This window comes from Biomphalaria glabrata, chromosome 5 (genome assembly GCF_947242115.1).
Source record: "Biomphalaria glabrata chromosome 5, xgBioGlab47.1, whole genome shotgun sequence".
In the NCBI taxonomy this organism is placed as follows: domain Eukaryota; kingdom Metazoa; phylum Mollusca; class Gastropoda; family Planorbidae; genus Biomphalaria; species Biomphalaria glabrata.
In genome coordinates this window covers 8,646,312-8,790,490 of record NC_074715.1, presented here as the reverse complement: position 1 = coordinate 8,790,490, position 144,179 = coordinate 8,646,312, and the positions used below count along the sequence as shown (strand labels likewise).

The window sequence follows — 144,179 nt, the reverse complement described above, 5'->3', positions numbered from 1 at the left end:
GCGAGTTGATATAATTATTTTGTAAATACATCGCGTCGTTGAACATCTATAATTCTTTAAAAAAAAAAAAAGAGAGTTGCTTGTCCTTGGACGACTGACTTACTGCAGCCTCTGATACCTCCAACTTGGCTTAGGTTCATGGTCCTCTTCTTCTTTAACGCTCTCCTCGTCTTCGTAAAGCTTCAGCTGTGACAGAGATTTTAGAGGATCGATCATCCCCGATCTTCGGAATCGAACCTTTTTTATGAGTACTGTTACAACTACCATTGAGACAATAACTCCAACAGCGATTCCTAAAATGCAGCCTGCAATAATTGATGTATTCGATTTCTGTTCGCTGGCCTGTTTCACCTCTCGTGTTAGTACTATTGAGTTGTTTAATATGGGACCTAAAAGAAAAAAAAAATTGAAGATTAATTTTATTAATTAATGAAATCAATACAATATATTTTGTATTTTCATGTGTCAAAGTAAAAAAACAATCTGTGCAAAGTGTAGTTCTTAAAATTAGATCTAAATCTAGATCCTTTCGATCTTGTCTCATGTAAACATGGCCTAGATCCATGAAATAGTAATACTTTCCTAGAGTTGGGCAACTTTGTTTTTTGTGAGGGTCTTTAGTTTGTTTTAGGGCAACTATACATGCGTTAAGGTTACAGTTAGTACCAAGGAACAAACGGTTTTGATTTCCATACAGGACAGACATACACCCAAACATACATACATACATAAATACATACATACATACATACATACATACATACACACACACATACATACATACATACATACATACATACATACATACATACATACATACATACATACATACATACATACATACATACATACATACATACATACATACATACACACACACATGCATACATACATACAAGAGGTCAAACTTTATACCTGCATTACAGTCCGGTGGATTACTGAAACCAACACATCCGTTGTCACAAGCTCCACTCACACTGTCACAGGATCCACCAAAACATTTCTCTGAGCAGTTTTGCTGACAATTGAGTCCCCAAGTTCCTATGTGGCATTCTAAGAAATAAAATTCATATTCTAATTACAACAATATTGGACATTTTTACTAAGCTTAACTCATTCTAGATGTCTGTCGGATTTATTCTAATACACCGTTTTATTCCAATTCCCATTCTCGGATCAAGTGGAACATTTGTATAACTCTTGTCAAAAACTATGTAAAAATAATTAAAGCTACGCATTTAAATCTTGCACTCTACAGGACAGATGATCTACATGTCTGATGAAAACAATGAATGAAATACACAAAAAAAATGTTGATTTTTTAATTACAATAAATTTTTTGGGTTTTATATAGAAAAAAAAGGAGATATGTCTTGCAATATTTAATAATGTTATATCCATTGGACGGTATTCTAATTGACTAAATAAAAAATGTATAAAAATAAATTTTATATTTTGCTTTCTCTGTTTATTTTAGTATCTAAAAATTTAGTTGCCTTTCGGATATTGTATTTCGGATATTACTGACGTATCATATATTTCTTAATTACAAAAATAAGCTTGTAACTGATAAAACGTCTGAACTTTATTTATATCATAAATTCAACATTAATTTAAGTGTGACTTTATACCTATTATTTTTATGTGGTAATTAAATTTGTCAATACTTCATTTATAAAATCTAAATAATTCGTTAATTGAAAAATCGGGTTTAAATATTTTTATCAAGGCAACGACAGCCATATTGGAATTTTCAAAACTATTTTTAAATATCTAAAACTTAGAAAAATATTTTGATTACCAAAACCAAATATACAATGTGTAACACTATCTTACAACAACCCTTTTCCTATGTAACGAAATATACATGCATTTCAAATAACTCCTTATTTAAAGCCAATTTTCTGTATCGAAGTTTTCAAGAAAGACTTGAACTTTTTTTTTATTTTACACAAACATAAAGTCAAAAGTACGTACCAATATCACAGTCCGGTGGATTTCTAAAACCTTGACAACCAACGCTACATTGTCCACTCTTACTGTCACATGATCTACCAAAACAATTCTCTGAGCAGTTCTGCTGACAATTCAATCCCCAGGTTCCATTGTCGCACTCTAAGACATACCATTTTTAATGTATTATTATTATACTATTTCTATTTTGATGGATCGAAGATGGTAACGCAATAGTGTTGCAGATTTCAGCGTGTTAGTTCGATACACTTTTAGTGGAATCAACAAAGGAATACATTGATAGCCGTAAGCCTTGGTTTTTCGTTCAAAATTTGATGACATCAAAGTACAGACGCAAATGTCCTTGTCAACTTCAGCATTCGTACTGAGTTTTTGGATTTCTTCTTTTTCTTCGGTTCTTTTCTGTATTTGGAATATGTTGGAAATATCCAGAGAAAATCTCTGTAATTGGACTTTTATATAAAATCTTTTAACTCTTTTTCTCCTAATTAACGACACTATCACTAGTGTAGTCCATCTAAATTAAATTAATTTTCGTCTTTATAAACTTGTATTTGTGTTATTTAAAAACTGCATGAATTCTCACATAATTCTGTACCAAAAGTAACGTTTTCTGATTACAAATAAAAATTTAATTGAATTTTAATCATAACAGGGTAGAATGTACAAATATGACATATGAACAATTCTGTCAGAACGTGGAAAATAATTACAGAGATAAAGAGTTAATTCGTTGATTTTCTCATCAGAATGTGTCTCCTCTCTACATAAATTCACCCTAATAAGGAAAGTATGTAGAAGGTGTTCTTACTTGTGTAATTAAAAACTTTCTAGTTAGTTTGGCTTGTGCTGTTTTATATGGAGCGTTCAAGGTCTTTGTTAATTGAACGTAATTTCTATCTTTTATTACTACACCTTACACAGCGAACATTCATTTCAAAAGATTAGTACCTTTAAACTTGACAAACTTTTTGTTAGGAAAAAGTCCAATTTACAAACAATACACAATACACTAGGGATGACTAGGGCCTCACTAGGCAGTCTCAAGAATCTATTGTCTATTAAATCTGTCCCCTAGCTTACTGAGACAAATAGTTATAGAATATCTGAGCAATTGATCTAAGCTGCCCAGAGGTTGCAACAACGCAGGTCAATCTTAAGGCTTTTTATAGCAATATGGTCTTGAGATAACCCACCAGTCTCGTAGCTAGGGTGGGAGATTGAGGGGGGAAGAATTGGAAAATCCCTCCAGGCTTCCACTTGATGGGGGGGCCCCCATATCAGTGTTCGAATTTTTGATTTACATTAAATATTAAATATTACGCAATTATATCATGTCATGATGTCGAATTTTTTAAAATGCCGAACCCCCAAAGAGGTCAAGCCCCCTGGCCCCCAAAATGATGACAAATTCATAGCTACGCCACTGTAACCCACACAATTTTTTAACCTACCATAATGTTAACAAAAAAGTTTCTGTTAGTTCTTATTTCTACTTGTTTTGTAAAATGTTTTACATGTTTCGGATGTTCCTTCAGAGTTGAAGATAGTTTACTTCCTAGTCCAAACCTCCCGCTGGACGACGGGGGATGGGAGCGGGCAGGATTTGAACCCTCGACCATCGATAAATCCAAACGACAGTCCAGCGCGCAAACCGCACGACCAGGCAGCCATACTTACCTGCGATGATTGGGAAGAGAGCAGGAGAACTAATCCTCCCGTAGTGCTCCGGCAAGAAACTGGGCTTAATTACTAGCCTATTGTATTATTACATTACATTTTGCGTAATTTGTTTGGTTTTGTTACGTCGATTGAATGTGTATGTCATTAAGTCCTTTTCTGTTACAGAATTTATACAATATAAACTTATTCCTATCAAAGATCGAGTTGTATCAATAATTAATTAACAAAACAAGATTGAATTGTATACCTAAATCGCAATCTGGTGGATTACTGAGACCTTCGCATCCATCCAAACACGCTCCACTGACACTGTCACATGATCCACCATAACAATTCTCTGAGCAGTTCCACTGACAATCATATCCCCAGGTTCCATTGCCACAAACTTAACAATGAAAAAAGCATATTTCTGATAAAAATAGATTGAATGTTCAAATCTTTTTTCAACTCATTGTGTCCGTCTGTTGGTAAGATCCAAATTTTATGTAGTTTCATTCTCCCACTTCCCATTCTCGAATCAAGTTGAAACTTTACACTATTAGTTATTGTCGATGACAACACATAAATCAATTTAATTAGATAGTGGTGATTAAGTAATAATATTTGACATGGGAAAATTGAAATAATTCTTATTACAGTATTGAGATATATGGCTGCAGATTTTAAGTTATTCCCCTTAAGAAAGCTTTTTTTTTAAAAAATAAATTTAATATTAGAGTGATTTTTAAGAATAATTTTATGTTCTTTATGTAAAAAGTGAAAAAACGGGGATAAAACGGTATGAGAAAATGTGGTGACGATATAATGGAACCTAAAGAAAAAACGTAACAAAGGTAAAAGAGAAAGACTGAGAAATAGTTACCTGAATATAAACAATATTAATGACGCCGTATTGAAAGATCATTGTTGCATACAGAATAATACGATAAAGCGCTTGGGTTACGAACCGGGGTCGGGGTTCGAATTCCGACTTGGAGTTTTAGCAAGTTGCTTCCGTAAGAGAAGTTAAAGGTCTGTTACAAAGTCTGCAGGATATAGATTTGAGAACGAAGACTGGCGTAGAGGTTGAAAAGAGAGCTGAAGTCAACGCCAAATATGTATGTCACAGATAAAACTAGGCAGCCGTCTAAAATACTGTACCTTCTTTAATTTTCAGAGAAAGATCTTGTAATTTAATGGACGTATTTACAATTGGAACAAATGAGATCAATTTCTTGAAAATATAAGACATTGTCATCTTTTTATGAATTTACATAATATATATATATATATATATATATATATATATATATATATATATAATGAAATCATTATATCTAGGCAGGTTATTTCAAATATATTTTGACGTTTAGTATTTAAAAGTGAATTTCATTTAATCTTTTCTTCAACGACTAACGCCTACAAATACTACATTAGACTATTTCCTTACGAATGGTCTTCTCCAGAGAAAGGTCACCAAGAGTTCCGGGCATTGGACTGTTAAGAGCTGTCTTCCTTCGCTTTTATGATATACCACGATTATTTAATCATTTCTAAATGTATTTCAATCTTAGGATTATTTTTTACCTTTATCACAATATGGTGGATTACTGAATCCGTCGCATCCATTGTCACACTCTCCACTAACACTGTCACATAATCCACCGTAACACTTATTCGAGCAGTTCCATCGACAGTTATGTCCCCAGGTTCCTTCAACGCAAACTGAGAAATAAACTTAAACCCGTAAATATTTGTAGATTACAATGAACCAATAATCTCGATCCGTATGGTAAGAAGATCTGTGGCATACTATTGCATTTTATACACTATAGGACCAGCATTTTTTTTTTACATAACATATCCATTCTCTCTCTCTCTGCCTTTTTTTTTCTTTTTCATGGCACTGTTCAGTGAGCCCCTAAGACCTTTTAATATGGACATAGAGTTTTAGTTTTTTAGTTGTTGTTTTTTTTTAAATAGCAGGTCATCGTGGGTCCAATCACTGTAATAACCTTGACTCTAATCTCTTCGTTTTTAATGCGGTCTTAAAATGTGATGCCTAGGATCCTTCTGTAGCATCTCAATTCCTCTTCTCTAGTGCTGCAGACAGCGTCCAAGACTCGAAAGTATATAATAATGTGGCCATGACCAGGGAACGCATCAGTCTGATTTTGGAGTCGATGGCTATGCCTTTGTCTTTCAAATGACTGGTAATTAATTATTTTGTTTGATACCAACCAGGGAAAGTAATCCCTCAGTATTCACAGATACAAATAAATATTTAGAGTTTTGTCCCTCTAATTATTGTACACATTTTTTTCTTCCACGGAGTTCCACGCATATTCTCGAATCAAATTAAAACTTTAAACAATTATTTATTGTACGTAACAACGCACGAATCAATAAATATATTAACGATTTTGGTATATTAATTATTAATATTTCGTTTAATGCCGAAAAAGGGAAATATCTTATAGATAACTGAGAGATGTAGTTGTCATTGGGAACCTCTTTCCTTAGATAGGCTTTGATATTGTTTAAAATATTTATTTTTTTATTTTGCTTGTTTCAGACCTTGCGATATATAGGACAGAGGATTGAAATCTGTTTCTTTGGCCCAAGATTTATGAAGAACCCCTTAACTCAAGTACTTATTAGAGTTTGGTGGACTCAAGAGGCGCCCAAAAGATCCCGAAATTTAAAAGCCCAGTCTTAACCAGGATTTGAACCCGGGTCCCCTATTTCGGAAGCCAAGTGGTTTACCTCTCAGCCACCATGCCTAAGCCTCTTATTTTAGTGGTTAAAAAATACTGTCTATCCCAATCATATACAACATTCTTTTGGTTTTATAATCTGAAGCTTTAATAGAATCGTCACTAAGTCTGTGAAGCTGAAACAATATATATCAATAATGATCAGACCATTGTAGTACATGATTTTCTAAAATCGTTGAAACAAATGAGACCTATTTACCATACCAGTGGAACATTCTGGTGGATCACTGAACCCATTACATCCTTTGTCACATTGTCCAATTCTTGGATCACATGATCTGTTGTGACAATCTTCTGAGCATTTAATTTCACAGTTTTCACCCCAGGTTCCAGCAAGACAAGCTAAATAATGGATTTCAAAAAATGATCTATCAATCAATCAATGTTAATATATATAAATTAATTAATTATCTATCTATTTATCTATCTATCTGTCTGTCTGTCTGTCTGTCTGGCTGGCTGTCTGTCTGTCTATCTATCTATCTATCTATCTATCTATCTATCTACCTATCTATCTATCTATCTATCTAATTATCTATTTATCTATTTAGCTATTTATCTATTTGTCTATTTATCTATCTATCTATCTATCTATCTATCTATCTATCTATCTATCTATCTATCTACCTATCTGTCTGTCTGTCTGTCTGTCTGTCTGTCTGTCTGTCTGTCTGTCTGTCTGTCTATCTATCTATCTATCTATCTATCTATCTATCTATCTACCTATCTATCTATCTATCTATCTATCTATCTATCTATCTACCTATCTATCTATCTATCTATCTATCTATCTATCTATCTATCTATCTATCTATCTATCTATCTATCTATCTAGTAAACCAACATACGTGTTACACATTTTGGTGGATCTAAAAAACCGCTACATCCGTTTACACATGTGCCCGTCACGTGATGACACACTCCGTCTAAACAATTTGTAGAGCATCTAGATTCACAATTTTTTCCCCAGAAATCTTTTCGGCACTCTGAAATGAGCATGGGCGTTCTCTGACAAATGAGGCCAACAAAAATGCAAATAGCTAAAAACTATTTAATCTTGAGATTTGTAAACTATAATAATGGCAAATATAGGCAATGTTTTCGTTTACACATATTAAAGACGATTGTTTTATAAATTATATAGAAGCATTCATAATGGTGGTGGCGAGCTGAAATAAAGGACTTTGTAATAAACGTGATTTCACTACAGAAACGCAGTGGGGATGCAAGGGATTTTAGTGCCCTGAGGGGGGCTTGACCTTTCTAGGGGCCCCTACATTTTGACGTTCGACATCCTGGCATGAGAAAATGGAGAATTATATAAGGTAAAAACAAATTTCGGACACTCATTTTTTTTTTTTGGGGGGGGGGGCTTTCTCAAGTGGGGGCTCGGGGGGCTTTTGGAATTTGGACCCCCCCTCTTTCCCAACCCTAGCTACGCCACTGCAAAAACTCTATGAAGACCAGCTCATGCGTCAGCTTGCCTAGTAGGATATATCAGCCCCCCGACTTATTGGAGCAGTAGTCTTCACGCAATGCGCCTCTCTTGCACTGCGAGTCGAAAGGCAAGGAAACGACCACTGCTCTAGACTCTAACCTAGAGGAGGGGCATTGGCCTTACCACTTCCAAGGCCCACGAATAAGTCGTGTGCCTGAGAGAGAGAAACCGCTTGTTCAACTAACAAGGGGCCTAGAGTTTGAATCCCGGATTGAGCTGAGTTCTGTTTCCAGAGCACATAAAGTCGGCAAGGAAACCTACTCCCATATTCCCCCCCTCACTTCACTGGCTCACAAATGAGATTGGATCATAGCGTACTAAGCATGATATAAACGTGACAGATGCGCTATATTAAAGCAATTTTTAAAATACCTTTAGCCAGGCTACGAAAAAGAAAAAAAAAGTAATGATCAAACTCATGTCTATCATTGATCGTAGTGGACTTTGATATCAAAATAAATTCTAAAATGTAATCACCTAAAAGGTAACTCACAAAAGGTATCATACAAATAGTAAGATTTAAAAGGTAACATGAAACACATAAAGTCTACAAGGTAACGTCAACAAGGTAACGTCTAAATAGTAATGTTAAAGAAAAAAAAAGTACATAATTCGAAATTCTATGGAATGAAAATAAAAACAACAATAAGCCCTTTTTTTTAAACAATGTGTTGGATTATCATAGCCCAAATAAAAGCAACATTAAGCACTGTGGTGGATTATCAAAGCCCAAATAAAAGCAACATTAAGCACTGTGGTGGATTATCAAAGCCCAAATAAAAGCAACATTAAGCACTGTGGTGGATTATCAAAGCCCAAATAAAAGCAACATTAAGCACTGTGGTGGATTATCTTAGCCCAAATAAAAGCAACATTAAGAACTTACTTTTTGAACAATGGGGTGGATTATCATAGCCCATACATCCTTTGTCACATTGACCCGAGTACTTGGTGCAAGTTTGACCGTAGCAGTGAGTACTGCATTTTAGTTGGCAAAACGGTCCATACATTCCTGGATTGCAAACTGGATGTATATAATATGGTTGACTCATATGCCGAGGTAGGCACCAATCATGACTGTGTCGAGATGGAGCTGGGTTAGGAAGTGCAAGATTAATGTTGATAAATTGGATACATTTTGTGAGATAATATTTAGATATACACATGCGTCGTTACGTAAGGCTAAAGGGCGTATCATTAAAGTTTTCTTTTTTTTTAAACGTAAATCTAATATAGATTACATTTAGGCTCCAGATTAGATCTAGATTGGATCTTAAAGAGTTATAAATCGGAACTTTAGGTCTAGTGTTAGATGAAGATGTCCATATAATGAGCATACCAATAAATAATCCACAAGCATGTCTTTTGCCAGCTGGCTGAGTCCAAAACAAAAAATCGTACGTAAAAGCAGCTGTCACGATACCAGAATTAAATAAAATATTTTAAAATTATTTGGTTAGTCACTTTATTTTATTTTGAGTTTTAAAATAGAGATATTGGTTTTTTACAAAGCTTATATCAAATCACAATCTGTCTGTCTCTCTGTATGTCTCTGAAAAATGTGTGTACACGTTATTTCTCCCACATGCATACTCAGATCAAGTTAAAACTTCGAACAGTTATTTATTGGCATAGACAAGACATGAAAGAATAAGAATTAAACAATTAGATAATAAGACTCTTGTGATTTATTATTTTGTTGAATACCAGCAAGGGAAACTAGTGCTTCAGTATTTACAGATAATTTGTTGGTTTTAGTCTTCACGTTATTTGCTCATTGTGCATTCCTTGAATAAGTTGATTCTTTAAACAATTATTTTTTGTAACAAACTAAACTTGAATAGATAAACAAAAATACTCTATTGGTCCATTAATTATTTGCAATTAATTATTTTGTTTCATATAGAATAAGGGAAATAACTTGTACATTTTTGGTTTTAAGGAAAATTTCATTCCCTTTAGATAACTTTATTTTTTTTAAAGGATTTTTTTTTTATTTTGCTTGTTTTAAATTTGCAAATCATTTCACATAGGTAAGTAGCTACCTAAAGCTAAATAGTGCATCCTTCTTTCATTCAAAATAGTTTTCACGGACCAAATATGTCAGCCAAACAATTTTTAGGGCAGAATTCATCATTTTTAAATAAGCTTAGTTTTTTTTAAAACAGAAGTATTTTTTAAAATATATTTTGCTTGTTTTAAAAAAAATGAAGTGTTTTTCTTGTTTTATTTTTGTTTTTGTTAATTAAGCTGATACGATATTAGTATTGTTCTCAAAGTTTTAACTCGGCGGAAAGGTTTCTCCAGGATCTACTTTGAATTCTACTGTTACATAAAGAAAGAAGTTGCTTCTAAAAGGCACCCATGTTATGGACACATGTGATCACTTAATATTACTTAGTAGCGGGTATAAATAAAAAAGAGTCCATGAAAAGTGTCGTCAATAAATGAGTTTCCATGTGGTCTATAGCTAGAATTAGGTTATTAAGATCAGACGATCAGTGTTTAAGGTGTGCTGGCACGTTCGTCCAGTGGTATAGTGGTCCCTTCTTATATTTTACAGGTTATTAAGTATAACTTTCAGATATATAATTAATGTAAGCAAATCATAAGACTTAACAATGATAACAATAATTATTTACTAAGTCAAATAACAGAATAAGTTACTGGCTCTTAACTAACCAGCCAAATAGTATGATACACCACAGAAGTCATGTATCACAAATAAATAAATAGCAATCATATACAATAAGGCAAGGTAACGTCTCATTCGGTAAAAGCCACCTAGGCCACTGTATGATACACATTATTGTCAGAAAATCAACAACTTCTTAAGTCACAGACTTCAGGTCAACACATGACAACTTTTAGCCTCTCTAAGGTCTAGGTCTTAGGTCAACACAAACAACAACTTATAAGGTCACAGGCTTCAGGTCAACAAATGACCACTTTTAGCCGAAATAAGGTCTTGATGAGCATTAAGCTTCATGGAAACTCAATTATAGTCATCCATTCGGAACACCTATCGGATGTTTCAAAGCAAATTTGAGCTCATCACAGACTTAAGGCTTGAAAATACGTCACGTTTGGAAATTACCCAGGATAAAAAGGATCAGGGTTAGCTGCATGGAAATCATTTGGGGCTATATCTAGTTATTAGTCTAAATATTTAAAATAAGCCGACCCGCGGCGTAGCATACGCCCTTCCCTTCTTTTTTTTTTTTAGAGCCTCGCTCGCTGTCACCGCGAAAAGTTACGTGGGGTAACTCTAGTTCGCCTTGCAGAAATAAAAGGTTATCTCCCCATTACTTTTTCATCGTTGTGTCCCGCATAGTTGGGCCACGAAGAGATTATATATATATATACATAGGAACAGTTCACTTCTTCTTCTTCTTCTTCTTCTTGAAACTGTCAGATAGAGTTGAGCCTTCAGCTCTTGGAACTCTTAGCCGGCAAAAGTGAACAAGAGCTCACTCTCACTGGCCTGAAAATGAACAGTGTACACTGTTCTGTCTGACGGGTGGGTCAGACTCGCGGCAAGAGGCTGCGTACACTAAGACCCGCGCCATTTTCCTTTTCTATACCAGGCTAACCGAGCAGGACACGCCATTTATGTAACGGCTCCTTGAGGAACACCGCCTGGATTTTGACAAGGTTGTTCTAGCTTTTTTACAACTCCGCACAGTGCAATGAGGATGCTCTCGCACCCCGTTAGGCACCCCCACGGGAGTCTTGTTTTGCTACCCTTTAGCCTAATCGTTTCCTCTTACAATCGTTTCCACCCGGGCGCCACTATGAGGCAGGGTAGCATGCCCGGGGAACAGTTCACAAAACAAACCATTAGGTCCAAAGGCCAAGCTGGTAACTTACTAGCAAGTGGAAAATAAACACACTTTATATATATATATATATATATATATATATATATATATATATTTATATATATATATATATATATATATATATATAATATAATATAATTCTCTTCATGGCCAAACCATGCGACGAAAAAGTCCTTATAAAAGATAACTTTTTTTATTTCTGAAAGCAGACTAGAGTTACCCCACGTATCTTTTGCGATGTCAGTTAGCGAGGTTCAGAAAAAAAGAGGGGGGAGGAGGCGTATGCCGCGGGTCGGCTCGTAGCCTTATACAATATTTTTAGGGAAAATCTTCATTATTTACTCAATAATAGTTGACTGCCCATTATGTGATACTTACATTTACCTATGCAATATTTAAACCAAGATGAGTAGGGATTTCCTGAGGAAAATAAAATAAAGCATATTTAAATAATGTTTAAAGCAATATAAAAATATAAGTCTTGTAAAAAAAAAAACTTATACACATTTCTTCTTCAACATAAACTTAAAACGAGCATCCACTATTAACTACTACACTAAACAAAATATCAGGTATTTAATTTTAAAAAATGCATATTCTGATGCATCTACAATGCATAATCGTGCAATTTAAAAAAAGATCCATTCAAAAATTAATTCGGCTATTCACTTCACTAGATTAATGGAGCCTAGGAGCCTAGCGACTGAAAAAAAAAATTGTAACCATCTGGTGGGGGGGGGGGGGGAGAGAATGTTAAACTAAAAAAATTCAGGAATTAAAAAAAAAAAATTAGAAAACGGAATCTAGACTTCTCAGGCCGGAAGTATGGGTTTGTGTGATGGGGGTCGATAGAAGTGGGCCATTCTAATTCAATGTAACGAAGTCCGAATTATGGACCAAAATTATTATAATGGAAAGTTGAACGGTGTGTGTTTAGGAGTGGGGCGTTTGACCAAATTATTATTTAGCGTTCTATGCAATAATAATTTTTAAAAAAAGGTTCAGGTCGAAAAGAGTCAAACCGATTTTGATTTATTTCTATTATGTTTGTTTGTAAAATATTTTTTTTACATGTTCCTTCAGAGTTGAAGATTTACTTCCTAGTCCAAGCCTCCTTTAGGACGACGGGGGATGGGAGCGGGTTAGGGTTTGAGCCCGGGACCATTGAGACGTCAGAACGGCAGTCCAGAGCGCAAACAGCACGATGAATACACAAAAATATATGTACAATTTCCTAAGGAGAAGGGGAGGGGTAGAAAAAGGAAGCGTTAATCGAATTCAAGGTTAAAATGTATATGGATGAGAGTGGTAGCGTTGTCATTCGGACCGTTCCAAACAGATTAATAACATTGTACATCTCAATTTTTTTTTAAAGAATTGGGGGGGGGGGGGGTCGGAATTGGAGCGAAAAAAAAAAAAAGGGGGGGGGACAGAAAAGTGATAACTAATTGACAAGTCAGAAGTGAGTGTGTATAGGAGGGTATTTTAAAAGCGGGCCGTTCAAATCAAACGTAGAAGAGGAAACCGTGCGTCATATTCTGTTTGACTGCCCCAGACTTGCTGATCTCCGTCTCGACAGGTCTGGTAAACCAAAAATTCTCGACCTGTATGGCGACATTTATGCACTACGCAAGACAGTAGGGTTTCTGTCCTGGGCTTTTGCTAGAGAGGATTTGAGCCTCTCAAGCCCTCACTCAACTGGAGTTTGATGATAATGATGATGAAACAAACGTATCACGTATAAATTAACCAAAAATGTTATTGCTAAAATGTTGAAAGTATCAATCAAAGCGGTAAAAAAATGGGGGGGGGGATACTGCCAAAGTATTCTGTGACCGTTACGATTTACTGGAAGTAAAAAGTGAAAAAGTCCCTGGCAAATATTACTGAGCTTATCATACTTTTGGAAATAGTGAAAAGCATTAGGATAGTCAGAATGTGAGGTAGTGTAAATAGTTTGTTAAGGATAGAGTTGGAGAGAGAGGGAGGATACGATACTTAAATATACTGGCCAGTCGAAATTATAATAAGAAAAACAAAGTAAAGGAGTCTATGTCATAATAAACATTATATAGCCTGGGACCAAATAGACGGGCGTAATCGGTGGGTAATTCTAGTAAATATATAATAGCATTTATTAATTTGACCAAGGCTTTTGACCTTGTTAGCAGAAGCGGTCTGTTTGCTGTACTTGAGAGAATTGGCTGTCCAAATAATAAGTCAAGGAAACTAGTGTCAGCTTTTCACAAAAATATGCAGGGCAATGTTCACTGTTCCTCCTCCAGGTCATTCTCCATCAAGAGTGGTGTAAAACAAGGATGTGTACTGGCCCCTACACTATTTGGCATCATCTTTTCAGTCGTACTAACTAGTGCTTTTAAATCCATGAAAGATGGAATATATATCCATAGCAGATCCGATGGAAGGCTCTTTAACCTGGCATGTCTTAAAAAGTCTAAACGAAAAGACGGTGTATCTTGATAAGGGAGCTGCTGTTTGCCGATGACGCGGCACTCGTATCTCATTCACAAGGAGGTCTACTGAAGCTAGTGAATGCCTTGACAGCAGCTTGTCAAGAGTTTAGTCTTACAATAAATCTTTCCAAGACCGACATCCTGACACAAGACATCTCAGAAATAACTGTGATACATATGGGAAACCACACTCTTACGGTGGTGCAGGAATTTACCTACTTGGGTTCAACAAGTGCCAGTAACTTAGATTTATGGCAGTGAAAGCTGGTCAACATACATGTACCAAGATCACAGATTGAATAGTTTCCACTTGCTCTGCATGAGGCGCATAATGCGCATCTCTTGGAGGGACCATGTCTCCAATCAGGAAATTTTGAGATTGGCCAATATGAACAGCATGTATGCTCTCCTGATACAAAGAAGACTACGCTGGCTCGGACATGTCACCCGCATGCCAGATGGTAGAATCCCGAAAGATTTCTTATATGCTGAGCTTGTGGAGGGAGAACCAAGGGCCGCCCAAGACTAACCTATAGAAATGTCTGCAAGCGAGACATGAGAGCCACAAACATCAAAGAAAGTATGTGGGAAGAAACAGCCTAAGACTGAAGTGCACGGAGACAGACTGTGCTGGGACGATCCTCTCTGAAAGCAAAAGAAGCGAAGCGGCCTTAATCAAGAGGAAAAAAAAAAGAAAGATGTCCAGTCAGCTAGCTCAGATCTCCCCCATCGCGGGGCTTCGCCCCACTGCCAAGCACAATTTTCGGTATAGAAAGCCAACAAAATACGTATTCTGTGGTATCTACATGCATTATCTTGCTATGAAAAAAAATGTATTTCAAAAACATAATGTGCTATTCTTACTAACTTAGGTGCTCCCGCGCCGTTCGGCGCATTAGGCGGAAAACTGTTTCAAGAAAAATCTTCACTGGCAATGCCTGAAGCCTCTTCCCAACTGCTCTGAGAACCTCCATGAAAGTGTGGCGTGAAGTTGTACTCGGATATCCCTGTTGGCGCTTTCCTCGTATTGACCTCCAAGTCATCGCAACTCTTATTATGCGTAATTAATTTTGTCGGAGAACAAGTCCCCATAACCTCATGCGATTTTCTATAAAAACCTTACTAAGGCATAGGCATAGGGTTTCCTAAAATTCGTCTTAGCTATCTTTGTTGAGACACATTTAGTCTTTTTCAAATTTTGGCGGACTATTCACTGTAATTTATTAATGGAGCCCAGCCACTGGTACCAATTTCTGACCTCTCTTGGCTACGTTCTTGGAATTAGGTGACTATAGTTTGCTTTAGATTTTATATTGAAAGGAAAGTTTTATCGTCAAAATCATCTGTTGAAGGGTTTTAAACTAAAAATTATCTGGAGCAAATTCAAAGCCCCATTTAGCTACGCTCATAGATTTTGGTGAGAGTAGTTTGCTTTAGAATAATATTGAAAAGGGGGTTTTCAACCTCAAAACCCTCTGTAGGGGGATTTAAAATTAAAACCATCTGGAGGGTTTTAAAACTGTAAACTTTAAAACAAGCCATTTGGACGAGAAGGGTTTAAAATAAAAAAAAACAAACCTTGGCTTATCTACGCTCAAAGAATTCTAGAGTATAATTTACTTATTTATTTTTATATTAAAGAGGTATTTTTTAGCATCAACCCCCCCCCCTTGAAGGGGGTTTTAAACTCAAAACTCTCTTTGGCTACGCTAATAGCATTTTGAGTGCACAATTTGCTTTTTTTTTATATTGAAGATGTATTTTTTAGCTTCAAATGCCGCTGAAAGGGGGGTTAATACTCAACCCCCATTTGGCAACGCTCATAGCAATTTGAGTGCGTAATTTGCTTTTTTTTTTTTTATATTCAAGAGGTATTTTTTAGCTTCAAACCCCACTGAAGAAGGGTTTAAACTCAAAACCCCTTTGTAATTTATTAAATTAAATCATTATAACATATTCCCGCGGCCTCATGATTTTCCAAAAGCTCTGGAAACTCCTTAATCTACACAATATACGAAAAAGTTCTAGAAGTCTCCTCAAATTTTAAAAAGAAAATTACAAAACTCATAAAAATCTCCTGAAATATAGACAAAATTGTCATTTTGGGATTTCATTCAATATGGAATACGCCAAAGCTACGTGCGATAAAAAAAATGGCATTATACAATACCCGTACTTGTGGCATCCGGTGAAAGGAGTTTCTCGCTTTTCAAACTAATCTAGAATTACTGGAGATAAAAAAATCACAAAGATAGATTGAAACATTTGGTATCTCTTGTTATTAAAAGCGTGACCTATGTAAAATACCAAATTTTTATGATATGACTTCGCTACACGCAAGGCTCATAAAGTAAAGTTAATTTGTTCGTGACTTTGTACTTAACAAAGAATGAATAATGTGCAAAGACGAATTTATTTTCCAATACGAAACCTTTATTTCCACTAATTATCCTTATCCCTACCCATTCTGGGCCCCGCGCAATACGTTTCAAATACGGCCCCACAATGGCTAATGCCGGCTCTGCCTAAAGTATACAGATTAATTGTGAAGTATGAACTGTGAAGTATAATGTTGTCAGAAGTAGAACATATCTATATCCCTATCTATAAAGTCATGAAGCAAGTTATATGTTTTTTTTTTGTGTCCCCATAAAATGAAAGCCATTTAAAAGACTTGAAGGTAGCTTGATCATAACAAAGACAATGTTAGCTTTAGCGACGTACTATAGTTGATGGACATTGAACGCGACATTTAGTGAAGTCACGGAAAGTGGGGTTTAGTTTAACAATACGTGATTTTAATCAGTTGGCATTAAGACACAGACTTAGCTTCCCCATTCTGTATTCAATTTGATTTGAATCGTTCAGAAGTCTAGACTCAGTCCTTTCTTGTTCTTGTGTTTTGCCTAGACATTCAAATGCCTCCTGAGTAAATGTCAAAGCTTCAAAGCCTATTACAGGTGTCATGTGTCTAGCACAGCAGCCAACCGTCTTTACTTTTCCAAACAAATGCCAGATAAACATTTAAGTTGCTTGGACTCAGGAGTGACCTAAACATCCCGAAAATTTAAAACCCCAGTCATCATCAAGATTTAAACTCTGAACATTTAGATTTGGAAGCCAAGCATCTTGGCCATCACGCCTTTCAACAAGGTTTTGAGCCTGGGTTGGAGTCATTTCGTCATCCTGCGGGAGGTGAGGACTATAATTTGGTAATGGTTAATTTTGAAGTAACACCCGACACATGTAAAAGAAAGCAGATTGTCAGTATTAGAAATTGTAAAATTGACATACTTGGAATACGGACACTACCATCGCTGGGCATAAAGTAAAGAACTCCGAACACAAGCATTATCTCCTTCATTGTCTCACAGATATAAGAAATACATTTCCTATCATGAAGAGTACATAACTGAACACAATGTGTACATATTGTTGTTGCTGTACGTTCAGGTTTTGGTTGAAAGAGTCACTTATTATAAGGGCAATAGAATGATGTCAACATGTCTACGAACCTGACTTCATAACGGTAAAACATGTAAACACATGCTCTCGGAGCACTTGAAATGTAAGTGAACAATTAACACCGCGGACGTTTCTCATTCTGAATTTTGGTGCGTCAACTCCGAGCGTATGATTCGGTCGCTTTAACTTTGTAAAAAATAGAGCTATAAATTGTTGGAGGGGCGGTGTCTTAGTGATAAAGCGCTTGGCTACTGAACCTGAGGACCTGGTGTTCGAATCCAAGTAAAAACAACAATTTTTAATTGCGGGACTTTTAGGGCGCCTGAGAGTTAACCCAGCTCTAAAGTAAAGGCGGTTGGTCGTTGTGATGGCTACATGGCACCCTCTTTAACCGTGGGCCACAGATCGCAAGTTCTGAAAGGGTATATTCGTTCCTTTTTAAAATCCAGTTTGAGAGCCTCTGCCTTAAACAGTATAACGAAAAGCACTTTAAATTGTGTGTGTGCATAGTAGAAAGAGACGCCCCCTTTTTCGTCCAGTTTTTTTACCGTCACATCACTAATCGTGGACATTAGTAACCTTTATGTCAAAGGTATAAAGTTTCTTTGAAGCGGCGATCTACAAAGGGGACAAATTCAGCTTTTAAGTCAAGTACTATTTCTTTCGAGGTACCAAACAAAATAATTAATTTTTAACATTGATTCTTGTGTTGTCAGATAAAAAGAAATTAAGTGTGCAACATTTCAGCTTGATCCGAGATTTGGTGTTTGAGAAATAACGTTTACAAACTTTTTTAACAGACAGACAGATAAACATAATAAACGTATTTGAGCTTTGTAAAAACAACAAGCAAAACAACAACAACAACAACATATACTTGAGTGATCAAAAACAAGTTTTCGCAAAATATGTTGTGAAATACATGTTATTTAAATATCATTCTCAATTTTTTTTTCCCTTCTAAATCTTGCACGCATTAGAAACTCCATCCTCGGGTACTACATAAATATAAATGTATTACTTACATTAAAAAAAAACGCTATACTACATAATAGCTATGTCCAAAGATTGAAAGAGACTCATCTTTTAGTATTAGCACACCTATGAGCCTCTTCGTCCATATTTCTATTGCCTTTACTTATGTCAATATGCACGCTAAACCATAGGGTAAACTCTGCTTCGCATTTAAGTTCCTGTTACTATAAATAACTATCCGAACACCTGAATAAAATTGAATTCAAAAAGTCGAATAAAAGAGTGATATACTTTTAATATACTACTGTTCTTTGAGATTTTCTGCTGGAGATGTAACCTTGCTCATCGCACCAGGGAACAATGTCTTTGTACGGGATGTGCTTGCTAAATTTTGTGTTGTGCATTATACAAGATCTCGACGCTGAAGGTAAACAAATAGCATTTCTCATTGTCGCAAGATGAAAGAAAACTTTTTTTTTTCAAGTTTCATAGTCCCAATATTTTTTTTTAACTCTTTCTTTCCTACTTGACGAAACCATGGTTGATGTGATCCCATTAAAATAATTTCGTGTTTTTTATAAACATAAATTTGTGCCATATAAAAAAGAGCATGCATTACCCTTCAATTCTATACCGAATAAAACATTGTCTGCTCACAAAGTTCTAGAAGTTTAACCCTAACAGGGAAGTGAGCTACAGATGAACAAAATGGATAATTCTGTTAGATCATGGAAAATGATTACGAGAGAAAGAGTTAAAATATATTATTAGTCATATCTTATCTTATAGTATAAATTACAATAAATAATTACGTGATACGCGTATCGATGCGTCAATGTCTGCTAAGTCATTGATTACGCTGGCTGATTCAGGCCACGCATTCCAATTCGTAGGGATATCATACTATTACAAAAATTGCTCGGTAGTAAAACTTTGTGTTTAATACCTATGAAAATTTTAGGTTTGAATCTCCTTGTGGAAAGTTAAGCTAAATTAAACGCTTTATTTGAACTCTAAGTTAATGCGTTCTTAATTTATAGAATACCTCTATTCAACTCAGAACTTAATGAAGGGTGGGTGGGCGGAGGGTGGTATCTGGAAACTGGTCTCAAAAACGGCTCTGAAGATTTTTCTAGAAATGTAACAATTTAATTACCTAACTGAGAAAAGAATTACTAGCTCGTTGGCGCTGGTAAAACTCTAGTTTGACCGTTATAATTTTTTTCAGCTTAAAGAATGAAATTAATTTAAATTTGGATAGAGAACTAGATCTAAAATCGGTTTGGAAAGGATTATCACGTTTAGGAATTTCCGAAAGTAGGGCTTTAGTGATTGAAGAGTTGAATCAATTAATGTCCAAGAACATTTTGCGCACCGTCTTCTAAGTGTAGATGTAAAGGCCTAGCGTTGAAATATTATAAGGTGTAGTAGATCTTTACATCCGCTTAATATGTTTTTATTGTTTTTAAATCTTACATTCATTCGTTATTGTATAAAGGAGGTGTTGTCTTTATTTTTTTTAATTATTTTAAACGTTTTTCCTGTTTCTCTCTAATCTTGAGTGAATTGTGAGCCCAATTGGTTCGGACCAAAACTTCAGTTTAAGTGTCAGTGTATAGACGGCTGTGACTCAGAAGGTAACTGCTTGGAGTCGAGCAAATGTAATAGCCAATGGATGGGTCAGGCTTGCCAATATCGTAAGTAGTTGGGGCACCACACGTGATCAGTTGACTGATTTTTTTATTTCTCTTTGTTGTTTTGCCTAAATTAGAATCTCCCTCAAAAGAACCGACATTCTTCAATGTCTTCCCATCTCTTATCTCTCTCTCTCTCTCTCTCTTTTCCTTTTGCCTTGTACTGTTTCAGGCACAAAGGTTTTTGCGAGCACTGAGAACCTCGTAATACAGCATAGCATTTTAAGTTTGCAGTTAAAGTAAACTTATCTATGTGTAATGTGTATACATACAAAAAAACAACAACAGGTTTACGTTAATCAGTATTAAAGTTTTAAAAACGTAATGGAAAGCTTATAATTATACCAGAAGCATATGAATGATTAAATTTGTATAATCGAATCATGAATGCGACTAAATTGACCATACATTGTTGAACATATACGGGCACAGGTTAGGCAATGGTAGAGATGAAATTAACTCTCTATTTCTTGGTGCCTGGTCGTGTGGTTTGCGCGCTGGGCTGTCGTTCGGACTTATCGATTGTCCCGGGTTCACGGGTTCCAACCCTGACTGCTTTCATTCCCCGTCTTTATATCTTTATATATCTATATAAAGAGAGAGAGACAGAGAGAGAGAGAAAGAGAGAAGGAGAGAGAAAGAGACAGAGAGAGAGAGAGAAGGAGAGAGAGGGAAGGAGAGAGAGAGAGAGAGAAGAAAAAAGAGAGAGAAGGAGAGAGAGAGAGAAGGAAAGAGAGAGAGAAGGAAAGAGAGAGAGAATGAGAGAGAGAGAAGGAGAGAGAGAGAGAAGGAAAGAGAGAGAGAAGGAGAGAGAGAGAGAAGGAAAAAGAGAGAGAAGGAGAGAGAGAGAGTAGGAAAGAGAGAGAGAAGGAAAGAGAGAGAGACAGAGAGAGAGAGAAGGAAAGAGAGAGAGAAGGAGAGAGAGAGAGAAGGAGAGAGAGAGAAGGAGAGAGAGAGAGAAGGAAAGAGAGAGAGAAGGAGAGAGAGAGAGAAGGAAAGAGAGAGAGAAGGAGAGAGAGAGAAAAGGAAAGAGAGAGAGAAGGAGAGAGAGAGAGACAGAGAAGGAGAGAGAGAGAGTATAGTAAAGGTGTGGGAGAAATAACGTGTTCAAAATTTGTCGCAGCTATACAATCTTATCTTATATAATACAGACGTTACTTTAAAAAAAAAGAAGATGGTTACGTGCTACGCGTCATGCATCTAGTCATTTATGTTAACCAATGGCTTAAATTATTCCAAGTCATTGGTTTTCCTGACTGCCTCAGACAGACAGACAGACAGTGAGTTCATATAGTAAAAAACAGCTCCCCTTTCACACCATTCGGTTTATAGGGCAGATGATGTTAAGGTCATGTGTTTCTTTGGCCAACGGTTTACGATAAAAAATGTCACGTGACCAGCACAACGACCAACCTTGACTACTTTCCCCGACTACTTTGCGTTGATAAAAAAAATAAGGTACATACCTTTTTTCTGTATTTTTGATGCCACTGTGATATATTACTTTTGTTTAGATGACACACCTATATGTACGACATACAAGAATTTTAACGGCTAAAGACTGTGCGATTATTAAGTTGTAGATTTTTTTAAAGAGCACAACACTACCATATTTAAAGGAACTTTTTGAACAGAAATGTCTAAGAAAAATCGCAACAAATTTTGGATGATAACAGCCACACGCTCCATCAGAACTATGTCACGTCGTCTCGGAGGGGGCGACTACTGTCAATCAAGGCCAGAACAGATCGGTATAAAAACTCGTTCGTACCTTACTTGGTCAGACTTTATCGACACGACCCTTTGATCAAGAAACATGAAAAGGACCAAGATGTCTGTGTGTAGTCGCTGAAGGAGCTCTTCATTATATGTCTGTTCTATTTATGTGAATGTTTCTGTTGTGTTGTTTTTTATCTGAGAAAAGAGTCCTTGTAATCACAACAAATTTCCATAAGAATCAATAAAATAGTCTTAGTTTTAGTCTTATATTTTTAGCAGCTTCTCATTCCTATATTTATTGGCAATGATTTTATCACCATTTTTTTTTCCAAAAAGCATACCATCAATATTTCCAATAACGGTAATTACATTTTAAAATATTGTTAAAATAATTTTCGCATTCATATATGTTTTTGGTATTTATATTGAAGAATCTAATATTCTTGGAATTGGAGTGCCTAAGGAAAGCGATGCTGAGTCCCTATACATGGTGCATGATGGAGACGACTCTACGTGCATTACTAATAAAAAACTTCAGTCTCTGGTCATCGATCTAAGCTCATACAGCTTGTTTATGTGGATACGATTAGTTGTCAACGATGCAGGTACACATGGAATTTTATTGTTGTTTGTTTAACGGTAAATGGTAGTGGTTTTTAAGGGTAGGGTTTGACAATCCACATCATCATTTCTGCCTGTGGTTCCTTCTGGTCACCAACTAGCTTACTCCTGGCGTCTTGGGTCGGCGCCAGTATCTCCTAATGTCCCAATGTCTTACCCGTCTGCTCGAGGCAGGCTTGCGAAGGATGTACTCAGCGTCTCTGAAGGATATCTTGTTGTATGGGCTTCTGCTTTGATATTTATCAAAGTTCTTCATTAGCAATCTTATTTGGCTAGCAGACAGTAAGACCTTTCTAGAGAAGTTTTAAAATTCTTTGTATTAAATGTTTAAGATTATTTTGAGGGTTACTGTATTTGACTCATTCAGCTTTGCTTTTCGCTTTAAGTTTGTTGGACGATTAGGGCACCACATATGATCTGTCAACCGTCTTTATCCATTGCTCTTTGTCTTTTGCCTTGGCAAGAGTCTATTTCAATGTGAAATCTTTCCCGTGGCTTAATTTGTCTGCCTTTTCGTCTTTTCCTGGTACTGTTCACTGCAGAATTGTTTTTTCGAGCTTTGAGAACCCATGGTTTAGATTAGAGTTATGATTAAATAAAGAACATTAATCTTATTTTATGTGGAAACTGTTGATATCAAAATGTAATTATTTTTCTTTTTTAACATTTTTTCCCTCCAACTATTATTATTATTTTTTTTTTTTGAAAAATGACCTATGATGTTTTATGAAATTAAAACAAGAATAGAAATCAAATATATTTTGTACGTTCAACATTTATTAAAATTACAACAACATTTTTTTTTGGTATTTAAAGCTTTGGTGGACAGATTCACGCTGTACTTCGAAGACACTTCTGATGTGATCACCAAACGTCTGGAGTGCTGGAGACAACAGATAACAGTTGTCAACATTAAGACTGCGTACATTCGCTGTGACATGAACTTCCCTGTAAACCGCATCGTCTTGAAAGGAGAAGGTCTAGCGTCACTTTGTACAATTGATGTCAGCAAAGGTCATTATGATTTTACAATACATTATGTTGCACGCCGCAGGCGTATGTGGCTGAGTGATATAGCACTTGTCTTCCGAATCATGGGGTTCCAGGTTAGGAATCCAAGTGCAGACTGGGATTTTTAATTTTGGGATCTAAAAGGCGCTTCTGAGTCTACCCAGCTCTGATTCGAACTCATGGCTCACGCCTTCTCAAGCCGACATAATAATGCAGAAGAAGAAAAAGAAACTAGATTATAATACTTCAATATAGTATGTTTTACAGACTAGTTTTTCTTTCTTTTACGTAAGATTAACGAGTAGCTTTGTAAATTATCTTTCCACAGGTCGAAATCTTGCGTTAAAGGAAAAGGCAGAGCAAACATCTACCAACGGCAACAACTCTGCAAGCAACGCTGTGGATGGAAACATAGAAAGTGATGTGAAGAAAGGAAGCTGCACTTTGACTAATAATGTCACTGACCAAACACCGACCTGGACTTTAACATTAGATGAACCAGTTGTGTTCAACGTTGTTCACATTTACCCTCCAAGTGGGTTATTAAAGCCATCTCTTTTAGTTTGCCTTGAAGTTGTATAGCATTCCGTTATGCTAGTTAGGAGATGAAACCGAGGCCAATCGTTATAGCAGGCCTGACAACTGATCTGAAAACGTGGCAGCCTGTGCGGCAGTTTGGGCCAATACCCCGTTGCCACGTCACAGGTCCTGACGTCAGAACTGTGACTTGGCAAAGAGCTATTGGCCTAAATCACCCACAGGCTGCGACGTCGCAGCAAATAAGTTATCAGGTCCACTAAAACGATTGGTGTCGGATATACGGTCAACAAACTATTTGAACGTTACATAATAAATAACTCAAACTTTTTTTTTTTTTTTTTTTAATTTTAATATAAAGTATATAAGACACGGCGACACCTGTTGACTCGCAAATCCTTGTAACCTTAATTGTCAGCGTGACTGGTGTTGGCTGAAAACTTACCTTTTCTCTATGTTCTTATTCATACCAGATAGCCCTACTCTTTTTTGACCCTTTAACTATACCTAGTTTTTCTTGACATTCTAACTAGCCCTCTCTTCTCTTGACCCTAACCCTAGCCCTCTCTTCTCTTGACCTCAGCCATAGCCCTCTCTTCTCTTGACCTTAACCCTAGCCCTCTCTTCTCTTGACCTCAGCCCTAGCCCTCTCTTCTCTTGACCTTAACCCTAGCCCTCTCTTCTCTTGACCTCAGCCCTAGCCCTCTCTTCTCTTGACCTTAACCCTAGCCTTCTCTTCTCTTGACCTTAACCCTAGCCATGTCTTTTTGGCATTTAAATTAACGCTAAAGAAACGGCACTGCCGCCCCCCCCCCCCTTCTTAGGCGGGCTCTTAAGTGATTCTACAACCTCCACTATAATATGCATAAGTTCACATTTCTCTTTTATTTCATTACATTTAAACACACTTATTGTCACCTCTGTACTTTCGAGAGAGTAAATATACTTACAATGGTATATTTAAACCTAATCCACTAGACACAAGACGTATCTACAACCTTCATTATCCGCGAAATTATCCCAATATTTTCAATATTTTAAATGCGTACCAATTGTTCTTTTTCAGGTTATCCCCTGAGTGAATATCTTCCTAACTCAATTCTTCAAACGTTTGACGAGTACGATGTCCTTATACTTAATACGACTATCAAGTATGCAACAGTCTATCCAAATGTCAACAAAACTCCGGTCAAGAAAGTCGTAATAAAGGCAACAAGCACTACATCTACCACAGCAGTGCTTTCTATCTGTGAACTCTTGCTCTTTGGAGGTAAGATGTAGCTGTATTAAAGAAAAACAAATCAATCCTGTTATTTCATCTTTATATTTTACTTTGATTTCTTTCGCTATGTATTTAAAAAGGGACTGTTACAATTGGATTAAACCAAGAAATGCGTTGACTTTATAGTTAATATATATATGGGGGGGGGGGGCAGCATCCTCACTCACCCCAACTTTGTTTGGCGATGATAAACGTACTAGTTTAGCAGTCTAAAAATATCTGAACGAAGCCTTAAACCACAGGACGAAGAAAAAGAGAAAGTGATACAGACATAGATAAACAGGGAGACAGACAGAGAGAGACAGAGAGAGGGAGAGAGGGACGAGAGAGAGACAGACACATACAAAAAGACAGGAGACAAACAGACAGATAGATAGCGCGACAGAGTGAGAGCGAGGGAGACAGACAAAAAGACAGACAGAAACAGAGAGAGAGACAGACAGACAGAAAGAATGTATTTTAATTGCTATATCGAAATTTTTGCACAGACTCATTCTTAAAGAAAATCTTTTTTTCATGTGGTACATAGGCTTCTTTCCAATACTTCTAAACATCTTAAAAGTTGATTTGAATCAACGCTTTACATGTGCTCTATGGTCAAACCTTTTTTTTTTAATCTTGAGAGGGGGTTTTAAAGCTGCCTATAGATTTCAACTTGAGCCCCTTTGATAAATACCCAGGTGGTTGGCCATTTATCAACTCATCACGCTATGAGATAATACGCTGTGATACGAAGCTCATGTACAAATTAGTATTTATGATGACAGTTTTAAGTCGTTAAAGCTTTTGTAATAGACAAAACATGTCTTAGAACTGAGGAACGGAAATATCTCATTCAATGCGGCCTAGGGAACACCTACAAAAATAAAAAGATTAGCTTCATAAACATCCCGTCAGATTTCAGTTTTACTTCCACAATAGGTAAGTGCAAACCTGCGTAAAATTGGACTTTATAGCCACAACAGAATGTTATATATTTGTACTGTACTTCTTTTTAAGCCTAAAGGCGACAAAAAAAAAATCTAAAAAGAAAAAAATAATAATACAAAAGTTACACAACTCAGCCCTTGCGATACATATTACAGATGATGTTAATGTCATCTGTTTCTTTGGCCAATGGTTAGCGAACAGGGTGTCATGAGGTCAGCACAACGACCAACCGCCTTTACTTTCCTCAACTAAAGTCAGGTACCCATTAGAGCTGGGTGGACTCGTTTTAAGCCTGAAGAAGAACACAGATCTTTTTTTTAAATGATATTATTAATCAGCCTTATGTCCATGTAGTGCGGAATCTTGGAGTTTTCTTCGACTCAACACTATCTTTCGACCCACACATAAGTCAGCTCTGCAAGGGTCTTTATCTGCAGCAGCGTAGATTAGGCCAGATCCGACCATATTTAACAACGGAGTCAACAAAAACGCTAGCTGTGGCAATGGCATTCATACTCTCCCGCCTTGACTACTGTAACGCCGTGCTAGCAGGTATACCTGATGACAAAGTAGCCAAACTGCAACGTATACTGAACAACGCCGCACGAATAGTACTTAGAAAAACAAGACAACATTCTGCTACTACGCTCTTGCGCATGCTCCATTGGCTTCCCGTGAAAGCGAGAATCGATTACAAGGTCGCCACATTTTGTCATCAGTGTATATATAACAATGAGATGCCCCTGTACCTTAGAGAACTGATTACTCCATATGTCCCCCAGAGACCCCTGCGCTCAATGGACTCAACGCTTTTAGTGGTGCCACGTTTCTCCCTCAAAAGCTACGGTCTGCGGGCTTTTCCAGTGCACGGACCAAAAGTTTGGAACTCACTCCCCATTGATCTCAGACAGACAACATGCTAGACCACTTTTAAGAAGAACATTAAAACCTTCTTGTTTAAAACTTTTTTTAAATTAGTTTTTGATAACTGGTGTCGTGTTTGTGTTTGTAATGTTATTACAGCGCCTTGAGCCTACATTTTGTTCGTTAACAGCGCTTTATAAATAAAATTATTATTATTATTATTATTATTAATCAATTAATTTTACTTTAATAAAGTATTTGTAGTTACGTAATTTTGTTTTTATAGAATGTCCACCAGGAAAGTGGGGACTAGACTGTAAGAAAGTCTGTAATGACCTATGTCCAGAAAATTGCAATGAGATAGACGGCTCGTGTCCTACAAGTTGTCTGGGATACTTTCCACCAAAGTGTGAACAAGGTAGAACTTGTTTAGTTATTTTAAATCACTGTCATATAAATATGTTTAGTTTGTTACTTATAACCTAGAACTTAAAATAACATAGAATTGTAATCATGTCTAACCTAATTTATAACACTATATACACCATATATAACTGTATAGCTTAGATTCGCCTTACAAGGTATACCATATACAAGATGCCATATTTATATAGAACATTCTAATTCATATGGCGTCAGAGGACCATTGATTCTTTAATTTTTCTTTGTCAAGTAAATTTTGTGATTTTTATTGCAAAAGATGTGAATCTTTTCCCACTGTTCTTAAAGGGAAAGTATCTTTGTAAGCTTATAGGCATTATTATTTAGCCAATTATCCCCCTTTCCTGTGGTGGTGGTGTATCATAATTTTATCGTAATTGTACTGTAGCTACAGAGAAGGTAAGGATTTAATTAGAGTAGACATAAGCAGTTTTTTTTTTGTAAACAAATAGGTGCCGTATTCAGTGATGGATTGCCTAGCTTTTAACTACTAATAAATTAATAATAAATTTTAAAATACAAGAAAAGTAACAATTTGTTCTACACATTGAAAAAGGTGCCGGTACGCCGTCACGGTGAGTACCGTCACACACAAAAAAAGCACTGCATATAAGTAATTTAGTACATTAATAGATCTCAATCTCATCAGAATGACCTTTAAATAAATATATATTTTTTATATATAAAGATTGTCCTCCAAGTAAATGGGGAATTAATTGCCAAGAAGATTGCCCTGCTGCATGCGCCTATCGGTACTGCAATAACATTAATGGTGAATGCACCGCTGGGTGTAATGGATACTTTGATCCACCTTTCTGTACACAAGGTAAAAACTAATTTTTGATAAAACTTAATTTTACAATTTACTCTGGTAAAATAAATGATCACTATTCCACACTTTCAAATTACTTGGTGTTAGATTTTATATTTACATACTTGTTGGCCTCCTGCAGTCTTAGAACGACTATAGTCCATCTCGCACACTTTTTCTTGTGGCTTTGGAGCCCTAATTTGGAAAGACACTCTCGTCCACAAATATCGCAGGTTAAGGTAGCTTTCGCTTCGGTGGTAGAGGAGCTGGCCATTTTTCTGATTGTACGTTTTTCTTCCAGTGCTGAGGCCCATTTTTTCGCTGTCCATAGATTTCTTGGTCACTGTCTCTCTCCATCTGGTGCGGTCCAGAGCTATGTCTTCCCAATGGTCAGTAGTGATGTTCACTGGTTTGAGGTCCCGTTTTATTACATCTATGTAACGGAGGTGGGGGCGACCAGTTTTTCTGGAGCCAGTCGCGAGTTGTCCGTAGAGGATGACTTTCGGGATGCGATTGTTCTCCATCCGGCGAACATCTCCAAGCCAGTGCAAGCAGCGTTGTCTGAGGGCTGTAAAGATACATGTAACAACAAGTTTACGAGAATTCAACATCGATAGCACAATGATTAACTCTTTCTCTCCTAACTGACGATACCAACGTTGATTCCACCAGAATGTGGTAAATAATTACGGAGATAAAGAGTTAAACACATTTTTACTCCACCACGCAATGTACAGCTCGCAATTTTATCAGGGACGAACAGTAATGTGGTTGACGGGGAGACCCGTTAGTCCTGGTTGGCTACCAAAGTAGAAGAAGGAAAACACTGAATCTGAACCTGCGCATCCTTGCGGCTGTACCTTCACATGGGAAAGGCTTGGGGAGACAATCCTGTAGAAAAATCAGGAGTTGCTACCCTTATTCAGCTTGCGGCACAGAGTGCCACACCCTGGCAGAACCTGGGATTCTACTTATCCTAAACTGTATCTGATGCCGGGATATTCTCCGTTTCTTCCGTCAAAGAGACATGCCCAGGCTTTCATCTCTTTACATCATCCGAGACCAATCGTTTTAGAAAGCCTAAACACTGACCTGCAACGTCACAATCTGTGGGCAGTTTGGACCAATAGCTAGTTGCCTTTACGTACAGGCCTGTGACGTGAAGTCAGTGTTGAGTCCTTCTATAACAAATGTTTTTGCATCAAGTCGGTTGGCCAAGTTGGATAGGAACTCGAACACATTTCATTAGTTAGTGAATAGCTCGAATCGTGACGTCGCATGTCAGTGTTTAGACCTTATTGGTCTCGGTTTAAGTTTTTAACAAATATATTATTTATGTACTCAATGTAAAAAACTGCTTTTAATATTCTACAGCGTGCAAGCGAGGCTACTACGGTCTTAACTGTCTTAGTTACACAACAACGTATACTGCAGACGATCCAATATCATGTGACAACCTAGCTCATGAAGACTCACAGCATCTATGTTTACATGGTAACAGATAATCACGTAATTTGATCTGTGGATGTAAACAAAATATTACTTTGATTTAGGATACTTTTTAGATAATGTTTATTCAAAGAGGTTATTTTTTTTGGTATCCTTAAATTTCTATTTAACTTTCTAAACATGTTTTTGTAAGTATTACAATAAAGGTTTCTTCCTTACGAATGAATTGGCTTCCTGATGATGCGCCCAGGGCTCGAAGTGTCGTCACAATCTCTCTATATACTTCTCTTCTTCCCTCAACATGTCAAACGAGTAGTAAGGAGTAAAGGAAAGATCAATCTGCGTATAGTCCACGAGAAAACAAGAGTAGTGTTCACACTACGGATGACTGGCTGCTCGATGGACTATCGTTTAAATTTATCAAACCTTGCCCGCTCCCATCCCCTTTGTCCAGCGGGAGGTTTGGACTAGGAACTAATCAAAGTAATCTACTATGTATCAGTGAGGCGCGGGGTCCCGGGTTCGAATTCTGGTGAAGAGTGGGATTTTTATTTCGGAATCTTTGGGCGCCTCCGAGTTCACTCAGCTCTAATTGATACCTACCATAAGTTGGGGAAAAGTAAGGGTGGTTGGTCGTTGTGCTGGCCATATGACACCTTCGTAAACCTTAGGCCACAGAAACAGATGACTTTTACATCATCTGCCCTATAGACCACAAGATCTAAAAAGGGGAACTACCAATTAACAGACAATCGGTCGTCTCTCAAAATTCATCAGTTAATAAAGGAAACAAACAAGATCTTTACAAAATTATATTCTAAATTTAGTCACCCAACTAATCTTAGGAGTCCGATTTATAACAATTGGTTTCAAAAAGCAAATTAGTCATCAAGGCGAAAAAAATATCCCAATGTATTTTTGGACAAATGGCCAAGAGTATGATTGTACTTTTTAGAATTACATTAGCTCTCTTATCATAACCTCATAAATGCAACGTGTCGGAGGTCTTACTTCAGATAAGAGTACAAGTGATACTTTGAAACAGAAAAACGATATAGGTATTTATCTCTTTTATAATTCTTCAAGATTATTTGATATGATTCAAGCAAGTTTAAAGTATAAGGGGTTTCAATTTCGGACCATGCAGTCTATAAGGGAGATGATGTTCAGGTCATCTGTTGCTTTAGCGAACGGTTAACGAGAAGGGTGTCGTGTGGCCAGCACAACGAACAGCCACCTTTGCTTTCTCCAACTAATGTCAGGTACCCATTACAGCTGGGTGGACTCAAGGATAACCTGGTGATCCCAAAATTAAATATCCCACTCGGTTCGGAAGCCAAGCGCTTTACCACACAGCTACCGTGATGTCGATGTGTATAATAGTGCGAGTGTGTGTTGCATGTTTTTTAAATATACTTTGATTCATCTCTTAACAGGTACAGATAGTTTCACCTTCAGTGTCTCTAATTTCTTTATTGGATTCTGGATTGGTGTAGCAGTTGTGTTAGCCATTGGTACTGTGATATTACTTATCAGAAAAATTTACCTAAAAAGAAAATTGACCCCAAAGACCGCACATAATGTTTACGAGGACCTACCAAAAGAAAGTAAGAACCATGCATTTAAAAAAAAAATGTGGTTGGGCTTTCCTTCAGTCATAAGACGATTAGGGTTTATCTCATGAGATGAAAGCTTTGTCCTTTATCTTTGGTCAATTTCGTCTATACATCTTTTTTGTTTTCTTCTTCGCACAGCTGATGTGTAAAATAGAAATAATAGGTGCTTGATACATTTTTAGACTAGCGATGCTCAGCCAGGATGTAGCACTGTGTACTGCAAGCTGGCCAATGGTCGCTGGGTTTCTGATTTTGTCTCCGGGTTGACTTCCGACGCCTTTCATATATATGGGTATATCTGCATGGCAGCAGAGGTTTGAATTTAGAGTTTTCCTTCTCATGCCAAGGCTATCGAGCCCCATCCTTCTTAAATCTAACTGGTAAAGACACCAAAAGCAAAACTTTACAACTTCTTCCTCAATGGTAACATTTCCGTAGGACACAATATCTGGCCCAGTTGGACTGGTTCTCAGAGACTTTTTCAGGAGCATGTCGATGGGAGCTTATAATAGGTAGTCAAGTGATTATATCCATTAACTCTTCCGGCAAAAAATACCTTACAAAACATTTTAAAATACTATTACTCTTATATTACGATTATCGGCAAGTGCGAAGAAAGTGTTGACATAAGAAGGGAATAATATTTTTTACATTTTTTTTTGTATTCTTTTGTCAGGAAGTATTTAAAACAACAAAAAAATTTTAGAAGTCAAAGCGAAAGCTCAAATAGAAATTTACCAAAAAAAATAAAATAATTTTGTTGCAGGGGTTCCCAACCTATGAGTCGCGACCCCTTTGGGGGTCTGCAATAATTTGTTTTTACATTTTTTATATTCTTTTGTCAGGAAGTATTTACAACTACCAAAAAAAAATGTAGAAGTCAAAGTGAAAGCTTAAATGGAAATTTACCACAAAAATAAAATAATTCTATTGCAGGGGTTCCCAACCTATGAGTTGCGACCCCTTGGGGTTTTGGTTGACAATTGACCAGGGGTCGCCAACGGCTGTTGAAAATATTAATTTTTTTTTTCTAATTTTAACGTTTAAAACTTAAGATTCAACAAAGTTTTTCAATTGGAAGTTACTTTTTTGAAAATTGTCATTCGAGAATAGATGTTAAAGACATTTGAATCAGAAGAATTTCAAACATTTAAATTGTGACAGTATACATATTTTGAACAGTTTAAATTTAATTTAACTTAATGCATAAAACAACTTCCGCCCTTACGGAATCAGAAACCCTCTTTATGCTGATGTAGTGACGAAATGGAAAACAAAAATCTTTAATAGCCTTAGATACGTCTTCTCTTAAACGTCCATGCTATTGAAGCTAATTATTCCATTGGGGTAGACCCTTGAAAATGGATCAAGAAAATACAGTATCGATTAATTTACTGTATTGTTTTACTTCAATAGCTTAAGCAGGAATTAAAAAAAAAAAGTGCGTGATTTGTAATGTTTTAAGAGCTGAATCTTTATATTGATTAGATGAAATGTGTATTAATGACACAGTTTAAATGCAGTCCACATGGACGTAGCCAGGATTTTCTTTCGGGGAGGGTTTTGGGGGGGGGGGGCCCGGCGGAAAAAAATTATATATATATATATATATATATATATATATATATATATATATATATATATATATATATATATATATATACATATATATATATATATATATATATATATATATATATATATATATGTGTGTGTGTGTGTGTGTGTGTACATAATTAATCTTTATTACATTCTGACCTTTTCGGAAGACGTTTATTGTTTATTGTAGACTCCCCGCCCTTGCTAGCAAAAGGGGGTCTGGGGGAGTTCGCAGCGCTCCCCCAGCGCGGGGCGAAGCCCCGCCGCCGAGCACTATTTCTGGTATTGAAAGCCAACAAAATGCATATTCTGAGGTATCTACAGTGCATTATCTTGCTATTAAAAAGTTTTATTTCAAAAACCTAATGTGCTATTCTTACTGACTTAGACCCTCTCGCGCCGTTGGGCGCATTTTCCGGCAAGCTGTTTCCGCAACTCTTATTTTGCGTAATTCATTTTGTCGGAAAACATGTCCCGCAAAACCTTATGCGACGCTCTGTCACAACCTTACTAAGTATTCGACTCCAAGTTCGGAATATGATTTCTTTGATTTAGACCCGATCTCTATGACTGACTCCTAAAATCTGTCGTAGCCATCTTTGTTGAGACACATTTAATGATTTTCAATTTCGGCAGAAGACTATTCACACTTAATTAATGGAGCCCAAGCCACTGGTAGAAATGTGTAACCTTTCTTGACTACGCTCTTGGAATTAAATGCCTGTATTTCGCTTTAGATTTTATATCGAAAAGGAAAGTTTTTTTCGTCAAATCATCTGTTGAGGGGTTTTAAACTAAAAAATCTCTGGGTTTTTTTTGTTTTGTTTTTAATTCAAAACCCCATTTAGCTACGATCATAGAATTTGGTGACTGTAGTTTGCTTAAAAATAATATTGAAGAGAGAGGTTTTCAACTCTAAACGCTCTGTAGGGGAATTTTAAACTCAAAACCATCTGGAGGGGTTTTAAATTTTAAAGAAAAAGCCATCTGGAGGAGGGGGATTTAAACTCAAAACCCCTTTGGCTACGCTCATAGATTTTATAGTGTGTAATTTGCTTTTTTTTTATATCGAAGAGGTACTTTTTAGCTTCAAACCCCAACTGGAAGGGGGAGTGGGGTTAAACTCAAAACCCCTTTGGCTACGCTCATAGATTTTATAGTGTGTAATTTGCTTTTTTTTATATTGAAGAGGTACTTTTTAGCTTCAAACCCCAACTGGAAGGGGGAGGGGGGTTAAACTCAAAACCCCTTTGGCTACGCTCATAGAAGAATTTTTAGTGTGTAATTTGCTTTTTTTATATTGAAGAGGTACTTTTTAGCTTCAAACCCCAACTGGAAGGGGGAGGGGGGTTAAACTCAAAACCCCTTTGGCTACGCTCATAGAAGAATTTTTAGTGTGTAATTTGCTTTTTTTATATTGAAGAGGTACTTTTTAGCTTCAAACCCCAACTGGAAGGGGGAGGGGGGTTAAACTCAAAACCCCTTTGGCTACGCTCATAGAAGAATTTTTAGTGTGTAATTTGCTTTTTTTATATTGAAGAGGTACTTTTTAGCTTCAAACCCCAACTGGAAGGGGGAGGGGGGTTAAACTCAAAACCCCTTTGGCTACGCTCATAGAAGAATTTTTAGTGTGTAATTTGCTTTTTTTATATTGAAGATGGGGTTATCGTAAATTTTGGATGGGTTTTTTAAATCAAAATCTTCCTCAACTGTGCTGTTGGAATTTCGGGATTGTTGTTTGCATTTTTGTGTTTTGTTTTATAGAAGAGGGGGATTTAACTGCAAAAACCTCTGGTAGGGGGGTTAAAATTCAAAACCCCCTGTAGGGGGTTTTAAACTCAAAGCCCCCTGGTAGAGGGATTTGTATCTCAAAACCCCCTGATAGTGGTTTTTAAAATCTCAAAACCCCCTGGTAGGGGGATTTAAACTCAAAACCCCCTGGTAGAGGGTTTTTAACTCAAAACTGCCTCGGCTGTGCTGTGGTAAGTGATGATTTAGTATTAAAATCTCACCTAAAATAAACAAAATGAAAGCAAAAATCAGTCACTTAATTCCGCCACCCCCCCGCGGGGGGGGGGATTTCATTTCGGGGGGGGTTTGAACCCCAAGAACCCCCCCCTGGCTACGCCCATGGCAGTCCATATGTATTGAACTAAGAAACAAGATGCAGTTTTTCTCACTTCATATAAAAAGTAAAATTTAAAATATATTGAAAACCAATAAAACAAAAAAATGTCAAATTTTCAAATACAATTGTTTTCCTTTGTACTTTTCTAATCATTCGCGTACTACGTAAAAAGCAAACATTTAATTTAAAAAAATGTAAATGTTAGTATAAAAGTCTCTAAAATAAAAAAAAACCCATAGATCTGCGGTTCTCAACCTTTTTAACTCGGCGACCCCAATACCCTACTATGTGCCGACCACGGACGTAAAATTATTTTAATTGATAAGTATTAGTCATTATAATTTTTCGTATGATATGCACTAATAACTGCATTGTAAATATCTCATACGTATTGTCAAAACTTTATCTTTAATCACGAATCAATGTTTAATTATATCTTTGAAATAAATATTTCTCGAGATGATTATATTAAAATAATTGAGATTTGATCTTTGACTTAAATTTATTTTATGTACTTAATATACAGGCATTTTTTTATTATTTCTATTGACTGTGCAGATCTGGCCGATGTCTCAGTGGTCCTAACCAACCCTGTGTATGATCACTCTATGCCCAATACGACAGATGAGCCTGGGAAAAGTAAAACTGCTTCTTATGATGAGATAGTGCTGGAAGACACGGGAACAAGCCAGGAGAATATTTAAAACTTCACGGAGATTATAAAAATACAATCCACAGATATTTAGATTAATGACTATATTTCATGTTTATATTAGTTTTGCATGCCAAAGTAATGTAGTGATAATGTATGGCTATGATAATTTTATGTATTTATAAGAAAAAAATGCTTTAATCATCGGATATTTATGCATAACTTGTTATAGCACTATCCGTCTGTGCTCGCCTACTCTCTCTCTCTCTCTCTCTCTCTCTTCTGTATATCAAGACTAGAACAGAGCGGTACAAAAACTCGTTTGTTCCTTAATCGGTCAGACTATATCAACGCCACTCGTTGGTTGTGAAACATGAAAAAGACCAAGATGCCTGTGTATAGTCGCTGAATGAACTCTTTATATTGTGTCCGTGCCATTTGTGTGTATGTTTCTGTTGTGTTGTCTTCATATGAGAAAAGCGTCCTTGTAATCACAACAAATTTCCATAAGGATCAATAAAACAATGTTAGTCTTAGTCATGGTCTCTGTCTCTCTCTTTCTCTCTCTCTTTATAAATATATATATATATATATATATATGATACATGAAATATATATCAGTAAATGAATGGAGGCTATTTGAAGAATAGAAAGCTTTCTAGTATATGCAATAAAGAAGTATGGATCCATGGCCTCCTTCATTTGCGAAGCGTCAATTGATCATCTCATGGAAATTATATGAATGCCTGGGCATTAGCTGTGGTCGAAACGATATCGCCCAGACATCAGTCCCCCCCCCCCACCTCCACGCAGCTGAAGTATTGAGAAAGAAAACAGATTTTAAAACATATATCTATAGATGTTTGTGCATGTTTAATACCATTTAAAAATTAAAGAACAGACATCTGTGTAATTTTTATCAGTTCTTTTTAAAATGATTTTTAAGAAAATAGTTATTTTCTTATCACACATTGCAGTTAATGCTGGCAATTTAGGTTACTGCTTTGAAGGCCAAAATATCAGAGTATTTATAATACTATTTTGTGTGCATATGCGTCATAATCCACACTTTTAAAAGGTTGTTAAGTTCTGCAATGATAGTCGTTTCAGTGACTGATTGTAGGGCACTAAAGTTTGAAAGTACATTGTGTATGTTATTAATAGTTAATACTATAAATTAGGTTATGATTTCTTATATATGCACATATAGATCTTAAAGGCTTCTAGTATACCATAGTTCCCTTATTTAGAAAATGCTACTATGATGGTAAATTGTGTCATATTAATGTTTGAAAACAACAACCGCTATACCAGTGGTTATCAACCTTTTTAGGTCGGCGACCCTTTTTTACGATTATCCACTATGCGGCGACCACCAAACGTAAAAATTATAAGCCTAAGTTACCATGCTTTTAAAAATGCTATAAAACAGTTCACTATTCACTATTCTATTTTTTATTCACAATTTTTATGTTGCATTATTATGTGACTAGTAAAAAAAAAAAAAGCACGATATTTCCTATAACTCACACGGATTCATATTTCCGATGGTCTTAGGCGACCTTTGGCAAATCGCCATTCGACCCACAGGCTGAGAACCCCTGCGCTATAGTATTGTTTTTTTTTTTTTTTTTAATGTAACAAATTAGTTCGTCCGTGATCTTAAATCAATTCTATCTTCGAACTTAATACACACACACACACACACAAACAAACAAACATACACATATATATATATATACACACACACATACACACACAAACACGCATTTAACACTCCATTGTAGAATGTAAACTATTCGAGAAGAAGAGTTTCTATTAACGAATGTAAAAACTTTTTGTAAAGTCAAAATTTGTTAATGAGAGTTTGAATATAACATCATAACCCGAACATAACCTTCTCTATGGAGCTGGCTATGCAGTTGAAAACCTACTTTGTATGCAAGTGTATAGACATTATCACAGCACCGGAGAAATTTCTAATATATATGTGTGGAGACTTGAGACAAACTCAAAATCGGCCCCCGAAGTGGTACACCCAGGGAGGTAAAAAAGCAGTTTTCAATATTTTCAGAAAGAACATAAGAGTAAAATTATATCAAAGACAAATGACAGAGAAGAATGGAGAAAGAAGGTTGACGAATCTTATGTGGTGCCCCAGCGGTCCACAGACTAAAGGATTGGTGAAAGTGAATATGAAGTTAAATGTGAACCTGGCCGAACTAATGTCTTATAAATGAATATCTAATTGATCTAACTATTTTGTAAAGTGGAGGTTTCTTATTCCTCAAGAAAAAAAAACATTTCTGTAAAAAAATAAAAAACAACTCCTTTTGTTAGTATGTACTTATTACATATGAAAATTGCAGTACACGCCATAAAATGCAAAACTACTTATTAATTGTTGTTTTAAATTATGTCAAACTTATATGCAAACTAAATACATTTTTCCTCTTAAAAAAAGTAAACATCCTTTAGTGTAAATGTAGTAGTAAATATAACGAAACTTACTTTGCATAAATGTGTTAAAAATATGGTACATAATCGTCTCCCCTACTAAGGTGCCTATGGTTTGTTACTATTAATAGTAAATAGTTGTAAAATGGTGTTTTTTTATGAAAAAAGATGTTTCGCTTAAAGAAAGAAAAAAGTAGCCGTTGCATCAGAACTTTGAATAGTCTAAATCATTATGATTTCGAATTTTCAATATCTTTTCTAGTTTACGAAATCTGAACCCTACGGACGGACGGACGGACGAGCAGACATTCCACACAAAACTAATAGCGTCTTTTCCCATTTCGGGGGCCGCTAAAAATTACTTGAATAATTTATTATATTTATGACACTTTTAGTCGGTTTATTTTCCTTTAAAATAAAATTTAATATGTTACATTACATATTAAATTTTAAAAATGGTAAGTTAGTTTAAGCAACTCTACTCCATTACAGATTTTTTTTTTAATCAAAACAATTTTAGCAGCGTTATTCTCTATCCCAGTAATGGGAAGCTGGTGCCTGGGCTGGTCTATAAAGCATTTAAGCCTCGAGGCTGACGTACTGTGAGGGATAATGTGTACACTTTCCAAACATTTTTCAAATTACAAAAGTTCAATATTGAGTAATTTGCATTCCAATCTCGTATGCATTAATACAGTTTAAAAAAATCTGTTAGTAAATCATAGTCTTGAATGAATATAGTGCGTTGACTGATGTCTTGAGATGACTGACCTATGATTTTTTTTTATTATGTCAAATAAAACTATATAACTTCTTTAAAAAAATGTGCACTGAAGGAGTCATAAGGCACAATTTACTTAGCATTAAAGTTCCTGTTACTATAAATAGCCATGTGCAAACTGAAAACCAGTTGAATTTTATTTTTCAATACCTGTATGTAGAATGTATTCACAACATATCCAAAAGTTCAACACATACAGTATACGCCATGTAACCACCTGACGATCCACAATGACTTATGTGTCCTTCTTACTAGTGTTTGTCATTAAAATTAGCCTTGTCGACACTGAAGGTAACTATTTTAGTATTCGACATTTTGAGTAGGTGAAAAAGATATATAGTATGTAGTCTAATAGCTGCTAAAATAAAGTAAGAGAGTACCATCTTTCACACGACGTTGCCACTTTAACGAACTTTTTTTTTCATATGCCTTTATCGTACAAAGTGGGTAAGAAACGTAAGCTTCATTGTAATGTTTAACTTCATTCTTAAGGTGAGGCTGTTTTTTTAGTTGATTGTTTACTCTCTATTTCTTGAGTTACTTGCGACACAAATTGGTTTGGTCCGAAATGTCAATTGAAGTGTCAGTGTCGAGACGGTTGTGACCCACAAGGCCAGTGCTTGGGGACGAAGAAATGTAACTCCGACTGGATAGACTATGCATGCCAATATAGTGAGTAAATATATCTAGTATAACTGTTTACAAAGCCTTTATTCACTCACTCTGTCTGTCTGTATGGTAAATTCTTTGTAAACGTTATTTTCTCCCACACCCAATCTCGGATTAAGCTGACATTTTGAACAATTATTTCCTACACCTGACTGCATTAGATTCGATTTAAAAAAAACAACAACAACATTTAGTTAATTAAATATAGGTAATTATTTATTTTGTTTGTTATCGTGAACAAGGGAAAGAAATCATACTTGACAGATGTGGTGGTATAAGTTGGAATAGTCCCATCACGGATGGACGTTAATTCTTTCTGAGGCTTTTTGTCGTACTTCTTGCGCATGATCAGACATAACCAGCTTAGGGTCCAGGGTAACTCACAAATACCTGGGTCGTGGATCCGTTGCGAGCTTGGTCCCACCGATTTTTAGTTTTTTGGCTTCTTGGTAGATGTCTTTTCCCAATGTGAAAATGGTCTTGACCGTTTTTGTACAAAGCTGCAGCGGATCTCCCGGTCTGCCAGATTAGCAGGTCGTCAGTGAAGAGCAGAGATCGACATTTCAATCGTTCTGTTAGATCGTTTGCACCTGACCCATTAGGTTAGGTATGGAGGCGAAAAGACTGGAGGTTTGTGCGCTAGAAGTAGTAACATCGTAAAGAAGCTAGCTTGAACGAAGTGGGGAGCAAAGACGGGTGTGCTGAGATCACTGTACATGGATTCAGTTTGGTCTCATATGGACTACAGTCTACCTGTTCAGGTCTGGGCATCGCAAACATCTCTATCGAAGCTAGACGCTGTTCAGAATCAAGCCATTAGACTCATATGTGGCATGTTTCGCGCTACGCCAATTGCCGCCGGCGAGATAACGGCCAATGTGCCGCCGTTGAGTTTATGCAGAGAGCGAGCCGTCCTGCTAGCTCACGAGAGATACGGACGGCTGGAAAAGGGATGCCCACTGAGAAGTCTGGTCGACAACTGGAAGGGCAAGAGACGCCTCAAAAACCGGCCCTGGTTCATGCATGTGGCGCGTGGGCTGGTCAGAGAGATGAATCTACCGGCAGAGCGGGCTGCTCTTTTCCCGTCCGGTTCCTTCCCCCTGACAAAGCTTAGGGCATGCTGAGGGTACGGAAGAGCCTACTTGATCCGGAGGTGACAAAGCGGTGCAATCCTACACGTCTAATACAAGCAGTCAGAGAGACAATCATTTCGTATCCGGCTGGACCCTGCAATGGTAAAAGCAGCACGGAAGCTGAGATGGAAGCAATGCTCGTAGCATTGAAATGGGTAGCGGAAAGAGTCAGAAATGTATGCAAGGCCCCAGCGGACGTGGTCATTTTTACCGATTCAATCTCTGCCCTCGATGTCCTTAAAGGGCAGCTTGCAAGCATCGGGAAGGTGGAAGCGTTCCTCGCAGTGGTGGAACGTCTTCTACAGCTCAATGTAAATAGTTTCATACAGTGGGTTCCATCCCACTGTGGTCTGGTCAGTCATTAGAGGGCTGACTTTAAGCGAAGGCTGCGGTGGCAACGTGCACCCAATATGATGAACCGTGCACCCTCACAAGGTATTTTTATATCATACGTCACCACACATTCTAACTCTTTCAAAAATATGTTACACAAACAAAATTGTAAAAAGTTTAAAATGAAATGTTTAAATGCTTCTTTGGCCAATAATAAATATTTTTTTTTTGTCTTTCAGAACCCCTTTCGTATTGGATTAGAACTCCAATGGATAGCTATGTTGAGACCACTAGTCTGTGGCAAGATGGAGACGACTCAACCTGTATTAACAATGTCGCTCTTCAGTTTATTGTGATCAATTTTAGCTTCAAGAGTTTGATTGGTTGGATGCGATTAGTGGTCAGCGATGCAGGTACCCCCTATTTAAAAAATGTGGTAAATTTAAAGCCACTATTTTATACCTTGCGATCTGTAGAGAATGTTTGTTTCTTTGGCATACGGTTAACGCAGATGTCCTTTGGCGAGCATAACGACCAACTGTCTTTACTTTACTATTCACCAAACAAATTAGTAAAAGCTTCTACAGCAACTCGCGTCAGGAAAAATGCCAAATTGACCACAGCAACCAGAATACGATTCTACAATACCTGTGGTGTGAGTACCCTTTTTTATGGCAGTAAGAGCTGGTCAACATACATGTACCAAGAGCACAGATTAAATAGTTTCCACTTTTGATGCCTGAGACGCATAATGTGCATCTCCTGGAGGGATCATATCTACAATCAGGAAGTTTGGAAACTTACCTATATACACAGCATCTATGCTTTCCTGACACAGAAAAGACTACACGGGCTGGAACATGTCACCGGAATGTCAGATAATAGAATCCCTAAAGATTTTATTTTGTTGAGCTTATTGAGCGAGTCAGACCCAATAACCGTCCAAGAAAAACTTATAGAGAAGTCTGCAAGGGAGACATGAGAGCCACAGACATCAACGAAAGTATGTGAGAGGAAATAGCCCAAGACCGGACAGTATGAAAACAGATCCTGATCTAGACTTGATTTAGATAGAAATAGAAATAGAATGTATAGAACTAAAATCTAGAACTAAAATTCAGACTAAAGTTAGAATTGTGATCTAGGCTAGAAATAGATTTCTAGACTAGTTCTTTATCTAGATCTAGTTTAGATCTGGATCTAGACTCTTGATTTGGATGACTTTTGATCTGGATTTAGACTCTTGATCTAGATTTAGATGTATATTTAGAATCTAGACTAGATCTCGATTTAGACCTGGTGTAAATTTAGACTAAATAGACTCTAGATCAAAATCCAGAAATAAATCTACTGTCTAATCTCTAGACTAGAAACTAGACTAGATCTAGAAGTCTAGAAATAGAATGTAGATCTATTATAGCTAGATGTAGATCAATATTATGATTAGGATTAGACCAACATTTGGGTTATAGTGTATTTGTACTGTTCGCATCAGGTTCACTTGTTGATATGATACTACTGCTTACATAATAAATAAATCTGCACCCCTTAGCTATAAGAAGATTAACTATTTCATAAATGGATTATACATGTAAATTTTGTTCAAATTGTGTAATACAATTAAATCTAAATCTATGTCTGGCCTCTATTTATTGTAATTTAGATTGTTGTTAAGTGTATAGCCTAATGACGCTAAGTGAAAACTGTGCAGTATGAGTGTGGTGTGTTTCTTCTTTGTATAAAGTTACAACTGAAATGAAGTTCGTATTAATTAAAAAAAAAAGAAAAACAATATTTGAATCAGTATTCTAATTCATGAGTTAGTTAATAAATGGAAAATCAATTTTATAACGATCCATTGATACTTTTTCCATTGTGATCCTAGATCCAAATTTTTTTGTACCAATGCGCGAATCTATGAATGAATCTTGATTTATTAATGGAGAAAACTGTGACCTTTTTAATAAGACTTACTTCCCCTGAAAATTTTCATTGAAAAGTGGTGTAATTGTTAGAAAAATCTGCTTGCATGGTGGTTAACTTTAGGAAAAGAAAAAAGTAGTCCTTGCATCAGAACTTTGAATGATCTAAAATATCATGATGTCCGATTTTCATTTTCTCTTCTAGTTTCTGAGATCTAAACGGGAAGGACAGACAGACAAGCTGCACAAAACTAATAGCGTCTTTTCCCCTTTTGGGGGCCGCTAAAAATTGTTATGTATGCGCTAATTGAAACAGGACCCGTAATATGTATATATATTTGTATTTTAAGCTTTGGTGGACAGATTCATGATGTACTTTGAAGACACTTCTGATGCTATTACGAAACGTCTGGAATGCTGGCGACAACAGTTTACCATCGTCAACAACAGGACAGTCTACATACGCTGTGACATGAACTACCCTATAAATCGTGTCATATTAAAAGGAGAAGGTGTAACTTCACTTTGCACTATTCAAGTCAGCAAAGGTAAATTCGTGTATGCGCTTTTAAGGATTGCAAACGCTGGCATTAATTTAACTACTCAATAATTTATCTCTAAATTGGCATCTAGTCTCTATAGTATTTTAAATGTCTTAATTCAATAAATTGCATGAATTCCAAGTCTAGAAAAATATGAAACAAGATTATTAAGAGCGTTTGTATTATCACACAAATGAAGAGGCGGCCCCGTCGGATCCATGTTGGATCCGTCTAATCGCAAGAAATATTAAAGACGTGATTTTATTTTGATTGTCAAAAATAATAAAGTTTCAAGTATTCATTTAGCGTTGTAAAATTTTTTTTTTCTGTAAATTTTTTACATGTTTCGGGTGTTCCTTCAGATTTAAAGATAATTAACTTCTTTGTCCTAACATCCCGCTGAAAGACGGGGAAAGGCAGCGAGCAGGGTATGAGCCAGGGACCGTCGAGATAATCAGTCCAGCACGCTAACAGCATGACTAGGCATTGCTGTTAACTTAATAACAAACTGGTTATAAACTAATAGCCTATAATTGATAAAGAGATATGTTACACATTATGGCATGGCATCTACCAGATATGTACAATATGTCAGACGAGCGATTTTAGATCTTTCAGCATTGATTAGTAATTAAAAAAAGAAAAAAAAAACAGGTTTTGAATTTGTACTTTGGCAACGTCTGCAGGATGTCCCAGCACAGTTACCTACATAGTTATTGGCATTTTCATTTAAATGGAACTAGAATGAGGATGTAGATCTACCTAAGCTAAACTTTTGATTTAGTGCCATTAAGATCAATATCTACAAGATCTAGAACATTAATTTGGATTAATGTAGATGTAATTTAGATAGGATTTATTTTTAAAAGCCTAGATAATCTATCAATAGACTGAATGCAACATTAAATTTAAAAAAAAAGTAAACAAGGTTATAGTATTTAATATTATTGCAATATTGATCTAGACATTTGGAAAATAAAATCTACACTTTAAGTCAAGAAATTGACATTTTAGTTCTTGATCAAGCCTATATCATACTAAACTAGACTTAGAAATACTAGATCTAGAATCTACCATGATTTTATATAGAATATAAGTTTAGATCTAATTTTAAAAATCTAGATCTGGTATAAAAAAATATAAATGTAGTGTAAAAAGTCTAGATCTAGTGTAAAAAATCTAGATCTAGTGTAAAAAATCTAGGTTAGATCTAAATCTAGCTCGTATGTCTTTTTTTAAAACGAGAAATGTGACGAGGTTTAATAAATATAAATGCACCGAGTTCTTCTAGCATTTCATTTAAAGATTAATTATGGATGACGTCATTATGTCACATAGGGCTAGTTAGACCAAAAATGTCTTAATTAAGCATGAAAGTAGCGCTATATAAAATCTAAAATTTATTTATTTACTAGAAACGATTATTGAGAATCTTTTTTTAAAACTGATTTTACATTTAATTTTCTTGCTTAAACATAAGAAAAGTTTTTTATCGGTAAAGAATTTCGGATTTTGTTTTGAAAAAGAAATTGACCTACATTACTTTATTTTCATACAAATGACCAACCGCCTTTACTTTTCCCCAACTAAGTCAGGTATCCATTAGAGCTGGGTTGACTTGGCGGCGCCAAAACATCTTGAAATTTAAAATCACAGTCTTCACCAGGATTCGAACCCGGAACCTTGGTTCGGAAGTCTAGCTCTTTACCGCTAAGCTACCACGACTCCATAAATTACATCAACATTTTCCCAAATGTATATCTTAAATCTAGATCTAGTAGATATAAATATAAAAAAATCAGTTAAGATATAATTACATCTTCATTCTAGTTCCATTTAAATGAAAATGCCAAATGCGTGTGTGTGATAACACAAATTTCTTTGAAATCTTGTTTGAAATTGTATTACTTTAAACATGTCATTGTATGAATTCAACCAGGATAGCGGGCCGTCTTTTACTTTGTGTAATAACGTAAATTCTCCTTGTAATGTTGTTTATTATTCTTTCTTACTTATTCTATCTTTATTTTTTGTTGTAGGTCGAAATTTGGCGTTAAAGCAAAAAGCTGATCAATCGTCTACCAATGGAACCAACTCTGCAAGCAACGCTGTTGATGGGAACACAGATAGTGATTTGGACAAAGGAAGCTGCGCTTTGACAAATAATGTCACTAACCTAATTCCGACCTGGACTTTAACATTAGAGGAACCTGTTATTGTCAACTTTTTTGAGATTTACGCTGCTAGTGGGTTGTTACGTTTAGTTTTGTACTTAGCAGTAAAAAAATGTATTATTTTATTTACAAGTGAAGAAAAACATTTACGATCATCAGTACTGTTTCGTTAAGTTTCAAGACAATAACTAAATTGGCCGAAATTTTTAGTACTATTTAACATCTCAGTGCATTCTGGTAAAGTCATTTTTGAGCGTCTATTGTGCTGTTTAGATACTTAATACTGGACTTAAACATTCGTAGTCTTCTTAGTTAGCTAACCTAGCGATGATCAAAATACGTCCCGCTGGCCACAGCCAGCGACAGGGCTCTATTCGGCCCGCCAAAATTTCTGTCCACAGCTCAGTTAATCAGCTTGTAAAACAACAACAACAACTAAAGTATCGGTAGGGCACCTCCTAATGGACTTCGTTAGGTTTCTCTCTCTTTGATATTCTAATATTCATACAATAGATCTCTAAGACATGTATTTTCATTTCCTTATATATATATATATATATATATATATATATATATATATATATATATATATATAAGCAGCGGTGAGCTTGGCCTGTGATTGATACAAGACACCTTCCTAGAGACTATGGATCATTTCATAGAAATTAGACAAATGCCTTGTAAAGCCCATGATTAGAACGACGGTTCATAGTAATACAGTTATACAGACTAAAAACTCAAAATATCTAGGTGTAAAAATAAATAAAAAGTCATGGAGTCTCCATATATTAATTAAATTTAAAAAATCAAGCAAAACATTAGGATTTATTAAAAGAAAATTTTGTCCATTTATACAAGCGAAAAGGAAGCCGTCAAATCTGCGACAACCACAAAGGAATATCTCCTCTCTCTATTGCTGGGAAAATCCTTGCACGCATCCTACTAAATCGGCTCATGCAACACATAGAATATGGTCTACTACCAGAAAGCCAGTGCGGCTTCAGAAAAGAGCGTGGAACCATTGACATGATCTTTGCAGCAAGGCAGCTCCAGGAAAAATGCCAAGAACAAAACGATGACCTCTTCTCAATATATGTCGACTTAACAAAGGTATTCGACACTGTTAGCAGAGAAGGACTCTGGAAGATCATGTCAAAGTATGGCTGTCCACGAAAATTCATAACCATGGTGAGACTATTTCATGATGGCATGAAGGCTCGTGTCCATTAAAGTGGAGAACCATCAGAGCCCTTTAAAGTATCAAACAGGGTAAAACAAGGCTGTGCCCTAGCACCTACACTGTTCAGTATTATGTTCTCTGCTATGCTGACAGATGCATTCACAAATAGATAAAACATCCGAATAAATATAACATACAAATGGCTCAAAGCAAAATCAAAAACCAATTCAGCAGTAATCAGAGACTTGCTATTTGCTGACGACTGTTCCCTAGATGCCTGCTCTGAAAATGATCTGCAGAGCATCGTCAGTGATTTCTCAAGAGCATACTCAGACTTTGGCCTTACCATTAATACAAACAAGACTGAAGTCTTATATTTACCTGCCCCTGGGAAAGCCTATTCGGATCTAAGCATCAAGATAAATGGACATGATATAAACGCAGTGGACAGATTCACATATCTTGGCAGTACACTCTCCATAAACGGAAAGATTGATAATGAAATCGATCTGCGTATCGCCAAGACCAGTGCATCCTATGGCAGACTGTCTAAAAATGTCTGGAACAGACGTGGTATCACCACAAATACAAAGCTAGGGATTTATCGAGCCTTCATCCTCCCTACATTGCTCTATGTCTCAGAAACATGGACATTGTACAGAAAACATGCAACGAATCACTTGCACATGACATGTTTAACGAAAATACTGAATGTCAAATGGCAAGACAAAATCCCAGATACTGAAGTCCTTCGAAGAGCGGGTCTCCAAAGTATCCATACAATCGTGATGCAGTCCCAGCTGCGATGGGCAGGACTCGTCCGCAGAATGGAGACCACCGCATCCCTAAATGACTCTTGTATGGCGAACTAAGCGAAGGAAAGCGCTTGCAGGGTGGTCTAAGAAAGCGCTTAGGGACACCCTCAAAGATTCTCTAAAGGCGTTCAGCATAAACCCAGCCACCTGGGAGACAGAGGCACATGACAGAGCATCATGGCGTCGCGCTGTGAAAACTGGCGCACAGGTTGCTGAGAAAAAGAGCACAACGCTGGCAGAAGAAAAACGCCAGAGAAGAAAAACAAGGCCCAAGACACTAGCTCCAATTGGAATAACCTGTCCAGTGTGCAGTCGAACATTCCGGGCTCATAATGGTTTCACCAGCCACATGAGGAGGCCTTCAACCCATGGATGACAAAGTGGTCATCATCGAACCACGATGGACGAACTAAAGAATTAAAAGAAAATTTTACAAAAACAGAACAAAAACATGAAATTAAAATGCTATTCAACCTAATTTAGGCCAATATTAGAATATTCATCCACTAGTTGGGATCCCTCAACTTAAGCAAAACATTAAGAAACTAGAACAAATGCAATATAGAGCAGTGGGATTTATAACAAACGAATATTTCAATTTGATTAGAGTAACACCATTAGAGAAATCACTTTACTTAAAGACACTTAAGGACAGAAGAATATATAGTAAAGTATATATTACATAAAACACTGAACCATAACTTACAAATAGACAAACAAAAACTAAAGAAATAGTCAGAAAGACACAAAGATAGTGGCACATTTCTTATTGAATTTCTAGACAAAATACTAAAAAGTGCCCCTTCTTCCCTAGTGCCACTAGAGAATGGAATGAATCAGCCAGGTAAACTAACGACAGCAGAGTCATTGATTAATGAGCACGACTACATTGACACATGAACTGCATAGGACGTAATTATTTGTTTTTAAATAAACGTCTGTAATATCTATACTATAACTCAAAAAGTAAGGCGTATGTATGGGTATATCTGTTTATCTGTTGTGAACTCCTTAGTTTGGACATGACACATAAACGTACTTCTTTCAATAATTCAAAGAGACGCCAGTTATGAATTAACAACAAAAATATAAGTTTAAAAAAAGTAATCAGGATAACTATAGTTGAAGACAATGCATCAAATGTTAACTAGTAAAATGCATAATTATGAAAACTGACTTCTATATTTTTTATACTATACGACTAGGCTCCAAAACTCAGACCTCCGACAATAATAATACTCCAAGCGCTGTCACTCTTTCTCAACCAATGGACCAATGAAATAATAATAAACATAGAATTCCTTAAATCTTACACCCAAGATTCTATCAAGTGTTGTTTACAATACTATATAAAAATACAATCACCACAATATCCCAAGTATAAATCAAAACCGTTTGACCCATCTTGATAAATGTTTCTTTTGGTACTAACTGGAACCGTAACATATGTATAGTAGCACTAAAACAAGTTTAAAACCCTCGAAACAAAAATTGCCCATCTCTTTATAATTATTACTATTTCATGTATCTTGGCCATGTTTACATGTGACTAGATAGAAAGGATCTAGATGTTCATGCTTCTAATTTTTTCCCCAGTACGTAAGAACTAAATAATAGATCTATTATTCTTAAAGATTTAAATGGATCATTGGACATACTGCTCGATTCCTCTCTCGTTATACAAGAGACTTTGTTTCATCGCAAAAAAAAAGTTTAAATTTACAAAAAAAAGTTACAAAGAGAGTTTGTGTGAAACAAAAACTCAAAATCGGCCCCCGAAGTGGTCCATCTAGAGTCTTCACCAGGATTTGAACACGGGACTTCCAGTTCCAAGTGCTTTACTCCTCAGCCACAGCATCTCCATATATTCATTTAGCGTACGCTTATATTTTTTAAAATAATAATTATTTACCTTATCCATACATTCAAAATTAATACCATCTTACATGTAATAAAGAGAAACTAAAAAAAGATTTATTCTTCTAACAAAATTAGATAAATTGGCAACACAAAAAAAAATAATTATTGAACTACTTTGAGCTACAATTGTGTACAGAGACAACAAGACTTTCCCCTCGCAGATAAAAATTAATATCTCCTTTGTCAATACTCATACAAACTAGACATTGATCTAGCTAGATCTAGACCTAGTTTTAAATCTAAATCTAGATTCAAGATCTAAGCCTAGATTTAGAAATAGATCTAAGTCTAGATCTAGAAATGGATCTCAGTTTCTAAGTCTAGATCTAGAGTTAGATGTAAGTCTATTTATAATCCTAGATCTAGATGATATAGAATCTAATATATCTAGACTAGAACTCGTCTTATAATTTATAAATATAGATCTATTTAGATTTTGCCTCTAATTTATGTAATTTATATTATCGTTAAGTGTATAGCATATTTAAGATGTGCGAAACTGCGTGATATAAGAGTTGTTTTTGTTTTTTTTAACTTACAATTGAAAGGAAGTTCGTATTAAATCTGCTTGCATATATAATTTTCAAAATTAGATGGTTCACTTTCTAAAAAAAAAGTAGCCGTTGCATCAGAACTTTGAATGATCTAGAATATCATGATGTCCGATTTTCATTTTCTCTTTTAGTTTCTGATATCTAAACGGGACGGACGGACGGATAGACAGACGGACAGGCAGGCCACACAAAACTAATAGCGTCTTTTCCCCTTTTGGGGGCCGCTAAAAATGGTGCAATAAAGATTTCCAATTTGGCCACACGTTCAAATTTTTAAAATTTCATTGCATGTTAAGTAACGTAAAAAGCTCTTGCATTAAGTTTAATTTTAGATTGTATTTCTGCAGCGCAAGGTCATGGCTTTATATTGTTGACAAGTAATGACAAATATATTTAAAACGATGACCGTTTTTCCATAGAAGATTTTGGACGTTACTAGAAAAGGGGGCCAAAAGTAGTAGGCCTATTGAAAGGACAGATATATTCAGTTTAAAAGCGAGTGACTTTTAAGATTAAAAATAAAGATTGAATTGTAATGTATATTTATGAAGTATGTGTTTTATTAAATGTATTTTGGTTTCATAATTAAAGCTTTGTATTTATTTAAAATACGATTTTGGTTTTTAGCTTATACTTTAAAGTTGTATCTCTGGAATCACGATATTGTTTTTAGAATTCAGATAATTGTAAAACACAGAAATTGAAAACGCATTGTGTCATCAACACCATCTCATCGTATCATCAGGAAATCGTTGTCATCTGGCCAACAAACAGTATATCGTCATAGCACGTGATTCCATAGTAACAGTGAACTAATTAGTTATTCTTTTGTATTAACAGTTTGCATGGTTTTTTCACACTACACTTAAGTATGATATTGTTTAATATTTAACTTAGCGATTACTATATTTTAATTACTTTTAATTGATGTTTATTTCTTTTCAGGTTATCCCTTGAGAAATTATATGTATTACTCAATTTTCCAAACATTTGACAAGAATGATGCTCCTATACTTAATACGACGTATGCAACAGTCTTTTCAAACATCAATAAAACTCTGGTCAAGAAAGTCGTAATAAAGGCAACAAATACTACATATCCCACAGCTTTGCTTTTTATCTGTGAGCTCATGCTCTTAGGAGGTAACATGTGACCGTTTGCTATTTTAATAAATCTTTTTTTTTTTTGGCACGAATACTTTAAGTTATTATTACAAAGGTAATACTAAGTTACAACGGATATATTGTTTTTACAAAGCTTGTTTCAATTGACTCTGTCTGTTTGTCTGGTAAAAAGTGTGTACATGTTATTTCTCCCACACCCATGATAGGATCAAGTTAAAACTTCGCAATAAATAAATAAATATATAAAGACAAGAAATAAATAAATAAATAAGGTAACTAATAAGTCGATTAATTGCTGGTAATTAATATTTTTTTGTTTGATACCAACAGGGAATCTAATCCTTCAGTATTTACAAATATGGCTAAATATTTTGTGTTTATTCCCTTGAAATAATTATTAACACTATTTCTCCCTCACGCATTCTCCGATCACGTTGATAATTTTTAAAAAATATTTTTTGTACCTAACAAAACACGAATCAATTTTTGTTAAAAATACCCAATTAGTTAATTAACTATTTAGTTTTATAGTGAATAAGGGAAATAACTTGTAACTTGTTATTGATGTGAATGGTTTTAAAGGCGTGATTCTTCCCATTTAGATAAGCATTTTTTTTTTACGGATTTTTTTTTTGTGATAACCCTATGTCATAACCCTAACGTATCGGAACAAAAATAAGTAGTACCACAAAAACGAAAATTTGGAAACAAACAGAACTAGCTACAGATTTACCTGCTTTCGAATAAAAGTGACACAAGTTTTAATATTTCTTTTATAGAATGTCCACCAGGAAAGTGGGGACTGGACTGTAACAAAAACTGCAATTACCTCTGTCCAGAAAATTGCAATGAGATAGACGGCTCGTGTCCTACAAGTTGTCTGGGATACTTCCCACCAAAGTGTGAACAAGGTTTGTTTTATTTGTGATACTTTCTCTGTTGTTTTAAACAACAAAATAAAATTCTAACGTTTGGTTTACTTGTTAGTACCCAGATTTTATGGTACTTGAAAATGCATCGTCACTAGCCAAATGTATCCCAAACTTTGCTATGTTTCTACAATCGTCATATCTTTTTCAATCACCACATCTCTAAAATCAGTAGGCACCACTTTAGCTGCAAAACAAATATCTTTAATAAATTCTAAAATATAAGTGTAAGTTTGTATTACAAATTCAGATCAGTTAAATATGATTTGTTTACTTGCATTGGTATTAGCAAGCAAACAGCATAATAAAGTTGATGTTTTTCAATTTCCTCCTCTTTAATGGATCTGATGGTGTTCTGTAATTTTTCATAGACTTTGTCCTTCTTTAAGCGTACAATGACATTATAAACATAGACTTTTAGAAAGAGTATATTTTATGCAATTTTTACCCATTTTCTAGGAGTTAAAATGTTATATATAACTAATTTGTTTAACAGTGTGTCCTCCTAACAAATGGGGAGTGAACTGTAGAGAAAACTGCCGTGATGCCTGCGCCTTTAGCTACTGCAATAACACGAATGGCCAATGTACAGCTGGTTGTAATGGATACTCGGATCCACCTTTCTGTACTGAAGGTAAAAATGAGTATATTTAACTACACAAATATTCCAATTTCAAGGCATGAGGAAAAAAGAATTTCGTTTTTATAAGAAAGCGTTCGTTGCTTAAATTTTGAATTCACATAATTGTAACAAAAAAAAAAAACAATAACATTCTCGATTGCGCATAGAACAATCATGTCATCAGCGACAAACATCTCAAACCTTATGGCAATTCATGATTAGACCAACGATGTCCTGCTTCAAAGAGTCATTTTTTTATTACTTAAAAAACTTTATTCTAATTATTGCTAACTTACTTTGCTTAGAAAAAGAAAGAAATAAAATTATATATCCGTTAGATATGAAATATAAATAAATGTTTGAATAGTTATCTGAAAAAATCATTGGAATTTCATTGGAATTTCATTAAACTTCATTTATCTTGAGGTGTTCACACACAAATACACGCTTACACATACAAACACACACTCTCTTTCTTTCTCTCATACAGATACACATATACAAATATACAAAATATTACTTTTTTTTTTTACAAACTTTTCTAAGGAAATAAATTGGTTTATTATTGAAATTAATCTGAAAATGGATGGGTTTAGCTCCCTTTTTGCTACATAAAACTAAATGAATTAATTAATTCTAAATGATTAACTAACTTGTTAAGTTTTGGATTGATCGTGTATTACTACCCACTATGAATAATTATGCAAAATTTTAACTTGATCCGAAAATCTGAAGTGGGAGACAAACGTGTCTTCTTATCTTATCTTATATAATACAGACGTTACTTCAAAAAAGAAGATGATTACGTCATACGCGTCATGCATTTAGTCATGCAAATTAACCAATGACTTAAATTCTGCCAAGTCACTGGTTTTCCTGGCTAGCTCAGGCAATCCATTCCATGCTAATAGCACTAGGGAAGAAGGGGTATTTGTACAAATTGGTCCTAGCATATGGGACGAGGAATGTGCCTTTATCTTTGTGTCTTTCAGAGTATTTTATTAAATTTTGTTTCTGTATTTGAAGATTATGGTTCAGTGTTTTATGTATTGTTGCTACTTTACTTTTGAGTCTTCTGTCCTGACGGCTTTCTAAATTTAGTGATTTTACTAAGGGTGTTACTCTAGTCAAATGTGAATATTCATTTGTTATGAATTTCACTGCTCTATTTTGTGTCTGTTCCAGTTTCTTAATGTTTTCTTGAGTTGAGGGGTCCCAAACGGAGGATGCATATTCTATTATTGGCCTAATAAAGGTTAAATAACATTTTAGTTTTATGTTATTATTTGATTTATAGAAATTTCTTTTAATAAATCATAATGCTTTGTTTGATCAATATGTGGATTCCATGACAGTTTTTCATTTATTATAACACCTAGGTCGAAAAGTAATGAGGAGATTAAATCCATATATACATCCACATCTCTCATTAGGTATCATTTATTATTTATTTTCCATTCCTCTGATTTCGATATAAAAAAATAATAACCAATAATTCATTACCTTATTTTTTTTTATTTTTTTTTATTATCCAAGTCTTGTCAGGTTCAATAAATAGTTTTACAATTTTTCAACTCGATTCAAGAACTAAAAATGGGAGAACAAACATATTCAAACTTTTTACAAAATAGACAGACAGACTGACATAGTGAGTTGGAGTTGATATAAGCATTTTAAAAGCATGATTAGAACTAGAATGAGAGAAGTATTTATCCTCGTGTCCTTCTCTAAAGCTTATAACTCCATGTTTTTAATAGATTCATTTTGCAGACTGTGCCAACTGTAAAAGAGCTCACAGCTCAGCAGCAAAAAAAAAGCTGACTAGAAGAAGAAGAAGAAGAATAGTTCTGTATACTGTAATCAATGTTTGTTTAATCTTATGCTAATTATAGTATGCAAATGTATATGTTCTGGTACTTTAAACAATGTTTGCAATAACTTAAGAATATCGATGTAATGTGCAGCATGCCTCCCTGGCTACTACGGACTGAACTGTCTCAGTTACACATCGTCCCAAATCGAAGGGAGCGAACACAACGCATGTGAAAGATTGTCATATGACGAGCTACAGTCTCAATGTGTTGTTGGTGAGTTTAAATATGTAGTGTAACACTAAGAAATACCATTAGGTACTAAGTTGTTGTTTTTTTTTAGTATTATTTATTTATTTATTACTTATTTATTTATTGATCAGTATACAAGTCAGTATACAAGTTCTCAATCATTATTAGCGTATACATAATAAGAATTTAAAAATAAAACTTAAGCAGCATCTTCAAAATTCGAATAATAACATAACAGTACAGTCATTTTAGATATGAAACAACTTTTGACACTATTGCAAATTACATTGAATTCTCTGCACAATATCACGATAGTTTGCACAATAACTGTTTGTAGTTCTTCAGCGGTGAATGAGCCTTTTATTCACTTTAGCAAGTGACTAGCTGGTAATGTGCAATTTATCTACAAAATTTGCATATTTAGGCAGTGGCGTCACAAGGATGGGTGTCAACCGGTGAGGTCAACTCAGGGTGTCACCCCCGATCCCCCCCCCCTCAAAAAAAGATCGTGTATTTTTGTTAAACCATTATACACGCACTTTAAAATTAACTACATTAACAACTGGCGTACCTTTCCTTTTGCTCTGGATAATTTTCTACGCCATTCTTGGAAATACGATAGGATGAAACTATCCCCTAAACTATATAAGTCTATATGATTCAACTGATTCATTGTAACAATTCCTTCATCTTGGCTAGAGTTTCTATTTCATTCAACTTCTGAAATTACATTATCATCTTTGGATAGATCTCAATTGACATTTATTTTCTTTCCGATTCTACAAAATTTACATTAACTACACATGAGATTCCAATAATATAGTATGCCTTAATGATGTCGTTATTTTTAAACATGGATTTTGTTGGACTTTTACATTGATATTACTATGCTTGTTTGTATTTTAATAGATTTGATAAAAACATTGTTAAAAATCAAAGCAGTGTTCATATACATGCAGCTAATATACATCTAAAAGTAAGATTTCACATCCACTTTTAACCTAAAGTATGGTGTAACGTTTTGGACTATTTGTAGAGTTTCATTTTTTTTAAATATGTTTAACTGAAATATTTAGCCATTGACGCTTACTTTTTTAAATTGTCAGTTATTCCAAAAGTGATTTTTTTTTCAGTTGGGTGTCACTCGGTGCGGTCCGCACCCCCAGAAGCCTCTAGTGACGCCACTGTATCTCTGGGAAAGACAAAAAGACACGAACACTCTTTTGTTCCCCTAGCTATCAAATCATTAAATAAAATTGAAGTATCTAATATAAGCATGTAAATTAGGTGTGGGTCTGGTGTGAATTTAAATTTTGGTTTTCTATAGTTACGATTTTTTTTTTATGTTAGTGATCATGCAGTCGAGAAATGATACCAATGGATGGTAAATATTATTATTTTTGTAACAGCATCATAGTTTGGAGTTTCAGACATCTAATGATTTTTAAAGCGAAAATCTTTTTTTTTTTAAACGTCTTTTTACATTTAAAAAAAAATATTTTCAGGAAGAGAGAAATTTATTTTCAGTGTCCCTAATTTCTTTATTGGATTGGGGACTGGAGTAGCAGCTGTGTTAATCATCGTCACGCTGATTGTACTTTACAGAAAGACTTGCCTAAAAAGAAAACCGATTTCAAAAACCGCTGAGGATGTTTACGAGGACATGGCAACTGAAAGTAAGAACATTTCGTTTAAAAAAAAATAATAATAAGGCTTGTCTTCGTGTACGAAGATTAGTGAAGATGCAGTATTTCCCGTGGCTGCGCAGCCCCAGCTAAGACCTACATATTTTGCCACGCGCAGGGCAAGCATAACCATTGTCCGCAGGTGGTCGTTAGATTTTCTTTTCGTCGTCTGCGTCTGTCCTCGGCAGCGGATTTTCTTTAGGTCTCAAATGTGTATCCCGTGGCCTTCGTGAGTGACCTCCAGCTGTCTCGTTCGGAGGTCGCATACAACCAGGTGCTCTCTTCTATGTCAGCCAAGGAAAGTTGACCCCTAAGCTGGTCTTTGAAGCGTTTCCGTGGGGCGCCTCTGTTACATTGACCACCTTTTAGCTCACCAAAAAAGACTGCCTTTGGCATACGTTCGTCTCCCATACAATACAAGAAGTAATAAATCCGTAAAGCTGTGCAAATAAGTGATCAGCACATTTGAGTGGGTATTTAGTAGGAGATAATGTTCTGTGTAAATCTTTTTTTTAAACTAAAATTAATGGACACAAAAAGATCTAAAAGCTCTAGCTGACGCCCAGCCATACATTTAGAAAAGTTATTAGCTTTGGGACAAAAAAAAATTAATTACAAAATTTCAGAAGTGTTTTTTTTTATTAAAATATTATTCCATAGCAGGGGTTCTCAACATGTGGCTCGCGACCCCCTTGGGGGTCGATTGACGATTTGCCAGGGGTCGCCAAAGACCATTGAAAAAATGGATTGTTTTTGTCTCTTCTATTGCTGTGTGTGTATGCGGGGGGGGGGGGGGAGTCGCGGCAGAGTGGAGGATTGTAAAAAGTGGTCGTCGAGAACAAAAGGTTGAGAACCGCTGTCCTATAGTCTTCCATGCATGGTTTAAATTCTTCTAATTATAAACTCTATAGATGTCACCAGTGTCTCCAAAAGTCAAGCAAACAATATGTATGATCGTCCAAAGCCCAGGACAGAAGATGAACCAGTGAAAAGAAACATGGCATCCTATGACGAGATTAGTCTTAATAGACACGACGATAAGCCAACGGTGTATTTGAATGTAGACGAAGTTATACCTAAATAATAATAAATAGTAAATGTACTAGTATCTATTGTCTTATAATGCGATAAGAAGTAATGCAAGGAAAAGACACATAATAATAAGTATCAATTAAAACTACTTATTAACATTAATTAATATAATTATCACTTATCAATTTATCATTTTTATTTTTAAATTCTTTGAAAAATATTTCATTGCTTGTTCTTCATCTTTCTCTGTGTATATCCCTCTCTCTACTTCTCTCTTTCTCTCTCACTCTTATCCCCCCTCTCTCTTTCTTTCTCTTTCCCCCTCATTCTCTCTATCTCTTTCTTTCTGTCTTTAACTCTTTTTCTTTCTCTTTTTCTCTTTCTATCATTTTTCTGAGTCTCTCTTTCTCTCTCTCAATTTCTCTCTCTCTCTTTCTCTTTCCCTCTCTTTGTGTCATCATTTTTTACACTATCTTAATTTGTTCTCTTTAATTGGTTGAATGCTTTTGTCTTTTTTCTTTTACAACGACTTATCACTTAGTGTCTATTGTTATCAATTGAAAAGAAATATTTGGTAGTTTTATATACAAATGTCTGATGTCACTCAGCAAAGAACTATATTTGTATTTAAACAATAAACTTGATCCTTTGCACTCTCTCGAATACTAGAAATTAAATAAATGTTAATGAGAATATAAGTATTTTCACTAATCCTTGCTTTTTATTTTTATATTTATTTTTTTTACTGAAGAAATTTTTGACAAAAGTTTATTTATCAAAAATATCAAATTTCTAATTGGCCGCGAAAATAAAAAAAAAATTCAAATGTATATATATCCACATCTATATCTATCTATCTATCTATCTATCTATCTATCTATCTATCTATCTATCTATCTATCTATCTATCTATCTATCTATCTATCTAACAATCGATCGATCGATCGATCGATCGATCTATCTATATCCATGGGAGTAGCCAGGATTTTTTTTCGGGGGGGGGGGGGATTTGGGGGAGGGGAGGATTTTTTTTCTCCGACACCCCCCACACTCCGCGAATTTTTTTTTTGAATTTATGTGTGTGTGTACATCATCTTTATTAGATTCTGACCATTCTTTCGGAAGACGTTTATTGTGCCCTAGAAAAGGTTCTTCCTGGAGTTAGTGTAAAAATTGTAGATTTCTGTCATTGTCAGCAAGGGGGTCGGGGGAGCGATAGGAGCTCCCACATCGCGGGGAGTAGCCCCGCCGCCAAGCACTATTTCTGGTATTGAAAGCCAACAAAATGCATATTCTGAGGTATCTACAGTGCATTTTCCGGCTATTTAAAAAGTTTTATTTCAAAAACCTAATGTGCTATTCTTACTGACTTCTTACCGTTTGGCGCATTTGCCGTCAAGCTGTTTCCATTTAAATCTGTCACTGGTAATGTCTGAAGCCTCTTTCCACCTGCTCTGAGGACCTCCATAAATGTGTGGCGGAGAACATGCCCCGCAAACCTCATGCGACCTTCTATTACAATCTTACTAAGGGGTCGACTCCCACTTTGGCATAGGATTTCCTTTATTTAGACCCTATCTCTTTAACTGACTCCTAAAGTATGTCTTAGCCATCTTTGTTGAGCCACATTTAGTGTTTTTCAATTTTGGCAGATGACTATTTATTGCACTTTATTAACGGAGCCCCGCCACTGGTAGAAATGTGTAACCTATCTTGAATACGCTCTTGGAATTAAGTGACTGTAGTTTGCTTTAGATTTTACATCGAAAAGGGAAGTTTTATCGTCAAAATCATCTGTTGGGGGTTTTAAACTAAAAAATCTCTGGAGTTTTTTTTTTTTAATTTAAAACCCCATTTAGCTACGGTAATAGAATTTAGTAACTGTAGTTTGCATTAGAATAATATTGAAGATAGACCTTTTTCACCTCAAAACACTCTGTAGGGGAATTTTAAACTCAAAACCATCTGGAGGGGTTTTAAACTTTAAAAAAAAAGTTCGAATTAACTGAAATTCGCTTTCTTCTATAACTCTCTAACCCCATTGTCATAAACTGACTTTCAAAGGACTTTGTCTCACTCTGTCTTACTAACTCTCTAACCTTCAAGTATACAAAGCAGTTCACTTGGCAATACTTACAAAAATGGTACAATGAATAAAATAATAATATTCTGACCTCAAACTAAGAACGGTTAAGGTCAGTTAGGAGTTTCCACTACAAGAATGTAATGCATTCAGAACAAACATTTACTACGTTTTCCCAATTACTTTAATAAGCCCTCTAAAATTCCGAAATTCAACATCCCAGTTTCTACCTAGATTCAAAACCAAGACACAATGATTCTGAAATCAAAAGCGTTACCATTCGAAGACCACTTCAACCGTAGTATATCATTTTTTGTGTAAGCAGAAAAAATACATAGTATGTAATCGGCTAAGAATAGTGAGAAACACAAAACTTTAAATTTTTTATAGGAATAACCCAGACTAAACATAACTTGGTTTGATTACCAAGCCATTTAATACACGTCTACCATATATCAACGCTAACCAAGATTACAAAGACAGTTTGTGTGGTAACAAAATGCCCCCGAAGTGGTCCACCAAGGTAGGTAAAAGGCAGGTTTCAATATTTCCAGAAAGAACATCAGAATGAAGCTCTATCAAAGGCAAATGACAGTAGAATGGAAAAAAGAAGGTTAACAGATCTTGTCAGGTGCCCCAACGGTCCAGCAGACCAAGGGATAGGTGACCGTGAATGTGAAGTTAGATGTGAACCTGGCTTAACTGATTTCATATAATATTTATCTAATTGATATACTTGTTTTGTACACGGTCTATCTATTATTCACAGCCTGAAGGAGAAAATAAATTCGTAAAAAAAAAAGCTTTAGTTAAGTGTCCTGTGACTATTACAAGGTATTGTAGTCAAGCAACATAGTCGAAAACCACTTATAGATATAGAAATAGATTAGCTATCTTTAAAACAAAAACAACCTTTGTTTTTTTTTTTTGTAAATGTAGTTATTAGTATGACAGAACTTAAATAGCTTAGCAATAAATTGGTAAAATAAAAAAATTGACAAAAAGTCTAAAAACCGTTTGCATAAATCTGTTCAAAATATAAAAAAATTGCCCTGTCCCTTCCATATGGACAATAAAGATTATTATTAATATTATTATTATTAAATAACCTCCAGTATTTGTTACAATTAATTGGGAATGGTTGTAAAAAAGGTTTATTTTGATGAAAAAAAATCAGCATAATTGATTTTAAAAGTTAAATTTTTCGCCTCCAGAAAAAAAAGTAACCTGCATTAGAACTTTGAAAAGTCTAAAATATCTAAATAACTGTTTAAAGAAATGGCAAAATAGTTGTTTGGTCTTTACAGACGTAAATTTTAACAATGCTAATGGAGGAACTGTAAACTCTTTCACCTTTTTTTTAATACACTAATGATTTCATTGGGCTGGTTTCTTGGCGCTTCAGAACAGAAGGGTCTCAGGTAGAAATCCAAATTAAGACTGGGGTTTTATATTTAAGATTTACGGGATACATGCCCTGCCCAGCGCGACTGCCGAAGCTTATGCTGGAGGTTTACCGAGGTTTATAGTTAAATCAAAAGAGGTGGCAGCATACGCAAATCTGTTGACCGCGAGCTAATTATTTATATCATGTTCAGTGTGAGCAAGTAAGGCGTAGAGAAGCTGTGTTATGACTTCGAAACTTAAATATCATCAGCAAAATAACGCACTTAAAGATTTTTGAAAAATTATAAAACAATGAACACAAATAATCATTTTTTCTCTTCCACAGTTCCATAATAAATCAATCTACAATAAGATGATGCGTAAATGTTTAAGTAGGTCTATTGATTTTTTAAAACTTGTTCATGTATGCAAGAAATATTTTGATTTACTGATGTAAGCTTAGTGACGTAAGTGGCATTTTTCCCGTTTGACGTCATGTAAATTTTCCATTCATAAAATATTCTAGCCAAAAATAATTTTTCGATTATGAAACATTTTCAAACTGATATAACGGTCGACCTCGAGATTACCCCACGTGGCCTATGAGTTGAGAATTTTCTCATTTATATACATATAACTTGAAATTTTTTAGAAAATCGCTAGAGCTGTTTTCGAAAGTATACATATATATATATATATATATAAGAATTGAGAAAAGCTCGATTAACGAGTATAGGATTAAAGATCTTTGCATACGAGGTTAGTTTTCATCATAGACTATATATATATATATATATATATACAGGACTGCCAACTGTGCGCACCAATTATTCAATTAAATAAGTCCCGTACACCGACGCGTCCTTGGTTGCAGTGTAATGTTAGAAGAATGACTTCCGGTCAATTAGTTTACTATATAAAGAAACCATCACTAAAGATAAACACTATGTTCAAAATATTTCTTAGTCATAATTTTGGTAACAGTGCGATAGACATAGCCAGATTTTTATAACAACAAAATATGATTTACATTTACATAGATAATGTTCTAACTAGTTTATATATAGATAATTAAAAACCCATTAAGCACTTTTGTTCACTTTTGTTATATATATATATATATATATATATATATATATATATATATATATATATATATATAATGCAAACTGCATGCTAACTTAAAAAAAAACTACAAATAAATTTTAAAAAATAGGTATAGAATCTAGATGTAGATAAAAAGTTGGTAAAGATGTCAGTGTGTAGGCTTAGGTACTCACTATTGTTATTTGTTTTTTAGACTGACTCACTCACAGACTTAACTTCTATCACCCATTATAGGCCTATAGTCTATAGGCTACCTAAGTAATAAATGACTCTCAAAACTGTATTGACTCTTTCATTAATCGCTTATTTAACTCATATTAATAGTATACAATGTAAAAAGAAATTGGCAAATGTGATGAAAAGAGAAATATATTATCCAAGCTGGCATTATCATTCAAACATCGTGAATGTCATAAAAGAAGTTTATACCGGAAGTACCTCGTCTCAGATTTTGGAGTTGAACGAAACTTATGCTTAGTTACCCTTAGTGTTGGCAGTCCTGTATATATATAGTCTATGGTTTTCATATACATTCAGCATTTAATGCTGTCTTATCATCCTAACATAGTGTACGATGTTAATAAATCTGAGGTAATGGCGTTGTGCTGATTCCTATATAAATAACATAATAAGTTTTGATGGAGGACATATTTTACTAACCTATAGATTTAACAATATTGAATGTATAAGGAATTTCAATTCTATTTACGTATTATCAGCATGTACGATGTTAAAAACTTTGAAAAACTGTTAGGATCGTGTCGTATGACGTAACCGCTGCGCGTTTATTTAATTTTCTTATGTCAATATGCTAAATAAATCAGGAGGCAAGCTTTAAATTTCCTGTTACTATAAATAACTTGGATGACTGTAATTTCGAACATTCTGACTAGAGCTTTATGTACCGTATAATGAAAAGCTTTCATTCCTGTGATATTGAAAATGTGATTCTTTAAAAGTACCCATTAAGAATGTTTTATTTTGCGCTTTTCTTCTTGGGATCGGTCATTGTCAGAATCATCTGTGAAGATGCCGAAGGTAAACATTTTAACATCTGAGAATCAAAGTGAAAATAAAAAATTAAATAACATATGCTTTAAACTATGTTGAACTAAATGTAAGATGCCATAGGTACACATATGGTCAGCTGGTAGCTCTAAACAGCTTGTAGAATTGATTCAATGTAGGCGTATCAAATTCTTAATGTAAAACTTACAGTAAAATTAGACATAATTCTTTTTATTAGACGACTAATTTTGTTTCCCAAATGTACTCAATTTTTATATTCAAAGTAATGCATATAAAGTTAAAACTTACCTAACAATCTAAATAAGATATCACTCAGTCTAAGTATGCATTTACTATGCATGTATGTATGTATGCATGTATGTATGTATATTTTCATTTTTTCATCTAATTAGAGTCTGTTGGCCCACACAACCAAACCCTCTGCCTACCTACACCAGAAACTAAATTAAAAAAACACACTCCATACCAGTACCATTGCCAGAAAACTTGCAACGTAATGACATGTGATTTGCTTATATAAGTTTAATTTTTAGCGACCCCCGAAAGGGGAAAAGACGCTATTAGTTTTGTGTGAAATGTCTGTCCGTCTGTCCGTCTGTCCGTCTGACCGTTTGTCCGTCTGTCCGTCTGTCCGTCCGTCCCGTTTAGATCTCGTAAACTAGAAAAGATATTGAAAATTGGACATCACAATATTTTAGACCATTCAAAGTTCTGATGCAACGGCTACTTTTTTTTTCCTGAAAGCGAAAAATCTAATTTTTAAAATCAGTTATGCAAGTATTTTTTTAAAGAGAAAAAGCTAATTAGTATGCATTATAAGTTAGACCTAATTTAAAACGAATAGTAATCTTATAAACTTTATTTCTCTGAATCTTTTTTTTATTGCGGAATTTATTTTTTTTTTTTTTTGAGGATTTGAATAAGAGATTGAGCCTTTTCAAATAATTAGATCAATTATAAGACATCAGTTAGGCCCGGGGTCGGCAACCTGCGTCTCGCGAGCCACATGCGGCTCTTTGGATGTGAAACTGCGGCTCTTTAGTTCCATACGCAAATATTATTTATTTTATCGAAACATTTTTAAAAAGTTCTGAATCGTTTGTCGAGGATTAGGCTCCGATTCTATTTCTCAGACACTTGTACTCACTTTTCACCATTCCCCTCCCACATTATACGCGTCGCTACTGTTGTCAGTCCGTCGGAAGCTCTCGTCCGTCGTCGGATGTTTCTATGTAGGTTTTAATTCGCTTTCAAAAATACAAACATTTACAGATGTTGAGTATGTCAAAGACTGCTTTCTACTTTTATTTATCTGAAGAACTGTTTCGTGATTTCAAAAACGAACCAGAAATCTTGAAAAAGAAAATCAAAGATTTGCCACTATCCGCTAAAACAGCACAAAATAGATTTGCTAAAATGTCTTCAAATGTAACATATTTGCAGTTGGAAGATATTCATTTTTTTGGTCTTGATATAGATAAATGTTCCGACATAAAGACACGGCACAAGTTGCCCATTTTTCAGTTATATGTTTTCCCAAGGTCCAAAGAAGAACTTCTAGGATTGCTACCGCTCTCGTGACAATCTATAGAGGAAGATAGAGCGAACGCCGTTCAAAATACATTGAAGACAATAGGATCGAGTTAAAATAAAATAATTTCAATAGCAATTGATGGGGCCAGGAGTATGACAGGAAACAATAAAAGGTTAACTACGATTCTTCGGAGCTAAATAAACCTTGAAATTCTTACGTTTCACTGCATAATGCACCAAGAAGTGCCTTGTGCCCAAACATTTCCGGACGAAATAGTTGAGGTAGTGAATTTGGTAATCAAGATTGTTAACAGCATCTTGTGAAAAGCACTCTATCATCGTCAGTTTAAAGAATTCTTAACGAAATGGAGACTCGGTATTCAGACCTCTTTCTTCCCAATTAAGTGTGTAATGGCTTTCCAAAGCTTAAAAAGTTTTGCATTGTGCTTGGATGAAATATACAAATTCCTAAATGATAAAAGCATTAATCCCCTGAATTAGAGAACGACAAATGGTTGCAAACATTTTACTTCATGATGTATATAACAATGAAATTAAATGGTCTGAATCTAAAATTGCAAGGAAATGGAAAACCCAGCTTATGTTTTGGTAGAAGAATTTGTTCCATTTGAAGAAAAATTAATTCTCTTTGCAGAAGATATTCAGAGCGGTAAGTTACTTCAGCACAGTTATAAAAAAAAATCAAAGATGTACTTGTTGACAGATTAGAGCAGTTCAAAACCAACAAAACCTTCTAGCATTCCTAGTGAATCCTCTCAACACAAATAGTAACGAAATCCACATTAATCCGTTTGGAATTGATACTGGATCTCTAGAAATACAATTGATCGATTTAAAAAGTAAAGTTTTAGTAGGTGGAAAATTTACAGTTAAAAATCAAGTTGGATGTCCAGAAATGTATGTAAGTATGTAGGCTTTGCAACAAAAGTGGACAGCTTTAAAAGAAATTCCGCGAGATTGTTCGACGCATGTAATAATCTTCGAGATTGCTACAGTGAGGTGAAGAAGTTGTCATTTGGAGTGCTGACTATCTTTGGATCGACATGTTCGTGCCAGCCTTTGTTCTCTTGCATGAATATAATTAAAAGTAAAGTAAGACGCCAACTAACAAATGAAATGTAGAGTCGTGTTTGAAGCTAAAAACAAAGTTATCAGCCAAATGTATCCAAACTTTCTAAAACCCATGCAAAACCAACGTTCTTATTGAGTTTGTTTGCTCAATTTGTTTGTTGTTAAAGTACAAGTTAGTGTTGTAAGTCAATGTTTAACTGCTTTAGTTGTTACCGAAATAAACAATAATTATCTAATAATGCCATAATTTTCTAATTTGTTTTGTGAAAAACATTACTTATATATCAATAAATAGATTCTTTTTTTTTTCATTGAAAATTTAATTATTTTTGTACTATTTATTGTTTGCAAGAAGAAAAAAAATGTTGTGGCTCTTTAAAATGTTGTAAATTGTAATTTTTGGCTCTTCCGACTCAAATGGTTGCCGACCCCTGAGTTAGGCCAGGGGAGGCGCGGTGGCTAAGCGTTAAGGCGCTTGGCTTCCGAACCTGTGGTCCCGGTTTCGAATCCTGGTGAAGACTGGGATTTTTAACTTTTGGAATCTTTGGGCGCCTCTGAGTCCACCCAGCTCTAATGGGTACCTGACATTAGTTGGGGAAAAGTAAAGGCGGTTGGTTGTTGTGCTGGCTACATGACACCCTCGTTAACCGTAGGCCACAAAAACAGATGAACTTTACATCATCTGCCCTATAGACCACAAGGTCTGAAAGAGGAACTAGTTAGGCCAGGTTCACATCTAACTTTACATTCACTTTCACCTATCCTTTGATGTGGTGGACCGTTGGGGCACTACACAAGATCTGTTAACATTCTTTCTCCATTCTTATCTCTCATTTGTCTTTGATATAATTTACTTTGGATGTTCTTTCTGAAAATATTGAAGCCTGCCTGGGTGGACCACTTCGGGGGCCGATTTTGAGTTTGTGTTTCCACACAAACTGTCTTTTGTAACCTTGTTTTTTTTAAGTTTCTCAAATTAAATGTTATATTTCGTTGTGAATGTTACATATTTTCTTTAGTTAACTGCGGAACAAAATGGTTTGGACCAAAATGTCAATTCATGTGCCAGTGTCAAGATGGTTGTGACACACAAGGCCAGTGCTTAGGGACGAAGGAATGTAATGAAGACTGGATCGAACATGCTTGCCAATATCGTGAGTAATATTTCTGACTGTGGAAGGTGTATACTTTTTTTTAATTTAATAACGCATGAAAAAAAAGTCAACAATGCGTCACTGGGGAAGGGGGTGTATAATAGCTAAAAAGCTATCCGCTTCACATCAGGGAGTTCAAGAGATCAAATTCAGGGCAGGTTAAAAACATTTAGATTCATAAACTGTTTCTGACCGAAATCAACATTAGTTAGACCCTAGAAACAGAAGAACTTAGGCCTCAATGTCATTCCATCTTTTTTTTTTCTATTATCAAAATGGTAGTTAGAATGTAGATGAAATACTATTTTTAAGTTAAACCTCTCTATAAACTTTATAAATCACAACTAATTCATGCTTTTGAATGGGCTAAGACATTTAAACATCTATGCGATGTAGAGTAGCAGCCTGTTTTCCTAGTCTTCTAGAGTCATTAATGTCTCATCGAAGAATTTTTAAATAAAGTTTTCAAAACATATCAGAAGTTATGTTGGTCAAATTTGAAATTATCTATCATCTATCTATTTATTCATCCTGAGTTCGCCCAACTAAACTGGGTTACTCACTTTAGTTGGTGAAGTAAAGAGGGTTCGACATTGAGCTGTTCCCATGACATCCTCGTTAACCGTGAGAAATAGAGTCAAATGAGCTTTACATCATCTACTCCAGTGTTTCCCAAACTTTCGATGTATGCGTACCCCTTGAATAATGTTCGTAACTCTGAGTACCCCTCACCCCCTTACCCCCCCCCTCCCAAAAACAAAAAATAATAATTATCAAAAATAAAAAATGAAAAAGAAAATTGTTCATAAAATATTAATAAATTTTATGTTATAAATAACATTAATTTGCGTCAATGAGAAGGAGAAGCATAATTAATGATTTGCAACGCGTACCCACTTCAAACTCTTCCAGTACCCCTGGGGATACGCCCACCCCACCTTGAGAAACACTGATGTACCCTATAGATGAGACATTACCATCTATAGGGTACATCAGTGTTTCTAATAATAGGTAAATAGAATTGAAATTCCTTATACATTCAATATTTTTAAATCTATAGGTTAGTAAAATATGTCCTCCATCAAAACTTATTATGTTATTTATATAGGAATCAGCACAACACTATTACCTCAGATTTATTAACATCGTACATTATGTTAGGGTGATATGATAGCATTAAATGCTGAATGTACATGAAAACTAACCTCGTATGCAAAGAACTTTAATCCTATACTCTTAATCGAGCATTTCTCAATTCTTGTATATATATATATATATATATATATATATATATATATATATATATATATATATATATATATATATATAGAGAGAGAGAGAGAGAGAGAGAGAGAGAGAGCGAGAGAGAGAGAGAGAGAGAGAGATTGGTAGAATAGATAGATAGATAGATTTTTTGCCACTTTAATTTGTAACTCTGTGATGCACACCAACATGTCATATTGAGAAAGACATTCTTACTATGTGTTCGTGATGCCCTACTATGAATAATCATCTGTACATCGTTAAGTCGCCTCCCTTATGTTATTGTGACATGTATAATAGGTTACATAGAGTTAAGTTCAAGTTAATAAAGTATTTATTTTTTTCTTAGTTGTCATACTTATACATACTAATGTCTCACTACTGTCTTAAAGGATCCATTCCATTTATAACTGAGACATTCGGGATCAATAATGTTGGATCCCCTGCAAGTTCCATATTGCAGGATGAAGATGACTCCACTTGCTTAAACGATGACGAAATTCGGTCTGTAAAAATACTTATGTTTCCAAAAATTGTATTTTTATGGATACGATTAGTTGTCGACAATGCAGGTACATATACAACTTACTTATTTATATTAATATATACATAAAAATGAATGTAATGTGTATAAATATATGCATTTATGTATGTATGTATGTGGTCAGCAGCAGAATCCTTGGCTGGATTGTTCACGTTCATAGAATGCCAGTAGGACGACTTCCACAAGACTCTCTGTATGTTGATCTAACAGAAGGCAGGAGAGCCGCTGGTCGCTAACTTTTACGGTATACTGATGTATACAAACGCGACATGGAGCTCTTCAAAATCGACACTATCAGATGGGAAAAAGTGGCACTGGATAGATCCACATGGAGAGAGAGCATAAAGGAAGAGTCATATGCCATACACAACAGAAGCAGAAAGAAAGGTGAAAATGCAACGGCGCCTGGTGATTATATATGCCCAACCTGCGATCGCAGCTGTGTATCAAGGATTGGCCTCTTTAGTCACACAAGAAGTTGCAAAGGGAAAAGATGAACTCTCGAGACGTAAAATGCCACAGAGAGAGAGAGAGATGTATGTATATATGTATATATAAATACGTATGTATGCATGTATGTATGTATGTATGTATGTTCAAAATTTATTATAATTTGAATAATTATATAAGTTCAAACTATAGTTTTCTCATTGTGGCCTACTAGCTAGTAAGTATTTTCAAAATATATGCATCAACAGTAAAATCTCTAGGGAAATCGTCAATGCCGTTTTTCGAGACCCTTGTCACCCAGGTTCCACTTTTTTTTTTTTTTTTTTTACCTTATGAAGAATTTGCAAGCTGAAAAATAGAAATGTAAAAAAAAAAGACATACACTTTTCTAAAAACTGTTTTTGATGTGCTGATTTGACCTTTACATCACCTACCCTATAGACCACAAGGTCTGAAAGGGGAACTTTACTTTTACTTTTTTTTAAAATTTGAAACTAAAAGTTTGTTCTTGTATCTAAAGATTTGGTAGACAAAATTACGGTGCACGGTGAAGACACTTCTGATGTGCTTACAAAAGAATTCGATTGCTTGCGACAGCAGTTTACCATCGTCAACAACAAGACAGTCTACATACGCTGTGACATGAATGGTGCTGTAAATAGTATCATCTTAAAAGGAGAAGGTCTTACTTCACTCTGCACTATTCAAATTAACCTGGGTAACTATTTCCAATATTATTTTAATGCCTTCCATTTAAAACAAGAAACCTAGAAAGCGTGCTTGCAAAAAAATATTGTTTGGGATGCACTGGCGGATCCAGGGGGGGGGGCGGTAGGGGCAATCGCCCCCCCCCCCCCCCCCACTCGGCCGACCCCCCCCCCCCCCCCGAAGGGGGAGGGCGGACGAATTTTAGTATAGAATTCACACAATTTGTATACGAATTCATTACTTATCTTAATAATATATACTAATTATTTATATTTCAACCTATTTTTAGATTATTTCGCCCCCCCCCTCTAGTATGTTGGCCGATTTGGTGGGGTCGGGAGGTGGCGATTTTTTTCCAAATCACAGCTTGCTAACAGAATCAATTACATATCTATGTGATTAAAACTTGTTATTGATATTTTAACCGATCTTTGTATTATGTCGTTCCCTATTTGCCAATTTATCTCTACTGCCCTTCCCACCTAAACCTTTTGAGGGGGGGGCGGTCCTACTTTAATGGAGAAATCATAGTTTGTGAACAAAATTAGTTGAATTAATATATAGATTTATATTATGTCGCTCGCCTTCTTGTATCTTGGCCGTTTCGGTGAGGTTGGGGGAGGGGGAAATTGCATGTACTGCCCTCCCCACTCTAGCCCTCTGAGTGGGGGGTGGCGGTCCTATTTTTGTGGAGAATCATAGTTTGTGAACAAAATTAGTTGAATATCTATATAATATAAACTACATATTGATATTTGAACTCATTGTCTATTATGTCGTAACACACTCTAATCTCAAATTTTATCATTAGTAAAATTTAAATGAAAAAGGGTTGTACCAGGTGGGAGGGGCGATTCATGCAATCGCCTTTCCCCCATCGGACAAACAAATACTTTTTTTTTTTGTATTACAGTTAGGAAATTACAAAACAAAAACATCACTAATATAATTTATATATACTATAAATTAAATTCTTATATCGAGTCGCCACACCCCTATTCTTTAATGCCAAATGCAATCTTTAGCAGAAATTATTAAAGGAGCGAGGATTAATCGTTTTCACTCTACCGCCCCTCCCATTTCCAGACAGAGTTTATGTAATTTCACATGAATTTATCATAACTATTTTAAGAAAGACTTTGCATTCAAAAAATTAGAATTCAAACGAAATTTTTCAGTATAAGAGTCACGATTGAGATGAGTTCTAAACCCAAATCATTTTTTCATAGTCGCCTTTTTCTAACCTTTACTCAATCTGATATTTTTCTAGTTAGATAAATTTGGGACTATAACTCACAATTTATACTTTGATTTTATTGAATATTATTTATCGAATACTTTTTTTTCGGTGGAGATCCTCAAAGCCAAAATCTAAATAAGTGGGGTATCTTATCTTTTCAAGGAACAAATCGTATTTTTTGCAATGTATTAAGGGCCTATAAATTCATATTAGAATACTATAAGTACAACATTATTCAAAAGGTCCTTTTTTAATAGTATGAATAATGAGTTTTAGGTCAGGAGAATACCTTTCTTCTGTGAAGTATGCAAGAAAACTCTTTTGGTGGCGGGGCTTCGCCCCGAACTCCATGGATGAATAATGAGCTGTAGATGTCAGGAGAATGCGTTACTGCAATGAAGAATGCAAGAAAACACTTTTGGCGGAGGGGCTTCGCCCCGAACTCCACTGATGGATAATGAGCTGTAAATGTCAGGAGAATACTTTTCTGCAGTGAAAAAAGCAAGAAAACGCTTTTGTCGTCGGGGCTTCGCCCCGAACTCCATTGATAAATAATGAGTTGTAGATGTCAGGAGAATGCGTTTCTGCAGTGAAGAATGCAAGAAAACGCTTTTGGCGGCGGGGCTTCGCCCCGAACTCCATTGATGAATATTGAGCTATAAATGTCAGGAGAATACTTTTCTGCAGTGAAAAAAAGCAAGAAAACGCTTTTGTCGTCGGGGCTTCGCCCCGAGCCCCACTTGAAAACCTTATAGCGATGCCCCAGTTGTTTTGTTTTTCACCAAAGGTTGAGAAATGCTGCTTTTTAAAAATTCTCATATATATATATATATATATATATATATATATATATATATATATATATATATGCACGTTTATGCATAGGGTTAGGGTTTACTGGGCATTAGGGTTAGGGTTTGGAAAAAAATCGCCCCCCCCACTCAAAAGTTCTGGATCCGCCAGTGTTGGGATGTTTCTTCGGAGTTGAAGATAGTTTACTTCCTAGTCCAAACCTTCCGCAGGACGATGGGGGATGGCAAGAGTCTAGTGTGCAAACCGCACGACCAGGCAGCCATCCACGTGTTTCATACTTATACGTGTTTCATTGTCTACATTTTTGAAAGCCATGTGTAAGAGTGACTTGAAATATTTGTTTTTTCAGTGTGGCAACTGACTTAAAGGCTAAGTCTTGCAAAGATTTTCCTTAACATAGCTGATGATTTGCTCAATAGTGACATTTTGCTCGACTCTGGGCCTTTTGTGTTTAATTTTGATAAGTTTACATGCAAGAGCAGTCATCTGGGAGACGCCGTTTTGAATTTATTGTTCTTAAATATTTAAAAAAAAAGCCCCACATAAGTGCAAGACCGTGTTAATAGCCAAATACCAGACTTACAAATTAAGACGAAACAAGATTACAAAGATAGTTTGTGTTATCACACAAACTCAGAAGCGGCCTCCGTTAGATCTCTATAGGATCCGCCTATTTGCAAGGAATATTCAAGAAGTGATTTTGTTTTGATCGTCAAAAGTAATAATGTTTTAAAGACTATTTTGGTGTTGGGAAATTGTTTTTTTCTGTCTTGAAAAACAATCATTTAACTAGAAACATATATCTAATGTTTTCGCAGGTCGAAATTTTGCGTTGAGACAAAGGACTGAGCAGACAACTACAGTTGTAAACAATTTTGCAAGTAAAGCCGTAGATGGAGATTGGAGCGGTGATGTCACAAGAGGGAGTTGTACTGAGACTAATAATGTTATTGATTTTACACCAACATGGTTTCTAACATTAGACGAAGAAATTGCTGTAAACATAATTGCAATAATCCTTCCTGGTACCATTTTGTATTAATGATAAGATTTTTTTTTCAATTTATATAATATTTATAATGTATATGTTTTGTGTGTGTGTTGACTTTAATCATTTACAACAAAGATAATCTTATCTTATATAATACAGACGTTACTTCAAAAAAGAAGATGATTACGTCCTACGCGTCATGCATTTAGTCATGCATATTAACCAATGACTTAAATTCTGCCAAGTCACTGGTTTTCCTGGCTAGCTCAGGCAACCCATTCCATGCTCTAATAGCACTAGGGAAGAAGGAGTATTTGTACAAATTTGTCCTAGCATATGGGACGAGGAATGTGCCTTTATCTTTGTGTCTTTCAGAGTATTTTATTAAATTTTGTTTTTGTATTTGAAGATTATGGTTCAGTGTTTTATGTATGATTGCTACTTTACTTTTGAGCCTTCTGTCCTGAAGGCTTTCTAAATTTAGTGATTTTACTAAAGGTGTTACTCTAGTCAAATGTGAATATTCGTTTGTTATGAATCTCACTGCTCTATTTTGTGTCTGTTCCAGTTTCTTAATGTTTTCTTGAGTTGAGGGGTCCCAAACGGAGGATGCATATTCTATTATTGGCCTAACCAAGGTTAAGTAACATTTTAGTTTTATGTTCTTATTTGATTTATAGAAATTTCTTTTAATAAATCCTAATGCTTTGTTTGATTTTTTTGTAGTTTCATCAATATGTGGATTCCATGATAGTTTTTCATTTATTATAACACCTAGGTATTTTGCGTTTTTAGTCTGTGATACTGGTTTGCCATGAATAAGATAAGTGGAATTAATTTGTTTTAGTTTTTTTGTTACTCTTAACAACTGACATTTTTCTGGGTGGAAAGACATGCTCCAATTTGATTCCCATTTCTGTAATTCATCTAATTCTCTTTGTAAAATATCTGTGACTTGTGTTGTTTTTATTGTTCTATATATTATGCAATCGTCTGCAAATAATCTGACTTTTGTTCCTGAAATAATGCAATTTGGTAAATCATTTATGTAAATTAAAAATAGTAGTGGACCCAAGACTGTACCTTGAGGTACACCTGAGTTTACTGTTATCGGTGTTGATTTAGAGCCATTTATTATTACAGTTTGTTCTCTCCCTATCAGAAAGTCTTTAATCCACTGATGCAGTGGACCATTAATGCCGAAATATTTTAATTTTTTAAGCAAACTATGGTGGTGAACTTTGTCAAAAGCCTTAGAAAAATCTAGTAAGATAGCATCTATTTGTTCACTATTATCTAAACCTTTTGAAAAATCATCAATTAGTCCTATTAGTTGTGTTTCACATGATCTATATTTCCTAAAGCCATGTTGGTATGGTGTGAGGACATTATGTTTGTCTAAGTGGTTTATGATGTTGCTACATATTATGTGTTCTAGGATTTTACATGTGATGCTGGTAAGTGATACTGGTCTGTAGTTCCCTGGGTCAGATTTTTCTCCTTTTTTAAATAGGGGGGTGACATTAGCTTCTTTCCAGTCCTTTGGTACTCTGCCCTGGTTAAGTGAAGCCTGAAAGAGTATTTTGAACACTGGGGCTAGCTCATTACTTAGTTCTTTGAGTAATCTAGCTGGAATACCATCAGGTCCAGAAGCTTTATTTGGTTTGGTGTTGGCTAATAGTTTTTGAATTCCATTTTCTTGTACTACTATATCTTCTATGTTGTCTACTTGGTTCAAATTCAGTAATATGTCTTTGTCTCCTGGTGCTGAGAATGCTGATGCAAAGTATTTGTTTAGAATGTTTGCTTTAGTTTCATTATCATTATGTATTATGTTATGTTCATCTTTTAATGGCGCTACGCCTGTTGTTTCCATTTTCTTAGACTTAATGTATGACCATAGGTTTTTGTTGTTATCTTTAGATATTACATTGTTTATGTATTCACTCTGCAGCTGTCTGCTTACTTTTTGGGTTAAGTGTTTAATTTTTATATACTTTTTGTAAACTCTTTCTGCATTAGTTTCTTTAAATTTTCTATAGAGGTTTTCCTTCTGTTTACAAAGCTTCTTTAGTCTATTATTAAACCAGCATTTATTTATTTTGTTTGATGTGTATTTAGTTGGTATATGATTTTCTATTATGCTTTTAAGATGGTTTTTAATGAAATTCCAGAGGTCATCGACTGGTTGGTTAATGTCTTTTTCTAATAAGAATGTTTGTTGAAAGTTTAGTGCAGCTTGGTGTAGTTGTGTTAGGTTACATTTATTCCAGAGTAAGATTTTTCTTTTGGGTTTTGTATTGGCTACTGCTTTTATCTGACTGTGTATTTTTATGATCTCATGGTCTGATAGACCAGGGATAATTTCATAATCAACTACTAATCCAGGTCTGTTGGTTAAGAAGAGATCTAATGTGTTGTTTAATCTAGTTGGCTTTTTAATGATTTGATCTAAACTTAGGTTGTGTAAAGTTTCTATGAAAAGCTCATTTATGTCCTTAAGGTTTTGGTGTTTATCTATGGTTAGTGTTTTCCAATTTATATCAGGTAGGTTGAAATAACCCATAATCAAACAAGATTACAAAGAGAGTTTGTGTTACACAAACTCAGAGGCGGCCCCCGTCGAAGTCGGATCCCTGTCGGATCTGCATATTCGCAAATAATATTCAAGAGGTGATTTAATTTTGATGTAAAATGTTTTACACGTTTCGGATGTTCCTTCAGAGTTGAAGATAATTACTTCCTAGTCCAAACCTCCCGCAGGACGACGGGGGATGGGAGCGGGCAGGGTTTGAACCCTGGGCCATCCATAAATCTGAACGACAGTCCAGCGCGCAAACCGCACGACCAGGCAGCCATCCGATGGTCAAAAGTAATAATGTTTCAAAGATTCATTTGCCGTAAATTTAAATTTAAATTTAATAAAAAAATAGTAGATTAGTTTTAGTATATTAAAACATTACAATATTGATCAAAACGTTTGGAAATGAAAATCTACACTTTTTTTTTTACACTTTAAGTTTAGAAATTGAAATTCTACATCTTAATCTAGTCTATTTTATTCTAAACTAGATCTAGAAATTCTAGATCTAGACTCTAAAATAATTTTAATTAGAATATAAATCCAGATCTAGATATACTGTAATAAAAATCTAGATCTAGTTTAAAAAATCTAGATTAGATCTAAATCAAGATATCATTCCTTTTTTAAACGCGAGTCACATAACGAGGCTTAATAAACATTACTATACTGAGTTCTTTTTTCATTTCATTTGAAGAATTAATTCCATATAACGTCAGAGGGAAAAAAAACACTACGTCACACGGCCAAGCTAGACTAAAAATCGCCTTCATCTATAAGAGCCATTTATCGAGTGTTCATAGACTTTGGTGCACCGAGTGCGTTCTTTAAGCATTTCATTTAAAATATTCATTCCATATGACGTCAAAGGAAAAAAAAACACTACGTCACACGGCCTAGCTAGAATAAAAATCGCCTTCATCATTACGAGCCTTTTATAGAGTGTTCATAGACATTGGTGCACCGAGTGCGTTCTTTTAGCATTTCATTTAAAGAATTCATTCCATATGACGTCAAAGGAAAAAAAAAACACTACGTCACAAGGCCTAGCTAGACTAAAAATCACCTTTATCAACACGAGCCATTTCTCGAGTGTTCATAGACATTGGTGCACCGAGTGCATTCTTTTAGCATTTCATTTAAAGAATTCATTCCATGTGACGTCAAAGGAAAAAAAAAACACTACGTCACACAGCTTAGTTAGACTAAAATATGTTTTCATTAATACAAGCAATTTTTTCGAGGGTTAATAGACATTGGTGCACCGAGTGCGTTCTTTTAACATTACATTTATAGAGTCCATTCATATGACGTCAAAGAAAAAAAATTCCATTACCTCACAATAGGCTAGTACCGGTACCATAAAAAAAAATGTCTTTATTTACACGAGATATTTAACGAGGGTTCATAGACATTGGTGCACTGAGTTCTAATAGATATTATTTAAAAAGGATCAAAGCCACATTGTTTTTGCGTTTTGTCTGTCAGTCGGTCTGTCCGTTATCTTGATATAAAAAAAAAACAACTAAAAGTTATTAAAAATTGATTAACCTTTTTTTTACGTTTCAAAACATCGCAATAATTTTTAGGTATGAACACAATTGAAAAGTTTATATAATAGATTGTTCCGGATGTTTGTATAAATAGTAAAAGAAAAAGAGAATTTCAGATAAATGTAATACCGTTAATTAAATTATTTGGATGGTCTCGTATAAAAATTAGATGTACTACAGCCACGTGGAGAGATTTTCATACCTTACTTTGGTGTTTGGATTCTGTTTTCCTTAAAAATCGGAACATAATATTAATGATAATTAGATTTTTTAATGTTTTAGGTAGAAAATTAAATGTACTGTAAGAGAGTAGTGAGTTAAAATATTTTTCATAAAAATCCGTAAAAACATTATTTCGTAAATGAGAAGATTATTTGTTTATTAATTAGAAGAGGGAGTTCAAACAATTATTTGGCGTTAGTAGATTTTTAAATAAATTCGGAAATTTCTGGCGACGATGTGTAAGAAACAAAATCCGGAACTTTCTTTATCGATTACAAAACTTCTATGTTAGGTTTTACAAGAAAATTAAATGTCTAAAAAGTAATTTTCAGTAATCAATTCTAGTAAATTACTTTTTTTAAAAGCCTTATGCGATTTCAAACAATCATTAGGCATAATTCATGTTTTATAAAACAATATCCGGAACATTTTTACACTTAATGAAATATAAGTCAGTATAGAGATTATGATTTAGCATTAATATGCTATTTACATAAAAAACGGAACAACATATTATTGATAATGTGTTTTTGCAACGTTTAAGCATGGAAATTGAATGTAATATAAGTTAGAAGAGCAAACAAACATTTGTTGGCGTTGATTAATTTTGCACAAAAAAATCCGGAACAATCAATTTTAGATACTTAAAACTATTGAGATGTTATGGGAGGAACATTAAAGGGTAAATCAGATTTTCAATAGCTTTTAGAGTTCTAGTTTTTTAAATCTAATCGTGACGGACAGACCGACCAACAGACAAAACGCACAAAAATAAGCTTCTTTTATTCGGATGGGGGCACTAAACAAAAAATAAATAAAATCTGATTTTTAAAAAAAGTTTAAAGAATTGGTTTAGCACCTGATCATGTTGCGACGTTACGCTACTGCACGAAAATCGCTGCATAAAAAGTCCATTTAAAAAAATGTGCGTGATATTTACATACAAAGTGCATTATTAGCCTTTATAAACAAACAGAAATGTTTTCTTTTAATTTTAGCAGCTAGTTGACCAGAAAAAACGTCTTTAACTATTATTTGTATTTGTTGTAAACATTTCCTGTACATTTTAAAAATATATTTGACTTAGTGATACTGAAAATACACAAAAATTGTCCATCTTTGTTAGCATATTGTAACATTGCCTCCCTTACATTTACGTAATTGTTTTAGAATTGGTGTATTTTTATGAAAAAATCGCTTGCATAATTAATTTTCTAAATTAAACGGTTTGCTTTTAGAAAACCAAAAGTAGCCGTTGCACCTAAACTTTTCAAGCCGGATTTAATGATGAAATAATATTTTTCATATCTCTTCTAGTTTTCGAGATCTGAGTGTGACAGACGGACAGACGGACAGACGGACAGACGGACAGACGGACAGACGGACATTTTGCACAAACCTAATAGCGGCTTTTTCCCCTTACGGGGGCCGCTAAAAAACTGCATTTGTATTTGTCTCTTTAAGTGTAGTAATCTGATTACATAGTTCCTGCATGTATTCTAAACTAGAATTTGGTGGTCTGTAAATGCTGCCTATTATTAGGGATGTTGAGGTGGTATTAATTTTACAAAATGTTGATTCTACATTTTTTGAGTTAGGTAAGGTAATTTCTTCTGCTATAAGAGTGTTTTTTATTGCTAAAAGAACTCCTCCATGATTATCAGCCCTATCTTTTCTAAAAATTTCATAATTACTATTGAAAATTTCTGCATTATAAATTTCAGGATGCAGCCAAGTTTCTGTTCCTGCAATTATGTCTGGTTTCTCACATTGTAATAAAATTTCTAAGTCTGCTGTTTTGTTCCTAATGCTTTGAAAATTTATAACTAAGGTTTTAAGGTATTTTGGTATTACTTCTTTAGTAGGTTTGTTTAGTGAGGCTGTTGTATTAATTTTAGTAGATTTAGGTTTAACAGGAGTGGATCTGGCTAGTGGTTGGTGAGTTTGGTTCGGGATGGTGTTTAGGATGTTGTATGGGTTAGAAGTGTCCGCATCAAAGGAATCAAACAGTCCTGATGTAAACTGAGGTAACCCACACGGTACACAGTGCCATGATGCGTCTTTGTTGCCTAAGGCATAATACACAGGTGTATTCATATGGAGACATGATGCATGGTACCATTCATCGCAGGTGTCACATTGAATGGCTTTCTGTTTCAGGGTGCATATTTTTTTGCAGATGTTGCATCTATCTTTAGATCTAGGCCCTGGATTTGACTCTACATCTCCTGCCATTAATATTAACAGTGATAGGTATTTATTTCTGCTGTGTCTGATTGAGAACTTCCATTTGTGATGGGTAATCTTCTTTAATGTTATAGATGTTTATGTTAGGTTATTTTTGAAGTTGCATTGTTCTAAAGTGTGATGATTGATTATGACTGTTGTTTCCTTTTTAAGTTTAGTGTTGACAAAGGTAGATCTAGTTCTGTGTTCAGCTAGTGTGCATTTGGTGATTATTAGGATAAATAGCCAGAGCAATTGACATCTAGGGTATATTACGGGGACGATGACACACACTAAATATATATTAATTCATCCCGTCTGTTTGTCTGTCTGATAGGATTCTTTTACACTTTTTTTCTTCCATTTGTTCAAATACTAATGGTCTATGTCAACACCAGAATAGTCGAAAAAAAAGGGAAATCAATCAATAAATAATTAGTTTTTGTTTATATAAAAAGGATAAAAAAAAAACGTATAATATTGAGACATATGGTAGTGATTTAACGGTTCTCTCCTTTTACTCATTTTTTTTTTTGGTAAATATTTGGCTTTTTAAATTGTTCAACATATCCCATCCTGAGCCTCTAAGGCGACTCTGCCTACAAGCTTCATGTATAATAGTCTGCCGAGCCTTGTTTCGACCTCGTGGCTATATATATTTCTGTCAAGCGTCTTACTGTACTTATGCCTGAAAAAACAATTCCAAAGAAATGAACCTATGTGAATTAATTATGCACTTTCAGCAGAAGTTTCGAAAGGTTGATTTACAAAGCATCTAGTAAAGTCGACCGTAGATTGGACACTACTCCTCTGTAATAATGATACCATACAACATAGCAGTGGCATAGCTAGCTATGTGCGGGTGGTTCGAGCCGCACGGGGCATCAAGTGACAAGAGGCATAAAGAAAGGACAATTTAAACTTTCTCAGTAAAAACTGCACAAACTCAGAGACTAGTCCATTTGAACTGTAAACGTTTATTTATTTAGCTACTTTGTTGATATCCTCTATTCTTTCTAAACTTAAATATGAACTAAAGACTAGCTTGAGTTGACAAGGTTTGTTGACATCTCTAAGTAACACACTTATAGACGTCCACGTTACTTTCTTCTAAGGAAAATACCAAACGGCAAAAAAAGTTTTCATAAAAAAGTTAACATCCCCCCACCCGGTCTGTTTAAGTCAGTTTAAGAGATTATCACAAAATTTGAGCACCTAATAAACTTTTGGATCTTCAGATTGAAACAAATCTTGAGTGCTCCTAGCGAAATTAACAAAACTGAATTTCGTCTGGAGCGAAAGAGGGTTCAACGACTTATCAAAGTTTCTTCAGAAGTACTAAATTTTCAAAACAAGAACCTGGTGAGCTCGAGTTAAAACAAATATCGCCTTTATAGCTCAGTCCACAATATCGTGATCTTGATTCGCATATATGTGACGTTTGTGTCTACATACACATAGAAGTTTGTTTAAACTAAAGTTGATCAAGAATTATTTGCAACTAACGATGACTAAATTACGACTGACTTAATTGGAAATGTCATTTATTATCCACGAATTTCCGGGGAAAAAATTGATTTCACCAGCAAATTAAACATGCAGAATTCATTTGAAGCATTTTTTTTTGTCTTTGTTAAATTAATTTTTTGCGAATTAACAATAGTTATTTTCTGGGGGTGGGGAGTCTTCGTTTTGCTGTTATGTTTTTTTCTTTTGAGGGCATCATGAGGAGCTCCCGCACAGGCCATCAAATACCCTAGCTACGCCACTGCAACGTAGCATGTCTAACTTAATATAGTCGACATTTTAAATGCTTTTTCTTTATTTCTTCAGATAAATCAACATCAATGAGCAGAGACCTGTTAAACTATAAAATATTAGCCTTGGACAAGTATGACTCACTTATACTGGATATGATGCTCGAAAATACTGACTTTATTGTGAATATATATAAAGCTCTGATTAAGAAAGTCATTATACAAGCCAAAAATAAAACTTCTACCATGGCATCGCTTTCATTATGTGAAGTTCTGGTGTTAGGCGGTAAGATATAAATCGTCCTCTAACAATTAAAAAAAAAATATGTTTGTTTTGAATGATTTTAGTAAACTAATGTTCAAACTGGTGAAAAAATAAAGGTTTTGTCTTTATCTGGTGACATGAAGACCATAGCAATGGAAAAGGTTTTTCATGTTGCTAAACAATGATTTATTTTTGGTATATGCAGCGAATTTCTCTCATTATATTAATCTTTGGGATCAGGGCCGGCTGCTTAGAATGGCTGCCTGGTCGTGTGATATGCGCTTTGGATTTTCTTTCAGCGGCCTTGAAGGTGTCAGATTTAAATCCTTCCCGCTGCCACTCAAGTGGTTCTAGGAAAGCTTTGGGATAGGATGTATATATCTTCAGAATTCGGAGAGACATCCGAAACATGTAAAACATTTTACAAACATTTTATTGTCAAGAAAAATAAAAGGTTGTTTTGATTTCCATAATTTTCTTGTAGTTTCCTGATCAAGAATATCAGGACACAGTTGGCTTTGTCCGTTAATGCTATAAACTATCTACATCAGAATGGGGGCTGAACCTCCCATGCACCTATTAAAGAAAGTTTGGTAGTTTATCGTCGTCATCAGCAAGTTTTATTTAAGAAAGGGCATGACACCCTTTCTTTCCTAAACAGAAACCCTGCTATTGTGTGCAATGCATGTACGTAACCATACAGTTCAAGAACCTGAAACCTCCCTGACCTGTCGAGATGAAGAAATTTGAAAGTTTCCTCATCCTCCCCATAAAAGGGCACCATGAGTCGAAGTATGACTTTAACCGTTCGAAATTTTAGCCAACGAGACAGAAGCATGTCCTGGACAGTGCTATAATAACTTGTTCAGACAAGGGCAGCACCCGACACAAGCTTTTTTTGTACTTCTCCATTATTGAAACCATTTACACCCCCCCCCCTTTCTTTAGTTTGAAATTGTTACTTGATCTTAATGGAAACTCAGTCTCTGCTCAGTAAATGGTGTTAGCCTAATGACAGGTTAAGGTTGTGTAACAGGATGGAGATGAAAATGACGACAATAATGGTGATAACGGTGTTTCTGGTAAGAAGGATGACGTTGATAATGACCTCGACGACGATTAAGATTTTAATCTAAGATTATGATACTGTGATGATGATGATGTTTCAAATAATGATTTAAACATTGATGGCGAGGACAACGATTAACTCTTATTGATGCCTATTGGGACCCAAAATGAGTCATTGGCGTGTAATAACAAAAAAAAAAAAACAAAAAAAAGCCATTATTAAAATTCCATTCCCATACATGTGGTTTCATGGACTCGAATGGAGATTTTGGATCTCCTATCGAGCGCCTCCGGAGGTGGCGGATATGGGAAATGCCCTCCAGATAAGGTGGGTGTCAGTGAAAAAATACCCGGGATGGACCAACATCAAACCTGCTGCCCTACAGGAAGTGGAGAGATCTACAAAGGCGAAAGTAAACGCAACTGTCCAGAGAGCTGAATGGGGCATTCCCCCAGATGGTTGATCGCAGGGCTAACAACCCTGTCATGCTTCTACACACAAGAAAAACCGAATGATTTTAATGAAAAACGACAAATGACCTAGGCCTGGTAAAGGACATGCGTTTTCTTCTGACATAATAAGAGTTTTCATACATCTGGAAGAATCATCTCGACCAACAGGACTTGAGTTCAATAATATTTACATGAGGTACATCACAATGACAATGGACAATCATACAGAAAAACAATAAATTAAAGCCACTAAGCACAAGTTTTAAAATGTTCAAACTTTCAAATATCCAAAAATACAATTAATTTTTAAAAAATGACCTACTGAAAAAAATAAAAAAACGAAAGCAGGAGCAAACAGAGCATTCTATTGCACCAGGGGCGGACTGGGTGTCAAAATTGGCCCGGGCGTTTCTATACAAACCGGCCTTCAAATTCTATATCATGGGCGTCCACTTCTAGTCCTACCTGTCCTCAAAATCATTATGTTAAGTTTGATAATGTATCGATATGAATACGTACTGTGAACTTTATATCTTTATAAAAAAATATGGTCCTTATGTTGTTTTTTAACCGCTCAGTATGTACGCCCTAAAAAGGATGAAGCCTACTGCTAGCACTGTCTACGAGAGAAGGCTATTACATTATTTCGGAAAATGTGTTAGACAGCATTAGACTGTAGAGCCTGTGAAAGATTTCTTTTGACACATTACGCTCAGAGGGTCTTTTTATAAGAGAATATTACAAAAACTTTACCAATTCGATATGTGGCATTTCGATAGCCCTTTACCGGCCCATTTGGGTACCGGCCCATCGGGCATTTGCCCAAAATGCTCAAATAGCCAGTCCGCTCATCACTTACTTAAAAACCAAACAATATCAAGAAAAACTAAGAAAACGATATTCAAAATCTTTATTATATAAATGAGACCTGGCCACTGACAAGACAAACTAAAATCTACCAAAGTCTTGATAACGCTAAATACCTAGGGAAATCTAGGGTGCTATACGAGATAAAACTAAGTGGAGGACACATACTTACCATGAGATATATCATTTGTATGAAGACCCACCGATAGTGACAGAAAAATAAAAAAAAAAACAGACTACGTTGGGCAGGTAACATTAAAACAATGTCAGAGAACAGGGGAGCGAAAATTGTATACCAGCAAAAAAAAAGAAAAGGCAGAAGACCCAAAGGCAGACCCCGAATGCAATGGATTGATGATGTAGAGGCAGATCTACAACAGCCTGGGGTTCGGGCGTGGAGACGAAGGGTTCAGGAGAGATCTGAATGGAGGGATGTGTTGGCGCAGACCAGAGCCCTTCATGAAATGTAGCGCTCCTGTGGCAGTACAATAGTTTTAGAGAAGTGTTTTAAAGGTATACATAGAGAGCATTTTTCATTCTTTTTTTTTTTTGTATTTATTTGTTTATCCATATTCACATTTATTTTTAGAATGCCCACCAGGAAAGTGGGGACTGGACTGTAAGAAAGACTGTAATGACCACTGTCCAGAAAATTGTAATGAAATAGACGGCTCGTGTCCGACCCAAACAAGTTGTCTGGGATACTTTCCACCAAAGTGTACACAGGGTTAGTTTCATTTTGTCCATATATATATTTATACTGCAATGTTAGATTTTCAAAGTTTCGCTGACTTTCAAGATATTCAATTATAGCAAGGGAAATATAAAAAAAATACATTTAAAATAACACTTCCATTATACAACTCAAAATAAAAACATATTGATAATTTTTTTTTTTAAATTAGCTCAAATAGGGTATTGAACTCGTGATGTTGGCACCTAAACTTCTTTCAAGATCGCGATAGTCATTACAAAACCGATGTTGGCTCTAGATCTAATTCTAATACTCAATCTAAATTTACTCTGAAAAAAAATATAGTGGTCTAACTAGTTTTCCCCATGTGACCAACGTGCTAGCATTCTTTTTTTTTTCAGCGATATACATCAACAGTTAAATTTCTAGAAAAATCGTTAAAGCCGTTTTTTTTAGATCAGCTTTTAGGTTCTGCCCACACGACTTACATGAAGTTATGACTTGAATAGAGGTATTGAAAAAAATTATCTACGAAATTTACAACCTTTATCATCACTATAAAGTATATATATTGTACTATTGTGCAATGTGTTGGCGCATTGCGAGAGGTGAGTATTCAGAAAGCGAATTAAGATGATTTGTGACAGTCAATTAATTGCAGTCGACAAATCGGACACGTTACAACATAATAATAATAATAATAAAGGTTACGTCTACTATTGATACAGGTACAAGATGTAAACAAAAGTGAAACAGCTAGTGCAAACCTGCTTGTAACTATTTCTGTACATTTCTTTTTGTTAAAAATTGAGAATGCACAAAAAAATGAATTTAATAATAAGAGTAAATGTCGCTGATAAATAGAAAACTAAAGCAATCTAGAAACACATGAAAAATAAAAAAAAAATATTTTTCAAACTAGAAGCAAGATGTCACAGGTTTTTCCCAACTAATGTCAGGTACCCATTAGATCTGGGTGTATGTACTCAAAGGCGCTCAAAGATACCGAAATTTAAAATCCCAGTCTTCACCAGGATTCGAACCCGGGACCCGCTCAGCCAAAGCGCTTCCATATTATTTTTAGCTTGGTCTTAATTTACAAATACACATGTCTACGGACCGTTCACTGCGACCTTATTTCACGACCATTGCGCAGACACCAGAATGAATATAAACACCATTTCCTTTATCGAACAGTTACATGTACATATTTTTTTTTTTTTTAAAGCATTTTAATTTACATCGTGTTATTAGTCTTAAAAGTTGTGTGTGTATTTGTATAAGTTGGTGCGAGAGGGTGTGAGTGTCTGAGTGTATTTTGGTGTATCTGGGTGTGTGAGTGTGCCCTATAAATATGAACACTTTTAAATATTAATGTATTTTTGTTATCACCAAATCGTTTTGGGGCTCTATTTTGTTACAGTGTGTCCTCCTAACAAATGGGGCGTTAAGTGTAGAGAAAACTGCCCTGGTGCCTGCGCCTATAGCTACTGCAATAACAGTTATGGCCATTGTACAGCTGGTTGTAATGGATACTCGGATCCACCGTTTTGCACAGAAGGTAAAACCTCAAAGAAAATAAGACTTAAGTTTCTGGATATTTAAAACTATACTAATCAAGAAAAACATGATAAAGCAATACCTCCTTTATTCAAGATTTACAATTGCCATTTTTCTCCCAATAACCAGATTATGTTAGATTTATACATGAAATGTGTTTTCTTTATTTTTAAAGATAATAACTCTTGTATACAACTTATAGAGTGATTGTTTTTCTCTTAATAACTAATGAATGCTAAATTAAAAAAAAAACAACAACAATGGCATATTTTATATCCGTCATCAAAACGTCCGGTCGGTTCAAATGGCAGCGGAAAGAGCAAGCACCTGTCCTCTCTCTTGATGATCTACTCATTTTATTTTATTTTTTGTTGAATTACTCCAAACCCAGCTATTAATATGTATAACACCAGCTGTTAATACAGATAAGAACTAGTCTTGATTTTTAAACTATTGAAGCTTTTATTACTTATTGTAATAAATAACACTCAAAGAAAACTCATGAAAAAACATATCGATATATTTACATATATATAGATTTCGTTGGTAAGAGGTTTATTGCGTCATCAAAATGTGATGCTCGTTAGCAGAGGGTGCTCAGAACTATTCTTTAATTTGTTAACTCTTGAATCAATAAAGCCTTACATTTGAACATGATAGTCATTTAAAGAACGCGATAGTCCTTTCAAAACCCGATGTTGAATCTAGATTTGGCTATCTAGCCAAATTTAAATTTATTTCTTTTTTACTTCGAAAAAATTATAACGGTCAAAGTAGATGTAGAGAACTAAGTTTTGTTTTTTTAGGGGTTAAATATAATGCTCCAAACTGTCAATAATTAAAAGTGTTAAAGCATTATAGGTGTGATACTAAATGTATCGTGCAATAAATGCTGGTAATTTTAAAATATATCGGTTGTATGTGGGTTCCATGGCTCAAGTAGGATATCCTTCTCTATTTATATTTAACATGAAGAAAATGCAACAGAGGTTGACTCTCCTGTATTATTTAATTATTAAAAATGTATCACACTCGACAAAGGAGTAAAAGGTTAACATTTATTTACAAACATTCGTTGGTTATACATAAAAAACGCTTACACTTCTGCATAACATTAAGATAACTAAATATGACCTGAATAATACTTGAAGGCGCTTAGACTAGATTCCCTAGTGTACGGTAACGATAAATTGTGACAGTATAACATTATCAAGTATTTTAAGCAACACACATAGAAAGTATAATGAGTATCTCTTTTCCCTAGACAAAAAAAAAGTAACCACAAGAACAACAACCAACATCCTACTCAGACCAGGTCAGATCTCCAACTGACAAACTGACCACTCGCTACACTTATAACCTCTTGAAAAGCCAATGTTGAAAACTCAACTCACAACTGAAATCAATTAAACTAACATACACACACTATCAGATTGTTGAGTTTTCCCCGTGAGGCCAACAAAACACTGTCTTAGGCATGTCTCCCCCGCTTCAGCTTACGTAAAGTTCCGTTTTAAGACCTTTTGGTCTATAGGGCAGATGATGTAAAGGCCATTAGTTTCTGTGACCTAAGGTTAATGAGGGTGTCATGAGACCAGCACAACGACATACCCAATTTCCCTTTACCCATTAGAGCTGGGCGGACTTAACAGACTTTCTCGTGAATACATCATAAAATATTGAGCTAATTAAAAAAACAAAAACATTATTCACCAATCATTGTTATATGAGAGACATGCGCAAATAATTTATAACAGTTATTAAGGTTTCAAATGAATATCCAGGAATACATTTAAATTGACATTTGTTTACGTAGATAAGTGCACCACATGTTGGCCAATCTTGTTACCGCCAATAAATAAAGTGATAAATGATTGTTTGTTGAATTATAGAATCTCATGTTTTATTTTCAAAAAAATTATATTGACCGAGAAAAAGATATCTAAATCTAATTATAATTTAAAATTATCATTGTATGATGCAGCCTGTCTCCCTGGCTATTACGGACTGAACTGTCGCAGTTACGCATCACCTCAGAACAAAGAAAGCGAGAACAATCAATGCGAAATATTATCACTTGATGAGTTACAGTCTCGTTGTGTACATGGTGAGTTATTAACTCTTTAGCCTCTAAACTCTAAACATTAGAATTGTAATTCCATTTTGAATGCACTCTTGTAAAAAAGAAATCTCAGCAATTTAAGGGTTAAATCATCTAATATAACAATTTAGAGCATGGGTGGCCAATCTTTTGGTTCCATGCGCTAATTTTTTTTCACTTCTGATTCAGATGCGCCACTTATTTTACGGCGTACCGGCACCTTTTAAAAAAAAAGTGCTACTTTTCTTGTACTTTGACGTATTTTCTTTTAATTTTTAGTAGTTAAACGTTATGCAATCAACTACTGAGTACCGGCACCTATTTTTTAATTAGAAAGAAAGAACTGATTTTACAAGTTTTAGTCCTTTAAAATATTGTCATTTGAACATATTTGTTTTGTTATACACATTTGTGTATAGTAGAGGAGGGGATTTAAGAGCAAAAAAAACGTTCTATATAAGTCTTTTTTTTGTTAACATTTTTTTTATTCTTGTCTTGTCTATGCCAATAAATAATTGTGCAAAGTTTCAACTTAATCGGAGAATGGATGTGGACAGACTCTTTACCACACAGACATATGATAAGCTTTGTAATAATAGGACTAACATTCCGTTTTTTTAATTAAAGACAATTATTTTTCTTCCTAAGTTAACTTATTTTTAGTATTCCTTTCGTAATTTCCGCTTTCTTTTAATACGCTGTCAAAATAAAACACAAAACTAATCTTAACGGCATCAAAAAGTTAGATTTAGAGCCTTTTTTTTTTCAAGAGAGAAAGAGAAAGAAATAATACTTTTGTAGCCATGTCATTTCTCGACATAAAAAGGGAGTCACATAAACGGATTACATTAAAAAAAACCAAATCCTTTTTTTTAAGAGGATGCAATGCAAAAACAAATAAAAGTTGGTGAAAGGAAATGTAGCATTTACTTAGGATGTTTTTTTTAGGCCTGAAACTGATGGTCTGAATATTTGAGGTGTCTTATGATTAAATGATGCAAAAAAAAAAATAAATAAATAAGTGGATGCTAAAAAAAATTACGGGTTGTCATTGTTATGAAAAAAAGTCTCGATAATGTGAAAGCATGGTGTGTGTCTGTGAGTGTGTGTGAGAGAGAGAGAGAGAGAGAGAGAGAGAGAAAGGGGTTGTGGTCGAAAATAAAATAGAGGTGATATTAAATATTGAATTGAGAAACCGAAGTAAAGTCAGAGATTTTACCTACGATAAGCTTTTCTGTTGTGTCCCGAGAAGAGTGGGGTGGAAGAGGATAAGTAAAAAAGTGATACTAGAATTCACTGGCCAAAAGCATTTGTGCGTCTCCTGGGGTGCGGTGGGGGTCATATGAAGCGCGTCTTTCCAATAAAGTCAAAAGTAAATGTCGGAGAACATTATGATGCGTAGATTGAAAAGTAAACTAAAAGAAAGAGAGAAAGAAAGAAAGAAAGAGAAATAAAGAGAGAAAGAGAGAGATAGAGAGACAATGAGAGAAAGTAGGAAATAGAAAGAGAGCGGGAAGTTTCTTTTAATTATAACAGATAAACTATTTGTCTGGTTAAAAAGTTTGTAAGAGGACTCAGTAAAATATGTCCCGCTTATTGAAACAAAAAAGAAAAGGAGGGATATTGCGGGCGTAGTTAGTGTGTAATACTAGTTTACTGTGTATATATACGCCAAAATACCATAAATCGATTAAGAAATCTTATCAACTATCCCACTGATTTACATGAAATTTGTAGACAGATTTCCTCTTATTTGCTAAATAAGAACAAGCATTGGCAGAATCTCAGCCTGACCACTACATTTCGCGAAAAACCACAAGATATTATCTATCAGACCTATGTTGTTTTTTTGTTGTTTTTTTTCTGTTTTTTTCCCAAATAGTCACAGTCTATATCTAAAAAGAAAAGAACAAGAAAATAAATTACCTCAAATTCTGTATTTTTAAAGCATTTTTTTTCTTTTCTTTTCCCCTCCTCTTTTTTGTTTTTTAAATATACCTTACGCATAGACATAAATAAATATAGACTGGAAAAAGGAAGTAACTTCATGTAACTTGAAAACATGTATATCTATTGTATTCGGATTTCCGAATTATGAAAAATTGCATGATCTTTATTCTTAGAGATTAAACAAAACTACACTGCCTACTTATTTACAATATACATAGGTGTGTGGCTGAAATAGATATGAATACTTAACTTTTATACTGCTCATAAATGCTGTATAATAAAGTACACAAAATTGTAAGTCACAAATTTTCGTTTCATAAAACTCTTTAATCGGCCAGTCTATATTTATTTATGTCTATGACCTTACGTCAACTCCACTTGCCTATATACGCGGTCTATACAAAATTATAAAACAAATAATACAAATAAAAACAATCCTAAAAGCGTTAGAAAGATAGATCTAGAAACTTTTACGTTATTATTTCTAGAGGGAGAGAGAGAGAGAATGCTACTGTGTAGCTCTGCTATTTTTCTATATTCAAAAGGGATTAAATAAATGATTACAATAATGAAAACCAAATTCATATTTCCTTATATTTACATGTTAGAAAACCAAAGTAATGTAGTGTGTGGAACGGGAATAATGAATACGATTGGGGCCTTTAGAAAACTCTTTTTCTTTTTCTTTATTCCTGGAACTAAAGTTCGAAAGAAATGTTTGCGATGTCTGGTACCGTGCGTTGTTGGCCTTACGATTAAAGAATGAAAAAAAAAAGGTAAAACTGACTAAAAGTGCAATAAACATTGAATTTAAAAGCAGATAAGGGTTATCAAAGCGGGGGTGTGAGGGAGGGGGCTTAAGGTCAAAAAGCAAATTAGAGTATTTTATTGAATAGAAAAGTCGAAGAAACGTTTAATATTGGTACGTAGGATTTATTTTTTTTGTGAGCGGAAAAAAAAAAGGGGGGGGGGGGGGAGACTGTCGTTGGAAAAGGCCTCCTTTGTCATGCGCCCTTACCGGTACCACCACATAATTTTTTTAACTGTACTCTTTTAATATGTTTTTTTTTTATTTCTAACAAATTTAAAATCTAATCTCTAGATATTAAATGTATTTCAATATAAATATAAATCAATATAAATCAAATAAGAACATAAAACTAAAGTGTTATTTAACTTTGGTTAGGCCAATAATAGAATATGCATCCTTCGTTTGGGACCCCTCAACTCAAGAAAACATTAAGAAACTGGAACAGACACAAAATAGAGCAGTGAGATTCATAACAAATGAATATTCACATTTGACTAGAGTAACACCCTTAGTAAAATCACTAATTTAGAAAGCCGTCAGGACAGAAGACTCAAAAGTAAAGTAGCAACTATACATAAAACACTGAACCATAATCTTCAAATACAAAAACAAAATTTAATAAAATACTCTGAAAGATAAAGGCACATTCCTCGTCCCATATGCTATGACAAATTTGTACAAATACTCCTTCTTCCCTAGTGCTATAAGCATTGAATGGGTTGCCTGAGCTAGCCAGGAAAACCAGTGACTTGGCAGAATTTAAGTCATTGTTTAATTTGCATGACTAAATGCATGACGCGCAGGACGTAATCATCTTCTTTTTTGAAGTAACGTCTGTATTATATAAGATAATATACGATTTTATTAGTATTTTAAAAAAACATGACTTTTATTATTTTTTTCAGGAAGTGACAAGTTTGTTTTCAGTGTCTCAAATTTCTTTATTGGATTGGGGACTGGAGTAGCAGCCGCGCTTATCATTGTCACTTTGGTTATAATCGTCCGAAAATGTTGCCTTAAAAGAAGACCTCTTCCGATGACCACCGACGATGGTTATGAGGATATTTCAGCAGAAAGTAAGAATCCTGTTAACTAGAATAAATAGTTAGCCTCTTAATCCTAAAGAAAAAAACAAAAAAAAACTTCCAAAACGTTTGAGAGGTAGTGAATATTATATATTTGTGTACAGTGTAAATTGTTAAACAATAATTGGATTCAAGGTATAACTAACGCGGAGGTCCGGTGGCCGAGCGGTAAAGCGTTTGGCTTCCTAACGGGGATCCCGGGTTCGAATCCTGGTGAAGACTGGGGTTTTTAATTTCGTGATCTTTGGGCGCCTCTGAGTCCATCCAGCTCTAATGGGTACCTGACATTAGTTGGGGAAAAGTAAAAACGGTTTGTCGTTGTGCTGGCCACATGACACCCACGTTAACTGTAGGCCACAGAATCAGATGACCTTTACATCATCTGCCCTATAGACCACAAGGTCTGAAAGTGGAACTTTACTTTTTTTATTACTATAACTAACGCGCAAGGGAACATCTAGGAATTCATTTTAGAGTAATACATGCATGGTACAAACTGTTTATTGTTTTCATGTATGTGTTCACTAAGCCCGAGACGGTGTGTAAAGGGGGCTTTCTCTTGTCTGAGATACCAAACAAAGTAATTTATTATCCATAGCTAATTAACTTTTTTTTCTTGTGTTGTCTGGGAAAAGAAATAATTATGCAAAATTTCACCTTGAACCGATATTGGATGTCGGAGAAATAACGTGTGCAAACTTTTTGCCAGACAGACAGACAGACAAAATGACTTGATATAAGCTTTGTAAAAACAGTAAATAAATGTCTTTAACCAACAGAATATAAAAATGACTTTTAAAAAACACTTTTCTTGGGGGAATAGCTCTGCACTTACAATTAAATAATTCAATAATTTAGAAGTTTGTTCACTTATTTGATAATAATTAATTACCACAAAATTAATTGACATATTGGTTAAATTTTTGTTACTTTTTAATGTTAATATTGGTACACTAAATTATTGTTTAAATTATTAACTTCATCGGAAAATGAATGTAGTAGAACAGTGATGCCCAACCTAATTCGACTTGCGGGCCATTTTAATTTCCGACACTCATATCACGGGCCACATGAACGAAAAGGTACAAAAAAAAAAAAGAATTGACATTGACCTGAAATTATTTTATTACAAATCCGTGGATCTAATACACTAAATTAATTCACTATTTAATGAGATATTTGAAGTTGTCAGAAAATGACTTCATTTCTCTACTTCACATACAGCATTGTAGCTAGCTTTACAACCGACTCATTTCTTTGTCGCTATTTGGTCAATATTCCCATCAACCCCCACCATCTAGGCTTTAAAAAATTTAACAATCTTTTATTCGCGACTCAAACCAAGAAAGTCGTCAGATTCGTTTGATAAAGCCGTGTATATGTTGTTGTTTTAAAAACATCCACACATTCTTTACAAATAAAATATGTTGGCTTAATAGCCACACAACAACAAAAGTAAAATGAATACACTCTTCCTGTTAGGTTCTTAGATTCTACATTCAGAGTCCATTACATAAACGCACAAATTTTAAAGGTCATTGACCAATCCATCAGAGAAAATGTGAGGGCCTTAACGTAGTTTTTCTTTGGAGGGAAGGGGGTTACTACGCTTTATGCCGACTTCTCAGCGGGCCGGATTGAGTCACGTCGCGGGCCGGAGATGGCCCGAGGGCCGTATTTTGGGCATCACTGTAGTAGAAATATTGTTCATAATTATTGAAGGGGACAAACCCTATCAATGTAGCCTTATCAGTGAATACAGAATAATTATTTTCCTTTCTTGGTTTCAAGGAAAAAGTACATGTAATTAATTTAATAAGTTATTTTTTTTTATTGATTCATTTTTTGTCTACGAATAAATAATGGTGAAAAGTTTTAATTGTAACCGAGAAAGGGTGTGGAAGAAATAACGTGTACACCACAATTTTTAACAGACAGACAGACAGACAGAGAGATTGAGTTGATATTAGCATTATAAAATTGTAATTACTTTGTTTTAAAATGAACCCTATTTTTATCAATAAAGTATATTTTTTTATTTAAAAAAAAATACCAATCATAGATGTGTTTACCTATTAGTAGGATAGGTTCTTCCCCCTCCTACTGGATGACAAGGGCTGTCAGTTTGACAGGATAAAAACTCTATGTGGCATGAGAGGTCCGAAGCGCATACCACACGTCAAGGTAGTGTAAATGAAGTTAAATGATGTAACGTTGCAGAATGCGAATGTCGTGTATGCTGGGTTCTTACCTCCTGAAGTACTCTTGACACGTGACAACACAAATACTATAAACTGACTTAAGTCCGTCTCAGCAGACAAATATAAAGTTTATTTTACTACAATAATAATAATACTGCACTCCTTGTTAGTGCTACAAGTCAAGAAAAAATAAACAATCCTATCCGGATAACAGCGGTATCAAATGTATCCAATATATGTTAGATACAAATCACGTCCGCATCTCAGCGGGTAACACTGTGTAGAAATATAGATTAGCTAATACATGTCTCAAAAGGAACACTGGCAACAACTGCCCACAAGTTACTTTCTAACTGAAATTACTACAGACTTTTCTAAGTCGCTACTGTCCGTCCCAGACCAAAATATTACTTGACCACTCGGTCCAAAGAATACCACTTGACTTAACTGACTTGAATCGACTGACTCAAAGTCAGCTTTATTCATTCTACTTCCTGTTTTCTACATCAGGAATTCCACGTGTCTTTTAAACTCCTAACATGACGTGAACTTTAGATCATGCAATGTCAACTGAGACTGTGACAAGTAGCCATGCTCTCTGCAATGTATATATGTGCAATGCTTAACATTTCTATTTGTTTATTCTATAGATGTCACCAATGTCTCCAAAACTTCAACTCATACTGGGATTAATTGCTCCAACTCCAGGACGGCAGATGAACCAGTAAAAAGAAACATGGCTTCGTACGATGAGATTGATGTTAAGAGACACGGAGATAGGCCTGGAGAATATTCCAGGGCAGTTGAAGCTATACAGGAACAATAAGCAAATAGTCACGTATTTTCATCATCACCCTCTGTCCAATTAACATTCGTCGTAAAGGGGGGGGGGGGGGTGACTGTTGTCGTAGCCTAATTCCTTCCGCTTTTTCCTGGTCAGCAACTGGTCTTATCAGAATATCAAGAGAGAGGCCGGTCTATTCTTTTACATTGTCGAGACAGTTAGTTTTCGGACGGCATATGGATTTGAATAATAATTATTGAATACGATACTTTCATTTATAGTTTATAGTGTGGAAATTAAAATATATGTATGTATAAGAAAAATAAAATTACGTATTTTAATTATATATTTAACTTCAGCTTATTATTCAAATTCATTACTACATTTCTTTGAGTTTGAAATATTTCTCTTTTTCTCTTTCTTTATTTCTCTGTTTCTCTCTCTGTCTCTCACACTGTACCCTCTCTATCTCTCTTTCCCCTTTCCCCTATCTCTTTCTCTTTTCTATGTAATCTTTTTCTCTCTTTCTTTCTCTCTCTCTCTCTTCTTTCACTTTATGTCTAAATCTCTTTCTCTTCTCTCTCTCTTTGTTTCTGTCTCCATTTATTTCTTTTTTTCTCTTTATTTCTTTCTTTCGATCTCTTTCTCTGTATCCTTTCTCTCTCCAACAATAAACAAAGAAAACGAAATCCATCAAAAGCTACAATTCTTATGCATTTATTAAAATATTAAAATCACAACATAATACACAAATTATTTATATTTTTCGATAGTGATCACCTATTCTAAAATTAATTCTATCATCGTTAAGTAATAGTTCACTAGGACTACACAGCCAGATACCAATATGACGTCGATAAAATAAAGCAACGGAAGTGTCATTAATTCCGAAGATTACGGATGAGTCCAGTGTTTCTTATGACCAGTTGCGACCTACATAATGTCATGTACGCTTAATCTATATTTAGCTCAAGGTTCGCCGGCAACATTTCAGCTAGCTCGGGGATATCCAAGTAGACAGAAACCTTTTATTATAATAATTGTAATTGGTCAGAAATGTTAACTATTGTATGTTAAGTTGTATTTTATTGGTTGGCCATGCGACGGAGAGATGTTAGTCACGTGGTAACGCTCTAGAGCCCAGGAAAGATTCTAGATTGCCGGCAGTGTCGAGCGGAACGTGTTAGAGAGAAGATGTACTAAAGTCTTGTGTTGGAACTCAAAGAAAGATGACATGATCATATTATTGTGTAGATCATTTAAACTAGTAGAAATATATTTCATGTTTTATTCAATCACAGTATATCATTGTAATTATTGTGAATAGCTTTTTCAAGTTCTGAATTAAAGTATTTGTCGAAGAGAAGTTTCTTCATTGATTATAATAATAACATACTTAGATCGTCTTATCGACTAGCAACTTCTAGATGATCCTCTTATCAACTGGCAACTTCTAAATGATCATCCTATCAACTGACGATTTCTAGATCCTCGTCAGCCACGATCATTGATTGTGCTGTTTAGATCAAGATAATCTTCAACGTGACATCTAACATCATAAAAGATCGTGACATTGGCACATTGATGATCGTGACACATAATTTACACATCTAATGCAGACGTTTAATAGTATGTTCCTAAAATGTTTCGTCATAATTATTCTCTGTATTTACATACACATCTGCATTGTTTCTCGTCGAAGTGACGCCCACATGGGCGTCTTCCATAGGCTCGTAAGTTTTTTCTTTACTAGAGACCTGAACCTTAATCCCTTGATAACGGTGACTCTCTTTTTGGGTAACGTCGGTTTGGTCGTAGGAGTGCTCCTTCACGCTCATACCTGCTTTCAGTTTTGATCTACGCCATTGAATAATGTACCATATAAAAATTGTGGCACCAACTATGGCTAATGTCACTGCTACCCCTGCACCAAAACCAGCGCCGAAGCCTGTTCCAAAGTCAGATTCAGTAATAAATCTATCTGAAATATGGAAAAAGCAAAGAAAAACTATAAATAAACATACCTTAGATAAAATTTATTAAAACTAAACAACACTATATTTTATACCAAAACATTTCAAAAATACTCTCAGGTTCATAAACGTGTTAGGAAAAGCAGTTTTGCATTTGTTGTGTTCTGTAAAAGTTGAGAGTAAAATAACATTGTGGGAAGCGTGGTCGAGAGGCTTAGTGCGCTTGATCTTGGCCTGGCTTGGCTACCTAGAAAGGGGCTCGAGGTTCGACTAAAGGCAGCACGGCAGCACGGAAAACCAACTCCTAGATACCTTCTACCCCCACTGGTCCACAAATGAGATACATATTTCAATATAACAAATAACAGATTGGCTTTAGAAAATTTCTCATTCTAATATTAAATATATATTGTGTAGACTACTATAAGCATAAGAGTGACTCTTGAAAAAAGTGCCAGCCATTGCAGCTCTGTATGTAAAGCGCATTAATGATGTAAAGTTTCATTTCTATTTAGTTATTAAGTTATTAACACGCCTTGTCTTTATAATAAACGATGTTTGGTGCATATTCATAAAGGTTCTATTTTTAAGCACATTATTTTGTTTTAATATAAACATTAATACATTCTACAACAGACATTAATGGAACGAGGTCCACTTTATGCATATTAAATAGGTGTATTTTTTACTATCCGGTTTACTATCCGGTAGTGATATCCGACCAGAGCCGAATAGCACCGGATAGTAAAAAACGCCGGATATTCAGCAGAAGCCGGAGCCGGAGCGACTATCCGGTGCACCCCTATAAGAGTCTAAGTAAGAACAGTACAGATGAGAACCCCGCCATGCAATAAAGAACATAATACTGGACAAATTAATGGTTAATTTTTGGGTATTACCAAAGATTGCTCAAAAGTTGTCCATTTTCAGCACTGTATATTTACATAGAAGTGCAAACACAAGCTTCGCCTACACCTTTCAGGTGAATGGGTCATCCTCCTCCCTTGTGTTTTAAGATTAAGACTGAGGCTGCTTTATTGATCCGTAACTTATCTTCTTATCTTATATAATACAGTCGTTACTTCAAAAAAAAAGATGATTACGCCCTACGCGTCATGCATTTAGTCATGCATATTAACCAACGGCATGAATTCTACCAAGTCACTGGTTTTTCTGGCTAGCTAAGGCAAACCATTCCATGCTCTAATAGCACTAGGGAAGAAGGAGTATTTGTACAAATCTGTCCTAGCATATGGTACGAGGAATGTGCCTTTATCCTTGTGTCTTTCACTAAATTTAAAACACTGAACCATAATCTTGAAATACAAAAAAAAATCTATTAAAATATTCATAAAAACACAAAGATAAAGGCACATTTCTCGTTTCATATGCTAGGACAAATTCGTACAAATGCTCCTTCTTCCCTAGCGCTAATAGAGCATGGAATGGGTTGCCTGATATAGCCAGGAAAACCAGTGACTTGGCAGAATTTAAGTCTTGTTAATGGAAATACAAGCGTTTGAATACAGAAAAGCCATTGGCTAACAAGCTCACATACAACCATTGCATGCGGCTTTTCCTAATATTCTTATTTACGCACTTTTGATCAGAGCTTAAAAATGTTAGTCTAGATATAGGATTACTATGTAAAACTTTTTTTATCTACTAACCAGTTGTGTTGCCAATTGTGTTACATTGGCTCATATCCCAAGAACAATTGGCACATTTGGAATCAAACACATCAATAGCTTCATTTGTACATGATCCATCTTCCATAAGGCAACTATCTCGGCATTCTCTTTTGCATAAATTATTGCATTCTAGCCCCCATAATCCTGGAACACACTCTGAGGAAAATAATGCATTGAAGACAAACCCATTTTTTTTTGTTAAATTATTATTTTAAAACAAATATATGAATTAACTTACACAGAGACAGTCACCGCAATATAATTAAATTACCTGACATTATTTTTAGATATTGACAGATTTCAAACTTTATTAACTGTCGCGTAACGTAAGCGACAATCCCAAATGGCAAAAAATAATTTGTGTGTGTGTGTGTGTCAGAACAGAGTGATTTCATAACAAATTCGTACTTAATTTTTTTTTTAATTTTCATAAGTGCAAAAAAAAAAAGGTAACGTAGATTGCAGAAAGTATATAAGAAGATAAATTAATTGTTTAAGGTTCTCATTTACTGTACAAAATATTTTCAGATATAATTGGATTGTTTACTTCTAGTATCTGTTTATCGCGATATAAATTAAGGCGCCTAAAGCAGTAAGCTTCGGGCAAGAGAGGCTTATCAGCCTTGGTTGGCTACCCATCTAGAAGAAGGAAAAACTCTGAATCCAAACCTCCGCTGCCTTGCGGCTATACCCAAACACGGGAAAGGCTTCGGGAGACAACCCTGAGGAAAAATCAGGAGCTGGTGTCCCTGAGGCAGATTGCTGCACACTGTACTTCAGCCTGGCAGAGCCTGCGGCGTAAGTTATCCCAAACTGTATTGGATATCCCTTTCCTTTGGACTGCTGTGTGGGCGACATCGTTCCGATCATAGACAATGCCCAGGCTTTCATCTAACTCAAAGTTCGAGATGAACCATAGTCGTTCTACGACTGAAGGAGGCCAATTAATAAACAAAAATAAGTTCAGGAATAAATGTTTTGTATTAATTTTTTTTTTTTTCTGTTTAAATCATACTTTAAATTAATATCTCTGCCATTGCGATGTTATTTCCTTTATTTAATGTATAAAATCCATGGTATGAGTTACAGTTCAACCATTACGTATTCAAACGCATTGTATGAACTACACAAACCCATCGTTACATTGACGTTATCAGTCGTATTTACTAGTGGATTTAACGGTGATGACACACCATGACATGATACATGTACTACGATTTTTTTTTCTTCACATAAAACTTTACCTCCGTAAGCTTCAAATTCATTGATACTGACGTAGGGCACAGGTTCATAATCAAACCTATACATGTTACTGAGGTTTACCGCTGCAATAGCCAAAATGCTGAAATACAGAACGGTGTATCTGGGACGATTCACTCCATCGCCTTGTTTAGTAAATAATATAGATCTGTTAGAGTCCAAAATATGAATCACAAAATATTTTAGTCGCTCTTGAGCGTCATTGCCTGAAATTGATTAAAAAAAATGGCATAATGAAATATTGATTTGATCACATTAATTTTTAAACATGTTAGAGATCTGTATTTATACATACAAGTTTGCAATGTTAACAAATAGATTAATGTATAATATATACGCCTTTATTTCTGTATTTATATATTAAAATATATATATATATATATATATATATATATATATATGCGGGGGGGGGGGGGGAGAGAGAGAGAGAGAGGGACTTTTTTTTTGTGACGGTACGCACCGGGGTATTTGAAGAAAAAAAAAGTACTTTTATTTTATTTTAACGTATATTATTAATTTATTAGTAGTTAAAAGTTAGGCAATCAATAACTGAGTACCGGCACTTTTTCACTGTATATATATATATATATATATATAATTTTGTAAAAAGAAAAATTGGCAATTTGAGATTAAGTTTTTAAAGTGAGATTTGGGTTTTTCATGTACAAAAGCTGCACCTACTGCCTTTTGGATAATTCCATCGAGTTGTTTTGAATGGTTAGTATCCACTTTGTCTTTCTGTATTATGAACAACTAGTCAACCCACGGCGTAGCATACGCCGTTTTTTTGCAGGGCCGACCATAGGGCACGGCGACCTATGCGACCGCAATGTGAGTCCCGCACTTTCATAGGCTCCACGCTAATCCTAGGTGTAAACTATCAAATTAAACCATTTTATAACTTATAACAGATTTTCTGCGGCCTCCTGATTGGCCGAGAGCTTCTGGAAATCTCCTGAAATTGTTAAATATAAAAAAATGTCCTGGAAATCTCCGGAAATTATTAAGATCTTTTGAACCTAGAAATAAATGCCATTGGGGTGTCATTCGATATGGAAAACGCCAAACATACGCGCGATTTAAAAAAAAAAAACGGCACTATACAATACCAGTAATTGTGGAATCTGGTGAAAGAAACTTTTCGCGCTAGAACTAATGAAGAATGACTTGAGGTAAGCAAATCTCGAAGATATATTGAAACATTTAGTAATCCTTGATACTGAGCGTGATTTATGTAGGAAACAGATTTTTTATGATTAACTGTTTGACTTTGCTACACAGAAGGGTCGTAAAATAATCTTGAACGTAGTAAAAAATGAATAAAATGCAAAGACGAATTTATTTTTAAATACAAACTCTTAATTTTCACGTTGGCTATTATTCGTTTCCCTACCCAAACTGGGCCTCGCGAAATTTGTTTCGCATAGAGCCTCACAACAGTAAAGTCCGGCCCTGCTATTTAGTGACGAGTGAATACTACTTGGACCCTCCCCCTTTTTTTTTTCTTTCGTCGCTTAAGCTACGTGGGGTAACTCTAGTCCGACTTGCAGATAAAAGAGTGATCTTTCTATGACTTCTTGGTGGTGTCAGGAATGGTTGAGCCATGAATTATGTATATAGATATGTCTTTGGTTCCTTTCTATGTCATCAAGAATATAAGTCTAGAGATGCCAATATTATCTATATTATAAAGTAGAATGTGAGGGGTATGTATGTATGTATGTATGTATGTATGTATGTATGTATGTATGTATGTATGTTACTTATAGACATCAAAACCGCTTGACCAATCTTGATAAAACTAGGCAGGAATGTTCCTTGGGTACCAACTTAGACAGTAGTGTATGTATTGTAGCCCTAAAACAAACTTAAGACCCTAAAAAAAATAAAGTTGTCCGACTCTATTACAGCTATAGTATTTTATGGATCTAGGCCATGTCTACAATGTTGACATGAGAAAAGATAGAAAGGATTTAGACCTAGATCTAATTTTAAGAAATACACTTTGCGCAGATAGTTTTTTACTTTGACACATGAAAAGACAAAAGAAGATCCATTGATTTCATTATATAATAAAATTAACCTTCAATTTTGTGTTTCAAAAGCATTTTTTACATTAATTAGTTCCTTATATCTGTGATTACAGATTTCCTGACGAACATTCTTTCATTAGACAATTCAGTAATGAATCGCGTACTAAATATTAATTCGTTTAATTGTTTACTTTATAATCCCATCCCTAGATCTAAAACTCTAATTCAACTCTAAGATGATAAAACTTCTCTTCGCACAGATAGTTTTATACTTTAACACATAAACATATTAATTAAAGTCCATTCATTTCATATTTTGATCAAATAAACATTCAAATTTGGTTTTCTAAAGCTACATTCATCTACGAAAGCTGCGAAGCCGAGTTAAAGGCCTAGATCTATATTCATTCATGAATCGCGTACTAAAAATTATTTCGTTTTATTGTAACTTTATAATCCCATCCCTAGATCTAAAACTCTAATCCAACTCTAAGATGATAAAACTTCTCTTCGCACAGATAGTTTTATACTTTAACACATAAATATATTAATTTAAGTCCATTCATTTCATATTTTGATCAAATAAACATTCAAATTTGGTTTTCTAAAGCTACATTCGCTTACGAAAGCTGCGAAGCCGAGTTGAGATAGGCCTAGATCTATATTCATTCATGAATCGCGTACTAAAAATTATTTCGTTTTATTGTTCACTTTATAATCCCATTTATTTAACAAAGCTATCGCTCTTTTCGTTTTTAATAGATAAGAATGTATCGACTTCGGGTAAACCATTTTCGCAAAGCTAATTTTATTTTCGTAGCGAAAGAGAAATAACGTGAAAGGATCATTAGCTACGTGGTTCATTTTGTACACCAATGACTTTCAATCCGACAGTTCTTGTTGCTCGTTCACAAAATTCGCTGATGATGCGGCTCTTCTTGCCCTGCTCTCAGAGAGCTCAGACGTAAATGAGTATTTCAAAGAAATAGAACACATTGAAAAATATTGTAAAGATAATTTTTTATTATTAAATGTAAAAAAAACCAAAGAAATGATAATCGACTTTCGTAGGGACAAGAAGGAATATGATGTTGTTTCTGTAGCTGGAGAGATTATTGAAATTGTGCAAACCTTTAAATACCTTGGTACTATCCTAGACAATAAACTAAATTTTACTGCAAATACTGATTATATCAGCAAAAAAGGGCAGCAAAGATTACGATTACTAAGAAAACTGTCCTCGTTTAATGTTAGCGAAAAGGCCTTGGCTATGTTTTATCACGCTCATATCTGCAATATTTTAAGTTTCAATATCTCTGCCTGGTATGGCAATCTGAGCATTAAAAATAAAAATAAACTTTATAGAATCCTAAATGCTGCTGGCAAAATCATTGGCAAAAAACAAACCCCATTTGGGCAGTTGTTTGAGACAAACATCTCAAAAAAAGCTAACAAGATCCTCGAAATAAAGAATCACCCTTTGTGTCAGGATTTTGTGATTTTACCATCACAAAAGAGATACAAGACACCGATAGCAAAGACAAACAGACACAAACACTCTTTTGTTCCCCTGGCAATCAAATCATTAAATAAGAACAATCTGGTATAAACTTTGTCACATGTAAATTATGAGTGAGTCTGGTGTGAATGTACACTTTGGTTTCTTATAGTTATAATGTTTTTTGTTTGGTGTAATGCACAAATTGTAAGACAAATTTCCTTACGGATAATAAAGATTATTATTATTATTATTATTATTATTATTATTAACATACATCTAAATCCAATCCACTAGATTATTCAAAAGCAAATGTTTTAATTTAAAAAAATGGATTTAAGCCTATTAGCTATTTTGATTTGATAGCTTCATTCACACTATTTTTACATTGACACATTCGCTTTACTTAGTACATTATTATTTCGTTTAATTGTTTACAAAACACTCTCAGTGACTATATCGACAGTAATGGCAAATAAAGACCCGCGGGTCGCGGGTAACATATGTCTAGTATGTTAATATAAAGGTTTGGGTATCCTGCTTCTGACTTACTGTTATATAAAATAAAAGTATTTAGTATGTAGGGCTGGTCAAAGGTTATTTGCCAGCTTGGTGTATTGTCATTTGAAGAAGTATTAGCACAGTATCCTGATCCACAGGTGTCCTTTATCACACCATCTACTGCGTACTGTGCACTAAATAGTGAGTTATTATTTAATGTGGATGATTGATTGGTTGATTGGAAGATGGCTAAATTTCTACCTGAAAATAAAAAAATTAAAATCCTTATATATCGGTTGTTGCTACTTTCTTTAAGGTTTAATAATACATCACCATATTACTATTAGGTTTTAATTTTTATTTTATTTAAATAGAAAGTATTATTAAAACAGTCTGTAAACGTCCAACTATCTAATCTTATACATTACAGACTTAAAAAATGAAAATAATGATATTCCACACATTTACATGTGTTCAACTAGCCGTACATGTTGATAAAGAGACTTAAAGTCTGCGGCGTCATTGGTTTTCCTGGCTGATTCAGGCAACCCTTTTCCATGCTCTATTAGCACTTAGAAAAATGGTGCGATTGTACTGTAAAGTGACACCAGAGACTGATGCTCGCCTATGGTTAACAAGGAAACTTTACCAAAAACTTCCTGTCTATTCACTGTCCAAAAGATATTCCAAAAAAAAAAAAAAAGTCTGTGGAGAATTTTGGCAAGCGAACAATCTTGACAAATTATTGAAAATTAAAATGTTTATTTCCAGCAATATATATTGTTTATTAATCAAATGTAGGCATTATATTTATAGCTATTTAACCCATAAATTGCTTTGTTTTGGGTCATTTCTCCAGTTTAGGGTTTATTCTCTTTGAAAACTTCTAATGTTTCAAATTCTCTCTCAGTATAGTATAGTATAAATAGATACACAGAAATTTGTGCAAGTTTAAAGAAAAATGATTGTATCAACAATATTAACAGACACTAGTACATTTTTCTGGCCATAACTATTTTTCAATCTTACATGTTGCGATACCTTGATATGACCTGTATTGCAACAGTATCTATGGAGTTTGCAGTGCAAATGAGCGCCTCTCTATTTAAGTTCTGTATAAAAAACATCTACGCTAAGAGTCTCCATTTTTTTTTATACTAAGCCTAAAATTGAAATCATATCTGCGTCATTACCATAACAAAAGCTATGCACAGCGTCATTAGCATATCAAAAGCGATGCACAGTGTCATTTACATATCAAAAGCGACGTACCGCATCATTACCACAGCAAAAGCAATAACCAAAATACTATCAGCTTTGTAACTTCTACCTATCGTGAATAAAGAAGACACAGAGGATAGTTTCCATTGACTCGATGACATTCTATCAGGTGATGCCGTCCCAGATGTCCCCATTTTCGAAAATAGATTGTAATCAGTGCTATGCGGGGTACAAATTAACAACGAAATACAGTGCCGGATATAAGAGTGGGCAGGCAAGGCTACAGCCCAGGGTCCTCCACAAAAATTCTTCCCCGGGGCTTCCTTATACTTAAATCCGGTCCTGACAATATACACGCTTTTATATGTATTACCTCCACTGACTCTCAGAGAACATATGTAGTCCACAATGTTACTCTCTATTGTTAATTGGTCGATTGCTTCATTGACGTCACATCTAATGTCAAAGGTCAAGGCATCGATGTAAAACATTTTCATATTGGTGCACGAGAGAGTTGACGAAGTAGTCGCCCTTAACTTTAGGGTGATATTCGCAGCATACGCTGAAAGGCAAGCAGATATAGTGATTATTAATTGCAATTTCAAACGAATGTTTTAAACTTGAATTGATGTATTTACCTTTGTAACATTGAAATATTTAATGTTTGCTCCTATCAAAAATATATTTTTTTTAAGCTTTTAAATCACAGAACTTCTAAAGAGATGATAATTACGTCCCACTAATATCCATGAGCATATGGTGTGTGTGTGTGTCTATGGTGACGGTGGGAAAATGTTATCGATAGGCTGTGAATGATGCAAGATAGGTGGCGTTGTATTCACTTGGTCTTAGTTAGGAACTTGAGACTGAAAGGTTGTGTTATTGTAGTGAGTTAAAGTTTGTTAAAAAATTCATATATTTAGAAGGCTAAGATACATATTTAAATCAAATTATCCATAACTTTATTATTTCCACGATATGACAGATGGACAGATAGACGGACAGAATGACAGATTGACATATAGACGGAAAGAAACAAAAAAAAAAACTGACAGAAGTAGGCTACTGAGGGCTTGTACCTTTCAAGTGTGACTAAAGAAAAAAAATAGTTGTTAAATTCATTTTCTTTCCTTTGCGGTTTAGATAAATAATGTTTTACAGTAAAATAAATACAACTATTGCTACATGGTTGAACAGCTATATTGTTATTTCTATATAGTTTTACAGTAAACAAGAGCTAGTCACATGAACACACAGCCTATTGTAACCTACATATATTTGATTTGGCTATTCTCAGCCAGGTGAAAGACTGCGGCACGCCCCAGGTTAGAGTCAGTCTTATGAGACTTAAGCCTTGCTGACACAATGGACCTTCGCTCAACCATGACTTGGCTTGTGGTGGCTCTACGCTGGCGTCTTCGGCAATGTCTCCTGTGTAGAGTCGGAAACACAAATACGGGATATTTGTTTGGAGATATTTCTTAGTAAAAAAAATATAAATGTAATAAATATGATTTCAAGGTATTCCTGATAAATTTCCCCTTTTTTCTTTCTTTTACTCTTTTTCGTCTCATAATCTCTCTCTCTCTCTCTCTCTCTCTCATTTATTATTTCTATTACCATCTCTCTCTGATTTTCTCTTTAACTGTATCAAATTATATCTCTCATTCGCCCCCATATAAGTATGTCTATCTCTCTGTCTCTTATTTTCTTTATATCATTCCCTCTATCCGAATCCTTGTAACTCAATATCTTTCTATTTATTCTAATGTATTTTTTAACTCTACTTCTCTTTTGCCTTTTCTGTCTTTATCTCTTTTATTTTGTTTATCACCTTCCCAAGTCTACACACACTCTTTCTCTTTCTCTCTCTCTATTGGTCTCTCTTTCTCTCTCTTTTTCTCTCTTTCCCTCTCTCTTTCTCTATTTCTTTCTCTCTCTCTCTCTCTCTCTCTCTCTCTCTCTCTCTGTCTAACTTATTTCTCTTATATAAATATATATAAATTTAAGCTTACTGTATTGACATCTGAACCCAAACCATCTAGGTGAGCATTTTGTTGAATTTCCAAAGCACTTTCCTTCAGAGTCACACTTGTCCACACAGTGACACTTGAATTGACATCGAGAACCAAACTGATTGTCAGGACACAATGCTGCTGGGTCATTTCATTTTAAACGTCAAATTTTAATTCGGTATACAATTTTACGAGAATGTTTGCACTTTTTATAAAACACAAATTAAAGTTTATAAAATGAAAGTTAATGTAATTTATGTGCTATAGTTATAATTAGAGAAAGAATCTAATAAGATTTAAAATTCGCACTTATACATTTTTTGTTTTCATTTTTTCACGAATTTAAAATTATCGAATTGAAAAAAAAAAGAATAGAATAAGAAATATTTTTTTTTTTAAATTTATATAATATAATTTTGTAAATCACATTTATGATTATAAACTGAAATTTCCAGACTCTTCTTCTTTTCACAAAATCAAAGGCATATTAGTAGCCTCTTTAGTAAACATTAATTCAAGCTGTACATTAGTGTACATTATTTATTCTATCATAAATACGTATACCGATATCCTGGACATTACTCCGTGTTCATACCAATATATTGTAACAAAAACAAATTGCTTACAAAAACTAAGTATGATTTATAGCTCACTGTCACAAAATAATAATACTACTTTGTATTCTGTCACAACAATAAAGTCCAAAGTTTCTCACCTTGGCATTGCGCATAGAATAACAGGACAATCCATGGATAAATCCATATATCCATTTCTTTGTTGCCTATTTATAGCAGCTTCTGTAACACATTGTCTGAAGATTCTTACTGAGTTATTTCAGCCGCGGTTCGGGCCGCGGACATAACAATAAGACTTGTTGTGAGATCAATGCGGAAGTAGATTGTGTGTCTCGGTTTCCGTCTATACCATCATCCATATAAAGAGACTTGACATGGCTGTCTTGTTCCATGGAGCCAGATATCGAGATAGAAACTTTGTGGCCTACGGTTATAGTAAATAGTCTAATTTGTCGCTGGGTATCTTGATGGCATCAATAGTTTAACATGGGGAGATTCCCTTGTATAAAAATATTTTATTTCAACAGTTTGCGCTTCCAATATAATCTGAAACAAATAAATTAATTAATATTTTAGCGAGTTACAAGCAAAATAATATATATATATATATATATATATATATATATATATATATATATATATATATATATATATATATATATATATATATATATATCATGGGCGTAGCCAGGATTTTTTTTCGGGGGGGGGGGGGGGGGTTGGGGGAGGGGGATTCCCCCCCCCCTTGCGGAACAAAAATTATATATATATATATGTGTGTATGTGTGTGTACATAATAAATATTTATTACATTCTGACCCTTTCCGACCCGCCGCCGAGCACTATTTCTGGTATTGAAAGCCAAAAAAATGCATATTCTGAGGTATCTACAGTGCATTATATTACTATTAAAAAGTTTTATTTCAAAAACCTAATGTGCTATTCTTACTGACTTAGACCCTCTCGCGCCTTTCGGCGCATTTTCCGACAAGCTGTTTCCGCTACTCTTATTTTGCGTAATTCATTTTGTCGGAGAACATGTCCCGCAAAACCTCATGCGACGCTCTGTCACAACCTTACTAAAGGTTCGACTCCCAGTTCGGCATATGATTTCTTTGATTTAAACCCGATCTCTATGACTGACTCCTAAAATCTGTCTTAGCCATCTTTGTTGAGCCACATTTAGTGACTACCCTATGTATTTCGCTTTAGATTTTATATAGAAAAGGAAAGTTTTTTCGTTAAAATCATCTGTTGAGGGGTTTTAAACTAAAAAAGCTCTGGAGTTTTTTGTTTTTTTTTTTAAATTCAAAACCCCATTTAGTTACGATCATAGAATTTGGTGACTGTAGTTTGCTTTAAAATAATATTAAAGAGAGAGGTTTTCAACTCTAAAAGCTCTGTAGGGGAATTTTAAACTCAAAACCATCTGGAGGGGTTTTAAACTATAAAGAAAAGCCATCTGGAGGAGGGGGATTTAAACTCAAAACCCCTTTGGCTACGCTCATAGATTTTATAGTGTGTAATTTCCTTTTTTTTTATATTGAATAGGTACTTTTTAGCGGCAAACCCCAACTGGAGGGGGGTGGGGAATTAAACTCGAAACCCCTTTGGCTACGCTCATAGAATTTTGAGTGTGTAATTTGCTTTTTTTTATATTGAAGAGGGGGTTTATCGTAAATTTTGGAGGGGGTTTTAAAATCAAAATCTTCCTTAACTGGGCTGTTGGAATTTGGGGATTGTTGTTTGCATTTTTTTGTTTTGTTTTATAGAAGAGGGGAATTTAAATTTAACTGCAAAAACCTCTGGTAGGGGGTTTAAAACTCAAAACCCCCTACAGGGGGTTTTAAACTCAAAGCCCTTGGTAGGGGGGTTTAAACTCAAAACCCCCTTGTAGAGGGATTTGTATCTAAAAACCCCCTGATAGGGGTTTTTAAAATCTCAAACACCCCTGGTAGGGGGTTTTAAACTCAAACCCCCCTGGTAGAGGGTTTTTAACTCAAAACCCCCTCGGCAATGCTGTAGTAAATGATGATTTAGTATTAAAATCTCACCTAAAATAAACAAAATGAAAGCAAAAATCAGTCACTTAATTCCGTTCCCCCCCCCCCCCCCCGGGGGGGATTTCATTTGGGGGGGGGGGTTTCCTGGCTACGCCCATGATATATATATATTATATTATATTATATTATATTATAGATACCCAATTAAAAACTAACGGCCCACACTTAAATTTGATGACTGTATTTTCCTTTATATTATCGGAAAGTTGTAAGTCTCGTAGGCAAACATTTATAATACAGTCCAACGACTCTTACGAAAGTAGATTAATGTGAAAAATATTTTTTTTCGAAAAGTCATGGGGGTTGGGATTTAGCCCTGAACCCCAACCCTTGTCTACGACCCTATCTAAGAATAAAGTTGAAAATGTCATGTTCTGATTGTAATTGAACAAAAAATACTTGTAAAGATACGCGGATATCAGTAAATAATCTGCCCTACTAATGTTATGAAAATATTAAAAATAGAATACTTTTTCTTTGGTTATTACCGGAAACATCTATGTTCTGTTTTGAAAATCTACGAATGGACGCAAAATGCCACAGAGATATAGATGCAGATATAGATATAGATATATATTTAATAGTTGTTTGCCAGCCAATGTATCCATTCCATTCATCTGCATGTAAAAAAGTCATGCACTTTTTAAACAGGTTGTATTGAGGCAATATTAGAACATTTCAATGCCAAGGAGGCTATATTGAGCTTCCAATCCGCCATCTAAAAAAAAAATTCACACAAAAAATAGAACTCATAGACATAAATAAATATAGACTGGCCAATTAAAGAGTTTAATGAAACGAAAATTTGTGAATTGCAATTTTGTGTACTTTATTATACAGCATTTATGAGCAGTATAAAAGTTAAGTATTCATATCTATACACACCTATATATATTGTAAATAAGGAGGCAGTGTAGTTTTGTTTAATCTCTAAGAATGAAGATCATGCAACTTTTCATATTTCGGAAATCCGATTACAATAGATGTACATATTTTCAAGTTACATGAAGTTACTTCCTTTTTCCAGTCTATATTTATTTATGTCTATGGTAGAACCATAGACATAAATAAATATAGACTGGAAGTAGGAAGCTATTTTTATTTGGGGGAAGTCAAATATGTTTTATGTACTCTATCTATGTGAAAAAAAAAATGGCGGCAATTGAGCTATAAATTCTAGGACTAACATTTCAGCCAATATATTACTATGATCTTTAGTTTTGAAAAGTACAAAACTGCCATATTCCCAATATTTTGCCTTTGTTTCATAATCATAGACATAGGCAAATATATATAGGTTTGTGATGTGGATCTATGTTTGTTGACATGGCTTCTTTATTAATGTATGGCGGTCGTCTTATCGATTCAAATTGTTAGAATTAGTTTTTAGTCAAAAAAGTCAAAGAAAATGAGCAGAACGTGCTCTAATGTTCGTAGTTCGATAGGCCAAGGATAAATTCTAAAGGTTGAAAAAAATTGAATATTATACACATTAACTTTTAGTTTCAGTAAGTCAGAATAATTCAGTATCACTGTGACTGTGACTGTGACTAATTTAATATTGTCAATATTGATAGATCTAAATCTAATAAATATGACTAATATTTGTAATAACTAGGTCTAATACTTTTCATACTTTTTACTACTAACTATTAAACTAGTCAGTCGATCATCTATGAATTCTATGCATGCAGACTATAGACTAGATCTAGTATAAGTATAGATTATACTAATTATAGATATGATCTAGTGACAATCTTGAATCTAGTCCTAGCTAGACTATTTATATACTAACTATAGACTAGACTATACAGATTACAATTATAGTTTATAGTACAGTATAGTACTAGTAAAAGTAGTATTTTTTTTACTATAGTATTTATATAGACTAGATCTAAATCTAGTATTTAAAACTAGTTATAATTAGGCACGATTTGAGATATAATAATACAGAAGGGGTTCTATCAATTATATAGGTTATGACTGAAAAAAACAACAACTATAAATACTTTTAATTTTACACTGCTCATAACTGCTGTATAACTCATACAAACTTATCTTTTCCCAAATGTTTCCCATAATAATTTTTACTTTATCGTCCAGTCTATATATATATATATATATGTCTATGGGTAGAACTGTAAAAAAATGTGATTCTGCAGTGCCAAAATGTGCACATAAAAATCATTCTATAAATTAGTGATGATTAACACTTCCTTGTACACAGTATACACCAAAACGTTTGCTAATTATAAGTTTTCAGCCTGGTATGAAAATCTTCAATAAACATCTTCATTTAGATTTGAGTGATCAGATGCAATCATAATATATATATATATTTATTTTTTGCTTTTTCTGTTTTACATGTTTCGGATGTTCCTTCAGAGTTGAAGATAATCTACTTCCTAGTCCAAATCAGAAGGATAACTGGGGATGGAAGCGGGCAGGGTACAAACCCAGCGCCATCGAGACGACCTACAAATGTCCAACTTCTATACCACACGACCAGGCATGGAGTATGGTGGTATTTCAGTTTTTCATTGTTTGTAATTTCTAGTTTCTCACATCCAGTTATGTAGGTCACAAGTTGTTTTAGGTCAACCCAAATGGTACACTCGGTCTTTATATTAACAATTACAACTATGATATAGAACTACACACATTTCATTAGGTAAAAAAAAGAAGTAGATCTACCATTGCAATAATTTAACTCAGGGGGTTCTCAACATGTGACTCGCAACCCCTTTGGGGGTCGAATGAACGTTAGCCCGGGGTCGCGCTAAGACCATCGGAAATTTATATATATTTTTGTTTTAGCTATTTTTCATCCGAAGTTGTTTTTTTTTTTGTTTGTTTCTAATGTGACGTAACAAGCCTATTTGTATCATAGTGGATATAGACTTACATTCGAGACGTTTACAGTAAGTGATATAAAGGAGGGGGGGGGGCTACTAAAATTACATTATTACCAAACAATTTTTTAAACGATCGTCAAGCTTAAAAAAAAAATAAAAAATTAAAAGTTTGAATGACAAAGATAAACACGGACATACTGCCAAAGAATACAATTTCTGTGGTAGAATTTGTAAAACATGTTTTTTTTGTTTTTTTTTTGTTCTGCCTGTCAGTTATCAAGTTTAATACAGAAATAAACTTGACGCTAAACCTTCGCACAATTTAGGCTATTTTAAACTGAATAAAGCTATGATAAATGTCTAACAATGGAATTAACATAACGGTTATTAGTTTATATTTTGATATTCATTTTTTATAACATTATCTAAAAAACATTTACCAAGCCTGTGACCAAAAAGTATATCTTGGGTTTGTCCGCGAATGAGTGAAGGCCTTGTGTTTTACAAGAAAATTATGTGAGCTAGCAAATTACACAGTTAGCCTGTACACTCCTTAACAGCCTTTCCTGTGAAAAGTTTTAGATGTTTGAGTGGGTGTGTGTGTTTCTCGCTTGACTGCATACGAGCTGCTAACTTAGCCACTTTCTTTCTGTTTAGCTACAAACATTCGTTACAAGTGATAAGGGTTTAAATGTTATGTTTTATAAAACAATCCAAAAGAATACTAGAGAAATGAAGCAACTGCTTGATCAAATGATAGGCGTATTGAGCATACTTTTTCTTTAATTCACAGCGCTGTTTATATTAAATTATTATTAATAAATCCCTGCCAAAATCACTTTGTCAACTAAACGACTGACACGGATATTATGCACTTTGCAAAGCGATCTTAGAGTTGGCAACAATGTACTGTAATTTGCTATCCATAGATTTGTGCAGGCGTAATATAAGATGTAAGAGGCCTCGTTTGAAATGAGATTTGTTAAAGTAATTTTGCAGCATTGCGATTTAATATGCATAACACCATTCAAAACGGCATACGGTAGTTAAACCTATTGAGCTGATATAGTGTATAGATGTGGAACAGAGACTTTATTATGAATTCTAAGTAATCACAACATAAATAAAGACACATTTTATTAGTTGTCTCCCTTGTGGTTGTGACGTGCACAGCTCTAACATAGTGTAATAATTTAAGGGAGGCAACTCAACGAAACATAGACGTTTATTAACACGACATCACAGGTACACAAAACAACATCTATCTTAGGCACAGTCTCTCCATATTGGCTCTCAACTTGGGCGGAAATCGTTTTCCTTTCTAATGTTGACATCCTTTTAGGTCTAGTCTATCACAGTGCGCACCTTCTAGCACTAGCCTGGATGGCGGTGCGCATGGCAGAGTTATAACAATACATTTCTAACGTATGCTAGAGTGATGGAACACATAACAACTAATAGACATTTGAGTTGGGCCCCCTCCTATCGTAACGACTATGGATCATCTGCTACAACACTTCTCACGTGACTGGGTGGCAATATTTTAGAGAAACACTCTCGTCCACATATATCGCAGGTTAACTTGGCTTTCGCTTTGGTATTAGAGGAGCCAGCCATTTTTTGTATTGCACACTTGCGATGAGACATATGTTGTTTTTTTCGTTGTCCATAGCTATCTTGGTCACCTGCTCTTCAGTTTAAAAAAAACCCAATAAAATAGGGTCCCATAGCAACAAAAAAAACAGAGAAAGAGAGAGATAGAGAGAGAGAAAGAGAGAAAGAGAGAGTGAAAGAGAGAGAGAGACACTAAATCACGAGTTAAAAGAAGTATGTTAAATGTGTCCCATTTAATACAATTCAATTAAAATAATATAAGATAAAAAAAAAGTCTGGTTTCGGCCTTAATTACTAATATAAAGCCCGGGAACTAATTAATGGTTTATATATATATATTCAATACCACAAGGTATCCCTCAGGAGAGGAAAGCTGTCATAATTTTTCACCCACTTGCAAGTCTAGAAAGAGGTCTTTGAAGATAACTGTGGTACTGGAAAAAAATTCTAACAATTGAAAAGTGGTACCTTTTTTTTTTTTGTGTCTCTTCACGCTAACTGACTGGAGCAGTTCACAGCATACAGGCAGAGGGATACGCTTCTGAGACGACTTCAACTGAATACAGGATTAATAGAGCTAAGTTTATAAACAATAGGGGCACTCATATCTGTACCATCAGCAGTCAAAAGGATTAATTGATTATTTCATTTATCTTTGTTCGTAGATAGATTACTTTAGGTTTTTTTCATTATTCCCCCGCCATTGTTATCACTTCCAATTTTATCTTTTATAACAGTGATGCCCAACATAAATCGACCTGCGGGCCATTTTAATTTCCGACACTGGTGTCGCGGGCCACATAAAGGAGAGATACAAAAATGAAATGAAATTGACCTGAAACTATTTGATTAGAAACCCGTGGATCTAGCATTTACATTCATTAATGGGATATTAGTTTTTTTTTTTCATGCGTCTGAAAACAGCTTCATTTCTCTAATAAAAATTTTAGCAACAGTGTAGCTAGCCTTACCAACGACTCATATTCTTGACTCTTTTTGATAAATATTAATATTAATCTTCCAATCTCTAGACGTAGTTTAACAATCTTTTTATTCAAATGGCGTAAAATTTGTTTTGTATTTGCATTTTAAAAAAAGGCAGACTTTATTTACAACTCAAAAATATTGGCTTATTATCATGTTCTTCCAAAAAAGTAATTTTTTTTTTATAAATTCTACATTAAGAGTCTCATAAACGCACAAATGTTGGTCATTGTACCAATTAATCGGAGTAAAATTGATGGCCCTAACGTAGGTAAAGAGACATTTTTAAACCTTTTCTTTGAAGGGGTGGGGGGTAGCGGATTTTATATACTTTGGCGGGCCGGATGGAACCACATCGCGGGCCGCATCTGGCCCGCGGGCCGTATTTTGGGCATCACTGTTTTATAACATTAAATAGTTTCATCTTTCAAACGAAATTAATCGATTTCTTTCTTGTACGCTATCTGGGTGTTGTGTGTTCCCAACCTGTAATAAGCGCTGGTCTACGGTGTCGTTATAAACCCCTAGACCTAACGTCACCAAACAAATTGATTTTAATTACTTACATCCTAGGGGCGCATGATAATTGCAGCTTATTCCAGCGGCGCATGACAGAGGTGAAACGATTCTTTTCGTTTGCACAAATACACAGACATACACAGAAGTGGGCGACCTCTGTCAATCAAGACAAGAACAGAGCGATACAAAAACTAGTTCGTACCTTACAAGGTCACATTTTATCAACCCCAGCCGTTGATCAGGAAACATGAAAAGGTCCAAAATGCCTATGTGTAGTCGATGAATGAACTCTTTATGTTGTGTCTGTTCTATTTATGTGTATGTTTCTGTTGTGTTGTCTCTATATGAGAAAATGGTCCTTGTAATTACAACAAATTTCCATAGGGATCAATAAAGCAGTCTTAGTCTTAGTCTGACATTAAATTTATATACGTAATTAATCTTGATTTCATCCCGTCCCTTAATTTTTTCTCTGACGTCGTTTCTATTATACATGGAAACACAGTAGACACATCTCGCTTGCCAGCTTGGGGATCAATGTGAATAGTAGTAGTTTGCTTTAGTTTTTATTGAAGAGATATTTTTTATAACCCCCATAAACGAGGGTTTAAGCTCAAAACCATCTATAAAGCAAATAAACTGAATTATAATATTGTGTGTTCAAGTGTTCGTTTGTACTAGATTAAACTGGGGACAAATGTGAATGCGGCTATTTAAAAAAGATTTTTTTTATAAAATTATCTCCCTTTAATCATTATTTTTATTTATTAAAAAAAAAAAAGGCTCATCTGAACTTTGATTTACACTAAAGAGCCATAGTAATGTATTCCATTTTTGTGAAGCAACAGACGCACTTTGTAGTTACGGTGCTAGCTTTCCCTTACTGTATTATCGACCAGGTCGTCAGTCTAGTTTAGTTTACCTACCTGTCTTTTAGTTGGTAAACGTAATTTCTCCTTACATGTCAGTATGTCACTCACGGTTCAGGGCTGAAAAAAGGGGAGACTAGCACCCGTTTTAATTGGGTTTTAGAGACGACTTTTTATTTAAGGTAACAGCCACTTCTTGATTTTCCTCAATAGTAACATACTTTATAAACAATACAGTATAAAGCCACGAAATATGAATTAATCACCTTGATCAATATGAAATATTAGATGACAATCCAAAGTTGTAGTGAATATTGATAATTTTTTGATGGAATGATTTATTGACTTGTACATTAATAGATAGAAATAGATAGATAGAAAGATAGATAGATAGATAGATAGATAGATAGATAGATAGATAGATATAGATAGATAGATAGATAGATAGATAGATACATAGAGATAGATAGATAGATAGATAGATAGATAGATAGATAGATAGATAGATAGATAGATAGATAGATAGATAGATAGATAGATAGATAGATAGATAGATAGATGGTTAGATAGATAGATAGATAGATAAATAGATTAGATCATGGCAGGACTGGTTTTATTGCAGTTCAAACAGTACCGGAGCCCAAGGTCTTACCATTAATAGCGTTTTCAACACATTATTTGTATTTTTATTTAATTCTATATAAGTAAAGTTACCCTTTCAGACATTGTGGTCTATAGGGTTTCTGTGGCCTACGGTTAACGAGGGTGTCATGTGGTCAGCACAACGACCAACCGCCTTTACTTTTCCCAAACTAATGTCAGGTACCCATTAGAGCTGGGTGGAGCCAGAGGCTGCCGCAGATCCCGAATATAAAAATACCAGTCTTCACCAGGATTCGAACACAATACGGTACCCCGGTACGGAAGCCAAGCGCTTTACAGCTCAACCACCGCGCCCCTCTTTACTTCTATAGGACGAATAGATTAGAAATAGATTAGAAATAGATTAGAAATGAGATGAAATTGATACACTCTTGTTTTTCGCCTTACAGAACTAGAATGGATTTAATATAGAGATTTTACAAAAGCAAGTACCTTTACACAATTCTTGGCCCCCGCTTTTGTAATTTCAGCACTGAACAAATATAAAAATACATACATAATATATAGAAACAGAACGGACTAATATAATTTAAATACTCTGAAGTCTATGTTGAAATACAAACAGCTCTCCGCCTACGAGTACCGTATGACGTCATTAGGTAAAGTTGAATATGAAATGAAGTTAGGGCGAATGAGTGGAAGTGAGAATACATTGAAAAAGTAAAATCAAGAATAGCTTTTCACTTGCTGGCAATAATATTTGAAAGCCTCTTTCCAATGGGCGTATACAGACCATATATTTAAACAACAGGGCATTGGAAACTTCCTAATCTAATCGTATTAGATATACTAGAATAGTTTATCTATCTATCTATCTATCTATCTATCTATACAGGGCTTTTTTTGTGACGGTAAGCACCGGTACGGCGTACCGGCACCTTTTTCAATGTGGGGAAAAAATATATCTTGTATTTTAACGTTTATTCTTAATATATTACTAAAAAGTTAGGTAACTTATCATTGAGTACCAGCACCTAATCACTGAGTACCGGAACCCATTTTTTTTTACAAGTAAAGCATTCTATCTATCTATCTATCTATCTATCTATCTATCTATCTATCTATCTATCTATCTATCTATCTATCTGCCTGTCTGTCTTTTCTGTCCTGTCAGTATGTTTATCTGTTTACTTATCTATCTATCTATCTGTCTATCTATCTATCTATCTATCTATCTATCTATCTATCTATCTATCTATCTATCTATCTATCTATCTATCTATCTATCTATCTATCTATCTGCCTGTCTGTCTTTTCTGTCCTGTCAGTATGTTTATCTGTTTACTTATCTATCTATCTATCTATCTATCTATCTATCTATCTATCTATCTATCTATCTATCTATCTATCTATCTATCTATCTATCTATCTATCTATCTATCTATCTATCTATCTCTTTCTATCTATCTTTCTGTCTATCTATCTTTCTGTCTATCTATGTATCTTTTTGTCCATCTTTCTGTCTATCTTTCTGTCTTGTCTTTCTGTCGTGTCTTCCTGTCTGTCTTTCTTCTTGTCTTATCTATATATCTATTGATCTTATCTATTTATAAATGTATGTAAGTTCTAAAAGATACAGGACCTGGTTTAAAAAAGCCAATGTTGGAAATTCTTGCATTTTAATTTAATTGGCCAAAAAAAGGTGTTTTCATAAAGCCTTTCCACCTGTGTGCTATTCAAATACGAGTCTTTGTATGTCCAGGCCCGCTGTAGATATATAAAACTGTGTTTTACTTCCTTGTTACACATTCTCCAGATGTACAGTGACTTGAGAAACAGGACCTCGTATTTTTTAATATCTAGACATTATAAGTTTCGAATTAATAAATAGTGACGTTATATACATATTATATAGAGTGTGTGAGTATGGTACGTATTATGTTAGTGAAACTGTACACAATTGTTTCATACAATAAATTAAAGGTAAGTATTAATGCTTTTATTTCATATATTTATGGTTTTAAAAAGCTGAAGAAATGAAAGAAACGTTATCATTCGGATATTTGAGATGTCATAGAAATTATGGGTACCGGTAGATCAAATAATAGATAACTAGTTCAATAGATTATTAAATTGTTATACAGTATATCAAAGATATATATATATATATGAATGTGGCAAAATATATAGGTCACAGCTGGGACTGCGCATCCACGGGAAATACTGTATTCCTCACTAATCTTCGGACTCGAAGACTAGTCTTATATATATATATATATATATATATATATATACATATATATGTGTGTGTGTGTGTGTGTGTGTGTGTGTGTGTGACCGAGAGGCTAAGTACGCTTGAATTGGCTACGAAGCAAGGGAGGCTCGTGTCTCGACACCCAAACTCGAGCAAAGCATAGCCCCTCACAAAACTGCTCCAAAGATTGAACCCTAAGCATGACAGTTGCGCTACATAAAAACTATTTACAAAATAGAGTTTGATGAACGATGAAGACGAGAAAGATGGAAAGTGTGAAAAAAAGAAACGTTCAGATATTACGTAACTAATTCAGTGGGAGGGGGGGTATATACATTTATCTCCATTAGTTTCAATGTGGATGTTGGGGAGGAGATCTGAAGATTGTTACATAACAAAAAATATTCACATGAAATAATTCAACTTTTTTTTTTGGATCACATTGCCATTATAACAATCTTGTTTATGTTTGTTACTTTATTACAGCGCCTTTTAGCCTACATTATATTTGTTAATAGAAAACGGTGGCCTCTTGACTTTCGCGGTTCCGACTTCACTTACCACAGTGTTGTGAACGAATTTCGGTGTGGGCGTGTTTGACGTTGAGCATCAGTGTCACTCTTAACTTTACGCCCCTGTCCCGTACCTGCCCAATGGTTGAATGGGTCAGCCTAGCGGGGATAACGTGAGGTCAGGACTGCAGAACGACAGTTGATGAACGGTTAAGCCTGTTTATGCGGGTAGTGAGATAGAAAGTTAGTAGGGTATTAAGTGCTCTAGGTCGGTATTAACTAGAGCTATACGAGTTTCTTACTTTGATAAAATGTTTGTGGTTCAATAGCAATCTGAAAGTCATCACACATGAGTTTTCAAATAACAACATTAATGGAAAAAATACCTCGCGCTTTTTTTTTTTTTTTTTAACACCACGGGTTTTTTCGACAGCTGTTCGCCGCCTCCCTATGTATATGTACCCAATAGGAGAAAAACATCAACAACTTAAAACGTCATCGAAGCGACGATAGTATTTGAAAACTTTTCCAGACATTTCTATATATACCATTATGAAAAATGTAATTTGATATAATATATCATTAAGAAATACGTATTTGTAAAATTCAAATTTTCTTACAATTGGGGGGGGGGGGAGTTTTGTTACGCTATGTTATAAGGGAGGTAAGGGGAGATAAAAAACGTGATTTTGTCTGTGTGTGTTTGTGACGTGTATCCAAACGTTCTTAGAATAAATATTTGACTAAATATCAAATATTATTATAAAAAAAACATTTTGTTTTGTTTTGTTTTTTACAGGTGGCATCTCTACGAAAGACAGGTGTTAGTGTCAACTATAAGTTCTTACTGATACAGAACACTCATGTTAAATGTTGTCGATCGGTTACTTGAGTGTTTCCCATACGCTTCCCTTAACGAAACACTTGTCACATTGAGTGTTTAGATCAACGCTTTCCTTGCTTTGTTCATTATTCCAGTCATTCGTGGAACACCTATTCAGGCCTCGCGGAACACTAGGGTTCCCCGGAACATAGTTTGGGAAACACTGGGTTATATTAATTGGTCCTATATTTACCGCAGTCACATGACCAGACCATTCGCTATTGCGCTCGTTTCAACAACATCATCTGGGTCAAGGCTAATGCGAACTTTAATTTCACCTAAACAAAACTTTTAACTTTTCTCTCTCTCTCTCTCTCTCTCTCTCTCTGCTTCTCTCTCTTTTTGACTCTTTCTATTTATCTTTTGATTTTGTTCTGTTTTTCCCTTATTCTTCCTCTCTCTCTATTTCTGTCTCTTTCTTTCTCTCTCTCTGACTCTTTTTCTTTCGCTCTCTCTATCTTTTTTCTATCTCTTTCTTCTCTCTCTCGCTCTCTCTCTCTCTCTCTCGGTTACAATATAGAGACGTATGATGCATTGAAGCTTAAACGCGGTGTCAGAGCCTAAAATGTTGAACCTGGTTGATGTGTGTTGTGCTCGGCAGAGCTGTTGTCGTAACAAATATCCTTATTTTATTCTTTGCTCGAGACTCGCCTTTATTTTGTCTTTCTAAATGTATAGCTAAGCTCTACTTTTGCATCTGTTTATTAACTCTAAGTTGCAGCTGAAACTTCTTATGGTACATCATGTGACCACAGGAACTCTTAGTGTTTAGTTATTCTTTCCCTTTGATCGGTGGTTCAGTGGAGGCTTGCTGTTTTTTTTTTTAATCCATTTGTATAATCGTCGGTGATCAGTTAACGCAGCTCTGCTTTCAGTGAGCTCTATTTCAAATCCTTATTCCAAAAGAGAAGAGTTTAATTATTGATGATCTTGTTTGCTTTTTAGTGAAAAATAAAAAGAAAGATTTTTTGAAATTCTATTACTTTAAACGATCAAATGTTGAATATGCCTGGACCATTTAATAATTCGACTGGAGCCGCCTCTGAGTTTGTGTGATAACACAAACTCACTTTGTAAACCTTTTTTTTTCTGACAGATTTATTTCGATCTTTTCATTCTAGTCCTGCAATTCTAAAATTTTGCTTGTTTATCTAACATTAAATTTTTTTTCAGCTCAGAAATTTACGTTTTGAAATGTTCAATGTTTCATGTGAATGCATTTGAAATGGGTTTTTATTTTTTGTTGTTTTTTCTTACAATTTATATTCATTGCTTAAGTTGTACAATTTTAAAATTCGCATATTCTTTTTACATATAATGAATTTTACAATACTTTTTAGAGGTTAGAATTTAAAGACATTGTCAAATACTTTTCCTTAAACTGGTGTATGATGTTATATATATATATATATATATATATATATATATATATATATATATATATATATATATATATATATATATATATATATATATATATATCAAATTCTGTTTTTTTTTTGTGATGTTTTTTATCACCGTAATAAAATATTTCCAAACAAAAATTGGTTTTCTTTTGAAAAAAAAGTGTTGTGTTAGTTAAATTAGCTCATAATTTTAATTAAGCTTAATTAAATATTGTTTTTAAAATTAGTTGTAATATTAGCTTATGATAAGATTGTAATTCTAATAATTCTTTTTATACTTGTAAATATGAAAAATAACTTTCCATATTGATCTTTCATGTAAGTTCTAAGAAAATTTTAAGGAAATTTCATTTTATTTTTAAATGGACTGGTTTTTTTTTTTTTTTTTTTTTTTTTTTCAAATTTATATATATTTCAATAATCAAGAAGCTAACATAGACATGTAGTTCATAAATTATGCGAATATTTTTCAGCTTGTAATAATGGAGTTCCGACCTGTGCGCCAAGTTGTAGCAACAGCTGCCACCCTAACGCTTGTGATATATTCACTGGAACCTGCAACACTGGATGTCCAGACGGTTATCTTCCTCCAAACTGTACACTACGTAAGTATCAGATCACCCCCCTTTCCTTTTCTCTTATCAATGAGTTTATTGATCTGTCGACCGACTTACTTCATTCTCGCCCTGTCTTTTTCCATGACAAGAAACTATACTATAAATTAGAAAGTAAGGCGTATTTATGCCAAAATGTGTGTATGTATGCTTGTATGTATGTTACGAATAGAAATCAAAATCGTTTGACAAATCTTGATAATACTTGGCATTAATGTTCCTGGGTACTAAATGGAACCGTGACGTATGTATAGTAGCCCTAAAGCAAACTTGAGACCCTAAAAAAAAGTTGCCCAACTCTATGAAAGTATTATAGGCCAGTGATGCCCAACCTAATTTGTCCAGAGGGCCATTTTAATTTCCGACCCATATGTCACGGGTCACGTGAACGAAAAGGTATCTAATACATTAATCAATTTGATATTTGAAGTTGTTTAGTTTTGTGCGTCAGAAAAAGCTTCATTTCTCTACTTAAAATATTAGCAATATTGTAGCTAGCTTTACAACAAACTAATTTTCTTGTCGCTTCTTGGTTAAATATTCACATCGATCCTCTAACATCTAGGCTTTAAAAGATTTAACAATCTTTTACTCGCTGCTCAAACCAAGAATGCCATCATATTTTTTACAAATCAAATATGTTTTGCTTAATAACCACAAAAATGTACGATACGTACACTCTTCCTGTTAGATTCTAGTTTCCGAGTCTCACATTATTACTGCTGTGTCTGTGTCACTTAATACATGAACTTTGTTTTTCATTCACACCTTTGAACGCTCTGAACATCACAGCCACATCACAATGTACCGTTTGGAAGCTGGGTCTGTTAGAAGACCGTGGTGGGGTCCGAACGCTTAACTTATTCAGTCTCTAACCACAAACGAAAAGATTAGAAAGTCCGTACATTATTATTGGTTATCTGTGTCAATACATAAGGTTTTTTTTTTCACTTTTTTGTAGCTCTGAACATCACAGAATCCGATGTACCGGCTGGAGGATGGGTCGGTGTAGGCATCGCATCATGTGTCGTCCTGCTTCTAATTGTCATCGCGGTCGTATTCCTCTACAGGAGAAAACGAATAAAACACAATCAACCCGCGAGGAAGTCAAAGGTCACGAAACAACCAGACAACGATCCTTACGATGACCCAGACGAATCTGACCATTACGACACGATAGAGCCACCGAAGCCGTATGAGAGAGAGTACGCCAAGTCCCCCTCAGAGCAGGACAAGGACATCCCAGACAAGCAGTACGATCACCTCAGTGGGGAAACAGCTCCGAAAAACGACTACGCCAAAGTAGAAAACCATGACAACGCTAAAGAACTTGAAGACGACCAAAGTTCTAAGAAAAGTTATACTGAGCTAGAGGCTGAATCTGAATTGAACCAATATTCTTATTCAGACCAATCCAAGAATGAGAAATTGGGAAGACTATTTATCGTATCAGATTATATTGATGTAATATAAGCTTCAGTCCATAACCAATAAGTATAGCTTTAATCTATGTAAGTTTCGAAAATCAATTTTTCAATAAATAAATTTATCGTAAATAATACATTATACGTTACATTAGTAGTGGGCACCGGTATTTCACAAAATGTACTACAACATCTAGATCTATACTTTGACTTTATCTATAGCCGTATAAGAATACGTTTAATTGCAGGAACATAAGTACAGATTTTTATAGCCTACATATACGTATAGGCAATTATGATTAATTATTTTAATGAGCTAGTTACTTATTTTAATACTTTAGATATTAACAAAGTTGAGAATTTTAGGGAAAGTACTTATTGTAATTTTTTTTTAACATAGAAGTAAATCCAGAATGCAACAGTGCAATGGCTGTTCAAATGGTATCAAGAAATTTAGTAGTCAGCTCAACAATGACAATACTCTCTCGAGTTCTTACCTTTAGATATCTCCTCTCTTTTTGAGCAAAATTTTAAGTCACGTGGTTATGGCTTACTAGTACATAGGCTATAAGCCAAGTTACTGTAAGACTGACACTAGCATAGGTCTAAACTTGTACGCTTCTTTCCCAGAGCTGAAATAAAGCTTATATACAAGTCAAACTGAGTGAATGAGAAAAATAAATGTCAACACATTGATATCATCATATGTCATTTTGTGTTTCACTGATTATTACTTAATGTGCCATCTCTTGTACCTCACGAATAGCTGTAGAAGTTAATAAACTATTAGGACTTTATATACAAACTATTCTAATGTATTTTCTGGTTGTCTCACCTGTAGAATTTCTTTAAAAAAAAAATAACTTCAATAAATAGTACATGTTAATTCCAGTTTGTTTATTTCTTTTCGTATTGCCTTTGTTCACGATTTATATAGGCTATGCTAATTTTAGGCTTGGATTCTTCTTTCAGCCTCAGTGCAGAGGCGTAGGTAGGGTGGAGGGATGGGAGGGGGAGAATTTGAAAATCACCAGGGCCCTCACTTGAGGGGGGGGGGCTCACAAATGAGTATTTTTTACACTAAATGTAAAATATTACGCAAAATAAAAGGGGCCCCCAAAGAGGTCAAGCCCTCCGTGCCTCCGAATGATGGCAAAGTCATAGCTACGCCACTGACTCAGTGTTCAGTGTCCACTTTTCTAAACCATATAGGAGTACACAGACCACTAGGGAAGAATGCAATGTTAAAACAAAAAAAAAGAAAATGAGATATCTGTGTGTGTGTGTTATACTAAACAGTATTCTATATGTAAGATAAAGAAAAACATTCGGGACTCACAGGTAACTCATGAAAGCTTAAGTATATCTTTTTTTTTCACGATTCTCTCCCCTTTGTGCGTTATATTAGCTGTTAAATTTTAGACAGAAAGATTTTAAGCTTTTGTGTCTTTCTGGGGGAGGGGTGGGGGGTTTTCATAGGTAGCTCATGATTAATCACGTCTTTTTGTCTCAGAGATCATTTCCTTTTGTGCACATGTGTAATAAGATTTTATGTCGAAATGTATTAATTTATCAAGATTTATGAGCTAGTCATATAATTAGATTGTTTCCCCTTTGAAATCTCGGTGGCTGCACTCCTTAGTTCCAAAGTAAATCACTGAAAGTATTGGCGATACTCATTACTGCACCACTACTTTGATCCACATAGGATGTAGAAATAAATCTAATGAATCTTTTTGTCAGTCTTACAAAAAACTAGGACATTTTATGATGAATGGATTTGGGGATAATTACATTTACTAAAATTTAAACAAAAATTAAGATCATTCCAAACTTTATTCCCATGATTGAATGTACTTCCTATAATAATAACATTAAATTAACAAAGAAAGATTATCAGCTTCTTTTGGCTGTACAATCAACTCGGACAGAATAAATTGCATAGAGAGAGTGGAGAAAATTTACTGCCATGAAATTGTTGGTGAACATACATGTTACATGGAGTTAAGGTCATCTGTTTATTTGGCCAGCAGGGTGGCATGTGGCCAGCTCAACGGACAACCAACTTTACTATCCACAGCTAAAGCCAAGTACCCATTAGAGCTGGTTAGACTCATAAGGGTCACAAAGATTCCCGAAATTCAAAATCCCATTCTTCGCCGAGATTCGAACCCAGGACCCCAGGTTCGGAAGCCAAGCCATTAACCACTCAGCCACCACGATAACATGTATTTATATATAAATGATAAACGCAATGCAACGATTTTTATTCTTTATTCAGACGATGTACATCTGTTCGTGGTAATAAAGTGTTTTGATTTTTTCTCATATATGAGGCGTTTCAGTGATACGAGGCTGGCAGGTACACACTCTGCAGCCATCAGTGTAATGCCAATTGGTCCCATACAGGCATATGCAGTCCGCTGGTGGTGGGCAATATTTACATTTGCAGATACTGCAACCGTTGGCGTCAGTCGCAAGTCCAAACGCACACTTGAGAAGTGGACACACTGCGGGCTGACAGTTTGGTTTGCAGGTGCAGGTATCACATCCATCGGGATCTTTCATGAAACCATGTTCGCAAATGACTTCTGGCCGACAGTCAATGGCTGGGCATGGCTGTGGCAAACATCTACAGAAAGTGCAACCGTTGGGGTCAGTGACAATCTCTTTGTTGCATGCCATGAGATGACAGAACGATGGTGGACATGATGGTCTAAATTCGCATGTTGGACAACCGCTGGCATCTTCAAGAAAGCCTTGCGTACAGTTCGTGGATGGACATTTCCTGAGAGGACAATCTATGGTAGACAAGGACACTGAAAAAGACATTGTTAAAAATGAAAATTTATCGTCAAAATTTACATTAAGAAAACGATAGACTGAATTCCACATTATTTGAAAGTGTAAGTCGTAAAATTATTTGCAGTGGTCAAATTATAATTTTTTTGATTACCATTATCAATATATCTTTCACTAACACTAACTAAGATAATCCTTTATTTTTTTTACGATTTAGAGGCTAACAAAAAAAGATAATCCAACCTGAACACTTCCATAATCCCAACACCAACCAAAATGACATTGTCTTTAAACTTTTGAAAGTGTGCAGAAATAAATATTATCAGTCTCAACAAATAATGCTAACCTAGTAACCCAACCAAAGTACCTTGCATATATCACAGAAACTCATGTAATTCAAAAGTCGAATCCATACAATTAATTATTTACACCTGCTTAAATGTGTGTACTTAAAAAAAAAAGCACACAGTTTGAGATACAAGTACTAACAACTTACCAGTCAGCCCAAGCTCTATTGATACCGACACAATGAAAACACAGACTAAAAACTTTGCCATTCTATTGTTTCCAGAATCAGTTTTCAATTGTCTAACAGCGAGCAAAGAAAATACAAGAAAGACAACCGGTTTGTTTTTTTCTTATATACTGACAAATCAGGATATGCAAGATTTCCTTATCGCATAAGTATTAGATTTAAGATATTGTCAACCTGTTCGTTGTTCGGCTACACTACATCCTGAATCCAAGTATTTCGGTACCTTAAGTACACATATTTATTTATCTGCATTTTTTTCCAGTGGTCCGTACGTTGTGACCGGGGTTCAAGGTATCATTTAGCGGTCATTTAGGATTTAAAATTAAAAAAAAATGCTTTTAAAGAAAAACACTAGCATAAATCAGTCATGTAATGAAATTTTTAAAAGATCTAGACTAGCAATAATAAATTTGGCTGCTTGAACGTGCGGTTTGCGCGCTGGACTATCATTCGGATTTATCGATAGTCCCTGTTTGAAACCATGCCCGCTCCCATCCCCCGTCGTCCATCGGGAGGTTTGGACTAGAGAGGAAGTTACCTTCAACTCTGAAGGAGCATCCGAAACATGTAAAACATTTTACAAACAAACAAACAAACAAAAACACATCTGGGTGATTAGACATATGCTTACTAATTGTTTTTGTTGACCACTTTGTCCTGTTCTAACGTTCTCTATACTCTATGATCCTATCATTTGTCTGGACCAGTTGAGACAGGGGTTGAGGGGGGGGGGAGGAAGAAAGAAAAAAGGGCTAACATGTTAATGTTACCTTGATCGCTTTCTTAATGAGTTTACATAAAACAGTGGCGTAGCTAATGATTTTGGGGCTTGAACTCATTAGGGATTCCTGCATGTTGACATTTAACATCATGATGTGAGGTAACGGCGTAATATTTAATGTAAAATCAAATTTCGGAAACTCATTATGGGGCACCCTTCAAGTGGGGGCCTGGGGGATTTTCAAAGTTGAACGCCCCCCCCCCCCCAGCTAAACAACTAATGTAAGGTTTGAACGGCCTGAATTCGAACTCCATTGCTCAAGTCCTTTCATGTGCACAAACGCACCACTCTGCCAGTGAAGTACTTATAAAAATACAAGGTTATCTTTTGTTAGTTTCAAACCTTAAAGCGGCGGCCTATTTCTCTAAGCAAAGTATAAAGGAAAGTAATTCTACTTATATAACCACATAAGTCAAGCACGATTGGTTATCCTTGTCCTAAAACAATAAATTACCAAGAGTTAGTTAACTAATTGTTTGTTCCGAAATTTGAATGTGGGAGAAATAACGTGTAGAAACTTTTTACCAGACAGACAGACGGACAGACAGTGTGAGTATAGCAATCTAGATTTCCTAACTGTATTTTCACGAGCAACTATTTGAAATGAAAAGAATTAGTTCTCTTTTACGTCAGTCGGAAATATCCTCAGAGGACAAACAGAGCTCGGTTAAATGATTCGTTTGGGATTGTGACGGATACTATCTTATCTAATATCAGACGTTACTTCACAAAAGAAGATGATTACGTCCTACGCGTCATTGCATTCAGTCATGCATATTAACCAATGACTTAAATTCTGCCAAGTCACTGGTTTTCCTAGCTAGCTCAGGCAACCCATTCCATGCTCTAGGGAAGAAGGAGCACTTGTAGAAATTTGTCTTGGCATATGGGACGAGGAATGTGCCTTTATCTTTGTGTCTCTCTAAGTACTAGACTAGGATAGGTAGTCATTTAATTCAGTTTCAAAGATCCATTTTCTATTTTCTCTTATACAGATTAAGAATCCTAATTGTATATAAATATCAAGCAATTAGAATCTAATGGCTGTTCACATTATAGAAGATCTAGTAAAATGTCTGTTGCCTTTCCGTTGTGGTATTTTGTTTTTTCAAGAAAAAAGAAGAACGTGGTGAATATTTCTTGTGGTAACGATAGTTTGTATTTGATTAATAAATGTTGATGATGTCTTGATATTACAATGGGATTGTGTTGATCAGACAATGCTTTTCTGATGTTATCATTTTGTGTAGATTTCTATTCTGAACGTAGACTAAACAATCCAAAATCGTCATGCCGGAGATTGAAATGCAAACTATTACTTCAAAAAATAAGCTGCTACTAGTGAATAGATACAAAGCTTTAATTCTGGAACTAGGAATCACTTTAATAAAATATACACACTGTACAATAAACAACTCTCTTCGCACAAGCTCATAACTACAGCTGACTTTCCCCTTCCTTTCAACATTTTTTAAAAATTATTTACTTCATTGTATATTTAGCAACAATCAACTAGAAACAAACAAATCTCGCTCTTTTATGGAATAGACGTAGCTTCTGTTTCAAGAGGGCATGCTTGTTTTAAGAACCCGCCGACAATCCAGCTGGACCTATGTCTGATGACGCTTGCAGAAAATTTAAAATAAACATAATGTAACAGCTGCTTTATGCTACGTGACACTTGTCATTTGGGTCTGTCCGCCGGGGGCCGTCTCTGAGTTTGATAATAAAAAGTCCCTGTCAAATCTTGAAAGTTATTATTTATTAATATTTTTTTTTTAGAATTTAGAACAGTAGACTGCTTTATTTTTGGTAATAATTAAACAAAGAACAAAATAAAATTAATATTTGTTCTTCAAAGATTTTGGTGACATTATTTACTTTAAGTAAATTTAAAAAAAAAAATTAATTCCAAATTTAATTACAGATTACACTTCGTTTTATGAGTACATGTTTTTTTATCCTTGAAAAGTTGCATTGCTAAACTATTTTATAAAGTTACATTTTCTAATTGTATGTACTTGTTTTGTCTGAAGTTATTTTGGTGTAATCATATTTTAATTTCCAAAAAAAAAACAAAACAAAAAAAGTAAAATCAGGCATATTTGATTTTAGAAAATCACGGCCCAAAAAGCTCATTATTCCTCAAGAATAGAGTGTTGTATATTGTATATTGTATTTTGAAAAAGCAAACTGATGAGCTGTGTGTTACAAAAAATTTGCAAATTATTTAATGCTATATTAAGGGAAAACATGTTTTAATTAAGAAATATAGAAACGTGTGCAAGTCATGGGCTCGTAAATCACAAAACCAGAAAGATGTGATATTTTCATGTCTTGCAGACGCATAAGTCATAAAAAGTCATAAAACTGTACTGTTAAAAATAAACGTTTCAGCATATGAGCAAGGGCCTTCCTCCTATTTCTGTAATTCCATATTCCTAGTTTAAAAAGTTCACATATGATAACGTTATTGCTACAAGGGATTCACGTATTTAATTCGGTTGTGTGGTGCGGTGGTTATCCATCTCACTCACTTCAAAGAGATATTATGTTCGTTTCTGACGTTTTTTGACATTTCTGACGTTATTACCTCTACCGCCAGCCATATGCAGGACGCATATGATAATAGTGGAGAGGTTTCAAGCTTTGGACCGTAACGACAGTCTAGAACAGATATCACTAGACCAGGCAGCCACACTAGACCATTTATTAAACAAAGATGATATGAAATCAAGATATGTGTCTGTCTGGTCCACAAGTTATTTCCTCACAATCATTTTCGAATGAAGTTCAAACTTTAAACAATCATTTTTACAGGAAACAAAACGTGAAATAAATTAAAAAAAAATAAACTAACTAGTCAATTAATTATTAATAAACAACAAAGGAAATTAATCCGTAAGTATTAAGAGATATGGCTAAACATGTGGAGTTTTTGTCCCCTTAGATAATTGTACACGTTATTTCTCCCACACAAATTCTCAAATCAAGTTGAAACCTCAAACAATTTTTATAATACCTAACAAAATATGAATCAATAAAAAAAATTAGCTAATCAGATATTTTTTTTTTGTACTTAATTATTTTGCTCGATATCGAAAAAAGGAATTAAATTATACATTACTTAGAGATACAGTTGTAAATGTGAAGTTACTATCCTTAGATAAGCTTCGTTTTTTCTAAGAAAAAAAGTATTTTTATATATTTTTCATGTTTATTACATTTGTCAATCGTATCTTTCATGATTACAGCTAATCTCTTTTGTAAATATGTAAGGGGGGTTGGGGAGAATCTGGGAGAACATTTTCATGACGCATTTAGGTGCTCAGTAAGCACAACTCAGCTGGAGTTATATTGACTGACCACTGTTGCTGACGAGGAATATATAAAAGAAATAAAAACATAAAAAATGACTTTAAAAAGAAACAATGCTTATATTATGTGTAATAGTATCAATTAGCTTTGATGAGTCTATTTTATTAACCATGTAACCCTCCTAGACATATAAGTCTTTGCGATTTTAAATATTTTTACCAATTGTTTTGTTTTTTATCTTTTAGCTTTCTCATTGCGCTATGATCCGTGTGATTGTCAAAAGAGTTGAGCCGAAGGCTCTTCGAACTCAAGGCGTGTAAGCCTGCTTGAACAAACTGCTATGTCTGGAAGAGATCCAAGTCAATGTCTATGTAAGACAATGCTATTTCCGATATATCCGGCACCCCGAGCGCATGAACTAAAATACATGGCCGATGGCCGAGCACACCGGGAATCCCCGCCGTTTTCCTATGTTGTACCAAGCTAATCGTGCTCGCCATTACTGTAACGGTCCCTTGAGGAACGGCACATGGATTATCGACAGGGACGTGGAAGCTCTCTTTCAACTCCGCACAGTGCAATGGGAAATCTCTCGCATTCCCTTAGACACTCCCACAGGAGTTTTGTTTTGCTATTTATTTAGCCTAATCACTTCCTCTAGCAATCGTTTCCACCCAAGTGCCATGTTGAGGCAGAATAGTGTACTCGGGTCTGATCCTATCACTTGTCTGGCCCCGTTGGGAAAGAGGGCTGGGGAAAGAGGGCGGTATCTTGGTGAAAGTTTACATGATCTTTTTTTTTTTTAAATGCATTCAAAATGTTAACTAAGGGTTCAAGAGTCCTCAGGGGGACTTTTTCAACTTATACCACCAAATCTGTTAAGTACGATTTATTTCCCTTGTTGCCTTGTTCAGGATACCAAACTAAATAATAAATTACCAATTGTTGATTAACTAATTGTTGTTGTCTTTTTTTATTCGTGTGTTGTCAGTTAAAAGAAATAATTATGCAAAATTTCAGGTTAATTTATCCGACATTAGGTTTCGGTGAAATAACGTGTACAAACTTTTTACCAGACAGACAGAATGAATTGATATAAGCTTTATAAAAATTGCTCGAGCTGCCTTGTTAGGCTATCAAACTTGTTTAAACTGGTTTTTCCACTCCATACATCACACAATAATAAAAAATATATGATAATAATAAGATAAAATTTGCATTGTATTATTTTTACATATTCATTTATCCCACTCTGGCAACTTAACTGATAAATAACGTCAAGCAAAGTTTAAACAAATATTTAAAAAAAAATGCCTGTAAAATACTGAACACTATAGACATCTCTCAATACTGTAAGATTGTTTTCCCTTTTTGTATCAAACAAAAGTAATAAATTACCAATAACTAATTGATTGATAGTTTTGTTTTATGGGTTCTTGTTACGTTATAGGCAATAAATAATTGTGCTAAGTTTCAACTTGATCCGAGAATGGGAAATAGAAGAAAAAAAGATGTTCAAACTTTTTACCAGGCAGACGGACAGTGTGAGTTGATATAAGCTTTGTAAAAAAAATACTAAAATATGCATTGCAAAAAGTAAGCAATAATCATTTTGTACAAAACCAAGTTTTAATAACTAAAGTTTGAATATAAAAGGATTTCCAATGTAACAATCAACATTTCTAAATTGTCAAACATCAAGTAACGATATGTCGTAGCTTGTTTATTACCAAAGGTCACAATTTGTCCTGCACCACATATCAAGTAACGATATGTCATAGCTTGTGTTTATCAGCACAGGTCACACTTTGTCCTGCACCACATATCAAGTAACGATATGTCATAGCTTGTTTATCAGCACAGGTCACACTTTGTCTTGCACCACATATCAAGTAACGATATGTCATAGCTTGTGTTTATCAGCACAGGTCACACTTTGTCCTGCACCACATATCAAGTAACGATATGTCGTAGCTTGTTTATCAGCACAGGTCACACTTTGTCCAGCACCACTTATCAAGTAACGATATGTCGTAGCTTGTTTATCAGCACAGGTCACACTTTGTCCTGCACCACATATCAAGTAACGATATGTCGTAGCTTTATTACCACAGGTCACACTTTTTCCTTCAAAGAGCACTATTTTTTTTAAACAATCTTGAAAATGTTCAGCAATTGCCACAATCGTTATGTTTCCATTTGAATGAAGACAATGCCCTCCATACTTCATACTCCAGGTTCATGATAAAAACATTGGCCTCAGTAGAAATGGAAAAGACGAACTGATTCCACAGATGCAACTGTTGCAACCCAGCAAGTCTATTGTACATATTTTACCCATAAGACATATAGTGGGTGTCGCCGGGCATTTGCACCGACAAATGGGGCATCCGGAACTGTCCAAAACAAATCCATTTGGGCAGTTTAAAGAGCACTTTAATCCAGGGCATCTAGGCGTCTGATCGTCACATGACGAGCAGCCCCCATTGTTACACTCAGCTCCGGTTTTGCAGGGGGAGGATGCGCATTTAGCTCTGCATTTGTCGGTGATGACGCACTGTCTGACCTTCAGGTACGAGGTCAAGGAGACTGGGGGCAAAGGCATGCGCCTTGTGCAATCACAGGGTTGGTGTGCCCCGCAGAGGCAATCCAAACATTCGGTTTCTGTGTCGGACATTGTGCTAGAACATCTGAGCAGACATGCCAGGGTGTTGCATAGCAGGTTTACAGGACAAAGCTGGTCGAAATTTTCACAGGATACACTCCAGGTAAGCATCACAACACTGAGGGCTAGACCTTTTTATAATAAGAGAAAAAAAAGTATAATTCACATTATTTAAGAAATGTTTGGAAATAAGTCATGTTTGATGAACTTGAGAATTATATTATAAAAAAAAACATTGAAAAAAAAAATTATCTAAGAAAATTGTCGCTTACTCACTGCCATATATCTCTCAACTGCAGGAAAAAGATCACTTTTTATATAAGACATTTTTTTTTAATCACCATTAAAAGATACGAGCCGACCAGCGGCCTAACACATTTAGTGACTGGTGAAAACTTCCTGAAAAACGCAGTTGCCAAATGGAGTGGGTTTGGGCAAACGACTGTTTGCGCATACCTGGAGAGCAAGAAAGGCGCGACCCACGGCGTAACACATTTAGTGACGGGTGAATACTTCCTGAAAGACACAGTTGTCCAAATGGGGTGGGTTTGGGCAAACGACTGTATGCGCATACCTGTAGAGCGAGAAAGGCGCGGATGCAGAAGGAGGGTTAGAGAGTCGGCATGCGAGCGTGGTGTCCCGCATCGTTTGGCGACGTAGAGACTTGTTCTCCCCCCCTCTTTTTTTTACTAAGCCGCGCACTCTGTCGCCGCGAAAGTTACGTGGGGTAAGTCTAGTCCGACTAGCAGAAATAAAAGAGTTATCTTTCCATGACTTTTTTATTGAGGGTTGGAGAGTCAGCTTGCGTGGTCTTCCGCATGAATGGGCGACGTCGTGAATTAGAAAAACAGATACCCAATTGAATACTTTTCTTTTAACTACTATGAAATTTTTCTAGAAGTAATGTCCCACGACTAACTGGATTAAGTTAAAATTTCACACAATTATTTCTACTACCTGATAAAAAAAAGGATAACTAAAAAAAACAACAACAACAACTAAACAATTAGTTAATTAATTTTTGTGTAATTCTACATTTAATTAGGTATTGAATAGAGAAATAAAAATGTGTTTAACAGATGTGGCGGCATAAGTTGAATTAGTCCCCATTAAACTTTTTGTAGAGGATTAGGTCGTCACTTCAAAGTTTGAAACTAACATTAGAGAGCTAGCCTTCACTCAGAGAGCCCCCCACCCCACCACCCCTCGTTTCCGAACTGGTCCAAACGAATGATAGGATCATAGAGTAGGGAGAAAGTTAAGAACATACTATTGAGCTAAACAAAAACAATTGGTAAAAAAAAAAGATTTCTAATCGCACAGATTTGTTAATTGTTCGTCTACATCTATCATAGGCGTAGCCAGTGGGGGGTTTTGGGTGACTGCTTTTTTTGCTTTGATTTTGTTTAGTTTAGGTGAAATTTTAATATTAAACCATCACTTGCCCCAGCACAACCAAGGGGGTTTTGAGTTTAAAACTCCCTACTAGGGGGTTTGAGTTTAAAACCCCTTACCACGGGTTTTTGCAGTTAAATCCTCCTCTTCTATAAAACAAATTTAAAAATGCAAACGACAATCCCCAAATTCCAAGAGCACAGTTAAGGACGTTTTTGATTTTAGACACCCACTCCTAAATTTACGATAAACCCACTCTTCAATATAAACAAGGTTTGTGGAAACACAAACTCAAAATCGGCCCCCGAAGTAGTCCACCCAGGCAGGCTTCAATATTTTCAGAAAGAACTCCAAATGAAATTATATCAAAGACTAATGAGAGATAAGGATGGAGAAAGAAGGTTGACAGATCTTGTGTAGTGCCCCAACGGTCCAGCAGATCAAAGGATAGATGCAAGTAAATGCAAAGTTAGATGTGAACCTGGCCTAACTAGTTCCCCTTTCAGACCTTGTGGTCTATAGGGCAGATGATGTAAAGTTCATCTGTTTTTGTGGCCTACGGTTAACGAGGGTGTCATATAGCCAGCACAACGACCAACGCCTTTACTTTTCCCCAACTAATGTCAGGTGCCCATTAGAGCTGGGTGGACTCAGAGGCGCCCAAGGATTCCGAATTTGAAAATCCCAGTCTTCACCAGGATTCGAACCCGGAACCCTCGGTTCGGAAGCCAAGCGCTTTGCCGCTCAGCTACCGCCCCTCTCCTGGACTAACAGTAGTTTTATAAATAATGTAATATCTTTTCGGCATATTAAAAACTGTACAAGAAAATAAGTTTATAAGATTACTATTTATTTTAAATTATGTCAAACTTATAATGCATACTAATTAGCTTTTTCTCTTTAAAAAATAATTGCATAACTGATTTTAAAATTAGATTTGTCGCTTTCAGGAAAAAAACAAGTAGCCGTTGCATCAGAACTTTGAATGGTCTAAAATATTGTGATGTCGGATTTTCAATATCTTTTCTAGTTTACGAGATCTAAATGGGACGGACGGACAGTCGGACACACGGACAGACGGACAGACATTTCACACAAAACTAATAGCGTCTTTTCCCCTTTCGGGGGCCGCTAAAAAAGTTAATTACGCACTAAAAATGTTATGGGCGTAGCTAAATGGGTTTTGACCCAGTTTTTAGTTTAACCCCCCCCCCTCCCCTTCAGCAGGGGTTTGAAGGTAAAAAATACCTCTTTTATAATAAAAAGAAAGCAAATTATACACTCAAAATGCTATGAGTGTAGTGAAAGGGGTTTTCAGTTTAAACTCCCCTCCAGTGGAGTTTGAAGCTAAGAAAATACCTCTTTAATATATAAAAAAAAAAAAAATTACTCACTCTAAAATCTATGAGCGTAGCCCCTGTGTTAACTATGCGTGCCACAAAAGAGATACAAGACACCAATAGCAAAGACAAACAGACACAAACACTCTTTTGTTCCCCTGGCAATCAAGTCATTAAATAGGAACAATCTGGTATAAACTTTGTCACATGTAAATTATGAGTGAGTCTGATATGAATGTACACTTTGGTTTCTTATAGTTATAATGTTTTTTGTTTGGTGTAATGCACAAATTGTAAGACAAATTTCCATACGGACAATAAAGATTATTATTATTATTGGTAGTAGTAATACGCTGAATAGAAGAAGAAGAATATTCAACTTTGAAATATGTTAAATTTTATTAACTAAAAGGATGAATAAATTAACAAAATTTACCTTTTCATCAAAACGAGGAAAAATACAGAAGCACCTGTATCGCAAATCGCAAATGTTAACAAACATTATAACACCACCTTTTGTCTCAGTAATGTCCCCTTATGCTACAGTGTATATGTTTATACATATTCTATCTGACACCTTATGCTACTCATAATAAAATGCTAAGGGTTAAAAAGTTTACCTGACAAGTGGGTGTGTGACGTAACAATGTCGCTAAGCAGCATGGCCGAGTGTTACTGCGTGGCTCAAGGGGAGATCACTCCTCTTTTATGTTCGAGACACGTACAGGAAATGTCAAACCATATTAACTATTCAGACAATTTTTGTGTTAGATCTTTACGATTTTGAATTTTTTTTTTAATGTCATGATTTGGTTCGCTTTATTACATGCTAACTCTTTTAAATTTTCTTTTTACCTATCTCTTAGTCTGTTGGACCGTTGGGGCACCTTCCAAGATTTGTCGACCATCTTTCTCCATTCCTCTCTGTCTTTTGCCTTAGAACATCTTTCAATGGCAGGCCCATCCATTCTTTTATGTTGTCTTCAAATCGCTTTCTCTGTCTGCCTCTTTGTCTTTTTTCTGGTACTGTTCCCTGAAAGAAGGTCTTTGCGTCCCATGGACCTTGTAATATGGCCATAGAATTTTAGCTATGACTAAATTTGTATACTATAGAAAAATCTCAGATTTAGTAAAGGTTAGGAAAAGGACACTAGAAAAAAGAAATTAGCTTTCTGAACTCATATCAATTGTTACTCTTATACTTTAAAATTTCTAATAATATCTAAATTTACCAAAACATATTCTTTAAAAATTATCTTAAATTCACGTGCAATTACATAGGCTCTGTCTCCTTATCTAACAATTCTATTTTAAAACATGGCCGGTAGAATGGAAACGATTGTCATGTCAGAGTCCTCTTTCCTTTTTATAAATATTGCTAATGGTTGCATTTTGGCATTAAAGATTATCGGTTGGGGCCACTCTATATAAAAATTTAGCATATATTACTTGTATTAGTGACAGAATTTTTTTTGTTGAAAAAAAAAGTTTCTGAACTCTTTCTCTCTTAACTGACGACACCAGCGTTGATTCCATCAGAATGTGGTAAATAATTACGGAGAGAAAGAGTTAATTATAATACAAAGGGAAAAGTCTGCCCAGCAGGGGGGGGCGATTACATCTATCGCGCATACCGCCTGGTACAACCTCTTTCATTTTATATTTACTAATGATTTAATTTAAGATTCGAGTGTGGTAGGACATAATATACAAATGGGTTTCAAATATCAATAGGTAGCTTATATTATAAAGATTCTCAACTAATTTTGTTCACACACTGAGATTTCTATTTGAAACTGGACCGCCCCAACACACTAAAAAGTCTAGAGTGGGGAGGACAGTAGAAGCAATCGCCCTAACCCCACTCCCCACCGCCACAGAAGAGTCCAAGATACCAGAAGGGGAACGAGGTAATATAAAGATTGATTATAGTATATATCAAAAATTAGCTTTTATCGTATAGATATGTTACTAATTATGTTAACAAACTGTGATTTCAGAAAAAAAAAAAAATTAAGGTTCGGGGGGGGGGGAAGGGGGTGCAGGATTGATGCATTTGTCCCCCCCCCCCACACCAAATCTGCCAAAATATATGGCTCCTTGTGTCTCGGAAGACTATGGGTGCGCCCACTGGCTTTGGTTTCGTCTTGAGACGATGCAGAATCTGGAGTGACTGTTTCTAGCCAATTCTGGAGCGGCAGAGTTTGACCTTCTAGAAGCTGACGTGTGCTATTTTTTTCCCTTAACCTCTTTCTTTGATTGGATTCCTAAAATTAACTTGGACACTAGTACTGGTTTGACCTCGCTTCTAGAACTTAGTCGAAATAGACAGACTCGACTTGTGACACACTCACACACACACACACATATATATATAAACTGTGATTCCTACAAATATACTGGACCACGACCCCGCCCCAAATTTAAAGGTTGGGGAATGTAGGGATTGATGCAATCGCCCTCCCCCCATTAAAATGGCCAATATACTGGAAAAAAAAGGGGGGGGGCGATATAATACAAAAATAAGTTAAAATATAAATAATTAGTATATATTATTTAAAAGTAAAAAAATTCGTATATAAATTGTGTGATTTATCTACTAAAATTAGTCCGCCTCCATATTCGCCAGTGATTCGTTGTCATCTACTATTCATATCTTCTAAATTACCGACTTTCCTTGCGAGCTTTAAGAAAGATAATTAGAATAACATATTTAGGTCAGACGCATTTCCATGAGTTAATCTAGTTATGCTTGTAAATAAGAGACTTAAATACGCTTAAGACATTTATTTTCCTGGCTGATTGGGTAAACTCTGCAATGCTCTAATGCAGCGGTTCTCAACCTTTTATGCTCGGCGACCCCTTTTACAATCCCCCACTGTGCAGCGACCCCCCCACACACACACACATACAGCAATAGAAGAAAAAACAAAAACAATCCATATTTTCGATGGTCTTAGGCGACCCCTGGCTAATCGTCAATCGACGCCCAAGGGGGTCGCGACCCACAGGCTGACCCCTGCTCTAATGGCACTATCAAAAAAAAAAAAGGAGCACTTGTACGAATTTTTCCTAGAATTAAAAAAACAAAAAAAAAAAAAAAATTAAAGTCCCTTTTCAGACGTTTGCGATCTATAGGGCAGAAGATGTTAAGGTCATCTGTTTCTTTAGCCAACGGTTAGGGTGTCTTGTGCCAGCACAACGACCAACTGCCCTTACAGGGAATACTCTGCGCCAGAGTAAAAAAATACACATAAATGCAGTCAATGATAGAATGTAAAGAGAAACATTACTTCTCCTTATATATATATAATTATTATTATGTTAGAAATGAACGAATATTCATTCTCTGGAGCCGCCAGGGTCGAGTTTTGTTAAAGGGAAACAAAATTCATCGTATTCCCTTTATCAGTGACAATGATGAGATTTCTGCAGCAGTAGGCCTACCGCCCTCTGACATAAAACGAGAATTTTCTTAGGAATGTTAAGGTCTTGAAGATATCTATGAGGTCAGTTGTCAGTATTCCCTCTGTTGATATAACAATTACAATAAAATATTGTTATTTTGGATAGCTTCCATAACCACTTAATTTTCTTTGTTTTTCCATTTCAGATTCACTTATATTATGAGACAGTGATACAGAGATGTCAATAAAGGTAGCGTTTTTGTTTTCTCTTTTTAATCAATAAAAAGCAGACAGGGCGATTAAAACCTACAGTTTTGTGAGTCAAAAAAAAGCATAAAAAAAAGATGATTGCTAGAATCGAAAACTTTTTGTGGTGAGTATTTGTTAAAAAGAACTACCCTTGTTGATCAAATTATGTGTCGAATCTAAGTGTTGGTGTAATAATTTTGCAACCTAGTTATGCCAACCTAGTTAAGCAGAATCTGATAAGGCTGAACATCCTGCCATTATATATTCAGTTGACTCACCCTCATTTCCACACTATTATTATTAATATTATTATTGTTATATTTAATATATCCTGGTTGGCTTTATACACTGAAAAGGAAGTACTTTTTTTTGTCCAGTCATTTTGACTTGAAAAAAAAAAGCTTCTGGAAATATGAATATTATAACATTTTGTCACAAATTTCTCTTTTTATTTTTTTCTTCCGTCCAAATGGACATCTACGTTTCAACTACCTCTTTTCGTGTTTTTATTATTTTGTTTAAAGTAAATGTGTGTGTGTGTGTGTGTGTGTGTGTGTGTGTACGCGTTTGTGTGCGCCAAGCTTGCGTCTAATAACACTTCCGTTACATTTGTGTCATATGGTAAACTGCACTCCATGTCCCGGTCTATTTCAAGCAGCCTTCTTAGTGCACGTTAATCGGAATTTGTTTTTCGCTACGTCTTCTGTATTAAGAAAGTTGAGATGGCAGCGTACAGGATGTTGTTATTTTGACGTCAACGTGTTACCTGTTATTAAAAGAGTTGTCATTAACCGGCATGACTTGCACCTTGTTGTCTAGTCTCTTTTTTTTATTTGTTTTTTCGTGTTAATTTTTTTTTTTAAAGAGAACAAAATAATTTTTTTTTTTCGTTTTAACAATAGAGTGGAAAAACCCTGGTTTGACCGTTACAATTTTTCAAATTATAAAAGAAATGCATTTAAATTTGGTTTAAGAGCGAGAAAATAATTATCTTGAACGTACTGTTTTGTCTTCTGGTATTTCCGCACGTAGGCCCTAGTCATTCAAGAGTTTAATAAATTAATGTTCAGGAATATTTATCGCATTGTCTTAAAAATCCAGATGTAGATGGCTATCAATACAATATTATAAAGTCTAGTAGATTAAATTCAATTTTTTTTTCGTTGGTAGGATGACCTTTACATCATCCGCCCTATAGACCATAAGGTCTGAAAGGGGAATTTTACTTTTTGTTTTAGGAGGAAAGGGACGGGATAAAAATGTTTCCTTTTTTTAAATCTAACATTCATTAATTATCTGCAGTGAGATATATGGTCTATAAGTTGTATAAATGTGGTTGTTGTTTTTTTAAAGTATTTTTAAAAGTTTTTCTTGTTATATATATATTTATTATATTTGTAATTGTATATATTTTTTTACTTCTAACAACCGAGTTTAGACACCAGCTAATGTCCTTATTGGATACGCTGCTGACGGAAGAGTTAACAGTAACGTCATTCATTTTAGCCGTCTTATATAAAACCTTCTTGTGTTCAGAGGAGTCGAAGGTCAAGGTTAACTTCCGCTTACGATTTAAACGAATGTCCGGAAAGAAGAAGATCACAATTATGATCAAACATCAAAATCCACTTATATCAACTCACTCTGTCTACCTCCGTAATAACAATATATTGCAATGGCACACATAATATACGCTTATATCACAAATTTAATTTATGTTAAGTTTACATTTATGTTTCTATTATTAACTATGTGTTTAATTGGTATGGGAGGGAAATTAATCATATGCATGTTGGGTTTTTTTTGGGTGATAGGAGTAGTGTATCTTTTCTGTGATGTATAGGTGTGCTAATGGGGTTGGTTTGCTGACAATGATTTTAGCTTCAGCATTTAAGATTTTTATAATGTTTCATTTCAACTAGCCGGATATGACCCTCGGCCAGTGTATCACTGATCTCCTGCATTGGATTTAGATCTATGTCAAACATGGCAAAATGTTCCTTTAACACTTTTTAATTTTTAGACAAAATGAAAGTAGACTATCATATGGGTTTACCCGTTAAGTCGACATATTTATGTGTAATACATTCATACAATGTAAAGAGTATGAGCGTACGTAATACTATTTATTACATAGTGTTATATATATTTCATGCTTAGGTTTCTAAACCAGGCTTACATTTTGAGACTTCGAGTACTGTGGTTGGTAGCAAACTTAAAAGTAACAATGCGTTTTCTCAAACAATATGAGAGGATATTTGTCTTAGTAACCTTAATCTTTTTTTGTACTTTTTTTGGCGGAGCCCGAAAGGGGAAAAGACACTATTAGTTTTATGTGAGGTGTCTGTCCGTCCGTCCGTCCGTCCGTCCCGTTTAGATCTCGTAAACTAGAAAAGATAGTGAAAATCCGACATCATAATACTTTAGTCCATACAAAGTTCTGATGCAACGGCTATCTTTTCTTTTCTAAAAGCGAAACATTTTTTTTAAACAACAATTAATAAGTAATGTTTCATATTATCGCGTGACCTGCAATGCTATAGCAAGATACTGGACACTGAACTAAAGGAACATTTTTTTTTTTCAGCTGCAAAATGATTTGTTTTTTTCGGAATTAGAGATGACCATTTACAAAGCTGTTAGATCAATTAGATATTCATTATAAGACATCAGTTAGGCCAGGTTCACATTTAACTTCACATTCACTTTCACCTATTCTTTGTTTGCTGGACCACTGGGGCACCACAAAAGATCTGTCAACCTTCTTTCTCCATTCTTCTCTGACATTTGCC

The 144,179-nt window shown here is 34.9% G+C and overlaps 7 protein-coding genes across 10 annotated transcripts in view; 4 read left to right on the top strand and 3 right to left on the bottom strand.

The window, feature by feature from the left end:
- The window catches only part of LOC106058801 (multiple epidermal growth factor-like domains protein 11), a 48,053-nt gene extending 30,315 nt beyond the window's left edge, over nucleotides 1-17,738 (bottom strand). Inside the window, exons 1-9 of one of the 2 annotated variants that reach the window (XM_056028448.1) lie at nucleotides 17,522-17,738; nucleotides 12,132-12,173; nucleotides 8,798-9,004; nucleotides 7,262-7,399; nucleotides 6,618-6,755; nucleotides 5,224-5,361; nucleotides 3,905-4,042; nucleotides 1,978-2,115; nucleotides 916-1,053 (exon numbers count right to left, since the gene is read on the bottom strand). In XM_056028448.1, coding sequence (XP_055884423.1) covers nucleotides 916-1,053; nucleotides 1,978-2,115; nucleotides 3,905-4,042; nucleotides 5,224-5,361; nucleotides 6,618-6,755; nucleotides 7,262-7,399; nucleotides 8,798-9,004; nucleotides 12,132-12,173; nucleotides 17,522-17,591 — 1,147 coding nt within the window. In that variant the 5' untranslated portion in view covers nucleotides 17,592-17,738. The remainder of the gene's footprint in view (nucleotides 1-915; nucleotides 1,054-1,977; nucleotides 2,116-3,904; nucleotides 4,043-5,223; nucleotides 5,362-6,617; nucleotides 6,756-7,261; nucleotides 7,400-8,797; nucleotides 9,005-12,131; nucleotides 12,174-17,521) is intronic. The other variant, XM_056028447.1, reaches the window with a different exon arrangement.
- A 1,183-nt stretch (nucleotides 17,739-18,921) lies between these two features.
- Nucleotides 18,922-36,372, top strand: LOC106070733 (uncharacterized). The gene is made up of 11 exons (XM_056028391.1): nucleotides 18,922-19,094; nucleotides 20,230-20,364; nucleotides 22,512-22,685; nucleotides 23,518-23,715; nucleotides 24,041-24,247; nucleotides 25,316-25,519; nucleotides 27,612-27,743; nucleotides 28,455-28,592; nucleotides 29,952-30,071; nucleotides 31,463-31,633; nucleotides 35,928-36,372. The coding sequence occupies exons 1-11, from the start codon at nucleotides 19,028-19,030 to the stop codon at nucleotides 36,071-36,073; spliced, it is 1,692 nt and encodes a 563-aa protein (XP_055884366.1). The 5' UTR covers nucleotides 18,922-19,027; the 3' UTR covers nucleotides 36,074-36,372.
- A 3,039-nt stretch (nucleotides 36,373-39,411) lies between these two features.
- LOC106070725 (uncharacterized) lies at nucleotides 39,412-58,620 on the top strand. Its single transcript, XM_013230681.2, has 11 exons — nucleotides 39,412-39,550; nucleotides 39,797-39,931; nucleotides 41,634-41,807; nucleotides 43,667-43,864; nucleotides 45,898-46,104; nucleotides 51,447-51,644; nucleotides 52,406-52,537; nucleotides 53,052-53,189; nucleotides 55,142-55,264; nucleotides 56,746-56,916; nucleotides 57,837-58,620. The coding sequence occupies exons 1-11, from the start codon at nucleotides 39,490-39,492 to the stop codon at nucleotides 58,007-58,009; spliced, it is 1,710 nt and encodes a 569-aa protein (XP_013086135.2). The 5' UTR covers nucleotides 39,412-39,489; the 3' UTR covers nucleotides 58,010-58,620.
- A 4,800-nt stretch (nucleotides 58,621-63,420) lies between these two features.
- On the top strand, nucleotides 63,421-96,136 carry LOC106061530 (uncharacterized). Its single transcript, XM_013219694.2, has 11 exons — nucleotides 63,421-63,571; nucleotides 67,207-67,341; nucleotides 68,997-69,176; nucleotides 70,119-70,316; nucleotides 73,178-73,384; nucleotides 81,766-81,975; nucleotides 84,932-85,069; nucleotides 86,460-86,597; nucleotides 88,581-88,703; nucleotides 92,364-92,534; nucleotides 95,395-96,136. Exons 1-11 carry the CDS (start codon nucleotides 63,505-63,507, stop codon nucleotides 95,568-95,570), a joined length of 1,743 nt encoding a protein of 580 aa, XP_013075148.2. The 5' UTR covers nucleotides 63,421-63,504; the 3' UTR covers nucleotides 95,571-96,136.
- An 85-nt stretch (nucleotides 96,137-96,221) lies between these two features.
- Nucleotides 96,222-113,759, bottom strand: LOC106061529 (uncharacterized). Of its 2 annotated transcripts, none has more exons than XM_056030642.1 (9): nucleotides 113,654-113,759; nucleotides 108,436-108,841; nucleotides 107,721-107,861; nucleotides 106,978-107,136; nucleotides 106,079-106,267; nucleotides 104,536-104,745; nucleotides 100,437-100,658; nucleotides 99,172-99,348; nucleotides 96,222-97,509 (listed from the first exon to the last, which is right to left on the bottom strand). In XM_056030642.1, exons 2-9 carry the CDS (start codon nucleotides 108,488-108,490, stop codon nucleotides 97,166-97,168), a joined length of 1,497 nt encoding a protein of 498 aa, XP_055886617.1. In that variant the 5' UTR covers nucleotides 108,491-108,841; nucleotides 113,654-113,759; the 3' UTR covers nucleotides 96,222-97,165. The 2 variants fall into 2 exon arrangements, with proteins under 2 accessions (XP_055886617.1, XP_055886618.1); XM_056030643.1 differs by having other exon boundaries at nucleotides 107,721-107,858; nucleotides 113,654-113,756.
- Nucleotides 113,760-119,439: 5,680 nt separating this feature from the next.
- LOC106061527 (uncharacterized) lies at nucleotides 119,440-125,781 on the top strand. Of its 2 annotated transcripts, XM_056030657.1 has the most exons (4): nucleotides 119,602-119,785; nucleotides 121,368-121,389; nucleotides 123,331-123,462; nucleotides 124,433-125,781. In XM_056030657.1, exons 1-4 carry the CDS (start codon nucleotides 119,729-119,731, stop codon nucleotides 124,942-124,944), a joined length of 723 nt encoding a protein of 240 aa, XP_055886632.1. In that variant the 5' UTR covers nucleotides 119,602-119,728; the 3' UTR covers nucleotides 124,945-125,781. The 2 variants fall into 2 exon arrangements, 1 of the variants encoding a protein (XP_055886632.1); XR_008778129.1 differs by lacking the exon at nucleotides 121,368-121,389 and having other exon boundaries at nucleotides 119,440-119,731.
- Nucleotides 125,782-127,153: 1,372 nt separating this feature from the next.
- LOC106069098 (antistasin-like) lies at nucleotides 127,154-128,346 on the bottom strand. The gene is made up of 2 exons (XM_013228681.2): nucleotides 128,194-128,346; nucleotides 127,154-127,714 (listed from the first exon to the last, which is right to left on the bottom strand). The coding sequence occupies exons 1-2, from the start codon at nucleotides 128,252-128,254 to the stop codon at nucleotides 127,221-127,223; spliced, it is 555 nt and encodes a 184-aa protein (XP_013084135.2). The 5' UTR covers nucleotides 128,255-128,346; the 3' UTR covers nucleotides 127,154-127,220.
- Between the last annotated feature and the right edge of the window lie 15,833 nt (nucleotides 128,347-144,179).

Bases quoted from the DNA above. Each gene is read 5' to 3' on its own strand.
- LOC106070733 (XM_056028391.1), top strand. From the start codon at position 19,028: ATGTCTTTGTACGGGATGTGCTTGCTAAATTTTGTGTTGTGCATTATA. The intron at 23,716-24,040 runs GTCATTATGATT...ATCTTTCCACAG, and splicing joins TACAATTGATGTCAGCAAAG to GTCGAAATCTTGCGTTAAAG. The intron at 25,520-27,611 runs GTAAGATGTAGC...TTGTTTTTATAG, and splicing joins TGAACTCTTGCTCTTTGGAG to AATGTCCACCAGGAAAGTGG.
- LOC106070725 (XM_013230681.2), top strand. From the start codon at position 39,490: ATGACTTATGTGTCCTTCTTACTAGTGTTTGTCATTAAAATTAGCCTT. The intron at 39,551-39,796 runs GTAACTATTTTA...CTATTTCTTGAG, and splicing joins TAGCCTTGTCGACACTGAAG to TTACTTGCGACACAAATTGG. The intron at 52,538-53,051 runs GTTTGTTTTATT...TTTGTTTAACAG, and splicing joins CCCACCAAAGTGTGAACAAG to TGTGTCCTCCTAACAAATGG.
- LOC106061530 (XM_013219694.2), top strand. From the start codon at position 63,505: ATGTTTTATTTTGCGCTTTTCTTCTTGGGATCGGTCATTGTCAGAATC. The intron at 73,385-81,765 runs GTACCATTTTGT...TTATTTCTTCAG, and splicing joins AATTGCAATAATCCTTCCTG to ATAAATCAACATCAATGAGC. The intron at 81,976-84,931 runs GTAAGATATAAA...ATTTATTTTTAG, and splicing joins TGAAGTTCTGGTGTTAGGCG to AATGCCCACCAGGAAAGTGG.
- LOC106061529 (XM_056030642.1), bottom strand. From the start codon at position 108,490: ATGGATATATGGATTTATCCATGGATTGTCCTGTTATTCTATGCGCAA. The intron at 104,746-106,078 runs GTAATACATATA...TTTTATTTTCAG, and splicing joins TTCTCTGAGAGTCAGTGGAG to GTAGAAATTTAGCCATCTTC. The intron at 99,349-100,436 runs GTAAAGTTTTAT...TATTTTCCTCAG, and splicing joins TGAATTTGAAGCTTACGGAG to AGTGTGTTCCAGGATTATGG.
- LOC106061527 (XM_056030657.1), top strand. From the start codon at position 119,729: ATGGTACGTATTATGTTAGTGAAACTGTACACAATTGTTTCATACAAT. The intron at 119,786-121,367 runs GTAAGTATTAAT...TGTTTTTTACAG, and splicing joins TTTCATACAATAAATTAAAG to GTGGCATCTCTACGAAAGAC. The intron at 123,463-124,432 runs GTAAGTATCAGA...ACTTTTTTGTAG, and splicing joins TCCTCCAAACTGTACACTAC to CTCTGAACATCACAGAATCC.
- LOC106069098 (XM_013228681.2), bottom strand. From the start codon at position 128,254: ATGGCAAAGTTTTTAGTCTGTGTTTTCATTGTGTCGGTATCAATAGAG. The intron at 127,715-128,193 runs GTAAGTTGTTAG...TGTCTTTTTCAG, and splicing joins AATAGAGCTTGGGCTGACTG to TGTCCTTGTCTACCATAGAT.